The sequence below is a fragment of the Triturus cristatus genome, chromosome 8, assembly GCF_964204655.1.
Source record: "Triturus cristatus chromosome 8, aTriCri1.1, whole genome shotgun sequence".
Lineage (NCBI taxonomy): Eukaryota > Metazoa > Chordata > Amphibia > Caudata > Salamandridae > Triturus > Triturus cristatus.
In genome coordinates, this window is record NC_140591.1 from 646,969,285 (window position 1) to 647,113,463 (window position 144,179).

Consider the following 144,179-nt stretch of genomic DNA (forward strand, 5'->3'; position numbering starts at 1 on the left):
TGGTAAAAAGTAGCTTTTATCGCATGCTCCTGGCCCGTTTTCGCAGTGGGTCTTTTTTTAGGTTGGTTACCTTCCCTGATATTAACGACTGGTCTAAACACCATCCTATATGCCCCTGTGACGACACTTCCATCTTGACTACAATGCACTGCACTTTATTTTGTAAATATTATGTTGTACCAAGGAATATATATTTATTGCCCATACTTAGAAGCTGGAAGCTAAAACAATGTAGAATAGCCTTTCTAAGACTTCAGGTGCTAGAAAATGAACTTATTATTGCGGCTATCTCTTCCTTTTTAAAAACTATAATAAGGTTTCAGAACACCATGTAAAAAAAAAATAATAATAATTATTTGTGACTACCTGACGTTCCTATAACTTTTTGTGTATATATATAGAATTTATCATGCATTCTTGTTTTTATATTAACGGTACTTTGTATTATTGTGATGATTATATTCAAATCTGGAGAATTGCACTCGTGATTAATGTGTTTTTATATTGTGCTTTTATGATTTTACGATATAAAATCGAATAAAGCTATTTTTGAATTTGAATTTGAGAGAGCATGTATGTCTTTATAATTAATCTTAGTGCAGTTCAATGGTGGCGTGTCCCGCTAAAGTAGTAGGAGGAAAAAGAGACAGACAAGGACAAACATACATTAAACATAAAGCACACACACTATGTCAAAGGATCAGGTCTCGCGATCCCAAGGGTTGGGTTAAAGGATGCATTTTAAAAAAAGGGGTGTGTTGGTTAGTTCCTTAACGGAAGAAGCATAGTGATGGAAAAGAGTCAACTTACTCGAATTGAGAGGTAAAATTGCCCCATGAGCCTGTAACGGGGTGCCTGTCTTCGCAACCTAAAGAGAAACGGTAATATGCAAAGACATCAGTACCGGTAAAGGGTACTTCGGTGTACCATCATACTGACTGGTCAAAGGTGGTCCCCGGCTATGCCGTACTCACTGTTACTGGGTCACTGCCCCGTTGTGTCTGGCCTCCCCGCGGCTCCGCTGGACAATGGAGCCTTGTGGGCAGGGGTTTAAATAAGATTGTTAATTGGAGTTCCCGCTATGGTGGGAATCGCGGATAGCAAACACCTACGTGAGTCAAAGGATTTAGAGGCTGGAGTGCTAACCCACAGTATATCCCAATGCGGTTTCCGGTTTGTCAGTCATCCGGATGCAGAGTATGCATCAATACGCATGAGGAGTGAAGGGGGGTGCGTGGAGCGCTGTGAGTACGGAGCGGGTGCACACGTGATGATGTGTGCACCGGATAAAGAGGCTGGGGCACCGGATTGATGAAAAATATGAAAATTAAATAAAGCGAAGGTGTGTTTTTGTCTAGCCCATCATTGTCAGACTGGGGCGCTGGTCTTAATCCATAGAAAGGTATACCAAATGGAAAAAGGGCATAAAAAAGGGGAATGGCCCATCAGTAAACTGAGGGTAATGGAGACAAGATAACAGGGGTGATACAAAAACCCTTTCAGGATAATCGTGTAGGAGGGAAGCTCATTAAATCAGGAGCCACATCAAGATGAAGGACTTATTGGCTAATTATTAGTGTAGTCTTGCTAGTACCAAGGTAATAGGTGCACAAAGGTAGTCTTGCTGGGCGGCTTAGCCTGGCGGGTAAAGGCATGTGGGATTATTTTTCAACACAATGCGGGTGGTTGAGGGACTCTTATATGGGCAGTTCATGAGAATTGGTTCCACGGTATATCGTCGTTAAGCCCTTCGACCTGTGTACCCAAGCGGAATACCCATCTTTGTTCTTTCTCAAAGAGGCCAGTTTCACTATTCACTTGCTCAATGACAGTCCACTTCAGGTCATTTGTTCCATGATTATTGGTTAGGTAGTGGGTGGCCATCTTAGTTGTGCTTCTCTTGCAATGAATGTTGCTCTTATGCTCCCCGATGCGGATCTTGACAGGTCTTGACGTCATTCCAATGTATTCAAGGTTGCACGGGCAGGTGATCATGCAGATGGTGTTCTTACTGTTACAATTCGTGAAACCCCTTTGTTCCCATTTACTGCCATTTCTGAATTGCAAAAACCTGCTTTTGCAGGTTAAGTGGCATGTGCTGCAGCTACCACAAGGATGGTCGCCCTGGACCAGGGGTAGAAGTTGGTCCACAGGCCTAGTGGTTGGCGTCTTGCTGGGTCTGGTGTTAACCAGCATGTCTTTTAAATTTCTCCCTCTCTTATGAGCAAACATGGGTTTGGGAAAATTTAATTGGCAACTATTGAGGAGTCTTCAGTGTTTGTTCACCACCTTTGTGATCTGGTTTGAATGTGTATTAAAGGTGGTTACACAGATGGGCTGTTCATGTTGTTCATTAGTCATTTTATCCTCCAACAAAGAGTCTCGATTATTATTACTTGCTCTTTTCATGGCTTTGTCAATGACGTCTTTGGGATAGTTTCGTTGCAGCAGTTTGGTTTTTAAATTTGCCGCTTGACTTTTGTAGTGGTTGAGTTCGGTACAGTTCCTCCGAAGGCGGAGGAATTGTCCGTACGGGAGATTATCCCAAAGATGGCGTGGATGAAAGCTGTTATACATGAGCAGGCAGTTCTTAGCTGTAGGTTTGAAGTGTGTCGTGGTTTTAAGGGTACCTTCATCAGGGTAATTGTTTAGATCTAAGAAGACCAGATTAGTGCTGGAGTTGGTACTTGTGAATTTCAGAAAACTATTATGATCATTCAGCCATATCATGAAGGCTTCGGTGGAGGGGGTGTCCCCTTCCCAAATCACTAGTATGTCATCTATATACCGTTTCCACGTTTTTATGTTGTTGAAAAAAGGGTTTGTGGGATTCAGGATTATTTTAGACTCCAGATGGTGCACGTAAAGACCCGCTAGACTTGGAGCAAAGGTGCTCCCCATGCTGGTACCGTGTTTCTGTAGGTAGTATGTGTCTTCATACATGAAGTAATTCTTGGTAAGTGCCAAAGAAACACACTCCATCACCACATGGCGTGGTGTCTGGTATTCCCATTCAGCAGAAAACAAAACCTCCTCAATTATAGTTAGTGTTTCGTCGTGAGGGAGACTCGTATAAAGGCTCTCTACATTGAGTCCTATTAGGATGTGTTTAGCCGTGTCAAACTCTATATTTTGGAGTAATTGGAGCACTGCCTTGGTGTCTTTTAGATAGGTATCTGTCAGTTGGACCATTGGGTGAAGGAATACATCCGCAAATTTGGATAAGGGTTCCAAAATGGAATCGATCCCTGAAACAATAGGGGGTCCTGGTGGTTGTTCTAGATTTTTATGGATCTTTGGTATCGTGTAGAAGTATGGGACTCTTGGAGATTTTTTTGTAAGGAATTCCACCTCCTTGATCGACCATGGTAGCTATAATGACCCTGATGGATTTAGTGGGGTCATTGCGGATAATCTCTAAGGGGCATATTATCAAGCCAGGCAAAAAAATTATCGCCGCTTTAGCGGCAGAAAACTGCTGCTAAAACGGCGATAATGGGTGGATAATATGCTCTATGGAATTCCAATTGAAACCCATGTTAGATGTCCTTCACATTTAACATGGGCTTCAAATGGAATTCCATAGAGCATATTATCAAGGCCATTATCGCCGTTTTAAATGCAGTTTTCTGCCGCTGAAGCGGCGATAATTTTATCACCTGGCTTGATAATATGCCCCTACGTTCCTAGTATCATCAAGAAGTTTCCTGCATTTGTTGTCGTAGGCGGCGTTCGTCTGAATCACGATTGCACCGCCTTTGTCAGCCGGTTTGATGACAATGTCTCTATTAAGGGATAGTTGGCATATCGCTTCCCTCTCTTCGTTGGAGGTGTTCTGGAAGGCAGTATTTTCTGACACGGATCGATCTCGCATTTCCTTCATTACAGCCTTTTCAAAGGCTAGTAATTCCACAGGTAGAGCCGAATCTGGGGGGACAAAGGTAGACTTTAACTGGAGACCAGTGTCCTGGTCCTCTCCCTCCGGTCTCTCTTTGTCTTTAAAGAAGGCTTTTAGTTTCAGTTTACGGATGAATTCTTTCATCTCAGCACACGTTCTGAATTTGTCAATCCGATTCGTGGGTACAAACCCTAAACCTCTTTATAGGACTTGTTCCTGTGTGGATGTCAGTTGGTGATCAGTCAGGTTCACCACTAGATGTATTTTTTGCTGGTAGAGGGTTGGGCGTTCGTTACGTTGGTCATGCTTCTTGTTGATACCAGTGATGTCTCGTCTTCCATCGTGGACCAGTGGACGTTGTTGCCTCTCCGGTTCCGTCCACTCCGGGGGCCCTGGCGTGACCCTAAAAAAGGCGGTTGAGCGTAGTAGTTGTTGTCATAGTTTTGAGGTGGGGGAGCCCAGTGTTGATATTGGCCCCCCATCGGTGCTGGTCCATATGGGGACAATGGGAAATGGGATGGTCCTTGATTGTTGCCCCATCCCCTTCTTCTTGGGTTATATGGTCGTTGGTATTGGTAACCACCTCCGCTGTTGTAGCGGCGTCCACTGCCTCTGCTGGTGTTAGAATTGTCAGACCCTGTGTCTGATGATCCACCATCTCTGCTCTGGTCTTGGATTCTTTGGACATAGTCATCTCGTGTATATGGGTAAACCTGTGCATGACTGAAGTGCGAGGTGTCTTTTTTCAGTTTGTTAAACTTACTCTGCTTCAGTGTCATCTCATAGTCTGTTATTTGTTGTCCAAAGAAACGGTGGAAACGGTATATAGATGACATACTAGTGATTTGGGAAGGGGACACCCCCTCCACCGAAGCCTTCATGATATGGCTGAATGATCAGAATAGTTTTCTGAAATTCACAAGTACCACCTCCAGCACTAATCTGGTCTTCTTAGATCTAAACATTTACCCTGATGAAGGTACCCTTAAAACCACGACACACTTCAAACCTACAGCTAAGAACTGCCTGTTCATGAATAACAGCTTTCATCCACGCCATCTGAGGGATAATCTCCCGTACGGACAATTCCTCCGCCTTCGGAGGAACTGTACCAAACTCAACCATTACAAAAGTCAAGCGGCAGATTAAAAAAAAAAACTGCTGCAAGGAAACTATCCCAAAGACGTCATTGACAAAGCCTTGAAAAGAGCAAGGAATAATAATCGAGACTCTTTGTTGGAGGATAAAATGACTAATGAACAACATGAACGGCCCATCTGTGTAACCACCTTTAATACACATTCAAACCAGATCACAAAGGTGGTGAACAAACACTGGAGACTCCTCAACAGTTCCCAATTAAATTTTCTCAAACCCATGTTCGCTCATAAGACAGGGAGAAATTTAAAAGACATGCTGGTTAACACCAGACCCAGAAAGACGCCAACCACTAGGCCTGTGGATCAACTTCTACCCCCGGTCCAGGGCAACCATCCTTGTGGTAGCTGCAGCACATGCCACTTAACCTGCAAAAGCAGGTTTTTGCAATTCAGAACTGGCAGTAAATGGGAATAAAGGGGTTTCTCGAATTGTAACAGTAAGAACACCATCTACATGATCACCTGCCCGTGCAACCTTGAATACATTGGAATGACGTCAAGACCTGTCAAGATCCGCTTCGGGGAGCATAAGAGCATCATTAATTGCAAGAGAAGCACAACTAAGATGGCCACCCACTACCTAACCAATAATCATGGAATGAATGACCTGAAGTGGCCTGCCATTGAGCAAGTGAATAGTGAAACTGGCCTCTTTGAGAAAGAACAAAGATGGGTATTCCGCTTGGGTACACACGTCGAAGGGCTCAACGACGATATACCGTGGAACCAATTTTCATGAACCGCCCACATAAGATTCCCTCAACCACCTGCATTGTGTTGAAAAATAATTCCACATGCCTTTACCCACCAGGCTAAGCCGCCCAGCAAGACTACCTTTGTGCACTCTTTACCTTGGTACTAGCAAGAGTACACTAATAATTAGCTAATAAGTCCTTCAACTTGATGTGCTCCTGATTTAATGAGCTTCCCTCCTACTCAATTATCCTGAAAGGGTTTTTGTATCACCCCTGTTATCTTGTCTCCATTACCCTCAGTTTACTGATGGGCCATTCTCCTTTTTTTCATGCCCTTTTTCCATTTGGTTTACCTTTTTATGGATTAAGACCAGCGCCCCTGTCTGACAATGATGGGCTAGACAAAAACACACCTTCGCTTTATTTAATTTTCATATTTTTCATCAATCCGGCGCCCCAGCCTCTTTATCCGGTGCACACGTCATCACGTGTGCACCCGCTCCCTACTCACAGTGCTCCACGCGCCCCCTTGACTCCTCATGCGTATTGACGCGTACTCTGCATCCGGAGGACTGACAAACCGGAAACCGCATTGGGATATACTGTGGGTTAGCACTCCAGCCTCTAAATCCTTTGACTCACATAGGTGTTTGCTATCCGCGAATCCCGCCATAGCGGGAACTCCAATTAACAATCGTATTTAAACCCCCGCCCACAAGGCTCCATTGTCCAGCGGAGCCGCGGGGAGGCCAAACACAACGGGGCAGTGACCCAGTAACAGTGAGTACGGCATAGCCGGGGACCACCTTTGACCAGTCAGTATGATGGTACGCCGAAGTACCCTTTACCGGTACTGATGACTTTGCATATTACCGTTTCTCTCTAGGTTGCGAAGACAGGCACCCCGTTACAGGCTCATGGGGCAATTTTACCTCTCAATTGCGTTTGCTTTATGTTTAATGTATGTGTGTTCTTGTCTGTCTCATTTTCCTCCTACTACTTTAGGGGGGCACGCCACCATTGAACTGCACTAAGATTAATGAGAAAGACATACATGGTCACTCATTTCACTTCTTTATTGCAGGTATATTTACGTTCACCATGGCTGGCTATATTATATGTCACGCATTAAGACACTTGTACCTCCTTTCTTTATTTCAGATGAACTAATTAATTATAGTTAATCAGGTATCCAACCAGTGCATTGGGAATCGAAATGCACTATCATTCATGTGACTATTAGCATAATTTTGCAGTACACATTGAATCGTGAGTGTAGATAGGGATCATTCTAGTCCTGACGAAGAAGCCTGGGGAGCTTCGAAACATGTTGACACACCTAGGAGGCACAGCTCATTGAGGCATATCTACCTCTGCCCCCTTATTTTTACTAATACCAGCTCACAGGTATATTATAGATTTCTTTTTAAATCCGACAAGCCAGGTATTTTTTAATCTCACCTACCCATCCACTCCTGACCCTTGCACTCACTCCCTTACAAAACACATAGTCGTTTTTCACAAACCAAAAGGTGCTCCCACGTAGTCGTAGGTTGTAGCACGCCCCGTATGATGAAGCATGACACCAAGGGCCCTTTTGGTGTGTGAGGGGTATTTCAACAACACTGTGTCTTCCTTTTCTACCAACGTAGAAAGCACACATTACCCAGGAGGACATTTAAGATATTCTTTGTAAAACCTGTTCTGAGGGTGGATCTTTATGGTTTATAAGTTACTGAAGGAGGACGTATCCACCTCCACTACTGTTGTTAAGTAGTACCTCTCTACTCCCCTTTTGTTTTTTTTGAGTTTTGTCTCCTGCAAGGTCTTAAACTTAATGCCGCCAAGACAAAGTTCATGGCTTTTAACCAGCATAGACCCTTTAAGGGGAAAATGATGATGGATGGGCTTGCCCTGGAGCAGGTTGATGCTTTTGTTTATCTGGGCATCAAACTGAAGAAGGATATGAGGTGGAAGCCACACATCGAAGTCATGGCACTAAAACATTGGCAGTTAGCTGGTACCCTTAGATAGGAACTCAAAATCTCTCTGACAAAGCCCCTTAGTACGGCACTTCAAATTTATAACAGCAAAGGTGTGAGCTCAGTCCTCTACAGGGCTGAGCTGTGGGGCCTAAAGAACCTGTCCCAGCTAACAATTTCAGAGAATATGTTTCTGCATGCGACTACCAGTCTTCCAGAGAGTACACCCACCCTTCCCCTAAGCAATGATCTAGGCAGGAAAGCCCTGACGTATCTATGCATGCTACGGCCAATTCTAAACTGGCGCAGAGTATGGTGTATGTCGGAACTAGCAGCATACACAGAGGGCTTAAGGGATATCATTAATTTGGACCATTTCCATGAAATCAGCTGGCTGCTAGAATTGAGAAGTCTGATCAGTAAAATGGGCTTATCACACCTGTTGGATTCCCCTTCTACTTCAAAGTTCATGTAAAAAAAATGCCTCAAGGAAACATATTGGGAAATTTTGGCACATGAAGAGTTTAGGCGCCATGACCTCACCTCACTCTTGGGGCTTTTTCTACAGATAAAACCATGCCCGAGCCTCGAGCCCTATTGGCATATCATTAAAAAGCCTTTGGGCTCAAAACTTTATTTCCAATTCAGATCAGGATCTTTGCCCCTGAAGTGCTTTGCATCCAAATGGTCTTCCAGCGGGAACAATAAATGCTGCATATGTGCTAAATATGTAGAATCATATTTACACATGGTTTTTGCCTACCCAGCCTACGCCGGCCCACGTAAAGTTTGGCTGGCGCTGCTTTGTTAGAACATGGCTACAAGATCACACAGCATAGCCCTTGCTCTGATCCATCACCTAGGTACACAATCCCGGTGGCAAGATTCTTGAGGTAGATGTGGCACATTTGTTCCAAGCAAATTATGGCTGGAAAATGATAATAATACAATCTTTTAACATCATGTAGGGGAATGTGGGCATAATGTGACTTGTGTGGCCTAATACGATTGTAAAGGCTTATGAGACTGTATTTTATGTTTTTAATCTTATCATGTCATGTAATTTGCCATATAGTGAGAGCTTTGATTGCTTCTTTTGTCTTTTGTCATTTTTTGCTCAAACGTTTTAACCTAGATCTTAACTTTTGTACCGTTTTACTTTTTATCTGTAATGTTTTTATGATTTATATAGTCTAATAAAGCATCATTTGGTTGATAAATCGAGCCAGTGATATCCTGTTGCAATATATTTTTGTTATGATATTACTTTTTGATAACATTTGTGGCAGATGGTATTTTTACACAACATTAACGTTGTGCTTTGCTTTCTTCATTTAAATTGCACACATTTGCACAAGATCAAATATGCTTGGGATATTTTAGAATACCAAGATTGTGCACAATAGTTATTGTGCCTAACTTGGTATTTTTGCCTTGAAGACCTTGCCATTTATCAATAAGAACAGCAATGGCTACTCCAGTGGTTTTTAATGATTTTATAATGCATAACTATTTGCACCTATAATTGAGCATGATTTCGACATTGTCAGATGGAGACAAATCTGTCAGTATGGCGGAGTACTTTACTCCTGTCTGCCAATAGTCCTACTAATGCCAAATGTAGAGATGACTACCGGCACAGAAGACATCTATTAACATCTCTTAACTCTGTCAAAAAGGTTTATTTTAATGAACTAAAAGGTTGACCGACAGATTTGGGTTTGCTCTATGATATAGATGTGGAGCCTTATCGTAGAGTACACTCACAGATGCCATATTGGTTCTGGTCAGTATCGCATACTTAGCCTTAAGCTCAACCCTGGGTAGCTGTGGCTGCAAGCAGTAAGGCTTGGCAAAGGAACTTAGTATGAAGAAATCAAAAGCAACAAACAACAAAATAAGAAATCACACACTTTTAAAAAAGACACAACAACAATTTATGAAAATAGAGCATATTTTATGATTTTATAGAGATCTTGATCATCAGAGTCCACTGGAGGGTTATGGAGATACAGATTTTATAAATTCTTATCACTTGTAAATTAAACCGCAAACAAGCGTTGGCAAATGTAAAGTTTGAAAGCTTTTGAAAAGTTTGGAGAAGTTAGTGCCAATACTGTGACCCCATTTGGGGAAACCAAATCCAGCAGGGATAAGGTCTAGGGCACCAGAAAGGATACTTTGGACAGTTACCTGGCCACCAGAGCATTTTTTAAGCAAGTTCCAAAGTTTACAGGGTAAAGGAATTAGTACTCATCTTCTGTGACTTGTCTTTTTAGTTGAAATAATTTACCTAATAAAAGAGGATCCATTAAAACATTATCAGGGTTTCTAGTCTAAATGACCGTTGCTCTTGCTTCAATATCACAGTGAAGTGCCCCTGCTGGCTACACACTCTCCTCTGCTTGCCAGTGGTGTGGAGTCCAATATCACATTGCCTATAATCTCTAATACTAGTTGCCATTCCCTCAGAGACCTCTAGCGTAACTGTAATTGCTTGTTATAGTGTGTTCTGAGGACAATAGCAACCATCCGAATCGATTATCTAGAAATGTTGTCATCAATTATGATATTTTGTTTAAAGACTGCTGCAGATGCTGAAGGATGCTATCCATTATTGCAGGTTATTGAACAGGATTTGATACTATCACCTGCGTAAATACCAGAAACATCTCAGTTTTATCAGGATACAAATTAATATAGTTAGCTGACTTCTACCAGTGAATAATAGATAATAGATAACGAATTGGCCAAAGTACCTTGCAGTCCAGAGATGTGCTATTCAAAGATTTGTTATATCTGGATAAGCGGTTCTGCATTTAATGTGCATTTACACGTATGTGTTTGAGGACTCATTTTGCTATTGACAAAGCCATGTTTGTGGTAAACTGATGACAATTGCTCTCACCAGATAGCTGAAGCTTTATATAGACACAACCTAACATAGGGTGCCTGGCAGAGGGCAGGGTTAAGGGGAGTTGCAAGACCGAGTGATACCAGAGTGTAGGGGCACTGTCGGGGGCTTGAAAGAGGGTAGGGATACCATGAAGTGCTGGACACAGTGATGCCAGGGTGTAAGGGCACTATGAGGTGCTTGGAAGATGGTAGGAGCACTGTGAGGTACTGGAAAGAGTGAAACCAGGATGCTGGGCAACTGTGAGCTGCTTGGAAGAAGACAGGGGCACTGAGTGATCCTGGACAGAGTTAAACCAGGGTCTAGGGGTTCTGTGAGGTGCCTGGAAGAGGGCAGGGACACTGTGAGGTGCAAGGCACAGTGATTTCAACATGGTCTGGTGCAGTGCTCAGAGCACTGCTGGCAGCTCAGCTTTCTGATGAGAAAAGATAAATTTCAATATGTTTACCTTTCAAATGTCTTCCAGGCTGCACTCCACACAGTCTTTGTGTAGTGATGCCCCTCACAGCAGGGAGCTCCCACAACAGTGGCACAGAGTGATGTGAGTGCTCTCAATTGAAGTGTGATCAAGGTAGCCAAATGATTGTCCTCACCTAAAGGGTCCACTTCAACATGCAGCTCCACCCCTACTCACCCACAGCATCTCCAAAAAAAGTAGAGCTTCAGGAAGTTTAATTAGCAGCCATTTGCTAACAAAAGTGTTTTCAAAGGGATCCCTTTCACCATCCCTACAAGCACACCAGTGTTTGTATCTCCTGCCCTCTAACCACTGGAATGCAGGATGTTCACTTCCACAGTCTAGACGCTGAACTAACCTTCCAATTGGTGCCAATGCAAACCAGAGGCATTTAAATGTATCTCACTCTGCTGTATAATTTATATTCTACATCAAATCTGAGGTTGAACACCAGAATCTCTTTTTCATTGTGTACATTATTTCCCATGTATTTTCCCAAGATATGCATCCAGCCATTATTTTTTGTTTCAACACTTGAACTGATCAGCGGAGTTGGCTGGATCAGAGGTCTAGCGGTAGCCTAGCAGCGGAGAGATGCCTCACAGGTAAACAATGGTGTTTATTTGTACATTCTTGCATCCTCGAACTACATTATCTCTCAAAAATATTTACTGCATTCGTTAAATCTGGCTTAAAAAAAATTGTCCTTTTATTAAAACTTCTGATTGTTGTCTGTCCTTTTTTCATCTCTCTTTCAAATGTCCCTTACCTTCCCTTCCATCCTCTGCATGCCTCCTTCCTCTCTCTGAGCACAATCTACTCTGACAGGTGCACGTTTGACCATTCTCTATTTCAGAAACTTTCCCACAAATCATTTACAAGACACAATCTATCTTCCTTCTGCTGAAAGTCATATCTATGCAACCTAACAACCCTGTGCTCGATCTCACCCCCTCACTAATGATCACAACCAACCACTATTACTTTAGTCCACTATAAAAAAAACCTCAAATGATTACATTGAATGAGTTGCCTTTAGTCTTGTAGGCTACAAGACTAATCCCAATAACTAACAGTATCCAAAAACACCTAACTAACAATTCAACTTGTGATGGAGGTGACTACTATTTCAAGGACCACATTTTGTCATGGATGGCCCCATGAACTTGCCACAGTTGTCTTCCCATATGCCAAGAATTTTCTCCAATATACCATTACCTACAATGTGCCACAGGTGCCAACTATGCCAAGAATTCCTCCCGGAGGCCAGAGCTGGCATTTTTTCATGGGTGCTCCATGGCAATGTTTACCTAAAGTTATCAAGCAAGAGCAGTTTGCCGAGGGTATCTCATATGCAAGTATTGCCTCCAGTATTCCACTGCCAACATTTTGTCACAGGTGTTTCTATAAGCCAAGAAGAATGCCAGGTTCAAGAGCGGATATGCAAGTATTATAACAAATGCTCTCTTACATTCACTTATTCACACTCATTCTATCATTAGCACTGGCTTGCACTCATTAATTTTCACATACTCATGTGCACTCAATCTCACCCTGAATTGCTCATTCAAACTCTCTTACTCACTCCTACTCTGACTTACTCATTTTGACACACACATCTATGATCCGATATACACACATATACACGCTCTCTCACCCAAACATACTCTAACCCACATGAACGTACACAACATAAATTAAATCCATTTCATTTTTCTTATCTAAGATGCCAGTGAAGGTCCAGATCCTGGTGCTCCACTTTTTTATTACATTAATAGTGCATAATAAACTATTATTCACTATTAATGTAATAAAACGGAGCAGCAAACAATATTAGAGACTGACTCTTATAATGCAAGACACCCTTGTGTTCTCGGCACTGATTTTGCCACCTCTGAGGCCAAGGGTCACACAGGAGGTGCCAAGGGTAGCAAGGGGCAAACTAGGAGTCGCATCTGCGATCCATTGCATGAAATACTCAAGAGTCACACTGTGCTCATGTTTAGACGGCTTTTTTGTCAACTCAGTTCCTGTTTTCTTATTGGTTTATTTTCTCCATATTTTGTATTTGCTCCTCCAAGGAGCATTGCTTTTTTATTGGCTGTGGGGCAGCAATTATGGAACTACCTTTTGTGTTTATTTAATACCATTGCTTGTATAGCACTGTGGTTGGGCATGGGTTTAAGTCACTTTGATTGGCAGATGAATCGGATTCAGATCAGTTCGATTTTGGGAAATTACTTCCTCACCGGTAAATCACTCACCCCACTCTTCCTTGCCAATGTGTATTTTGTTGACACTGCAACAAGCACTACTTTAATTTTTTTTAATCTGAGAACTTTGTAAAGAAAGATGCCACAGGTTTAGTGCACTATTTGGAACTGAATCTTAAAATGGGAAATATAATGTTAGCTTCAGCTTGTTATAGAAAAGAAACAGTCAATGCAGTCTGTGTAAGTTCTAGCTAATTTATATCCCCCCGCTTTCTTAATCAGGATCTCTAGCAATAAACTAATTAAGTCGAGCAGAGGACATAAATTCGAGTTTATCAGAAACCGACGTCTGCGCCAGGTTAAAATCCCCCGAGGACTTATTAGTTTTCCGTTGTCAATGCTCATACTGCTGCCTTTCAAAACCATCCTAATAGCTTGTTTTTGTTTCAAATTATGTTTTATCTTACAATGCCACGTCAATGACGGGAAAAGAATGAGAAATTAAAAGCTTTTTTCAATATCTTGTCTTCAGCAAAATTCCATTAATCAACCTGTGGCATGAAGCAAGATAATCAGTCCCTTGTGGCTTCACTCTGAAAGCTTCTTTGTTTTAGCTTACACCAGCTAAACAATGCCTGAATTTGAGAAATGCAGATTGTTCGCAACTTGCTTTCTATACATTATAAACAAGCCCCCAGGTATAATCAAGTTTTGTATAGTGAAAAATGGCTAGAGAGGGATGCACTTACTAGTGGACATATTCTGGAACCATTTCAAACAATCAAGTACTCCAAGGAACAATAATACAGTTGCAGCATGGAACCACTCACACACAGTAGTGTCAACATAAAATCATGGCTTCAAAAAGTTACTGGCACCTGTTTTAACTTTTTTGCAGCTTCACTATGGTTATCTACGTTTAAGGTAAATGTCAGCTGTATATATTCACAGAGAAGTGTGTGGTCAGTACATACATATGTGAGGCTTGTTCAGGACTTCAGACACAACTGTAGTTCCAAACACAGTGGATGGTCAAAAAATTTCATACCAAAAGATACACACTATGCAGCACCTTCGCATTCTCATTTAAACAGACACATGCCTGCCATTTTGGTCCACCAGGCTTACCTCCTCTATATGTGCTTTTTATGATTAGTTATTGCATCTACCAATGGCACATAAACATCATGATAGCAACAGCCGCAGTACTTAGACATAATGCACATGTTGACAAGTACCGAGGGGCATATTTAGCAACGAGTTGTGTCAGCTTTGAACCACGTTAGATTTAGATTTATCAAGCCACGCAAGGCCAACATGCATGGACCTGAGTTGCTTGATAAATCTAGAGTCAAGCAATGCAAATCGCTGCGGTGTCGTACTCTGACTCAGGGAGGCGATCCATGGATGGAGAGTCGGTGTTCTCACACATCCAATCATGGATTTTGGAGCATTGTCAGATTTACCATTAGTGGTAGACCTGGGAATAGGTAAAAATGCTACGCATTCCCAGGTGAGGCGTAACAAGGAGAAATATCTTTATTTTTCCTCTTTGTACATCTGCTGCATTCTGTCTCAGAGTTTTTGTGTGGGAAGTTGTCCCTTACTGCACAAAAACAATCCAGATTACAACACAGGATCCCTTGCACCATGGTGCAAGGGTGCCTGCATTGGTGCTAAGAGTGTGCCTGCGCATGGAAGAAACAGGAGTGCACCGTATGATGTTAAGTATGGCACATTCCCGCCATTTCCATTTCATACTTCGCAGCAAGGTGTCTTGCTACGCTGCGCTGTGCTGCGCTCCATGAACATTTGATAAATGTGCCCCGAACTGTTTAAATATGTGGTGAATTTTTTTTAGGGAAAATTCAGATTTTTTAGCTTCTCTCAGATTATACACGTTATGAAAATTGCCTGAGGATTTTGTATACATTAGGCAATTTCAACAAATTCTGGATTTTTTTAAAAGACCTCTGATTTTGGACTTTTTGGAAATTTCCAAGGGATGTGCTCCTTATAGATGGGCATAATAAAATTGAGCAGCCACATCAGAAAGGATGGTGGAATGATCGTTGCCAAGAAATAACGGCCTGGGTTCATTTAGCACTAATGACACTAACTGCTCAGTGGCGTTACACAAAATGATGGGCCCTCCCCGCAGATTGTGAATATAGGCGGACCCCTTAGTGTCCCATATATCACATATATTTATTGGTATTGGAAAAATGGGGTCCCCACGAAGGGTTTCACCTCCTACGCTGCAGGAGCTGAGGGGGCCTGCATATGCCCCCTTGACCGCAGTACCCCTATTCTGTAATGGCGGCTTGGCAGAGTTGTCTCGTGAATTGCTCAAAGCGAGACCCGTGCCCTATCACCCTACTCAGCCACCCCAAACAATATAGTTAGTATTCTCAAAGCCAACAGCTTTGCTTTTGTGTAGGGTAACCACCCAGAGGCACTTTAAATAGACGTGGACATACGGGCATTTTTGCATGTATTCAGGCGGAGCAACAACACATCCACTCACCCATGCACACATTAATAAGCATGCAGAAACCCATACACAGAACACCATAAATAAAAACACACATGTGCACAGACTTAGGGATAAAGGCATCAATGAACACAAATGCAACACTTTTAGGTACCTTACTCATGACCAGACAACTGACAGAAGCAAAGTAACAGACACTACCAGCACACAACTGCACAGGCCTTAGGGAGAAAGTAGTCTTCTCAACCAAGGGGTAGATTTACAAGCCCCTTGCGCCACTTTTGCATCACTTTTCCCATGTTAGAAGTGGCGCAAAAGTGGCGCAAGGGGCTTGTAAATCTACCCCCAAGTTTCCAACTCGTAACTGCAATCACAAAGCATAATCATGTACACTGCCAGTCAGATGCTGCTGTCCTGATCTCCACAAGCGGCCAACTACTTAAGAATCTTATGCAGGTACTTTTCTTTATTGTTCTTGATTAGATTTTCTACAAATGAGAACTACTTGCAGATATAATAGCAACCAGGTTTACATCAAGTACTAAAGTCCCATCGGTGCCAAGAGTGAATGCAATTGGTACAGTACTTGAGGAAACGGTAATAAAGAGAAAAAGAAGAAGAAAGCGTGACAGAATACAACCCTTTCCCCTCAATCAATGGACTACTGTCATGCACCCCTTACCAGACACTGGTTCACATGTATATCCTGGCGAATATATACTACAACAAACAGTTCAACCAATAAAAGCGGAGGAAAATCAAATCTACAGTATTGTTGTTGCAAACCACCTCAAGGAGGATGCCTGCCTGATTACACCTCAAGCATTAATAATGCTTTGCCCAATAAATCCTTTGGTGTAGGTCTTACTCTTCTCCTGTTGAGGGCCATTAGAGAGATATTTCTGTCCGCGTCCATTTAACCAAGCCCCACAACCATTTCCCCATCACTTGAGCAGTACGAGTCTTCGATTGCATAGCTATGTCCTTTTTGGCAATAATCATGGCCAAATTCATGAACCTCCTTTATTTTCTGGCGGATTTGGGTCTAGGAAACTGACCTAATAAGCACTGCAGTGGCATCAGGAGCAATTCTCACCACACAACCTCCTTTATAATGCCCATTATCTTCCTCCAGTAAACCTGTTTATCACACAATCCCAAACAATAAGATTATAATGGTCCCAGGATTGCATGCATCTGGGTCACATCTCATCAGCCCTGGTGTACATCTTAGCAAGACAATAGGGTGAAAGGTAGGTCTGGTGCACATAGTTCACCTGTGTAAACCGAAATCTACCATCCCTGGAAACCTTGTATACATACATCCGAACGGTATCCAACATGCCTGTCGGAAATTTGATACTGAGTGCCACCTCCCCCTGTTGACGTGGTTTAGCTATATCTACTGAAATGCAGGAGATAGTGCAGCATGTGATTGTGTGTGTGCAGTTTCTGATGGTAAGGATGTAGGACAATATCTGTGAACCCTCTTGCTCCCGTCCATGCCAGACCAAATAGGCCTTGCGACCACCACATGGGCCACATGCACCATAAATTGGCACAAAGGTAGCTCTGAGTGCTTTCACACCACTTCAAACTGTCTCATCTCTCCAACGGCAAACAAGTCACCCATCACCACCAATCTAACATCACTCCAAACCTGCCTGTCATAGTGTTTGGTAAGACTACTTAATCTTGGAAGGCACCAAAGGGGGATCTGGGGTTCATAGATAATCTCAACCCCCTAGTCTCTGTGTATACCTACATCAGCAAAAATAAAGTGCTTGTGGTGGTATTTGAAGTTTCCTAGTGTTCTTTACATCACCTAGCTACAGGGTGGGTCCCAACCATGCGGATTGCCTATCCAGTGTATTGACCAGATCAGTTGCCTAGCCAGGTAGAACACTTCAATATTAGGCACCCACATCCATCCACATTAAAGAGGAAGCATCGTCTTATTCATTGCCATTCTTTTTCCTTTGACCTCCCCCATATCAAGTCGAACAACAAACTATTGGGTTCCTTGAAAAATGCTGATTTTAAAATCATGGGTGTGGCCTCAAAGAAGTACAGCAGCAAAGGCAATATTCTTATTTTAATAACTGTGACTCTGCATTTGGGCGAGACTGATAATTTACTACAAAAAGACATTGAGAACCTCACAGAAGCCACAACCCATCCAGGTGGATCTTTACCAAATGATCCTCTCCATAGTAGATCCAGAACCCAAGTCCAGGTGTTGTGTAAGACCTGAAGTGGTGTTTCTGCTGGATGGACAAATCAGTGAGCTCTATGGCATGCAGTGGGTACAGTTGTGACTTCTCTCAAATGATATAAAGGCCAGACACCATCTCAAAATCAGCAAATATAACCAATACTTCCAGAAAATTATGGTTCTGTTCACGCAGATAAATCAGGCCATCCTCAGGGTTCGTGGAGACAATATGAAGCTCCTGCGTTAGCTGGTCACCCCACTTTAGTGCCCTGAAGCATAAGATAATGCCAACGGCTCGACCCCCAATATAAATTATAAGGGCATATGGCCCTACATATATTCTATTGATCCAAGACCACATTAACAGTTCTAACCATAGTAAGAGGAGCAGAATAAAGTAGACATATCCCTTGCAGAAAACATTTCCTTATCCTTAGTTTACTAGGGACCCCGAATAAGTTAGGATAGAAGAGGGTGTTGAAGGGTGAATACATCCAGGGAGACCATGATGGCAACTCTAGGCAGCTGCACGGAACTGTCCAGGACATGGATGAGTTATCGTAAATTCATGTGGGCCTTACTACTAGGTATAAACCAGCTTTGGTCTTGATGAACCAAAGAAGCAACAAAATGAGCTAGTCTATTCACCAAAACCTTGCCCAATATTTTGTATTCCGGGTTCAGTAAGGCTGGAACACGGGGTTCAGCTTGTCACACACTCATCTACAAGAACCCAGCGTATATCACAAGTCCATGAATCTTTTTTCAGTGGAGACGTCAAAATTAAATCTTAACATAAATCATTACCAATTATCATTACTTTAGTTCACTCATTAAAGATAGTTAAGTTGAGTTAAATGGTTTTATTTTAAAACATTTTGTTATTTATTCTTTATACTAAAACATTATTCTCCAAAAGTTACCAATACAGGTTAACAATCAATAACCCAATATTTGATAATGAATCAGGGTATTGAATCACACGCTAGCATTAATGCAATGGAATAAATTGAACAAGCACATTCTATTAAGAAACATGCCAATTCTAACCTAAGTCACGATAACTCTCAAAAGAGTTGCGATGATAGACTGGAACATAAGCATAAAGCTTTAGCAGAATGAGCTAGAACGTGTTCTCAGCTCAATAACAGCAGATCAAGGAATGACTAAGACTTCCCATAAAAACATGTCCAAGAAATTCAGTACAGAGTCTCCTTTTAGGGAACCAGTCTGCTCAGCATTAAAGGGTGGAAAAATCTCCTCTGCTTCTCATCGCATCTGCCCAACTAACTAGGAACAAACACTAATAGAAAAACATACATTTTCTTTATTGCAACATTAATGTAATTTTGCTTCACTTTGACCAATAGGATGTAAGCACGCTCCTGGGAACAAGTCTACTCCCCATCTTCTTGCAAATTAGCGTTAGTGTGTTGAATAGATCGTTAAGTGGGACAGTGAGGGTACGTGTGCTTTTGCATAAATATGTGAGGATATAAATACTATTGCATGCGGAAACATCGGATGGGGACTATCCTCACCCCATTTCTATTTTTTGCCTAATTAAGAATGGCTTGCAAACTTGCAACATATACAGCATAGAGAAGAAAAACAACCAGCACAACTGTTGGTTAAAGTAAAAAATAAACATTTCAACATTGATGGACCTTCATAATAAAACATAGTGTGTTTTCATTAGTCAACTTAACATGAAATCCAGACCTTATTACTAAGTTACAGACCTATAGCTTCTAAGTATTGTTGCCTACTAAAATATTTGTATTAAACATACTTCATTTTTAAATCAACATTCTGCACATTGTATTTTTATTGAAGCAGTTTGTAAATGATTACATTTTCATTAGCAGTAACGATAGTGGCCAACAATACCCCACATCCAGTGGATCCCAGCCAGCCTTTATAAGCTCCATCTCCATCATTGTGGCCATCCTGGTAGACTCCAGAAACCACCAAACTCCATATCTGTAGGTTTACTTCCATTAATCTTGGGATCTCTTGGACATGGCCCTCTCTACAGGGTCACCCCTAAAGTTTGACCTTTATCCTACACTTTTGGCTGAAATTCATTTTTGCTGGCCTTAGGAATCTCTGCACTTTACCACTGTTAACCAGTGCTTAAGTGCATGTGCTCTCTCCCCAAAACATGGTAACATTGACTTATTTAATTTTTCTTACACATCCAATGCAGTTTTAAAGTGCCAACTTGACTTAGAAATACACCCCATTGGCAAGCCTTAAACTTCCCAGTTATTGCATATAAGTCACCCCTAAGGTAGGCCCTAGGCAACCCATTGGGCTGGATGCATTGTGATTAAAAGGTTGGACATGTACTTGTATGGTTTACATGTAAAAAAACCTCTACATTCGTTTTTCACTACTGTGAGGTTTACCTGTATCATAGGATAACATTGGGTTGCCTTATTACATTTAATAAGTTCTAACTTTTCATTGGGAACAGGCAAACGTATAGTTTCCTGTAGTTTTTTTTTTTTTAAAGAGTTTATATAGCGCGAACTTGACCCGAATCCAATCAAGTATCAGAGCGCTTTACATAGCACCAGTTACGTTACATGAGGACACACATTAATTTTTTTGTTAGACACAGGGAGATTAAGTGATTTACCCAGAATCACAGGATGTTCAGCGTCGTTACCGAGACTCAAACCCAGTTCCCCAGGTCCGAGGTCGAGAGCCCTAGCCGTTAGGCCAACTCATCTCCCAAGTTGATAGCTGAACTTTGTTAATTCCTCCCATGTAGTCACACAATAGAGGCCTTAAGTGCGTCTGAAATGGGCAATCTGCTGGCAGGATGGGAGGACAGAGCTGAGCCAGACCCACTTGCAAATAAATAGGCTTTGCTACACCTTCACACAAAGGGATTGTCACTACTGTATTGTCCCTGCAGCCAGCCTGGAACCATGGCAGGGAAGTCAGTAAATTTCAAGCACTTCAAAGATAAACTGCCAAAAACTGCTCCTACTTCAAAGAATGCACCAAGTGTAAAAATAGAACCCTCAGATCCACTCTTCAGTTTTCTTTCTGGACCTGTGAAAAGACTCTCAGAGGACTGCCTGAGTCTGCGGCTTGCTGTATTGTCCACAAGACTGCATTCCTGAACCTGGAAAGACCGCTTTGTTGTCTGAAACCTGCTTTGAACCCTTAGAGGTCTGCACTGCTGCTCAAACCCTGCTTCATCACTTGAACCCAGGACTACCGGAGTTAATCCAAGGGCTCGTCTGCTGGACTCCTGTTCAGAGCCACAGGGAGATAACAGGCTCCTTCAGAAAACATCCATTACAATGCAGTCATTACAACAACCTACCTTTACAATGCAACTGTTACAACGCAACTGTCTTTACATCGCATGCCATTACAATGCATGCCATTACAACGTATGTCACTACAACGCATGTCATTACAATGCATACCATTACAACGCATGCCATTACAACGCATTATAAGGTAAGTAATGGAGATGTTTTTAGTATTAGGGTGGGTATGAGTTTTGGAGTACATGTAAATAATAATATTTACCCCAAACACTATCCAACACTTTCCCTACTGTTGCACTTACTGGAATGGGAATAGTAATTTTGCCCCCGCACTATCCAACACTTTCCCTACTGTTGCCCTAAATGTATTATGCATTGCAATGGTATGCGTTGTAATGGTATGCATTGTAATGTAATGCGTTGTAATGGTAGTTTTTAAAAATGCGTTGTAAAATCATGCAATGTAATGGTAGTTGCGATTGAAAGACTGCCTTGTAAATGTATTTGTACTTATATAGCGCACTTCTACCCAGGGGTCTTGTAGCGCTGTATTCATACCGCTGTGGAACCCTTCCTGGTTTTCCTGTGAGATGTCCACTCCTGGGCACCCCCAAGGTGAAGCCAGGCATCCTAGCGCTATGGGGGCCGTTGTGGAGATTAAGCAAGCTATTGCCCAGAGGAACCCATGATTAGAATAGGCACCGAGGCGAGAATTATCAGGTCCGGGGAAATTGAATCCAAGAGCCGCCAAGGTGGGAATTGAACCCTGGTCCCGGGCCAGATCTCTGCATCAGGGTCTACCACTCTAACCATTGAGCCACACTTCTCCATTATAAAAGCATGCGTTGTAATTGCATGCGTTGTAACGTCATATATTCGCTCCTAACATCTTGAACCCTCACTTAAGCCAGCCTGAGTGAGTTTTGAACCCCAAAGTGGTGCCCCTCCAGTCCTAGATGCTTGGTTGTGCTGTTAAATGTGCCCAGATCGCCAAAATCCAAAATATGGACTTCAAATATTTTTTACTAAAACTACTCTGAAAACTGAGAGAAGACCAAGACCAACTTGCTTGTCTCTCCACCCAAAATACATTGTTGGTCAGCCTGACCTCATGGCAGTTCCCACTACGTTCCTCTCTGCATCAGCAAATCCTGTTCACCGGTGCCAAAGGGGTACCCGGCCTCCTAGAACAATTGTTGACTACGACCTCCTACATTGTCCCACGGAAGATTTTCAACTTCCAAAAAAGTGACTAAGGTCTGAACGTAGAAATCTTCACTGTGACTTCATTCACCTGCTCCCTGATGACAAATCACCCTCCTCAGACGCCTTCCCCGCTAAACATTTCCTTCTAAGAGCATTTCTCACAGAATTTGTTCTAAGACAGAATGTAAGCGCTGACCGGACCCAATCCACTTCTTGTATCTGACATGCACTCCATTGTGGTCTTTTAGGCGCTAGTTCCTACAAAAAAATAAAAAATTCATAACTTTGGTTCTACTGATTAGATTTTTGTTGTTTTATTGCTAAATAATTTATTAAACTGTACTCTATTGCTCTAAAATAAAGAGGGATTTTTATTGTGTTGATGTTTTCCCTTTCTTCTTCTTTGTATGCTATATAAGTGCTTTACACCTTACCTCTAAGATAAGCCCGACTGCTTTTTGTTCCAAGCTACCAAGAGATAAATACAGCAAATTTGGTAACTTTTCTGGTTCACCCTGAAAGGTATTGTGGCTGTTGCTTGAATAGGGATCATCCTCACTTCAACCAACAACCCAATTTCTCACATTGGTGTTCAGCGGTGTGGATCAGGAGTTGTGTTTGTGCAGTGCCATACAGAGATTTGTGTAACACAAAAATACCATATAAATAATTTGATACAAGATTTGATTATTTTTTCAAATTGTCCTTCATTGACAATGTTGTTTCTCCTTTTCTAAACTGGACTCCTGCCTCACATTTTGTGAGTCTTGACTGCCAAGATGGAATTGGACATCAACACCATTGAAAGCTACAGCATGGCTGAGCTCAGCAAGTTGTGCAGGCAGAGGGGACTGAGACCACCTAAGGGCACTCTCAAGTCTGAGTATCAGGAGGCCCTTAGAGCCTGGGAGGAAGTCCGCAGACTGCAAGCTGCAGCACAGGGTGATTATCATGAGGAGGATACACTGGATGAAGAGGAGGAGGAATTAGAGGCTGAGGAGTTCTACTTTGTATCAACTCCAGAGCGGGAGAGAGATGAGCTTCTCTTTCCCTTGGACCCAGTACCAGAGGAGGGTGGGAGACACACAGGAGTAAGGTCCCCTACTGGACCCAGCATATGAAGCAATGTGTGTCCCCCCTACCCCTAAGGATCTGGCAGACAGAAGAGCTGATGGTAAGTGCCAGCTGCAGCTGGCCCAGCTGGAACTGGCTGCACAAGGAGAGAGGGCTGAGGTGGAGAGAGCCCTGACACTTAAGAAGAAACAACTAGTTCTGGAAGAAACAAACATTTTGTGGGCTCATGAATTCAGTCTGAAGGAGCTGGACCTAAAACTAAAAAAAGCTTCAGAGTCTAGCAAAAATGTTGGATGCATTCACCTGTGTTCACCGGAGACCTGAGGGTACACATACCCCAAGACCTAGTACCCAATTATGTGGTGGAAGATGACATAGGTAAATTGTTTTCAGCTAATGAGTTAGCTCTAAGGGGACACAAGGTCCCAGAGGAGTACTGGGGTAGCTTATGGAAGTACATGGCTACAGTGGGGAGGGATACACTTCTCACACTTGAGGTGGGTGATCAGACGAAGTGTGCCCCGATGAAAGTTATATTTGTTGCTAAATGTGGAATTCCCTGTGAGAGGTGCCATCAGAGATTCAGAAACACCCAAAAAAACAAATCAGTCTTGGGTGGATATCGTGGACTACGTTTCCAAGGCACTGGGAGGTTGGGTGAAGAGTAGTGAGGTAAAAAAGTATTAGAAGCTGTACAGTGTATTTGCAAGCAAGAACATGTTCAGTTATTGCTTCAAGAGCTATACCAAAATCTGAATGATCGCAAGGTTACTGACACCAGGGAACTTGCAAAGGAGGCAGACCTCTGTATTAGTACCAAAGTGTCTGGCAAGGTACCTTAGAGTGATCCGGAGGGGGTTTAGGCTAAATAAAGCAGAGTTAGGGAGAGCTCCACATTGACCCAAGCAGGTCCCAGTATAGTGGTGGAAGAAAATATTTCCATACCCCTTTCCAAGATAAGGGGAGAGGTTCTGGTGGGTAGTGGCCAAGGTTTGCCATTTTCAGCCCCACTGCTTTGATTGCTCCCAGTTGGGGTACAAGCAAGGTGACCTTGTCTAGAACCAGAAACCTCCACTGGTGTGAAATCTATAGGAGTTGCCAAGTTGGGTTTAGGGGGAAGTAGCCCAAGGGGCAGTAGGTAGAACATGCCCTGATCTTCCTTAGATTGGAGATTAGACTCAGAGGGTAGACTTATGATCACTGAGGGTGGGAATCATCACTTCCATCAGGTCAAGATGATTGAGGTCCAAGTCATTGCTCTGAGGCATTCCCGTGCTAGGTGGTGGAAAGGTTGGTCTTCCCAGATCAGTACACCAGACAGGTATGTAGGATAAGTCAGAGTTCAGCCCATGGCACTGGTACCCCTAGAAGCGCATAGGGTGATGACCCAGAGTAGGTTATAATTAGTCCCCAGAGGCCCATTGACTGCATTCTGAAAATTGAGTTATCACCGGTAGAGAATGGACTGGGAGAGGCAGCTGCCCAGGCTACCCTGAACATTCTGGTTTCTGGGAGTACTACTCCCACAAGGAGAGTACAATGGCCCAGAGGGAGGTGTCGGAAGTGAAAACAGTCAATATTTAAAAGGACCAGTGGGTCAGGGGTTGACAACTATGAGAACAGAGCACCCCAAGACTGACCCTGGTGAGGTCACTTCTGACCTGGAGGTGATACATGTGTTGCTCCCCACTCCGGGCATCTCTGATTGGCTGGCTCTAGACCCTGACAGCTGTCAGTGGCCTCAGTTGGTTGCTGTCCCTATAGGCAAAGTTTTCTTGGGTTGGAGACAGAAGTCTGATCCAAGGGGTGGAGTGGGCAAAATCACTTTGTTGGCCATAGTGGTATTGTCTGCCTATTGTGATGCCTCTGTGAACAAGTTAAGGTTAGTTGTTGCACAGCTGTGGTCTACATATAAGGAGAAGGGTTTTCCATGGGTCAGTCCAGTGTCCGGAAGAGTGTAGACAGATGGATCCGACTGGATTCAGAAGGGCGTAGAACTGACAAGGGCCTCTGCGTAGAGGGCCATTGTCTATGTGCTATTGCCTAAACAGGTGAGTCCATCAAGGTATTTACTAGTATCACCTAGCTTTTGGCTGGAGGGGGGGGTCATGTTGGACCTGGCCCTGTATGCAGGGTCACCCCCAAACCTGTTGACTTTAACCTGCACTTTTTGTTGAAATTAGTTTTGTTTTGCCTTAAGACTGCTAACCAGTGCTAAAGTGCTTGTGCTCACTCCCCTAACCATAGCAAAATTTCCTTACACCCAATTGCCATATTTTATTTACTTATTAGTCCCTTGTAGAGTGGTATACCATGTACCCAGGGCATGTAAATTAAATGCTACTACTGGACCTGCAGCACATATTCTGCCACCCACTTAAGCAGCCCCTCAAGACATGTCCCAGGCCTGCCATTGCAGCCTTAATGCAGTTTTAAAGTGCCAACTCAGCTTGGCAATACAACCCCCCCCAGTCAAGCCTTAAACATTCCTTTTATTGCATATAACTCACCCCTAAGCATTGCCCAAAGAAGTTCATATGGCAGGGTGCATTGTAATTAAAATGTTGGTAGTGAAAACCTCCTGAATTTGATTTTCACCACTGACAGACAGACAGACAGAAAACACTTTATTCGATTAATTAAAATCATAAAAAGTACGAATTTCATACAATAAATAAAACAGTCAAAAAACATGATATATAGCAACAATGTTTACAACATGACCACAGAATTAAAAATACCATACCTAAAAACAATCAATAAAAGGTCAGTCAGGATTACACAAGCTGGTGAGAATTTTTGGTTTGCAACGCACGGCTGCCACCAAGAAATTTGCCACACTAAATACAGTGCGGGTACTGCTAAGCTGCTGAAGAAATAACAAAGCAGGTCTAACTTGTAAAAAGCCGGCTTCCTTCAGAATTGGGAGCAAATATTTTTTCCGGCTAGCAGAGTAAAACTCGCAAAACATGATAAAGTGCAATGTATCTTGGTGTGAGAAATTATCACAATGGCACGGCCTGCTGCATTCAGGTTTGCCCCCGGACGAATAAAAACCTAGGGCCCGATTCACAGAACTAACTTAAGACAAAATCCTAAACTTACTACCATTTTGGTATTCACAGAAGGCACTTACTCATTTTGGTATTCACAGAAGGCACTTACTTATTTCGGTATTCACAGAAGTTAGGAGTCCTAACTTTAGGACTCCTAAATGCCTTCTGTGGATACCGAAAGTCTTAAAATTAGGATTTTTCTCAATTTAGTAGTCCTAAGTCTAAACTTAGGACTACTAAATTGAGAAAAATCCTAATTTTAAGACTTTCGGTATTCACAGAAGGCATTTAGGAGTCCTAAAGTTAGGAGTCCTAACTATACTACTACTAAACTGAGAAAAATCCTACTTTTAAGGCTTTCGGTATTCACAGAAGGCATTTAGGAGTCCTAAAGTTAGGAGTCCTAAACTTAGGACCACTAAATTGAGAAAAATCCTAATTTTAAGACTTTCGGTATTCACAGAAGGCATTTAGGAGTCCTAAAGTTAGGAGTCCTAACTATACTACTACTAAACTGAGAAAAATCCTAATTTTAAGACTTTCGGTATTCACAGAAGGCATTTAGGAGTCCTAAAGTTAGGACTCCTAACTTCTGTGAATACCGAAATGAGTAAGTGCCTTCTGTGAATACCAAAATGAGTAAGTGCCTTCTGTGAATACCAAAATGGTAGTAAGTTTAGGATTTTGTCTTAAGTTAGTTCTGTGAATCGGGCCCACCGTGAGTAATGAATCAGGTTAAATCTAAATCTCAACAATAGAAATCTATGGTGTGGGTTAGAGACAATACTTAAGTAGGGTTCCAGTGAGGGAGATAAGAGAAGCATATAATGCGTTCTAACACATGGTTTTGTAAGCTCCCTCTCTTCACGATCCAATTTTGCCCTATCTATAAAAGACTGCTTAATCCATGCTACATCTGCCTTAACAATATGTAATGGGGATGAAAAATCTCAGGACGCCCAAGACGGGAGAACGCCGCTCTAACGTACTCCAGCAAGGGTATTCTTTTAACATTGTCCAAAGCAAGAATATCGTTAAGAATCATATGATTGAGAGTGATTTCCTGATTTAACCAGGTTTTCACCCAACACAGTAATGGAGCCATCTTCAGTTTGTCCGTGACATAGCCCAAGCCAACCTCCGAGTGAATAGACAAAGTGGGAGTAGATTGGGAACTGAGAGCAAGTGTCTCAGAAATCTATTTTCAACCACTTGAATCAGGTCCTGAGCTGCATAACCCCAAAGTGCGGCGCCATATGTGGCGATGGCCAAACATTTCGAGTTATAGACTTTCATCAGGGCCTCCATCGGCCTTGCCCCCAGTCTTTTGGCAAAGCTCAACAGCGATGAGGTGGACCTGGCTACCGAGTTGCTTTTAAGCTTAATTTGAGTGCCTCTCTCATCAAAGAGAACCCCCAGATAACAAAAAACCTTTACTCTCAAAATCTCTTCCCCATTACAGAAAAAAGACCTAGATTTAAGCTTTTTGCCCTGTTTCCCCACTACAATAAAATGAGATTTCTTCATATTCACCTTAAGATCTAAGGCAGCCATGAAGGCGCCAAAGGCATCCAGCAGTCTCTGAAGCCCCACGCCAGTACGAGCCAGCAGGATGGCGTCGTCCGCGTATAGGAGAACCGGCCTCGGAATCCCCAGGGACTTTTCCAGGCCGTTGATATAGATGGTAAAGAGGAGTGGGGCCAGGATACACCCTTGCCTCACCCCCCTCTCCGACCTAAAGTGCTTAGTGCATTTCCCGTCCTGAGTGACCCTTACTGAGGCATAAAGATCCTGATGGAGTGCTGCTAAAAAACTCACTAGGGGGGGTCAATACCTATTTCCACAGGATAAACCATAACTTAGACCGATTAACTAAATCAAAAGCCGACGACAGGTCCATAAAAGCCATAAAAAGGGACCCGTCCATCGCCACTGTATATTTACTAATTAAAAGCTGGAGATTTAAACATTGATCCAAGGTCCCCCTATTCGCTCTAAACCCATATTGCAGATTGGACAAGGCGCCCCGACTGTCCAACGCGTCCCTAAGTTTAAGGAGTAACACCCTGCCCAAGATCTTCACTGCCGAGTCTAACAGGGAGATGGGTCTATAGCAGAAGGGGTCTCCACGCTGACCCTTTTTAAAAATCGGTATGATGATCGTAGTAGCCCACGATGCAGGGAACCTATAGCCAGAGACAGCATTAAAAACATTTGTTAAAATACTTGCCCATAGTTTAGGAGAAGTCGTGCAGGAAACAAACTTGATTCATATTTGGGGAGAAGATGTTCGCCAATATCAATGTCATCTACCACATTATGATTCTACCCTTAAAGTCAACAACCACCATTTGCATCTGGTAGGGAACTTCTGGTGACAACCAGATCAATACCCCTTAAGATTATGCCAATGTAACTGTAATATAAACGTGGTCCCTCCACTTTATACGCAGCTTCTCTAGCTCACTCACCATCATGTTTGTTTCCTGCAAGCAAGCTACCAACATCTTCCATCTGTTTAGGCATGCAAGAATCCATTAGCGCTTAAAAGATGTTTCCTGGCCACAAACAATTCTGGTCACACATTTTAACCCCACACATATGGCATTGTGCTTGAGGCAGTAGACGCTGCTGCCAGCTACGAATCAAGCCAGTGCCGCAACAACATAAAGCGTATGCAAAAGGATATTGCCAATAACATCCCCCATGCAAAAGTACACATGCATGATCAACCACGGAAATGTTACCCCATTAAAGTTTGTGGAACCACCTTACCAACCCTCTGGAAAGCCACAAACATTCCTTTGGACAAAAAGCTCCTATTATATAATCATTTGGTGTGTGTACATCAGGAGATAAAACAAGCAAAACAGTAATGTGCCCAGGCTCAGCCCTTGATGCTACATATGTGATCCATGCAGCCTGAATGAGTGTAATAACCAAAGCTGAAACATAATGAAAGTGCACATTGTGAAAACACCATATCACAGTCATCCCCACACTCCTACATATCACATCCTCAAACCATATCCACTGACTCCATCATTGCCCAGAATACAAGGTCTGCAGTCATGGTGGTCAGTTCAAGACTCTTCAAGACAACTTCTGGCATCAATGCCCCATCCGTATAAGTTTCTGTGTTGGAGTGTCTTTGATCAGAGTCAGTTACAGAGCGGTAGCAAGTCTTCTGTAACAGAATCTCCCAAGCTTCCCTCACCATTTCCTCAGTTGCCTACTATCATGTAGGACAAGACCTGGTCACCCACTACTTCCTTTTTTGCCACCTTCTGGAACACTTTTTGCTTTCTGACCTATCCATTTCCAAAAACCAGGGGATCCCCTAAAGTTCCAGCCATCCCCATACAATCTACGTTGATCTAAAGAAATGGCTCCTGTCCGTCGCCATGACTCTTAGCTCTGCTGGATAAAGCAATGCAAAATTGAAGTCATGTTTATGCAGACAGAATGTTATGCTGAAGAATGTCATTGGACTAGAGCTCTATATTCTGAAACAATATGCACTTTTATGTTCTCACAGGCAGTCACAATAATCTAATCATGATGTCTAAAGTTGAACAATGCAAACACAATGAGATGGACGGAGCACTGAAACTTTTCAGACACTCACCCCCAGTCACAGATCTGAGTTGAATCCATCATCGTTCTTTAGCTCACTTTGCCACCCCAGTTCAGGCTCATCTATATGCAAATCCGTCTTGACCCAGTGCCTCATGGGAACAGTTCAGCCCAAACTGCCAAGCCTGGTCTACCCTGGACTGGAAACAAGCATCCTGGGACTAGTTTCGGGGTAACACCCCTCATCAGCCAGGTTGAAAGACATCACAACCATGGGTCTAAGTTAGGAGGACTCCGATGCCTGTTGCCCACCCGGACCTCTATGGGCCCCTTTCAATACAAAGAATACCAGAGGTGTACTATTAAACACATTGTCCAGGAGCCACTACTGTAGAAACTGCTCCAGGGCAGCTCCTTTCATGTTTTCTGTCAAACAACAGATGTTGCTCTACCAGGAACACCCCACAGCATCTCTGGTAATTATTTTTTTTGGTTAGCTGGAAGGAGAGTTGTGTCTAATACAACTGCATATGTTTTACTTCCCTGTGCTTCATTCAAGTTCAAGAAAGACTTGTGGATTGCCGCAAACTTTTCATTATGGCCCTCAAATGTTCTCTCCATTGCTGGAATCAGGTGGGGAGGTTACCCTATTCACCAGGAGGTCTGTCAACCCGAGCCTTCCACATTGTGTTTCGCCATGATATAATTGAAAGGATCAGAAAAGTGCCAGCCTGTACCGGTGATGTCCTAGTTCTCTGCACAGCAGTACGTCCTGCAAGGTCCCAGTTAGTATAGTCTGTGTGCCTCACCACTGTCCTACCGCACTGCCTTTCCATAGCTCAATGGAACATAGGGCATCTATCTGGTGAGTTGACCAACAGGGAGAACCAAGCTCCTGCCAAGGTACCAGGATCTGGACCCTCTAAGGCAGCACCACGCCACAAAATGGTCTCCATTCTGCAGCTCCGACACGGCAGATACACCATTTAGGCTACAGCTTCCATCAACAGCCATCAGAGAGGATTCTTTGCTGGGGCAAAAGCATCACTTTTGACTAGTACCAGGAGGGGAGGGAATGGACATAGTTCACCACCAAACACTGTATAAAACGGACGGCTTCTCAGGGAAGTAGTGTGCTGCAAAGAAAAATATAGGGTGGTGGTCAACACACCTGTCCAACCCCAGCAGGTACCAACCCCAGTACAGATGAAACCCAAACAGAAGAGTGAGGCACACCAGCCAGTCCAGATCTGGAAGGATAAGATGCTAGCAGAGAACCCCATTGCAGTATTCAATGTATGCACCAATGTGTACCTTAGCACCAACAGGGTCACCTCTCTCCGGCAGCTACGAGACAGATCGTAGGGCGCACTCATGGTTTTCAGCCCTCCATCGTGCCAACACTTCAGGCCGTTTGCAGGGATGCAATTTTTTTGATGTGTGGGAACTGGCTGGGCTGGCTCCCTGGTGTTTTTTTCCCCAGTGCAGCGCTGAGCCTTGTCGAGAACAAAGAATCCGCACTGCTCAGCCTCAGGGACCACACAGTCCGCAAGTTGACAATCAAATGGGCTGAAAAGGCGGGCAACTGAGGCTAAGCATTCATGCCGAGCCGGGGTTGTACTTTCAAGCATGCTGCACCATCACACGCCTGGTCCTGCCTTCCATATTATGGCGCTACTTGCTATCCAAACTGTGCATGGCCTAAAGGGGGAAGTATGGGCCTGTAGTTGCAGTTAGGAATTCCATCTCTAAGTTAGTGGAAATAACACACATTTCCATTGGTAATGATGAACACCCCTCTTTCCAGGGGGTGCTTAATCACCACACAGAATGTAATCCTTGTGGTTTTTATGGGGCTTTGGGCCCCAGAGGCCAGAGAGTATTCCTTGTATGTCCATGTCTCTCACTGTCAAGCATGCACACGAGAGCCGCTGGAAGACTCAATTTTTACAGGCACCAGAAACCTTTCAGAAGGCATGAGTTCTGAAATTTGGACCGCCAGTCTAATATTAAAAAAGGGACATATAAGTGTCCATGCTCGAGCCAGCCAGCTGGTATCTGATCTTGGGAGGAACTTGAGAACAGCTTCCCCGCTTTCTTCAGAGGTCCTAGGGATTGGTAGATGGATATATTTTTGCTATATTCCGTTAAGGTGGATTCAATTTTGTCCCCTTTTATTGGCAGGTCCTCCTTTAATCCTGATGATTGTTTGGCTATGGATCATGTGGATTGCAAGGTGAATGGTGGTCTGAAGACACCATTCACAGCATCCAATCTGGTGCTTATGGCTGCCTTGTATGGAGCCTTGACAGCTCAATCCTTAGTGAAGTACTTTGAGACTCAGGTCATACAGGACGGGTCCAGTGTGTCTTATGTCTTGGTTCATATGGAACAGCTGGCAAGGTTTATGGAAGATGTTTCAGCTGGTGTGATTAAAGCAGCTGTGGTGACTTCCTCCTCTGCTTCCATGGCCCAGCAGAACCTTTAGCTGCGGGACTAGAAGACTGGTTTGGCTGAGAAGTCATCCTTTCTTTAATGGCCATTCAACGGTGGTAAACTGTTTGGTGAACTATTGGATAGTGTGATCCGGACGTCCTCCAAAGATAAAAAGCACACTTGGTCCTACAGGTCTTCTTCTGGCAAATCTTCTAAGAATTGATTCGCTCGGATGCCAGAGACGCTAGGGGCCGTCATTTACAAGAAAGTGCCAAAATGCAACACCACAAGCCCTTTAGCTGCACCACACTGCAAAACTTTCAAAGCACAGGTACGCATCATATTTACAAGAATATAATGCATCCCTGTGTATTACCTAGTGCTGGTGTAGAATGCATCAAACGGAAAAACAGAGGAGAAATGTAGACAATTTTCCTCGTTGCGCCTTGCTACGCCACCACTGGGTCTGGAAATGCTGCAGAATACATAGGTGTTGCGTGGGAACACCCACAGCAACACCCATGTCACACCCTTTTCACGCAGTGTTTTGTGGGAAGGGGCCATATTTGCATTGACAGGAAAAGCCACTCAGGGTGGCTTTACATGTCCTTGTAAATTTGGAGAAGGAGGTTGTGCCAGCGGTGCATCACAAAAAGTGACACACCGGTGGTGCAAGGGGCTTGTAAATAAGCCCCTTCGAATTTACCTTGGAGGAACACCCATACCCATGTCTTCTTCAAGAAGAGGTTCCACCCCAGGAGGAGTAAGCAGCAGGATGTCACCCCCAAGGCAGGGCCCTCCTATCAGCACTCCTGACTATGGGAGTTATGTGGACGCACTTTGTTTGGGTGGCCAGTTAACTGTGTTCATTCCATCATGTCTGCTTTCTGTTTCTGACAAATGCATGAAGAGTATTATGCAGAACTGCTATCTCATAGACTTCATCTCTCTTCCTTCATACATACTGGAAAAGAGGGAGGCACTGCTGAAAGGGATCCAGGCCTTGGTGCAGAAGAGAGCTGTCATTCTGGTGACTCTGGGTTAGGTCAGTCAAGGGTTGTACTATATACTTTTCCTGGTTCTAAAGATGTCCAGGGAGTTCCTCCTGGTGTTGGATCACAAACACCTCAACAAATGGGTGGTATTGATTCCCTTCAAGATGCCATCTCTCAAGCAGGTCATTAACCTCAAGTCTCCAGGGGAATTCATGGTGACTATCAATCTCCAGGATGCTTACCTGCGTGTTGCCATTCATTCATGTCATCAGAAGTTTCTGAAGTGTGCTGTGGGGACTTCACATTTCTAGTTCCAGGTCCTGCCATTTGGTCAGAAGTTGGCTCCCCAAGTCTCTATCAAAGTCGTTGCTCCCCTGATGGCAGTTCTTTATCTTCAGAGGATGTCAGTATTCCACCACACGGATGACTGTTTGATGACTAGGTTACACTTCCAGCGGGTATTGAAGCTTCTGCCATCCCATGGGTTCTTGATGAAAGCAAGGAAGTTGCACCTGTTTCCAACTCAGGATCCAATTTTCTTTTGTGTTCTAATTCTGAACACACCTGTTGAATGTCACATTGCTGGACTCCAGGATGTTAAAATTTCCATCTTCTGGATTTGTTGTCAGAGCATGTCTTGCCCTTCTAGCTTTGTATGCAAGTACAGAGAGACCTGGTGGCCACTGTTTTTTTTTCCCATGGGTCGTTGGCACCTCAATATTTTGATCAGGGTTATTCCGAGGTAGCAGGGGTCCAATATGCAGGATTTGTAATGTCCACTGCCTCTGACAACTGTATTTCGGGAGGAGCTGAGGTGGTGCCTTCTTCCATCCAACATCCTGAAGGGGGTCTCCTTGTGTTCTCCGGATCCAGTGATCATCACCACGCATGCCAGCAAGAATGGCTAGGGGGCCAGGACGGGAACTTTCATGGACCAGGGTCTGTAGCAGGCATGTTAGAGTTTCCAGTCATCCAATTGGAGGGAGTTGGAGACTATCCGTCTGGCTCTCTTTCATTTCTCCCCTCATCTGAAGAACAAGACTGTTTTTGGCCAGACTGACAGCATCGAGGCCAAGTCATATATCAATCACTGGGACGAGAGCACTGTCTTTGTCAACGATTGCAAAACAGATATTCCTGTGGACTCATGTGAATGTGGGTTTTATCAGGGCCTAATTGATTCAGGGGATTCTGAATTGTCAAATATATCACCTGAACAGGGAGATTCCATCCTCTCAGGACTGTTGTCTTTCTCCTCAGTTGTTTGCCAGAGTGTGTCAGTTGTGAGGTCTCCTTCGGGTAGACCTGTTTGTGAGCCTTGGCAATGAACTTTTCCCCGTTTTATTTCCAGAGGAAGGGACGTATCACGTTCAGGAGCCTGACATGTCCTTGGCATGTGGGCCTGATGTTTGCCTTCCCCTGTTTCCTTTGATCCAAAGGTTTCTGGTTTGGTTTATGAGGGAGGGGGCTCAGGTTGCTTTAGGGGCTCCATCATGGCCCCACTCTGTCTGGTTTGCTCTGTGGATGGAGAAGAAGGTGGGTCCGGAGTGGTGGTTTCCGTTTTTCCATCTCCCTTGAGGTTCCTGAGTCTCCAGGTGCCCTCGCTGGCGAGGCTGTAGTTGACGGCTTGGCGGTTGAGCGGGAAAGATTGATGATGCAGGCTCTTTCCACTTTTGTCTCCTGTTCTGGGCGGGCATCTAGGCATCCAGGTCTTCTTATGCTTGGCATTGGAAGATGTTTCAGGCTTGGTGTGATCAGTGGCATGTGGCTCCACCTTCTGTTTCTCTGCATCAAGTGCTGGCTTTTATCCAGGATGGTTTTCAGTTTGGCCTCATCCTGGCCACTCTTGCGGTGCATTAGGCAGTAATTTAGGCTTTCTAGTCCCCTGGGGTGGGGGGGTCCGGTGGATGAACAGGGTCTGGTCTCTTGGATCTACAAGGGGTTTGCCTATCTCCGTCCCTACCCTCAGATGGTGTGTCCCTCTTGGGATTTGCAGCTGGTTTTGCAGACTCTTCAGTATCCTCCTTTTGAGCCTCTGACATGTGAGGGGTTACAAACTTTGACCTTGAAAGTGTTTTTTCTGGTGGCAGTGACCTCTGCTTCTTATACGAAGAACAAAGTCCACTGTGGGACTCTTTTCTTGAAAAGTGACTTTCTCCCACACCTGTCTCGGGAAGCCAACACTCAATGTGATATTTAAAAAATCCAAGAGGTAACTACCTACTTTAGTAACATTTTAAACAAAAATAATACTCAAAAAAGACATAGGTTAATGATCACAAATTTGCTCAAACCGGTTTCAAAAATTATTTTTAGTAATATTCTTAACATTTATATGCAGATACTGTGACAACACTAAACATACGTGCAGGCGATGCAGTGCTCAAGTTTGCGAATAAATATAGAATATATACAAAGGACACATAACAAATAATAACTGGTTATAAATATTTACAAACTGATGAGATGTGCATATAGCATTGCAACATGTGTAATCATTATTGATCAGTAACCAAGTGAAACAATGTTGACGTTTCGACCCCTGGTAATTTTCAGGGTCTCCTCAGGACAATAGTCATCTTACTTTATATCAACTAGTGGTAACAACTGTAAATAGACCATTCTCAAAAATGGAATGGGGTCGCTTTATTCGAACAGAGTCCCACGACGAATTTTGTTATTCATATAACTAATATAGACCCTGGTCCCCTTGGGCATGGAAGGGATTTTACTTGTGATAATATATACAGTAACCTCTGCTTGTCTGTTAGAGAGCTAGGATCATTGTCTTGTCTGTCTACTTTCTTTCATGTGTTTGATGACAGGATGTTTCTTCGCTTGGGCACTGGCTTTGTGCCCAAAGGGCATTTTCTGTTTTATCATCAGCAGGAAGTGATTCTTCTGTTTTTTCTGAGTTACCTGAAAAGAGTGAAGGAGTTCTAGGTTTCCTCCTCTTTATTTGAGAACTTTGGTCCTGCCAGGAAGGGGGCTAAGTCTTTCACTCAGAACTTGACCAGTTTGGTTTTTCTTCTCCACTGGTGGTCCAGGGGAGGTCTACCAGGGGCATGTCCAATTCTGCTGCACAATTCCAGGGTGCTTCTTTACAAGAGATGTGTTGGGCGGCCACTTGGGCTTTGCCTTCTACATTTGTGTCCCAATATCAGGTGTGTCGGGGTCCAGAGATGCAGGACTTGTTGGGTTCCTAAGTTCTGGCTTCTCTATTGTAAACTGTTTTCTTTTTCCTGACAATAAAACGTATGTTATCATGCTACTGATGCATGTTTTTATAAAAAATAATCTTGTTAATCTATATCCTTAACTTATGTATGAGACAATGCTGTGATTGCTTTTCGGTAATAGCATTACTCGGAGTCCTTCTCTCGTCATGATGACTCAGGACCTCCCTCCCACCCCATTGACCAGTCCAACAGTGTGGTGTTTGGGCTTGGTATGAAACAGGTAGTGAGGAGGGGGTGGGTGTTTTATATGTTGGGAAAGGTTATGAATGGAGGCACAGGAGTCTCAATGTGTGATTCCTCATGGCTAGAGAAGGACTCAGAGTAATACTGTTACCAGTAAGCAATCACAGCATTGTCTCATACAGAAGTAAAGAATATGGATTGTCAAGATCATTTTAAAAAACACGCATCCTCTCCTTCCCAAAGTCAAGCACCAAACGTAAAGTCTGCATCTTCACATACAAGACAGACATCCCTCTGTGTGTTGCAAATGCCATTAGGTGAACCATGAATTGTGCTAATGTGCAAATAAAGCACAATCTAATGAAGGTGACAAGTTACAAATGCAAACAAGTGAAAACATTGTTATATATTGATGAGAAAAGTCAAGCACATATTTCCAAAGTAAACAACAGTATGCATAACATATTATACTCTCTAGAATTGGATTAATTTCAGTTTTCCCACCACATCTAAGGAATGGCCACTGACAATGCACTTTTGCATGCAAAAATGCTGTGCTATCAAAGATTAAAAAATACTTGTAAAAGTAATACGCATTAACAAAACTGATAGGTCTCAGTTTCTGTTTGTAGATGAATGTACAAAGTTAAATAATAAAAAAGACCCCAGTTTCTATGACAGAACAGGACATAGCAACAAAATGTACATGCTAACCAAAAAAGCTATAAGCCAGCACTTACAAAGTTACAGTCTCTAACCTGACGAGAGATCTACATGAGCCTCATCACCAACACCCAAGTGGAACACGAATGGGCTATGTTGCCATCCATAAATGCCAGGACATCTAGGGAACACCCATCCAAGAAATAACGAGTCATGAACATTTTCATTAAATATTCTTTTGGTCATGGATACGCTTCGGTTTTATATCATAGACATTTGGTAAAAGAGATTAATGGAGTTCTTGACTCTGACTGCTTTTTAATGTACTTCAATATTTAATATCAGTGTGTGATGCTTTTAGAAGGATGGTTTCTGTCTATATCAGTATATGAACAGAATTGTACACACCAAAACATAAGGAGCACTGTTAGGGAGAGTCAAAAATGTGCGTTTCAAATTTGTGCCATTAACAAGCCAGCCAAGCTTGGTTGTGATTCATTTCCTTTACAAATATTATTTACCTTTATCTATGATTGATCCCCATGAGACTGTTGATTCCCAGATGGAGATTTTATAATATCTTTGGAGCATCGTAACTCTGTTTGCTGATCCCCAAGTTAAATGGGAGCCCCTAGAGACTCTTCAGGGCCTCCCAAAAAGCTCAATGATTTGGGCAGTAAGGTCAGAATTGGGCCTAGGCTCTTGGACACTCTTAGCTCGTTCTAGAGCCTTAAGGTTTCTTTTAAGCATTAAAAGTTCCTACTTTACAAATGAAAAAATTGTGTCTAATGCTGAACAATATTAGGTATCAGTCAGAGGAATTTTCCTGATTCGTTGAAAAATGTGTAAAAAATCAGAATAACGAATTGATATCTTTAAGCGTGAAGATTACGGGACACTAAATTAGTTGAGTAGTGTTCTCTGTGATGGGGTAAATAAATGCACATTACCAGGTAATAGACATTACCTTGTGGTAAAGCCTTCTGTAGACCACTTAGGGGTCCATTAGGATGTAGGGTGGTGGGACCACTGCTGCGCCGGCGGTGCGGAAAAATGCCTTTTTCTGCCCGCTAGCAGCGGACATCACGCCCGCCATATTAGTATGGTCAAACATAGGCCAATTTCCAATCCCCGCGTGTGACGCGCACTGCCATCAAAGTGCGCCCAAAGCGGTACAAAAGGGGGTGGTGATGGACGCCCGGCAAACGCGCCGGTGGGAGCCAATGGAGACCCTCCGCCGTGAGGAATGACGTCCGCCCCGGTCCACAAATTAGGATGACTCAAGCAAGCAGACACACCGCCCAACCAGAGACGGCGGAAACTCGACAGCGGAGCGTGAAACCAGAGTACCGGTCCACACCACCCGGACATGAACGCAATGGACCCAGCTCTACACGTCTTTCCGGTGCTGTACCTGCTACATCACCAGGAACTCATGGACCGCCGCGGATGCCACCGCAGGTATGCAATAACACAACACACAACACACAACTCACGGCCTCACAAAGGGTCCAAATCCACATCAGACACCCTAGGGGGAGACAGGGACACATACACAAGGGCACCCACACATCACCCTTCTGCATCCTGGACACACAGCTACCGCCACCATGCAGCAATGTCCCGGTCACGTCACCGCAGAGGCGAACACAAGCAAATACATGCGCACAATGCAGAAGGCAGGGCCAGTGCCAGGCATGGGCAGGGCACAAAGACCACAGGGACACACCCACTCCCACCACACACTAGCACACCCCATGAAGGCACATGCCATTTGCCCCCCCTGAGCACCCCCTGCGCAACAACAAGCCAGGGCAATACATTCCATGCACCACACAACAAACAATCATGGAGACACACAATGCAGGAGTGGCTGCACAGGAACACACAACACACAGCACAGTAGCACAGGGCCATGGAAACACACACAACACCACACTCAGGGAAAAAGCAATGAGGACAAGCAACAAATGAACACACACAAGGAATCAACATCCAAATGGACACACAGCCAGCACAGTCATACATACATATCACAGACTGACACACACACACATACACACCCCACATGCCAACAGAAATGGAGCACAACAAATAGGGAAACAAAAGTGGGCTGCTCACAAATGGAAGGCCATGAAGACACACAATAAGCATGTTTACATCACATCAACACAAGGAACAGAGCACAACACCCTCATGCCATCAAAGCACACATGGCTGGCACAGTCAGTGAAACCAAACTACAGACAGCTCAGTGCAACAACACAGGGAGACAGCAAGGCAAACCATGTATATGCACAAGGATGAAAGGATGAAAGGAAGACCCTGAAGTCAAACTGGGAACAGCCCCACATCCATACAACTACTTCGCAGGAGTACACCAGCAGCACTACACACAGGGATCATCTACACACCTCAGGACTGACAAACACCAGTAAGAATCTACACACATACCCCCCCCTCACACCAGCAGCACAAAACACCAGTGGCAAACACAATGAAGGCTGGCAATACTTGACAGGCAATACACACACAAACAACCACACACCATGGGCACAGCCACAAACATCACACACACAGACAGGGATGCCACCACAAATGTGGAAACAAATACAACAGACAAACACATAACCCAACAGAAACACACACAGAGCCACAACAACAACAACAGACATGCCATGTGAAGCTAAACTGTGAAAAGGCAATGGGAGCACAGACACAACAGGAGTGCACTACCTCATCACTCAGGAACAATGCACAGACAACATACCACAACACACACAAGAAGTGCACCCCCACAAAACAACACAGCCACAGCAAACAAACAACAGATGCACAGGCAGAACAATCACATAGCAAACATAGCACAACATCAGGGGATGCACACCAGGCAATCACAAGGCAACATACACACACAGCACTGCATGCATAACAAGCTGTGTGTGCACACCAAGCATACCAGACACACACAGACATCAGTGACAGAACGGCAACCCACACACCACCATACAGCACAGCATAAAGACAACAGCACACCCAGGAAGTGAAGCAATAACACAAACAACACACATACATCCAACACAACACCTAATAGATGCACAAGTCTGGGACACAGAGGTGGAAACAACTTGATCACAGGACTGGGCAGCACACACAGTTGAACTGCATAGCAGCAACCATGACTGATAAACAGCACCAGAACATTACACATGACCCATTGGGGAAATGCACTGAGTGAAACATTGAACCTGGACAAAGAACTGCACCACAAAGCACAGTGGCACAAATGAAGGTATGGGGAGGCCCACACACATACAAATCAAGGGGACAGCTCACACCAAAGTGAAGTGTACTGCATGTCGGTAGGGGACATGGCAGGAGTGTACCATACACAAAGAGAGGGAGTGCAGACCCACAATGGGTAGGCAGCTGAAGCACAGATAGGGGATGGCATGACAACACAAACAACATGCCACACTGGAGGTAAGAAGGCATCATGGGACAGCAAGGCATGAGGAAACACAACCACAATGACAGTGTGGAGCAGCAGGTCAGCACAGACCCCACAAACAGCCACCAGACACATGGATGTGCAAAAACACACAACACTGAATTGCCAGTAACACCCTCTACATACTCACAAGTGACAAAAACAACAGGTAGGAGTCAGACAGAACTGCAAGGACACACCAACACACTGCACAGTGCACAACATACAACTCAGACATGGGCATACAACCACATCCACAGGGATGAACAATCAAAACAACAGGCACACAACTCCTGGGTGACATGTGTGTAGTTGACACTGCATAGGCATGCACACATCAACACTCCCCAGAAAAACATGCCCTTCACACTGCACACTTCCTGGCCATCCAAGAGCAAACATTGAAAGTAAGCCATGGGACTAGGGTGACTGGCCATCACAAGATGACCACACACATACACCACTGGACAAACACATATAGGAAGAACACACACATGATGACCCTGGACAGCATGCCTACAATACTGTGTGCAGAAACCCACCCTGTGCTGACAGTGCCCCCCAACCTGACATGTGTACAATAGAGCCAACATGAACTAATCAAGTAAATGACAACTGCAAACCATTCGAAATTGACACCATTGCCACCACTAGCATCTGTGCCAAGCAGAACTGAATACCCTGTCACCCCTGAAAAAAGAGAGCAAGTGAGCCCATACATTGACCATGTGAGGTGTGGCTCACTGGTTAGAGGCGGCAGACCCGTAAGCAGAGAATCGGCCAGGGACCAGGGTTCAATTCCCGACGCGGCAGGGTCGTGGACCAGGGTCAAAACGGACTCGATAATTCTCCCCTCGGTACCTACTCTAACCAGGAACACACTCGGCAACTCTGGGCATTAAGCTTACCTCATCTCCACAACGGCCCCCCACAGATGCCGGGGATGCCTGTTTCACCTTGGAGATACCCAGAAAGGGACCATCTCACAGGGATAGCCAGGACGGGTCCCCCTGCGGTCTATAGCGCCGGGACACTTCCGAGTAGCTGTGCGCTGAATAAATTAAAATACCATGTTGAAGTGCCACACAGACCATGTGGCACAGTAAACCATTTACACACAGCAAAAGAACTTTATTCAGTAAGGACACTGACAAAATAGACAACTGGAGCAACTGTCTTTATTCACAAATTGCACAGATAGTCACCATGAGACGAGAAGAGTAAGGCACAAAATGAAGAGTAAGGCACAAAATGCAGAGCATGTCCATGAGAAGCTCCACAGGCAAGGGCAAAACAGCAGTGAACAATAAGGCCAGTGGCCAGGGCAGAGTGCAGAGCATGTACATGAGAAGCTGCACAGGCAAGGGCAAAACAGTAGTGAACAACAAGGCCAGTGGTCAAGGCAGAGTGCAGAGCATGTCCATTAGAAGCTGCACAGGCAAGGGTCTAAAACAGCAGTGAACAACAAGGCCAGTGGCCAGGGCAGAGTGCAGAGCATGTCCATGAGAAGCTGAACAGGCAAGGGTCCAAAACAGAAGTGAACGGCAAGGCCAGTGGGCATGACAAACTGCAGACTGAGTCCATGAGAAGCTGAACAGGGAATGTGTGCGACTGTACCTTTCCATGGTCAGCAACACAGTCAGGGGGCAAAAATGTGCAGTACAGGCCCACCTGTGTGAGACACAGGTGTGTGAGGGTGACTAACACTCAGACTTGGCCGTCAGGCGGACTGGGAGCTGGTTGTGTCTCGGGGACTGTCGGGGCACTTAAAGGGGGAGAGAGCAGAACAGCTATGGTAAAGCTATCAGTGGCTTGGCAAGCTGGAGGGCTGTTTGGACCAGGTGGTGTAGTGGCAAGTGGAGGTGGAGTCAAGCAGACGGGAGTCACGGTGTGGCTGGGAGATTGTGGAGGGGTGCCCTTCCACTTCTTGGGGATCCTAAATGGCTTGACTGACTTGGGATCAATGGGAATTGGTGTGGGCACAACAGGCACACACACCATCACTGCAGCAGCAGGTGCAGGCGCTGGCAGCCCCTCTGGTGATGTGCTGGACCCAGTGGAACACTTTGCCTTGCTTCACCTCTGCCCCCCCCTTCCCCTGTTTACTAGGTGTTACCCCTACAGTGCCCTCCGGCACCTGCTTCACTGGGTTTGGAATGGGAGATGAGGTGGTTGGTGATACTGCCATGGAGCCCTTCCTAGATGTACCCTTGGCATGCACCACCTCCTTGGTGGGCACAGACACTGTACGTGTATCTTTGCGCGATGCTTTAGAGGCAGGAGAGTCCTTGGATGGGGATGCCACTGAGGCATGTGTGCCTGAGGTCTTCTGCTCTGATAATAGTCCACTGGTGGGCTTTTCTCCCTGCGCTCTGGGGGGCCTTTGGTCTTCTGTGGGGATGGTGTCTGCGCACAGGACTGCTTGGGTTGCTGCTGCTGTGTGCTCTGTGTACTGTATCGTGACTTTGATGTATGTGGACCATGGTCATTATCATCAGACATGGCCACTGCCTGGGGGGTGGACAAAGGGACTGGAGCTGGACTGTGAGAATGTGCCTGTTGCAGGGCAGACTTCACTGTTGACGACAAAGCCTGGACTGTCTGGTGCAGCCCACCCACATCGGAATGTATGCCCTCCATGAAAGCAACCACCTGGGCCAATTTCTTGTCATGGTCAATGAAGGCATTGAGGAAAGCTGTCTGTCCTACACACAGCTGGCACAAAAGGTCCACAGACTCAGCACTGATGGCAGCGGGGGGACAGGGGCAGGGGCAGCGGTGCCAGGGGTGAAGGACACATTTCCCCTCTTACTGAGGCGGACACGGGCAGCACCAGAGGAAGTGGCTGGAAGGGTGGGCAATGGCCGCTGTGTGGTGGAAGTCGATGCAGAGTCCCCGTTCCCTGTGCCCTCCAACATGGACGCATCCCCGCTGGCATCGGATGATGTGGTGCTTTGCGTCTCAGACTGGGACTCCTTCAGCAGGCTCCTGTCCCCCTCTGATGCGCTGGCGACATCTGTGTCACTGGGCTCCTGGGCAGCTGTGGTGCAAGTTTCACCCCCACTGGTGTCCGTCTCCTGTCTCTCCGTAACCACAGGTGATGCTGCATGGGCGAGAGAGATGTAGGGTCAGGTCAAGCGCAAAAACAGAACAAACATATGCAAGCAATGCATGACAAAAATAGAGCAAATCTACATGTTGCACACCACCCTATGCAATCACATCGTAGACTCAAGCAGTGCATGGAAACTGAAAACTCAGGCATGAGTGAGCCATGTGATGACCACACAGCACAACACCCTGCTTGTGGCTCTGTTCAAACAGACACACAACTAGTTCTGAGCACATCTAGGGACATGATGGGGGCACAGTACTTGTTGCCAATGACAGAACTGGATGGAACAGGAGGGGACAACATAGACCCATACTACAACATGACAGTCCACAATGGACATTAGCCCATGCCACCCACCATGTCGCACCTTGGGGACAATAGAATGCTGCACATTGCTGTAAGATGTCTAGCCCTCCCCAATATAGGTGCATGCAATGGACGCATTGATGTATGCACAGTCAGATTGGGCACACTGCTGTTCCCTCCCATGGGATTCCCAAGACTACACCAATGCAGAAGAAACCTGAAGAGCACAACTCAGAATGAAATGTGAAGGCACAGAATCCAAATCTACTTTGCAAGTACAGGTAGGGCAAATGCATACCACAGGCACCCAGGCCAGCAGCCACTTACATGCCACGTGTAATAGTAGAAGGCCGACAAGGGATTTTGTTCTAGCGAGATTCAGTTCAGTTATACAGTACAAAGCAACCATTACATGAGTACTAGATAGAAACTCGATCAAACGTTATTCAATTGAATTCAGTCAATGATATATAGCAACACACACGGGGTATTTTTTAAAAGTGAAAAAATCACTAATTTTTTATGTAGAAACAATTCATAAAAGGAGTACAGAAAACAAATAAATGTATAATGTAACATGAAGGGAAAAACAACTTAATCTTGTCCACAAATCATGACATTACAAATTTCCAATCCAATAAATTAAACAAAGATCTGTCTCGTATTTAGAGAACAATCAGCTGTGCAGATATGCTGTGGAAATGGAAAATAGAGTCGACGTTTCGGTCTGTTGGGGCGTCAGTCGGTCAGACCATCTTCAGGACAGATGAACAATACAAAGGGACTCTCATAATTTGTTGTACGAATTTAGAGGAGTAATCACTTCCTCATTGAAGATAGATTATACTTCATCCGATCTTAGTTGGATGGGTGTATACCATGCGAGTGCCCGTGGCAGGATGGGCAACACTGGACTTCAGAATGCTGACTATTCTGGTTTTATATAGCACAGAAGGCCAGTTGGTCCTTCGTTGACAAATTTCTTCACTCAAGGAAATGATTTTAGTCTCTCGGAGCCGTGGCGAGTCAGAGTACCATCCGTCGATAGGAACTCGATTATGAGAGTCCCTTTGTATTGTTCATCTGTCCTGAAGATGGTCTGACCGACTGACGCCCCAACAGACCGAAACGTCGACTCTATTTTCCATTTCCACAGCATATCTGCACAGCTGATTGTTCTCTAAATACGAGACAGATCTTTGTTTAATTTATTGGATTGGAAATTTGTAATGTCATGATTTGTGGACAAGATTAAGTTGTTTTTCCCTTCATGTTACATTATACATTTATTTGTTTTCTGTACTCCTTTTATGAATTGTTTCTACATAAAAAATTAGTGATTTTTTCACTTTTAAAAAATACCCCGTGTGTGTTGCTATATATCATTGACTGAATTCAATTGAATAACGTTTGATCGAGTTTCTATCTAGTACTCATGTAATGGTTGCTTTGTACTGTATAACTGAACTGAATCTCGCTAGAACAAAATCCCTTGTCGGCCTTCTACTATTACATTCTACTTGCCCAAGCCCTCAAGGGTATATTGGGTGCTACCCCTGAATTCAAATACTTACATGCCACAGCATCACACTACCAACATCACAGAGGCCAGCGTTGGCGCAGGTTCTGAACACATGCAGCCAATCCCATCCAAAGTCAGACTCCCCAAATGCTCACCCCTGGCTTGTTGCTGATGCTCCTTCAAACGTGAATCCAGCTCAGGCTGTGTCACTGCCAAGATGCGCCCCATTAGTGGTGTCATGCTGCGCCGTGCCAGACACCCAGTGCGAGAAAGCAGCTCCAGGGTCATCTCCACCAGCCGGCTGATGTCGTCCCATCTCTTGTGGCAGTGGGTGCGCCGTCGGTTTGAGACCCCCATGGCTCGCACCTTTGCTGCAATGTCCCTCCACACGGCCTTACGCTGGTGTACCTTGAGCTGCAGGCATGGGAGACAAGAGTGAGAAATGATCAGGGACACAGTGCCATGTACTGACATCTATCAGTATGGCAGCAAGATACAACATCATCACATATCCAACGATAGGTCAATCAGAGACTATAGTACCGCCCTCATGGGGCCCCTGCATGGGAAAAGCTGATATTAAAGCTTGCAGGTGTGAGGGGGAACACAGTCCCTGTACATCTCACACACATGCAGGATGCCAGCACTGAAACCTGCCTGCCCACATCTCCAGTCAATTGTTGGGTTGAGAAACACATACATCACATATCAACCTGTGTTTTGGGGGTGACCCACTGTGTCCAAGACTGCGCAGCCCTCAAACTCCCTGCCCTGTGAATAGATAACTGTGTCATGGATGTCACATTGAGGGACATGATCTTGTGGTACTGTAAATTTCGGAACCATGTTGGTAGCATGGTCCTACCATGCCGATTTTGGTATCAGCGGACCGCAAATGACTAATGCGGTATGTATGAGTGTTTTTGTCACGTTTCCCCGATGTACTCACCGTGTATGCAATACTACATATTAAACCCCCGGGTTCCATTTTAAAACGGTAACCATTTTGTGGTTGCCCTCACATAGGCTGTGCACTGAGGCCATGCCTAGGCCTAAAGGACACGCAATCTTTTTGTGACTTCTTTGTGACCTGTGCAAACTGACTCCGCTGCCCGAGGTCAGTCCTGCCCGACCGGTTTCTTTTACTGCGGCCAAATGGGATTAGCATCAGGGCCCGACACATCATAAAGTCGTGCATCCCACACAAACCCTGACTAATCCCTTTCACACCTGACTCTGTTTCCTTCTTTATGGCTTGTTTTACGAGGAGGAGGTGTCCGTTTTATTGGGGTCTGCTGATATCTGATGAGGGTTCCGAGCCTTGCTGGGTAAATAATTATGGGCTGACCGAGCTGAAATGTGGGATGATCATCATGACTTTGCTCTTTCTTTGAAGCGAAAATATGTGAATGACGACTTGTAAAATAGGGGCGGTGTTGCCCAGAGCGTAATATTCTGTATATAAGAAAAGACTGGGTTTTGGTTGGGGGCAGTCTCCTGAGAACATACACTGTGCTGTACTTCTCGGATACCTGTGATTGGTCTGCAGCCAATAAATACGATCTTTGACTTCATCTAGAAGACTCTGTGTTTCTGTAGTCTGAAACAGGAAGAACTCGAAGTCTTCGGGTGTGTCCCCTGGCACCGCTGGGTTGGTTCTGAAAAACCCAGTACTTCAGTTGGCGCCCAACGCAGGGCGATTTCAGCGGTACCGGTCCAAGCCAGAGGTTCGTGAGGAGCTTCATGTGAAAATTCTGGAGGAAGGCCGCCACTTCATCGACCCCTGCATGTCGACGTGGTCCGAAAGTCTTTACTGCGAGGTTCTCCGCGTCCCGACGGCTACGAAGGACTGCTGCCCTGACTATCGCCCTGTTTTGGACCCTTGATGATTTGGTAGAGCGAAACAATTTAACGAGTCTTCTGGTGACGTCATCGATACCTCAGTTAAGTATAAGTGGAGCGTCTCCCAGTCCTTAGTTTGGTTCTTAGTTTGGTATCCCTTTGGGATCGCTTTGATTTGGAACTTGCAAGTGCCAAAGCCGAAGGACTCGTGTATTCACGAGATTACCGTATTCGATAATCCTTTGACGTTTGAAACTAGACTAGTGAGCGAAGATGCCTGGTTCTAGTATATTTGGAAATTTGTTTTGTCTGGGTTGTAATAAGGACTCCCGATTAGAGGATTCGTGTCCGGTTCCTCCAATTGGAACTCCAACTTATGAGCTTTATGTAAAACATGGCGTGGGCCCCATTACGTACAATGAAGTATGGATCCGATACACCAGGAAAGATGGTGATTTAAAATGGCCCCAATATGGTAGTTTCGACACAGAGATTTTGGATAACTTAGAGGTTAAATTATTTAAAAAGAAAGCCCGGCCGGCGATGTTTGATTCTTTCCGCCTATGGCGAAAGGAAGCCAAACAGAAAGAAATGAAATTAGCGAAGAAAAATAAAAGAGAGAAAGGTATGTCGATAATGCAAGCAGCCTTACAGTTTAAAGATAATGAAGAAGAACAAATGAATGAGCAGCTGCGAAGGCAATGTAAACTAGTGATTGATAAATGTTACCCAGTTTTGCCGCCCCTTCAGCAAGATGCGTCAAAAGAAAAGGAGAAAGATCCCCTAATGTCATATTTGCTGAGTTCACCACCCCCGTATGCGCAGAGTGCTACAGCACCTCCACAACCCTTAAATGTACAGCCTCTAGTTAATTTGCCGCAAGCCTTCCCGCAGCCGCCGGCTCCTCCTCAGCCGGCTCCTATCTCTATGGCGCAGCCCTCTCAAGGGCCGCCGGTTTCGCTAACTATCTCTTCTGCGCTTCCTGCGACTCTACCTAGTACATCAGCTGCCTCTCTCGGCGCTATTCCTGATACGATACCTGTACCTGTCTCCGCACCCGCTTTTCTTCCCTCTGTTTTTCCCCCTGTTCTTGCCTCAACTTCACCTTCTACACGACAACGAATAGCTAGTGCGGTCACTGGTTTTATATCGCCTCTCTTTGGGTCATCTAGTACGACCCCTGGTTCACAACGTAAGCAGTTGCGTAGTCAGCTGCCTGGTTCTGAAGAGAAAGAAGTATTAGACCGCATGGCACATAAATGGATTGTTTATCCTTCAAGATATGATGTGGAATCTGTTGTAAATGTTTTTCATCAATGGGAAGCACCAAAACAGAGATATGTTTTCGAGAAAATGTGTGAATTCCTCTGTGAGGAATTGGAAGATCATGGTCTAGACTCAAGCCCGCAGGAGTTGAGTCAGGTACGGTTCGATTTTGAGAAAGGCACGATTGTGGGCCCCGATGTTGATAGAGCAGTTACGAAATTGTTGTCCTTCAGGAATGGGGATTGTCATCAGTCGTTGTTCGAACAGGAGTTCCCTGTAGGGAAAAAGGTAAAAGCGCGCCAATATCCGATGCGTGAGGTTCCTCCAGTTTGGAGACCTGGTGATTTAAATGCTAACCCACCTGTTCAGCCACATTTTCAGCGTGTTTGGGTACAGGTGCCATGGAAGCGAGCTGAAGTAATAGCGCTTAAGCAGACATTGCCTGACCCCCGTAAAAACCCTGCAGGATATTATAAGGAGTTATCACAGACCGCAGAATTGTGTGTTATGAATTTAGCCTACATCGATATGTTGTTCGGGAATGTTGTTCCACAGCCTTTGTGGGGATTGATTCGTAATGCAGATCATGCTGCAGAACTAGGTGACACATGGGCTAATATCATTGCTGCAGACACTAGACAAGTTGGTGGTGCCAAGCCTGAGCCCGCTGTAGCAGAACTCCCTGGTAGAATAATTAATTATATGAAAACTTTAATGCCCGCGATGCATGTGAATTGGGATAAATTATCGGCATGCAAGCAGAAGAAAGATGAGTCAGTGTCCGATTTCTTCACCAGGTTCGAAGAAACATTTATCGACCATAGTGGACAAGATATGAGTAAGGAAGGTGGTCAACGATTATTTGTTGACAAATTTGTGCATAATTTGCTTCCCGAGTTGTGTAAGAAATTGAAAGATTATGAGAGTTCCTGGGCTGTTTCCTCTTCAGCACAAATACTGGCTACTGCACAGTATTACGAAAATAGGGATAAAGATGAGAAAGATAAAGCAGACAAGAAAACAAAAGAATTAAAAACGAAGGTTCTGTTACAGCAGGCCTACCCACCACGTGGAAGTCAGAGTAACTATCAGCAACCTCAGCAGTTTCAAAGAAACATGCAAAGGTTCGAATATTCCCAACCGCGTGTTCCGGTAGGTCCCAATCAATGTTCGTATTGTAAAGAAGAAGGTCATTTTAAGTATAGTTGTCCTATATTGTTGCAGCGTACGAATAATGCTTATGGCACGAGAGGTAGAGGTGGTCAGCAAGCTCCTAAAGGTAGAGGGCGTGGGAATGTTCCCCAGAACGCACGTCCTCTTCCGCCTCAAAATACGATGAATAGTTTTGATCAGCAAGCCAATGCAACTGGTAGGACAGCTCAGTACTATAATGATGACTATTATGCGGAAGATGAAAATGCGGAAGGTAATGATTACTAGGACAGCCATAGACAAAGAGAGGGAGTTGTTTCAGTGCCAGTGGACCAGAGTGGACCGTATGTCAAGGTGACTACCTCTCCATGACCAGGCAAGTCAACAACGTCTCCTTGGCGTGCTTCAACATCCTACGCATGCTACGGAAGATCTTCTGGTGGATCCCCACCGAGACCAGGAAGACCGTCACCCAGGCCCTCGTCACTAGTCGACTGGACTACGGCAACGCCCTCTACGCCGGTACCACCGCCAAGCTCCAGAAGAGACTCCAGCGGATCCAGAACGCCTCAGCCAGACTCATCCTCGACATCCCACGAACCAGCCACATCTCCGGACATCTGAGAGACCTACATTGGCTCCCCGTCAACAAAAGAATCACCTTCCGCCTCCTCACCCACGCACACAAAGCCTTACATGACCAAGGCCCGAGCTACCTCAACAACCGAATCAACTTCTACGCTCCCAAACGCCACCTCCGATCAGCCAACCACCCCCTCGCCGCCGTCCCCCGCATACGAAGAGCGACTACAGGAGGAAGGTCCTTCTCCTACCTGGCCGCCAAGACCTGGAACTCCCTCCCGAACGACCTGCGCCTGACCCAAGACCACATCTCCTTCAGGAAGAAGCTGAAGACCTGGCTGTTCGAGCAGTAGCGGCACCCCCCTCCCCCCAGCGCCTTGAGACCCTACGGGTAAGTAGTGCGCTCTATAAATGTCTTTGATTGATTGACTACAGCGGGTGTATCAGAACCTTTTCTATTGGATACTGGTGCTGCAAAGAGTTCTATTATGCACTCAAAACTCCCTGGCGCGCCTTTGTCTGGCGAAATGAATGTTTCAGTAGGTTTTTCTGGCGCCCCGATTAGGAACCCGATCTCTAGTCCTATGCCCCTTTCTGTTGGACCTTGTGAGCTGAAAGCACCCCTCATCCTAACGACAGGATGTGGTGAAAACTTGTTAGGATTGGATTTGTTAAAGAGATTACATGCGACATTATATTGTTCCCCCTCGGGAGTAAACTTACACTGGGTAGGGAAGTGATTTCTCCAATGTAGTTGTCGAAGGATAAACTGCCAGCTGAATTGGCGTCTCTTCCGGATGTCCTTTGGGCTTCTGCTCTTAATGATGTGGGTCTCTTAGAAATACCGCCATGCGTGGTCACTTTGAAAGCCAATGTTAAATTGCCACACATTCCCCAGTACAAGATCTCTAATGAAGGTGAGAAAGCGTTGTTAGCGATCATCTATGACTTGATTGAAAAGGATGTAATTGAAGAGACAAGAGGCAACGTTTGCAATAGTCCGGTTCTGCCTGTTTTAAAACGTACTGACCCTTCTCAGCCACCTGTTTACAGATTTGTGATCGATCTTAGAGAGGTCAATAAGATAGTTGTGCCACAGTTTCCAGTTGTCCCTGATATAACTGCCTTGTTAACTATGATTCCAGCTTCCGCTGCTTGGTTCTCAGTGGTCGATTTGAAGAATGCTTTCTTTAGCATCCCGATTGCAGAGGAAAGCAGGGATATTTTTGGTTTTAGTCTAGGAGGTCGAAGCTTCCGTTTTAAACGCGCTTCACAGGGCTACTGTGAAAGTCCATCAAAATATAGTCAGGCTTTAAAAGCGCAGCTTGATACAATTGTTCTGACTAGTGGTGCTACCCTTATTCAGTATGTTGACGATTTACTAATCGCCGCGGATACTGAAGAGATTTGTAAAGAAGCTACATTGTCGTTGTTGCGTCATTTGTCTACTTTTCATCACAAAGTGTCTCTCTCAAAACTGCAATACTGTCGACAAGAAGTGACCTACTTAGGCCATCTCTTATCGAAAGAGTGAAGGAAACTGACCCCAGAAATAATTCAGGCCATTGCACAATTGAGCGTGCCAAGAACACAGAGAGAAGTGCGTGCTTTCTTGGGTATTACTTCATACTGTAGGCAGTGGATCCCGAGTTTTTCTTTGCTGGCAAAACCTTTGATAGCATTAACATGTAAAGATATCCCGAATCCCGTCCCGTGGTCTGAAGAGTGTCAGAAAAGTTTTTCGGAATTGCGTAATGCATTATGTTCAGCTTCTGTGTTGGGTACCCCCGACTACAGTAAGCCCTTTACGTTGTATGTTCACGAGAAAGAAGGCTGCGCATTGTCAGTGCTGACACAGTCTTTTGGAGACAAACAGCGTCCGTGCGCGTATTTTTCGTCAATTTTGGATCCGGTGGCCAAGGCATTGCCAAGTTGTTTGAGAGCCACAGCGGCAGCAGCTGTGTCTATTCGACAGTCTGCTGGGTTAGTGATGAACAACACGTTGATTGTGATGGTTCCACACGCATTGGACACGTTATTAAACAGGACCAAGACACAGCACTTAACTAGTGCTCGATTGTCAGGTTATGAGTTAACACTGTTAGCGAGTCATGTGCACATAAAGAGGTGCAACACGTTGAATCCAGCTACATTATTACCGATTTCAGCAGACACAGATGAGATTGAACAGCATGATTGTCTGTTCAGAACAGAAGAAGAAACAAAAGGGAGAGTGGATCTTAAAGATACTCCCCTGGTTGAGAGTGATGGTACCTTATGGGTGGATGGTTCGTGCTTCAAGCTTCCGAATGGTGATACGACTGCTGCATATGCTATCACGACTTTGCACACGATTGTTGAAACTGCACGTATACCACATAATTCGGCTCAAGCAGCAGAATTAATTGCACTTACAAGAGCATGCGTGTTGTCGAAAGGAATGAAAGTGAACATATATACTGACAGTCAGTATGCCTTTGGCGTGGCCCATAGTTTTGGGCGCTTGTGGAAAGAACTTGGGTTCTTGACTTCGCATGGAACTAAGATTCAGAATGGTCAGTTGGTGAATGATCTCCTTGAGTCGTTGACCTTGCCATTACAAGTTACGATTGTGAAATGCAGTGCACACAAGAAAGTTACCAATGATGTTGGTCGTGGTAATGCATTTGCTGACGAAGTTGCGAAAGAAACAGCAAAAGGTGTTACAACTCGAATGGATGTTGCAGGCCCTGCAAGATGGGTTGGTGATGTTGGAATGTGTGAAGACACGATAGAGAGTGTGAAGTCCCTTCAAGCTGAAGCCACAGAGAAAGAATTGAGTATGTGGAAAGAAAGTAAGGGTAAATTGGATGAAAATGGTTGTTGGGTTGATTAGTCAGAGCACCGGCGATGGTTGTTACCTGATTCATATGTGCTTCCAGTGGTCACGATGGCACATGGAATGGCGCATATCAGTGTAAAAGGGATTTGTACGTTGTTAGCTCCAGTATGGCAGAATGCTGGGATTCCCAAGTGTGCAGGGAATGTGGTCAAAAATTGCATGGTATGTTTGAAATACAATCCTGGTAGGGGAACCCCAACTCCAGCTGGTCATTTTGCACCTCCAACGTATCCCTTTGAGGTTTTGCAGCTAGATTTCATCCACATGGAAAGGTGCAACAATTTGAAATATGTACTTGTTGTTGTCTGCGCTTTTTCAAGGTGGATAGAAGCCTATCCCCTAAAAGACAATACTGCCTTATCCACAGCTAAAGCCCTTGTCAAGGAATTTTTCCCTAGGTTTGGAATGCCGAGAATGGTATGGAGTGATAATGGGAGTGAATTTGTGGGTCGAGTGATGAAGAATGTATGTGAGGGACTAGGTATTAAGCAGAAATTCCACGCTGCAAATCACCCCCAATCAGCTGGACTAGTAGAGTGTTACAATGGCACTTTGAAACTTAAGTTGGCTAAGATTCAGGCGAGTTCTGGTCTTAAATGGCCTGATGCTCTGCCCTTAGCACTCCTATCAACAAGAATGACTGTGCATTCACGAGTGGGACTTAGTCCGTACGAGATCGTGTTTGGCCGTCCGGCCAATATATGTGGAGTGCCAAGGCCTACAAAACTTAGTGAGATCGAACATCCAGTACTGCTCGATTATTTGTATGAATTGACGGCTAAATTGCGTGTTTTACACCAACAGGTGCATGATACTCTGCCTTAGGTCTCTGAAGCTCCAGGACATCCTATCAATCCTGGATCATGGGTGCTGGTCAAAAACTTCAAGAGGACAAAGAATGATGAGCCCCGTTGGACCGGCCCCCATCTCGTCCTTCTTTCAACGAGATCGGCTGTTCGAGTAAAAGGGAAAAAGAACTGGATACACGGCGTTCACTGCAAGAGGGTCCCTTTGCCTTTGCCCTACGACCAGTGGGTCCAGAAAGGAAACGCTGACTCAGAGACTGAGACTGTGCCTCGTTTTCTGCCGTTTAGTGATGCACAAGTAAAAGGAACGCTTTCTGAGAAGGAAAGCGATGACATTTTGCAAGAAGCTGTGCCACCGTCAATTCGATTGGACACTACAGAGCCTGAACTCTTGTTTCAAGACCAAACAGTACCGACAAGAAGCCGTTATGATTTGAGGCCGAGAACTATGGACAAATAAAAATTATTTTACTTTGATATATATATTTTTTTGGGGAGAAGTACAGCTCTCTCTCTTCCATCTGAGAAACTTTCTTATTTTTGCTTTTTCGAACCGCCATCTGGGTTTAGCTGCAGGGTCGCTGTGCCAAGACTTTGGGGTACAAGCCGGAGATGTTAGGTCAACGGTCTGGTTGGTCTAGGGTGTTCCCTGGACTGACAGGTGTACTCCTTAGCAGAAGACACTCACCCGCCGCGAGCAGCACGATTAGAGGATGGAGTTTTTCAAGATGGAGAGACCCGCTGAGGAAATAAATTTTAAAAGCAGAATATGTAAAGTAATGAATAGCAAGCGTTTTGTAATATTATGTCTGTTTGTACTATTTAGCATGATGATGTTTTCTGTAGGTTATGTATTATTGTCTTTTCAAGTGCCGTTTGCACCCACTATACAGCCCATACCTCCTCCTACTGTTCCCTCACACTCTTTCCACCCTCTGCCTGAACACGAACAAGCTAGACGTTCTGAGTTCGTAAACAATTCGTTTATTCAACTCCTGCACCAGCACCAACTAGTTATGAACACAACAAATTGCTGGGTGTGTGGTTTGATGCCGCATACCATTGATAAGGGTATCCCGTATCTAGTGCTGCCGTTTAGCTATAATGGGTCATCATGGGCATTCCAGACTATGTTTCTTTTTGCACTTGAGACCTATTCCTCACGACCACCGCGTTCCACTAGACCTAGCACGAACAATAAAGCCTTGATGAGAGGAGTTGCTGATATGAGTAGAGACATCGATGCATATTCATCTATTCCCAAGGATGAGTTGCGAGCTTATGTGGGTTGGAACGCGACGGGGTATAGCATTAGTCTGGGCGAGAAACAGCGTAAAAGTTCATCCCCGATTTGGGTAGTACCCCACATAGGTCGGTTCTGTTTACAAGGTAATGGTCAGAACCCAAGAGCTCAATTAGGGAAGAGTGACTGTGCTGAAACGTACATTTTTCCATCACAGTTTTCCCCTGCGATTTTGGCTGCCAAGGGTACATACTTTGTTTGTAATGACCGAGCATATACATGGTTGCCCCCTGATTTCTCGGGCACGTGTTATGTTGCAAATTTGCTGCCGCCGACATTTACTGCCACCTCTGATTATCACAAGACCAGAGTTGTGAGAGGCGTTGTTAGTAAGGAGGATACTGCCGGTCAGGAAGCGGGAGACTTTTTCCTGGGTTTCCTGCCGTTTTGGGGACCGATGGTCAATAGTAGGAACCTGAGACAACTGACTCGTGTAGTTGAAACCACCGTTAATGTAACGGCTGGTGCCCTTGGTAACTTGACAGCTGAGCTCCAAGCGGATCGCCTCATGATGTTGCAGAATCGTATGGTTCTAGATGTCATACTTGCAGACCGTGGTGGGGTATGTAAGGTTATCCAATCAAGCTGCTGTATTTTCATACCAGATACCGCTCCAACAGTCTATCAGGCCATTTCCAAACTGCATAAGATTTCCGAATCCATTCATGTGGATAAAGGAGATTGGTCGATGATGGGGTGGTTCTGGGGACTGATATCAGCTTGGGGATGGAAGATTCTAATAGTCACTGGGACGATCTTAGCCATTCTTTTTCTGTTCTGTCTATGTATACAGTGTGCTCCTTCAATGTGTAGCCTCTGCGTTGCATCATGTGTAAGGAACCCTGTATCAAGGGACGAACTAAGCAATAGGATGATGCTACAGCATATGGACCTGGACTCAGATTAGTATGAGTATAGTTATTGCCTATGTAAGGGCAAAAGGAGGGTCTGTGGTACTGTAAATTTCGGAACCATGTTGGTAGCATGGTCCTACCATGCCGATTTTGGTATCAGCGGACCGCAAATGACTAATGCGGTATGTATGAGTGTTTTTGTCACGTTTCCCCGATGTACTCACCGTGTATGCAATACTACATATTAAACCCCCGGGTTCCATTTTAAAACGGTAACCATTTTGTGGTTGCCCTCACATAGGCTGTGCACTGAGGCCATGCCTAGGCCTAGAGGACACGCAATCTTTCTGTGACTTCTTTGTGACCTGTGCAAACTGACTCCGCTGCCCGAGGTCAGTCCTGCCCGACCGGTTCCTTTTACTGCGGCCAAATGGGATTAGCATCAGGGCCCGGCACATCATAAAGTCGTGCATCCCACACAAAATACCCTGACTAATCCCTTTCACACCTGACTCTGTTTCCTTCTTTATGGCTTGTTTTACGAGGAGGAGGTGTCCGTTTTATTGGGGTCTGCTGATATCTGATGAGGGTTCTGAGCCTTGCTGGGTAAATAATTATGGGCTGACCGAGCTGAAATGTGGGATGATCATCATGACTTTGCTCTTTCTTTGAAGCGAAAATATGTGAATGACGACTTGTAAAATAGGGGCGGTGTTGCCCAGAGTGTAATATTCTGTATATAAGAAAAGACTGGGTTTTGGTTGGGGGCAGTCTCCTGAGAACATACACTGTGCTGTACTTCTCGGATACCTGTGACTGGTCTGCAGCCAATAAATACGATCTTTGACTTCATCTAAAAGACTCTGTGTTTCTATAGTCTGAAACAGGAAGAACTCAAAGTCTTCGGGTGTGTCCCCTGGCACCGCTGGGTTGGTTCTGAAAAACCCAGTACTTCAATCTCACAAATACCAAATGCCCTTCACAAGGGCAGTTGTGTGCAATCTACAGTGCTGAGATGGCCCATAGATGGAGTGCAATGTGAAAAGGCTGATGTCATACTCTGTAAGTGAAGTGATGTGTCCTTGTCTTTGTAGACGGGGACTGTGCTGTCCAACTGGGCTCACACTGAGATGGACTACAGGGGCACACACAGCCATCCAGCCAAGCAATCACTGTCCTGACTACAGCATAAACAACCTTCTGTGTCACTGTATGGCTGACAACACCACACAGGTCACTCATACTTACATGTGCAGGGAGGGAAAGCTGTGGCATTGGGTACAAACACCCTCTCACTGGAGACAGCATGTCAGGCAGTGCATGACACTACCCCACACTCCCAGGCACATACTGCATCAGTCCACTACATGTGTGGCCCCTCTGCCCTACCACACCACTGTTTAAGACTCACCATGACATTTGGGGCACCATATAGCCTTGGGTACTGTGTGAGCACCTCGTCCACCAGAACCTCCAGCTCCTCGCACGTGAAGGGACTGGCACGGATCTTCTCTGTCCTTGCCATCACTATGGACGTGAGACAACAGCAGGGGAGTTTGGTGACGAGGGTCCCCAGGCAGCAGTATCTGGAGGCAGCTGAAGGTGAGGAGTCTCAGGCAGCAGTCCCTGGAGGCAGCAGCAGGTGAGGGGTCTCAGGCAGCAGTCCCTGGAGGCAGCAGCAGGTGAGAGGTCTTAGGCAGCAGTCCCTGGAGGCAGCAGCAGGTGAGGGGTCTCAGGCAGCAGGCTCTGTGAGCAGTGGCAATGTGAGGCTCACTCCCACATATATAACCCCCTGGGGTCGTTTCAAAGGAGCCAAGCTGCAGCAATTGGTGGTCCATGTCTGCCTCTTTCAAAAGAATCCAATGACCGACTCCGCGGTGGCGGAGCATGCCTACCATGATCTTCAAATTGCATTCTGTCACCACAATCATGGCTCCCATTGGCTGTAAGGGCATGCTCCATGGCAGTGATACAACGCTGGGGCCCGGGGTGCGCTACCGCGATGGTGCATCTTTCAAATGCAGCCAATGACCACCTCCGCAGTGGCGGAGCATGCCTACCGCGATCTTCAAAATTGCATCATGCCACCGCTATCGAGCTTCGTATTGGCTCTAGGGCGAGCTCCATGGCAGTGTAACACCGCAGGGGCCCGGTGTGCGCTACCACGATTTTATTGGCGGAGCATGCCAACCGCCATTTCCACATGTCTCCATGCCTATGACTACTGCACTTGGGTGAATGGGGGTGCTGGTGACACACCGCCGGTGCCAGGTGGTATCTACCGTGATATGGGTGCCATGCATTGACACGAGGCACCGCCATTCTGGCGGCGGAGCATGCCAACCACCACTTCCACATGTCTCCATGCCTATGACTACTGCACTGGTGTGAATGGGGGTGCTGGTGACACACAGCCGGTGCCAGGAGGTAGCTACCACGATATATGTGCCATGCAATGGCGATGGCCATCTGTCAAACATCAACAGTGCATAGGGCCAACATGTTCAATGGCACATCATTGTGCACATGATGCCAAGGTTCAATTTACTCCACTGATGGCTACCCATGCCATATTTGTGTGTGTGTAACATACATTTGTCTGTACCCACTCACATGTCACTTAAGGATTTGATGTTGGTGTAGGCAGGACAGTGTAGTCCTGGACTGTACAATGTGTACACATGTCAATGTCTTGAGGTCCAGTGACAATCACAGCAATGCTCATCTCGATGAATGTTGATCTATTTAGCATTGCCTCTCATGTCTGCTCATGAACACATTCATATTTCCAGCGCCGACTGTGGTCATTGTGTAGTGGATGTGTGCCAGGTTGTAATGACGCATCAAGGTGTGACTGGTACAGTAGCTAGATAGGAGACTGTGGTTTTGATTAGTTACACATATGCTGGATGCTAGACTCCCAGGCGTGCACATATGTACTGTGGCCATATCCCTATGTGCATTCACATAGCCAAAGGTAGTGTTTGAGGTACTTGTCTTGTGTAAGTTGCCACGTGTGCCCTTTGTGTAGCTGAAGGTGTCCCTCCATGTAAGCTGGTCTGTTAGTCACTATAGATGTCAGTCATTGTTGTCGTTGTGTCATCCAGAACGTGATACGCTGTGCACATTTCTTGGTGTATTGTATTGACATGTGCCCACTATCATCTCCAATAGGAGGAGGCCAAATTTGATTCGTCACTTGACGGTGCTGGAGGAGATGGAGGATGTAGTGATCATACGCAAATGCCGCCTGGACAGAGCCACCCTGAAAACCATTTGTGATCTGTTGGAGCCCCACCTGCAGCCACGCAGGACGTATCCAACAGCTTTCACCCCTAGTTATAAGGTGATTGCAGCCCTGCATTTTTTTGCCACAGGATCGTTCCAGGAGACTGTGGCCAGCGCTGGTAGGATGTCACAACTGATGTTCAGCATGGTGCTGCGTGATGTACTGTCCGCCATGATGCTATACAAGGACAGATACATCCATTTCCCCAGGGGTGCTGAATTGCCAGCTGTGAAGGGAGACTTTTATCCCTTTGGACACATCACCAATGTTGTTGGGGCCTTTGATTGCACCCATGTTGCTCTTGTGCCACCACAGGCAAGTGAGCACATTTACCGCAATCGCAAGCATTACCACTCCATCATTGTACAGGTGGTGTGCCCTGGCAGATATGACCATCTTGCAGGTGTGTGCCAAATTCCCAGGCTTGGCCCACGACTCCTACATCCTGAGGAACAGCATTGTGCCCCAGCTGAAGGCTAGTCTTCTTCCAGAGCATGCATGGATTGTGGGTGAGTATGCCTAGTCGTGTGGCATGCTGTGTGTGTGACCTGCTCCCCTGAGACTCTGCGACGTTGCAATGTCTATTTGTGTTTGTCATACCTAGGTGACGCTGCATATCCCAACCATCCCTGGTTGCTGAGCCCACTGCAGAGACCCAGGTCCCCGGCTGAAGTCCGCTACAATGAGGCCCAAGGGAGGACACGTTGTGTGGTGGAGCGTACTTTTGGCCTGCTCATGTCACGTTTCCGGTGCCTGGACAAGACCGGAGGTGCACTGGCATACTCGCCCGGGAAGGTGTGTCAGATTGTTGTAGCATGCTGCATGCTCCACAACCTAGCCATTTGCAGGGAGATTCCCCTCCTCCTGGATGATGTTGAGGACCCAAGGCCCCAGCCTGCAAACCAAGCCGTGTCCAGTGATGAGGACAGTGTAGAGGAGGAAGTTCTTGACCTGCGTAAACAGCTCATCACCCGCTACTTCACTTGATGGTGGGTGTCCAATTGCAACATACCCATTGTCTGATGATATTGCTGTTGTCGTGAAGGAGCATGTGAGAATTGTAGCATTAGCCAGTTGTAGACTCAGTGGTGGTTGGAAATGTTTCTAGGACATGTCATTTGGGATCATCGTCAACGGGACGTGTATGTTGACACTTGGGGGCCATTGTGACATGTGCATGTTGGGTTATCCTGGTGTTAGGGCTTGTGTGATGTCTGTGATGCAACACCCAGACCAGTGACAGTTGTTCTGTTGTGTTTCCCTAGGTGCCTTTGACTTCTCCTTGCCTACATACAGCCTATGGTCCTGGTACATTGTGATCATTGAAGACTGTACACCCTGCAATAAAGACGGAGCAGACACAATATGTGTGTGAGGATATTTTATTTACTATGGTGAGATGCAAGGGGGTGTACATTTCCATTGGGGGGAGTGAGTTGACAGTCGTGGTAGATGAGATGGTCGAGTAGTCACCACATTGCTGTGGTGACCCAGTCGAACAGGCAGATGCCATTCACAAGGCAGTATGGGGAAGGACAGTCCAAAGAGTCAATGCAGTGGTGGAGAGGGTTGCCATCATGGCTGGCTCTATGACTTGCGTCTGGCAGGTGCTTGGCCTCCAGATACTCCCAGGGTCTTCCTGGGACAGCCTCTTCATCGTTTGGCGGGGGGGCCCTGCTGCAGGGCCAGTGGGGTCTGAGGACTCACCCCTGTCTGTGGGCACAGTGGAGGATGGTGAACTGTCATTGTGCAGCCCACCAAAGGGAGGCAAAGGTGTTGTCTGGGGCGCATGCCTGTCCCTCAATACCACCACTTGCTGGCCCAAGAGGTCCACGATTTGTCCCATGCATCTGTCGATGGACCTCATCAGCAGGATGAGCTCGTGCAACAGATCGTCCAACTGGCCCATTCGTCCCTGGGCCTGTTTGTATGCGCCCAGGACTCTGGAGATGTGTTCCAGGGAGTGGGTCCCAGCCTCCTGGTGTCCCTGGGTGACCCTTCCCCTCCCACCTGCCCTGCTGCCACGGACCTTATTGCCTCACCACTGTGGGCATCCGCATCCTCTCCCTGCCCTCCTCCATGGGTGGTGTGTGCTGGGCATGCTCTGGGACAGGGAGGGTGTTGCAGGCAGCACAGGTGGTGGTGGTGGCAGTGGCCACACAGGCTGTGACAGCAGGGGTCTGCTGTGGAGTTGTTGTTGCCGCAGATGTGGTGGGGGTATGCTGGGGTCCTGGGACCTGTTGCTCCCTGGCACACCAGATGGGCCGGCCTCGAGCTCATCGTCCTCGGAATCCTGGGAGTCAACATCCGAGAGTCCTTGCACCGGGGGTGGAGACTGCAGGTTGCTGGTGTTGTCCTCGGCAGTGAGTTCTTGGTCACCTGTGGGTCAGATGGGAAATGGTCATTGCAGTGCACCCGGCAAGCTTTGGGTTAGCTGTGTGTCATCCACTTTCTGTACACTGCACAATTGACATATCATCACATTGTTGACTGTGTGCAGTACTGTGCTCCCTGACATGATACAGTGGTACAAGCATTACTTGTCCATGGTGCGAGGTGTCAAGGCATACCATGCTAACCGTGTCCAATTGAGGTTTACTGGGACTTGTTGCCATCTATGGCCTGGCACAACATGTGTTTAATTGTGGACTCATGGTTTAGTTGTCTGGCCTAGCAGACGTCACATCTGGCCATGGACTGGCCATTGTCATCTCCTGCATCCCTTTGTCCTGTCATGTGCATATCTTGATTTGTGCCACCACACATGCTTTCATATTTTTAGAATGGTCCTTGTTGCACTTACCCCATGGTGATGCACTTGTAACTAGTTTCTGTGCATGAATGTGCCCAGGCTTTCTTCTACTTGTGCATTGGTGTGTCACACTTTGGTGGTTGTGACAGTTTCCTTGGCTTAACTGTGTGCACACTGTGCTTGGCAATGGGGTAGGTATTCCTCTTTGTGCAATGTGAGGGCTGGTGTTGTCATATGGCACCATTTAATTTGGGAAAAATGGGTGGGTGCACGTACTGGCTACCTACCTGTGAGTTTGTTTGGTGTACTGCAATGGCTCCCAACTGCTCATGGGTGGGGTGGGGGAGGGATCCATCCTGCTCAGGTGTGAGGCAGGGGGCATGGTGGATGTAGTGGTGCAGGCCCCCCACCCCCAGACTACCTCATTGTGAAGATGGCTACCTACCTGTAAGTTTGTTTGGTGTACTGCAATGGCTTCCAGCTGCTTCTGGGTGGGGTGGGGGAGGGATCCATCCTGCTCAGGTGTGGGACAGGGGGCATGGTGGGAGTAGTAGTGCAGCCGTCCCAGACACAAACACCCTCCCAGGGAAGATGGCTACCTACCTGTAAGTTTGTTTGGTGTACAGCAATGGCTTCCAACTGCTCATGGGTGGGATGGGGGAGGGATCCATCCTGCTCAGGTGAGGGACATGGGGCATGGTGTGGGTAGTGGTGCAGGCCCCCCACCCCCAGACACCCTCATTGTGAAGATGGCTACCTACCTGTAAGTTTGTTTGGTGTACTGCAATGGCTTCCAACTGCTTTCTGGGTGGGATGGGGGAGGGATCCATCCTGCTGAGGTGTGGGACAGGGGGCATGGTGGGAGTAGTAGTGCAGCCCTCCCAGACACAAACACCCTCCCAGGGAAGATGGCTACCTACCTGAAAGTGTGTTTGGTGTACTGCAATGGCTTCCAACTGCTCGTGGGTGGGGTGGGAGAGGGATCCATCCTGCTCAGTTATGGGACAGGGGGCATGGTGGGAGTAGTGGTGCCAGCCCCCCACCCCAGACACCCTCATTGTGAAGATGGCTACCTAACTGTAAGTTTGTTTGGTGTACTGCAATGGCTTCCAACTGCTCCTGCGTGGGGTGGGGTGGGGATCCAGCCTGCTCAGGTATAGGCCAGGGGGCCTGGTGGTTGTTGTAGTGCTGTCTGCCAGTACACATGCCCCCATGGTTATGTTGTTATCTATGTTTGGGGGAATGGGAGTGGGTGAATGTTGGATCTGTGAGCCATGTTTTTGTGAGTGTGTGGTGCAGATGGATGGTATGTGTCCTAGGTGGTGTAGCTTTTTAGTTGTGCAAGGCAGTACATTGCAGGGTGGCAGTAGTCATTTGTTTGTACTTACCAGCCTCCACTCCCCCAGCTACTCCTGTGAGACTCTCTGGATGCAGTATGGCAAGCACCTTCTCCTCCCATTGTGTGAATGTTTTTTGTGGAATGGGAGGGCCACTGCCAGTCCTCTGAGCCAGCTCACGGTTCTTGCTCCTCCTCTCCTTGACCACCCTCTTCAGATCATGCCACTGCTTCATGATCTCCTTTTTTGATCTTGGGGTGGTCCCTACTGCATTGACCCTTTGGACTATCCTAGCCCACATTTGTGTCCTTGTGGCTAATGGTGTCTGTTGGACCAGGGTACCAAAAAGCTGTAGTTCCACTCTGACTATATCATCTACCATGACCTTCAACTCACTCTCAGTGAATTTGGGTATTTTCTGTGTGGCCATGGTGTGTGGTGTGCAAAATGATTGTGGGTGCAGGAGTGTGAGTGGTGGTTGTGGTTGTGCTGTGTATGGTGTGTGTTGTGCAGGGGGATTAGTTGTGCTGGTTTGGAGGTGGTGGTGGTACTGTGTGTGGTGTGGCTGGTGATGTTGTGTCCTTTGCCTCTCCTGTCAGCTGGGGTATGTGTCCCTTCTCGCCTGGAGTTTTGCAAGGGATTGTGGTCAGTGAAGGGGCTGGTTTTATACTCAGCTATGTGGGTGTATCCAATTGGGGTGTTGCTGACAGGTGTGTTGTCCTGGGTTTGTATTTTTTGTTTTGCCATGTGGTTGTGTCATTGGGGTGTGTTTTGTGTGTTTGGGAGGCATGTCTAGGTTTCTGTGTGCACTTTTTGGCCTTCTTGTGGGGTTTTGGCCACATCCGCCATATTGTTGGCAGTTCGTCCGCCGCGATGGCTGTGCTTCAGCTCTTCCGCTGGCTCGCTCCCATTCAACCCATTGTGCGACCACGGCGGTCGGAGATGGTGGTACGTACCGCGGGACCGTCAGGGATATACTAATTTCCAGGGCAGTGTCTCTGCTATACTTGCGGCAGGTTGTTGTTTTTCCGCCGCGATTCCAACTGCCTTGGACGGGTTTTGGCCATCTCCGCCCACTACGGGCAGTTATTCTGGGCCTCGTACCGCCGCGGTCGGATTTTTTGGGCGGTTAATGCTAATTTGGCTGCCAGTTTTCCCACGGGGCCAGCGGGCGGTTGTTTTCCGCTTCCATGGCGGTCGGGGTGTTTTTCCGCCCTACATCCTAATGGACCTCTTAGATTGAGATTTTCCCCTATGTGTACCAGACTCCAGACAACAATTACTGAGTATTTTCCTTCAATTCAAAAATGGAATAGACCCAGGTACAAGAACTGCAGACCTCAGAGATTGAATCTCAGAGTATAATGAATATTGTATTTGTGATCTAAAAAACAACATATTATTTTTTCCATTTTCTCCTAGACTGCTCCCTTTTTTTAGTAAAAAAAATAGATTCTAGGTCCTCTGTTAAGGAAAGTATGGTATCATAACTAGGAGTGTAGCATGAGCCACTCCATGCCCATTTAAATCTTTAGATATTTTAATTGGAAGAGCACAGTATATCAAACATACCCATTCTGAATCGGATTATGTAAATCATCACCATGCATAACTTTATTTCTATCACAGAGATCTTAAAAATTACACAACTCAAGACTAAATTAGAGCATTATAAAAATTTTAAATATAAAAACCATTTCTAAGAAAGTGCATGGCTGCCATAAAATGCAATTTAAAAGGTAAAAACAAGAACAATTCATGCAATACATTTGAAGAGATGAATCCATGGTGCTTGCCAATATTTTGGCCAAGCCAAATACCATTACCCTACGTGTGTCAGTGAGCAAAGTTCTCATCACCTCAAGGTAGTGGCCAGGACCAACCAGTCTGCACAATAGGATAATCCACTTGCACCTCAAGGATTTCTAAAAGGGACAAAAAAATAAAAAGTGCACAATGGATTCTGAACAAGCTTTGCAAGATGGACAAAGATCATTGGTGGAGACATTACAACGCCACCTGTTGCAAAACAATTTGGTAGGTAGGGTCTTATAGCGAAATTGTATAAATAATTTACGTGCCAAGGGAGGGACAATTTAATCAATGGTATCCTCATAACTTGCAACAGATATAAAATTAATAAAATCCTGAGTCAGTGTACCCACCAATTTTGCCATCCCCTTCTCCGCTATTATTTCCCAATAAATCACTAGGATCCTGGCCTTTGGTATTGAAAACAGGCTTTCAGGGTTGGACCAATGCACCTCTAACCCTAGCCTCCTAAGTAGGTCTCTCAAGTGGCTAAACCATAGGATAGATGTTACCTAAGGCAATTTCAAAAGGCCAGTCATTGCTGATCGTTAGGAGGCTAACTCTTTGACGGACCATAAACGGTGCCAAAACATCAATAGTTTATAGTCTATCTTAAGGGCCAGTTGTCTTTGAGCGAAGTCCAGATACAATGGGGTCAGAGGGGAGCTAAGAGGTAGATTTAGGAAAGATCTAAGAAATGATTTCGAATGATGGTAAGGCAATTCATATTCCCACTACCCCAGAGTTCCGCCCCATAAAGTGCCCCCCCCCCCCCCAGAACATTGATTTTATAAATTTCTGTTGCTGGGGACACTTTCCTGGACACCGTAGCTTTGTGGATTTTACTAATATGGGCAGTCTGCTGGATTAGCGACAATTTTACTTTCTCTATATGGTGAGCCCAGTTTAGGTTGGACGTCAGGCAAATACCCAAATAGTCAAAGGCGGCAACTTGCTCTAGATTGCTACTACCTGCATACAGATATTTTTTAGATAATTTTACAGTCCCTCTTGAAAAAATCCTATATTTGGTTTTCGTCTCATTTAAAACCAGGTCCTGCTCATCGCAGAACCACGTAAAATCTGTCAAAAGTTAAAAGAGACCTTGCGGGGATTTTGGGATTAGTAGGGTATCATCGGCGAATAAAAGTGCAGGCCCTCTTCTCTCGCCTATTTTGGGGTATCACACACCCATCCCTGTCTAAAAAATCTACCACCCATTAATAAAGAGGGAGAAAAGAGTGTGCGCTAGCACACATCCCTGTCTCACTTCACGTTGAAATGGGAATTGCTCAGATTATTTGCCCCCCCCAACTAACCTGAGCTGTGTTTGATGAGTGTAGTCAAATTTAAATTTCTAAAAGGTTGCAAGGTAGGCCCATCTCTTTGACTACTCTGCAGAGACTAGCTTGTGGTACTAGTTCAAACGCGGACCGTAAATCAATGAAGGGCACATATAACCTTTCAACTTTGAAGCCACATCATTCCAGTAATTACTGGATGCTGGCCAAAACCTGCTTACAAAATTAGTTCTGATGAGAATCAGTAAGACTTATTGGTCTATAACAGACCGGGGTAGCTCTACCACCCTTCTTATAGATGGGGAAGATTTCTGCTCTCTTTCACAATGAAGGGATGTTCATATCTAAATCAATGGGGTTAGTTAGCATATTAATATAATGGCCTAGACAGTTGGGTCCTCTGTATACAAATCATTGGGGATTCTATTGGGGCCTGGGACAAATCACTGCTTGGGTTTCTTCCATGGAAAATATAAGAGATTCTGCCACACCAGATAAGTCTTCCACCCTCCTTTCAATAGAGTCTTCTACTCCCTGTTGCATAACACATAGAGATTCTCAAAATGGGACACCCACTCTTCAGGCTGTACTGTAAACTCCAATATTGGCTTACTGCCCTTTAGCCAATAGGCTGCTTTTCCCCAAAAGATTTTAGAGTCTTTGGCTGTCAAAGCACTTTGAAGTGAGGACCATAGGGAGCCTTCCCAGTTCTTCTACGCTATGTCTATTGATTGCCTGTACCTTGCTCTACATGCCACCATATCTGTACGGACATTAGACTTTACTGTCTGTACCAAGTCCCCCTTTCCTTTACTTCAATCCTGGTTTACCAGGATACCTGAGGATCACGCCTCAACTGTTTCTTGCCTTCAACCAGATTCTACGCCTTACACAGTTTGCCCAACAGATCCCTAATCTCATAATAAAAAAGTTCATGGCGAATGACCAGTTTCATGAAAAATGATTCCTTAGGAATTTGGCCAGCTCTTCACCATACAAACTTTGCCTTTTGCTATATCCAGAGCCCCTCTGTGGGCCTCCACCCAACCCCATTAAATTGTTCTCCGATTGTTCGTAATAGATAAGACACCCAAATCAGGCCAACTCTTCATATCAGGTTCGTGTTCACCCTGGTTTAGTAGGGTGAGGAAGAGAGCATTGTGGTCACTGTCTGCTCTTTTGACCACTTTCTTGTCGTAAACTAGGGGACAGAGTTTGTGGGCAACCAAACAGTAATCGATTCTGCTGGTGGGGCCTAGTCTGTTGAAGGTTAATTCACCACTAGGGTCAGATTTTGTTCTCCCATTAGTGGCTCTTAGGTCATGTTGCCGTGTAAAGGCCAGCACATATCCTTCTCTCTTGGTTCATCTAACTGGGAGAAGATCTAACTTTGGAATTTGCCAGACGTGGTCCCACTCCTTGCTCAAATCTTTTGGGGTGATGGCGAGTGGTTCAAATATGCAATTAAAATCACTGGCCACCAGCACCGGGACGTTATCCGAAGCTTCAGACAGGACATGATCTAATATTTGTATTGCATTGATTTTCTCAGAGGCCCAAACAAATCTATTATACATGTTAAAAATACTAATTTTCTAACCACTATAGAGTGCCAAATCTACTGCCAAATTGTCTTAAGAATCTACATGGAACGACTTAACTTTAGATCCAAGACCACTTTTGACCAAGATTGCTAAGCCTCCTGAGGGTCTTCGCATCTCTTTCCTGGTGGCATTTATGCCATATGCAGAAAACCCACTTCTATCAGGAGTACACATACTCCAGTTTTCTTGGAAGAGTATCGTGAAGGTTCACACAGGCACACCAATCAGGGTCTACTAACAGTTTGGAAATCCCTGCCACGTTCCAGACCAAGACCCTTAAGTGTTAATGGCATGCTTTGGCATTACTGTAATCAGTAAAATGGTCAGTGAATTACCCCCCTTCCTCAATTGTGGGAGAAGTAACAAGTCCTTCCTTCCTTGAGCCCAAAAAAGGTGGTTTGCAGTAGCCCTCAAAATTGGTGGCCAACCCAGGGTTCATTGTGTATATCACTCCTAGGAAGATCCTGGGTTGCTTATTAACTCTTTCAGTTGCTTGAATTGATTCATTAGTTGGCATTTAAAGGATATTGGTTAACTGTTATTTTCTAGCTGTAAGTGTATAGTTTTTAACATTTTGTATTTCTTTAAGATATATTCTTGGGAATAAAGGATTTTATTAGCTAAAAAACCTCTGTATATTTTTAACAGATCGTGAACCTGGGTAACAGTTAAAAGATCTGATTGCCCTATTTAGCTCTTTCCTGTTTTTTGTCTACGGTGTTCGGATTACCAATTACGTTGAGAGGGAATGGGAAAGAAAATGTGTCTGGGACAGAATATCTTTCTGTCTGTCTAATGGAGTAGGAAGTAAATATTTTAGTAAACAGTCATTCAATTTTGCAGGTGACTGAGTTACTTCATCTGCAGAAAATAACTCAGCAGCCCTTAAAATAACTCCCTACGCCAGTTGATCAGCCTTCCATGCAGAATACCTCATCCACCTTTCAATGACCATTTGATGCATTGTTGCTGCTGCTAGAGGCCTGTCAATTACCCTATATGAAGATTGGGGGGCTAGTCCATGTGTTAGACCTGTCAGCCTTAGGGCTGTCTTCACCCAAACATTTTGCCTCTCCTGCTCTATTTTTCTGAACCTATTTTTGTTGGCCTTAGAACTACTGACACTTTACCATTGATAACTAGTGCTAAAGTGATTGTTCTTACTCCCCTAAAACATGGTTAAATTGGTTTATACCCAATTGGGATATTTAATTTACAGATAAATCCCTTTTAGAGTGGTATACCATAACCACAGGCCCTGTAAATTAAGTTCTACCAGTGGGCCTGTTGCATTTATTGTGCCACACACTTAAGTAGCACCTTAAAAGATATCCCAGGCCTGCCACTGCAGCCTGAATGTATTATTAAACTGCCATGTTGACTTAGCATTAAACCCCATTGCCAAGCCTTAAACTCCCCTTTTATCGCACAAATGCCATTCATAAGAGAGGCCCTAGGTAACCCATAGGGCCAGGTGCCTTGTAATTGAAAGGTTGGACATATACTATTTCGTTTTCCATGTCCTGGTAGTGTAAAACTCCTGAATTCGTTATTTGCTACTGTGAGACCTACCCATCCCTTAGGATAACATTGAGGATTACTTATTACATTTAATAAGCTGATTACATTTTTGATTACAAGTTTAAAATGCCACTTTTAGAATATTGCAATTTTTTTGCCCCTATTCCATTTGTGCTTGCAGCCTGGCCTGGGTCAACTGATTAGGTGTAACTGACAGACTTTGTGAACGCCTTCCAGACAGTCAAAAAATAGATAGATTAGTGAGGCATGGATCGACCATCTGCTTGCAGGATGGGGGAGAGGAGCTGAGCACAGCCACACTTGCAGCTGAATAGGTAGTACCCTACCTTTACACAGAGGACCTAACACCTACACATTGTCACTGCAACCAGCTTGGAGCCAGGGCAGGGGAGTCACAATATTCCATGCACTTCAAAGACACTTTCTGGAACCTTCTCCCACATTCCAGAAGTAGGGCACCAGGGTATACAAATTGGGCTTAAGACATCAAGGGGCAGATTTACAAGCCCCTTGCATGACTTTTGCGCTGCAGTTGCGTCACTTTTTTGACGCAACAGCAGCGCAATCAATTCGGCCTATTTACAACGTGACGCATCTAGGGAGATGCGTCACGTTGTAAAGCCCTGCGTCACATTATACCTGCGTCAGGTATAATGTATACAGGGTGGGCGTTCCCACGCAGGAAGGCCTCGTAAAAGTGACTCAGTAAAATCGACAAGATTTCACTGCGCCACTTTTAGGACGCCACTGCGTCAAAATCTTACGCCTGCTTCAAGCAGGCGTAAGTAGTGACGCAGTGTAGTGGGAATAGGCCTCAACACGCATTGCTGGAGTTGTGTCGTGCTTGTGACATGACTCCAGCAATGCGTGACTTTTCCGCCATGAGATGCGTCAGAATTTCTGACGCATCTGTCAATCCTTGCACCATAGTGCGCCGTATTGTAAATACGGCGCATCTATGGTGGCGCAAGGGTTTCTAAGGGTGGCGCAGGGAAAGTGACGCATCTGTACAGATGCATCACGTTCTTGTAAATCTTCCCCCAACTCTTTAGTACATATCTGAACCTGTGAATACTATGCCAGGAAGGACTGCTGTGCAGCTGAAAGGACTGCCTTTCTGCTGGACTGCTGCTCTATAGGACTGCTGTCCTGCTGTACTGAGCTACTGTCTGCTGCCCTCTTGCCTGGGTGAGAAAGACTGGACCTACAGCTGTTGAACTGAGGACCGCCAGAGTGACTTCAAGGGCTAGTTGGCTGGCCTCCTGATTTGAGCCTCAGGGTTAGAAAACGGATGAGGAGAAGATGTAACCTGTAAGGAGAGAAAAATGATTAGTAATATTTAGAACAGAGTGATAACCCAGCAACCTGAATAAGCAATTTAAACCAAGAAAGCATCATAGAGTATAAAATTGGAAATAAAACATGAGATACAGTAAAACAAAGTTATTTGCTGAGCAATGATGAAAGTATCCATATTCTCTGCGTTGCAGGAGTGTAGAAAACTTTTCAGTCTCATAGGGTCCCCATAAGTGGTAGTCTTGTTGTTGTAAGTCACCTTACAAAGACAAGGATGAAAAAGACCAAAGCGAGCGCCGATGGATCGAAGGTGTGGTCTCAGTGCCAGGAACTCCTTACGTCTGTCTGATGTAGACTATGTGGAAAAATCAGAGAGTTGCCAGACCAAGAAATACGTTTAATGGTGAGATCCGTCTCCAAAAAGCGTCAGTCAAATCATGTACCGGGGGAGAATAACCCCTCACAAAAGTGAAATGACTGCAAAGTAGGACTCAAAACCTAATAACAGCGAGGCTGAGTCAATTATGAGGAATAAATAATGAAAGCTGGTGAGTGGCGGATACATGAGAGTGAGGAGAGCACTATAGAGGTGAAAACAGAAAACTTATCGTTATGCTCACTATCCTATATAGATTTAAAAAGGAGACCATTTGAGGAGAGAAAGGAGTGCAGAGAACAATTCCACATAGTAGAGAGAAAAACAGTAGGTTGCATGTTGCATCCTGATTGAAAAGCACTGTGCCTAGGAGAAAATGCCATGTAAATCAATCATGAAGGCAAACTCCATTCAGCAGTGCCTGAGGGGAAGAAATCTAAAATGGCGGACGTCGCGCTGACAGAGCTGCTCGGAAGATCATTCATCGTGAAGCAAGGCTCTCAGGTTATTCTGCGCTAATCCACACACAGCGCCGAGGAACTCATTTAAACAGGGGCCAAAGCCTTCATTTTGGTGGACTTACAGTTCTTCGGTAAGTCGTGAGGTCCGCAGCTCTGTCCGCCGTCCCAAGAGAGTCACGGGAATGCCGCCATATTCCACGGGCACTAGCCATGCCCCCTTGAGGTGTTTTTCTTTCTCTATGTGTGCTGAAGAATGCAGCACACATAGAAAGAGGAAAAACACGAGGAGAAATAAACATATTTCTCCTCGTTATGCCAGCCCTTGTGAGGCGTATAGTTTTGTCGCAGTCTCAGGTTTACAGATCCTTGTAAATCCGGGAATGCGTCAAAACACATGGATGTTGCATGGAAATTCCCACCGCATTGCCCATGGAATGCCTTCCTGATGCAAAGTAGGGCAATGCAGCGACTTGTGATGTATTGCCTTACAGCATACCTACAAGGCCATGACAAGCCATGCAAAGTGGCTTTGTGCGGCCTCGTAGATATGAGTCTGCATTCTGTGCGATAGGAATGTCATAAAAGTGAAACGCTCTCCAATTTATAGATGGTGTAAATTGTGTTTTGACAATGTTAAAAATTGTCACAAGTGAGGGATATAGTTTAGCTTTGTGTAATGTCCACAAAAACAAATATCAGAGATATGACCTCCAGTGTGAATTTTGATAAATGTTGTATGCAAATCGATATATATATATATATATATTTAGTTGTTGTGCCTTATCATTGGTTTACCATCCAACAACCAACTCCTCTTCGTTTTACTTTCATCCAAAAACTACTACATTGCTCATATCCATATTTATAAAAAAAAGGCTTTTAGCCCTGTAGTATGAGTAGAATGCTATTCAAGTGCAATTCTAGGGGCGGGAAGGTGGGGGCAGAACTGGAGCCAATGTCAGATAGTACTATTGCCAGATCTGCATTATGTCATATACAGGTTAATATTATGCATCCCGTTTTTAAACCTCTACTGGAGTATATCTTAGTGGAGAGTGTGGATTGCCACTGACCCCAACTTGTTCCGAGGTATTTCATATAATTGACAAATAACTCACAATAAGGTAAGGGTGAACCTTCTCTTCCGTAATTTGGAAAAAAGCAGTGGCCTGGCTAAACAGTTAAACACTGTCTGTAACCCAGCAAAGCCTAAATATAGATTCTGAGCTTCTTGCATGTGATTTTTGATTAGCATGACAAGTAATCATAGAACTTGAATTGGTCCTAAAGTCCATTTGAAAGAAAGGCAACAGCTTACAGTCCACAGTTCAGTAATTTAGATCTGCTAAAAGACTGTTAGCATAACACTTTGCTTCTTCATCTAATAGAGCTATCAGCCTGTAGCTGCTATAAACCTCTAGAAGGCCTGTGTAGTAAAATAGGTACAGGATAGACCCTATCCAAAACTGTGAGATGTAGCCTGCATTCATTGTATTTAAAAAAAAGATAAAAAATAACTTGAGCTACAAACCTCTTAACTGAATCTTGTTTAAATAGGGTAGGAGAAAAGTCATTTGGGCCAGATGCCATGTCTGACCTAGAAGTCTTGATTCCATTGCTGGTATGTTTAAAAGTGATTAGTTGATAGATAACCAAGTTATCTTTACAAAAATACAGGAATAACCTACAGTAGTTCTCACATAAAGATTAGAAATATAGCTTCCCTAATCAGTTGGGCTTAATGAACAGTGGCTACCAACCTTATATTAGGAATGCATTGAATTTATAAATTCTAAAAATGGGAGACTCGCAGGAGGCATTCTCATTAGTTCAACTAGTGTGGTACGCCCCTACAAGAACACTTTGGACTAGTCTTTTGTGTCAATTGACATATACTTATTTATCCCAAGATGGCCGACTGGTAGGAGCCCTATGAAGGAGCTCCATGCGCTTGGGATCCCGAATTCCGAATATCCCGGTTAGCGGCAACAACGGAACAGAACGGAACACACCACAGTAACAGGATTTACTCAACATTGCACGTACTTATTTTCAGAAGGATCAGGTCAAAATCAACGCCACTTACCCCGATACAGCCTGTGGACTGTCCAGTTGTTTTCAACGAGACCCGGTCGGCGAGCTGGCGGAGCCCTCTCATCCACCCAATGATGTAGCCGAAGCTGATGGCAGCCGGAGGAGCCGTGACTTGGATCGCATCGACGAATGAAGGAACCAGCCGGGCATATGATGCATAAGGTTAACCCCGGACCCCATGACGAGGATCGCATCTAAGAAGGAAGAGGCCAGTCGGGCATTTGATACATAAGGTTAACCCTCGGACCCCTGGACGAGACCACCTGACCAGAAAAGACTGCTGCGCCCCCGGAGGCTGCTGTTGAGGGCCCCTACAGCACACATCATAATGGAAGCAGAGCACCGAAGCACAGCCCCGGTCCTCAGATCGGAACGTGATTGCAGGAGCGTCCATCTACGAACCTGCTAATTCGCGCACCGTCGGCATGGGCCAAGGCTCTGGGAGCGGGCAAGGTGGACTGCAGGCAGCACTGGAGGAGGCAGAACCTTTCTAACCGCCTCTACAAAGGCACAGATTAAACGCATTTCTTCCTGCACTGCTTAGTCTGCGGTACGCGACGGAAGCAGTCGGTTCTTTTCCCAACCCCCAAGGCTCAGCACACAATGACGAGGAGTGCACACAAATGGGGTTCTTGAGTTTGCATTTGGATTTGTATGGGGTATAGAATGAATCCACAGTAGCCCCGTTACAACCCCACGGTAAACAAAGACTTGCCCAGCGGGAGCCCGCAGTCCCACCAGGCGGGGTATACATCTATACATCTACCGCAGCAACGACATCAGGGATGCCCTCACGGTACGGTCACTCATTCTTGCTCTATTATTATCTTTTGCCTTACTTTTAACTGTGTACTAAGCTAGCTGATAATACCCCCGGTCACAGACTCGTAAAATGGCCGACCACTGAAACAACAAGGGCGAGGGGTCCACCTCCGGCCACTGGTCGCTCCTGTCCTAACAATTTCATCCTAAGCATAACAACTGAAAGAGAACTAACAACTACAAAAAGGAAAGGAAAGTGAAACAAGCTAATTCACATGCCACAGAGATAGACACAGGTCAGCACAGATAGCAATTAGACTCCCGGTCAATGGAGGCGGCCATCTTAGAATAACTCGATTTCAAGGGTATACCACATATCCTTTCAACATTGACCGACCTTCCTAAGAGTTACAGGTCTGATTCTTTATGTCAACCTTTGCCTATTATATTCTTTTCTCTGCATAGCCTGCCCCCTATCTCGCCACGCAATTTACGCCCATGGCCCATTCCATTAGGGCTATAGAATTAACACTCTCTCCCCACCCAGATCCAAACCTACATACCTCCACAGCTGTTTACCTCCCCCTCCTATAGCCACCTGCCTCCACAATCCAGCCTTAACTCACAACACAGACCCAATACAAGCCCTATACACTTTTGAGCCCCTTATCGTCGCATAAACGGCGCCATATCATGGAACTCACAGGCTCCCATACCTAACTTGTTTGCTGACAACCTACCCAAGCCCTCTTGAAACAGCCGTGAAGCGCTGCATAGCGCCGGCTGCAACGACCGCTGCAAACGCCATTCAGGCGAGTCCCTGGGCCACGCCCACATCGCAGGCCACGCCCCCTTCCTCAGCTACATTATGTGTTACTTCCGGACGCGCAGCGGACGAGCGCAGCGGGAGCGCCGTCTACGCGCCGAAGGAGCGCCAAAGGAGGGCCCGTCTGTGCCCGTCCGTGTCCCGGACGCGGCCAGCGCCAGCCCCCTTGTAGCTGCCCTCCTACCCTGTAATCGACCACGTGTTCCCTACTCTCGTGAGTACCTAATTGCACTTAATACTAAACCATGCTCCTGTTCGAGTCAATGGGACCTGGCAGATACTGTTCAGTACACTTGTCAATCATGCACATTTCGCTTTCAACCTACTCTTCCAGCCCCTACACAGTGTGCTACTGACCCGTCATGTCTCCAGGCCGGCTTGATCAACGCCAGATCTCTGGTAAAACATTCTAATGAAATATTCGAGCTACAAAGCGACAACGAGTTTGACCTTCTCTTTGTCACAGAAACATGGCTCAATGACACATGTAACCCAGTGATCGAACTCGCCATCCCACGTGGCTTTAAAATTATCAGACAAGACCGCCCCCTAGGCAGAGGAGGCGGCGTAGCAGCCATTTTTCGGGATAAATGGACCTTTTCTCTAGACCCTATGGGCCCATCCATTGATGCTGAGGTACTCCATTTTTCTCTCACCTTAGGGGCTCATTTTACTTTAGGTGGATCTCTGGTTTACCGACCACCTGGCCACGCAGGTAAATTTCTTGAGGCACTAGAGGACATGATAGTCCCACGCGCCCTGAAATACCCCACATATCTCCTTCTGGGGGACTTTAATATCCATGTGGACCAGCCTGATCTATCTGACACAGTTCGGCTAAACGAGGCGTTTGCAATGGCCCAACTGAAACAGTGGATCAAGGCTCCCACCCATTCAGGAGGTCATGCCCTTGACTTAGTATGTACCAACTTCAACATTAATATGTCTGAACCTGAGATTTTAAACTGGTCTGATCACATGCTAATAAGATTCTCCTGGCCCTTGTCCCGCCTTGCTGAGACCAACCATGCTGAGGCTCATACACAGAAAATTAATTTAGCTTTGCTCTGTGATCATCTCGATACCTCTCGCCCCTCACTGCCTTCAGAAATTGAACCAGCAGTGAGCTTATTCAATTCATGGATTGAAGAAGGGGTTGCTCTTTCCACCAAATTAGGTCGCGTCTGTAGAGTTCGCTCCTCCCCCTCTAAACCCTGGTTCTCCAACACCCTCCGCGATCTTAAATCAGGCTGCAAAAAACTCGAAAGACGTTGGAGACAAGCATACCTCCCTGAGGCCAAGAAAGAACTCAGAACAGCTCAAAAGAAGTATTATGCTGCAATTAGAGTGGCAAAAAGCTCATACTATGAAGGGCGTATTTCCAAGGCCAATAACAACAGCGCAGAAATCTTTGCTGTTGTCAAAAGCTTTGTCTCTCCTAGCGCCGCTCACCCTCTTCTAGCCTCATCGGCAAAATGGTGTGAGGAACTCTCTGTGTTTTTTGTGGAAAAAATTGATAAAATCCAAGATGATCTACTTACCGTATGCAACAATTTTCCATCCTCCATGACTACTTCTATCCCCACTATGCCCGCTTCTACGGATCAGTTTGCCCTCTTCACTCCAGTGAATACAACCGAGGTTGTGAAAATTCTGGCTACCTTAAAATCGGGTTCCCCTGCGGACCCCTGCCCAGCCAGAGTCCTTGCGGGCCTGGCTAACACAGTCGGCCAAGAGGTGACACATATTGTGAACCTCTCTTTTTCCAGCGCCACAGTGCCAGCTTGCTGGAAACAGGCAAAACTGCTACCACTCCTTAAGAAAAATGGCCTAGATCCAAAAACTCCCGCTAATTTCCGACCCATTTCTTTACTGCCAGCTCTAACAAAGATATGCGAAAAAGTTGCATTTTCACAGCTGGACCGATTCGTAGAAAACTCTCAAGCTCTCCACCCTGCGCAATCAGGCTTTAGAGCTGCTTTCAGTACAGAGACGGCCCTAGTTGAGGTCTCTGAGGCTATCCGTGAGTGCTTAGACGGAGGTGGCAGAGCGGCGCTGATTTTATTGGACCTCTCTGCCGCCTTCGATACGGTTCCTCACTCCCTCCTACTTACCAGACTAGCAGACATAGGCATAACTGGCCCTGCTCTCGGATGGTTAAGATCTTTCTTAGATGACAGGTCCCAGCAAGTGTGGATGCCGCCTTTCTCTTCTTCTCCCAAAAAACTTTCAACTGGCGTACCACAGGGCTCCACCTTGAGCCCCCTGCTTTTTAATGTCTATATGACCCCCCTTATCTATCTAGCGGAACAGCTGGGGGCCAAAATTATGGCCTACGCCGATGATACCCAGCTCTTGTTTACATGGCCCAAAAACAACCTGGACACGACGAGAGTCCAATTCTGCTTATCATCGGTCTTCCGCTGGCTGGCCTTGGCTCAACTCAAGTGTAATGAGAGCAAATCGGAAATTCTGCTGTACGGCTCCTTCCCAGATAATTTCTATGATTCTCTCTGGCCCACCGATTTTCCCAGCCCCAAATCCACAGGTGGACCTGCAAAAAACCTAGGAATCTGGTTTAGCAATAATCTAAGATTTGAAGATCACCTGAAAAAACTCACCGGAATCTGCTTCTCCACTCTCAAAACTCTACGCAGATTCCTTCCTTTGCTCCCGCGAGCAGCTAAGGAGACGGTCATTCGCGCTCTGATATTATTCAGATTGGATTATGCGAATGCTCTCTACTGCGGACTCCCAGCCTATCTGATCCACCGCCTCCAAGTCATCCAAAATGCTGCGGTCCGGCTGCTGTTCAACATCCCCAGAAGATCTAGCGTCCGCCAACCTCTCCGAGACCTTCACTGGCTTCCAGTGGCTCAAAGGATCTTATTTAAGATCCTTGTGTTAGCATACCGTGCACTCCACCTAACAGGCCCTACCTATTTGAGAAAAAGATTTTCCCTTTATGCCCCCAACCGCCCTCTCAGATCAAGCAATCTTCATCAAATGACTGTACCAAAGTTCAAATATAGTAGGCTTGGTGGACAATCCATTTCTGTTAGAGCAGCGAGAGCTTGGAATGCCCTCCCCCTGCAACTGAGAACAGCCCCTTCCATCATGGCATTTAGGAAAGGCCTAAAAACCTACCTCTTTAACACCAACGCCTAATGGCTGTCCCTCTTTTGCATTTACAGTGATCTGCCCCCTTCCTTTTTCTCTCCGCGCCAGGATACTATACTATTTAGTAGCAGAGCGCGTTACAAAAGCCTCTATAATAATAATAATACACCATCATTTACCCTCCCACCTATCAAAAAATTCAGCCAAACGCTTTAAACACAATCTCATAAAAATACATCCTGAAACACCCATCGCTGATCCCTACTTCTCACTGCACAACGGGCACACTACTACTGATATCATTTTTCATACGAAACTAAGAGCACAATGGAGGAAAGTCGTCCTTAACTTATTTACGATTTCCTCCACTAGGAAATCCGCACACGGCCTAGTTATTTACATCTCCCCCTCCCAGCTCTTTCACGCGACAGTAACCATCACCATTTACAATAACAGCACCATCCTCATGCAATCCACTGACCGTAATTTAAACCTCCTGGATAGCATCTTCCCCATTATTAAAGATCAAGTCTCGAAATCCCAAATTAGCACCCAGGCCATCCCCACCACCACCATACAAGTTACCCCATCATCTTGCCCCATTGACAGCCCTGCCCCAGCACCAGCCCCACCACTACCTCCATCAGAATTAGACGCTACTTCCACCCAGACTACTTCTGACTACAACACGCATTACATCGTCCTATCAAACATTCCCCCCACCCTTGCGCCGTTATTACACCGACCGTTAGGCACGTTGGATTCAAAGGCAACAACCATATCGCCTGACCCTCTTTCAATACTCCAACCCAGCACTACCGCGGCAGCATACGCACCACTAACAGATAACCAATCCCCCTTATTCTCGAACACAGCTGCCCCAATTGTCAACACCCTCCCCTCCATACCTAACACTCCAGCCACTCCATCTCCACTTACCACTGAGACTCCCTGCACATTTAGCCCGCAGCCCAGCCTACCACACACAGTTCAATGGGCAGAACATCAAAGACTCCATCACCACACTAATGACTCACCACCACCGGAGCCCCTTCTGGCCCCAAGTACACCTCCTATTCCCTCTTCCCAGCCACCCACGCCAACAGTTCAACCTTCCACATCCCCAAATCAGACATTCGCACCCGCGACACCCCTTCCCACCCCACCCATTTCTGCATTAGACCACGAACCCGGCCAAACCACAACGCACCCAGCCATAGCCACATCACAGCCTACAACCCTACTCTTAAACACTCCAGACCCCAGACTTGATGAGATCATGATCGCACTACATCAAATCAAAGAAGAAATCCAAGCATTTAATGAGTTGATATCGAAACAACCATGGTTCTCTGGAGCTACAAGACAGCCCAAAGTGAGCGGGCTCCTGATGCATCTAACAAATACCTCAATTCCGATCTTCCCTGGTTGGAAATCAGTTCCCTCCATTAATAACTCTACCCGCCCTCGACGAAGCAACAATTCGCTTTCAGAGAGGGATCTACTATCTCTACTTCACTCATATGCACCCTCCCTCACGAACCCTATCACGCCCTCTTCTATGACCATCCCAACTATCCCCCCCAACCCACACAGGACCATCAAACATAACATTAGAGGCATCATTGACAACAACCTAAAAATAGTCCCCCTCATTCAAGAACCTACATCATCCCTCATTACGCCCCGCCTCAAATGCATCCTCTTAAATTGTCGATCGGCCGCTAGACACACAGCGGATATAGCTGACCTCATTCTCATACAAGAACTGGACCTGATACTGCTTACCGAAACCTGGCTAAATGAATCCTCCTCACCTATCATGGACATACTAGTACCCCCTAACTATGACATCATCAGACTAGATAGGATTGATAAAACAGGGGGAGGCATCGCTTGTATACACAGGAGCAGTATCTCAGTAAGCAGATCAATTGCTTCGGTATTCCCGTCCTGCGAATACATATGCCTCAACATCTCCAGTAATGACAAACCAATATGCTCCCTACACACGATATATCATCCACCAGGTGACAACCTGCCCTTCACCGAACACTTCATGGACCTGGTATCAACAAACTCCGGGCGCCAAAATACCCAAATATTCCTTGGCGACTTCAATCTCCATTGGAACGACCACAAGGATGCAGTGGTCAATAGCCTAAAAAATTTCCTAGAAGACCTAGACCTCACCCAAAGCTTCAACAGCCCCACACACGACAAAGGCTCAATACTGGATATAATAATCTCTAAAAGTGATTGCATTCAGCTAGACTCGATCCAACCTTGTGACTGGTCTGACCACCATATCATTACCTTCTTCATCAAGGAAATAGTGAAACTGAACTCGGTGCAATCCACAAGACCTAAAGTTTGGAAAAGAGACATCAAAAAAATCAACCCTATTACTTTTCCATCCTCCAGCTACAACCTACTTCTGCCCCCATGGGGTCTTCAGAAGTCCATGACCTCACCAATCACTACCTTAATTCCATGACCAGGATAATAAATGAGGTAGCCCCCATGCAACTAAAAAGAGCCTCCATTAAGGACTCCAAGCCTTGGTACAACGGAATGCTCAATGAAGACAGACGCTCTCTCTGAGCTTCGGAACGCACGTGGAGGTCAACTCCTTCAGCCAATCACCTAAATACACTAAGCAAAAAGAGAAACGCCTATTTCAGAAAGATCAAGCGCACTAAATCAGAATTCTTCAGCCACCAACTAGACCAGGCAAGAAATCGTCCCAAAAAATGCTTTGAACTAATCAAATTCCAATCTAAGGAACCTTCGCAACATCCACAACATCCACAACACATAGATTGCCGGCAACCCAATTGTGAAGAATTCTCCACCTTCTTCACTCTGAAGACAGATAATTTCAAGACTGACCTCCTTAATGATCTAATCTTACACACGGGACAGCACACGAAGACCCCCCCACAAAGGCCAAAGGCACCTTACCATTTCCCATCACAGCCTAACCTAAGAAATGATGCCCACTGGTCATCCTTTTCGACATACTCCGAAGAAGCCATAGGTAAAATACTTGGTGCCATGAACCCTGCCAATCACTTCTCCGATCCCCTACCCGCTAATGCTGTTAAAAACCTTACCCCACTCCTTCTGCCTCTCTGGACTAAGATCATAAACAGTTCACTTCAACAAGGTTGCATTCCGGACACCCTGAAAGTGGGTCAGGTCTCACCCATTCTATAGAAACCCTTGGCCGACCCTACGGACCTAAACAATTATCGGCCTATTTCCAACATCCCTACATTGGCCAAACTCCTGGAAAAATGTGTACTCCTCCAACTGACAAGGCATATCGACCACTTTGACCTGCTTAATAAATACCAATCAGGCTTCCGAACAGGTCACAGTACAGAATCAGCCATGACACATATAATTGATGACGCGCTACAAATCTTGGATCAGAATGGATCATGCATACTCATCCTGCTGGACCTATCCTCAGCTTTTGATACTTTCAAACACGAGAACCTGTTGGATCTTCTGAAACACAGAATGGGTTTATCTGGTTCAGTGTTAAACTGGTTTACCTCATTTCTCCATAATCGAACACAACAATTCTGGGTCAACAATACCATGTCTAAACCCGTCCCAGTAACATTAGGAGTTCCGCAAGGGTCCTCTTTATCCCCGACTTTGTTTAACCTCTTCATCGAACCCCTCACCGAATTTCTTCAAGCTTCTAACGTGCAATATCACATGTACGCTGACGACATTATACCTCAAGATCCACACCTTAGACGATATCAAACTGCTCAACACAACACTTGGGAATACCCAGACATGGCTGGCAAAAAACCATCTCAAATTAAATGCCCTAAAAACCGAGTTCCTGCTTATAGCTCCACCCGCCCAAGTCCCTGTAATGCAAGATTGGATAAAACACCTTACGGCACTCAACGTCCAACCAATCATCGTTGACTCAGCGAAATCTCTGGGAATAACTCTTGACAGTAACCTAAATATGCAAAAACACATCAGCAACGCTACTAAGGGAGCTAACTACCAGATAAACACACGGAGGAAGTTGAAACCCTTCCTGCCAATCAAGGACTTTAAGCAAGCAGTTCTAGCACTTGTTATCCCCAGAGTGGAGTATGGAATCGTCTCTCTTTGCAGCCTACCCAAGGCAACCACGGCACCATTAAAAGCCTCAATCAATGCCGCAGCGAGACTCATCACTGGTTCTAAAAGAAATGTACACATCTCACCGGACCTCAAATCCCAGAATTGGCTACTCCTGGAAGCCAGAATTCATTTGAAGATAGCGTGTATGACGCATAAAGCCATGCACCACAAAGCACCCAGATATCTAACACAAAAGATGACGATCTCTGGGGGGCTCAGATCTTCTAGAAGTGCGGAAAACTTAATACTAAAACCACAGAGATTCAACAAGAAAAAAACATATAACCGTACCTTTTCAGGGATGGCACCAAGAACTTGGAATGCTTTAACACCCGAAACCAGACTTAACCCCTCTATTGTCTCCTTCAAAAAGGAAGTAAAATCAATTCTCATGGCCAAAGTCACCTGTGTACGGTCCAAAGAGTGGGGGTGATCTTCTTCAGCGTTGCCACTACCCGGACTAGGACAAGGGTTCATCTAAGTAATTTGGACATTCCATCTTCCTTTTCCTGATGCAAGGGGGTAGAGTCCCGATGTACCTGATCATTTTGTTTGTGCAACATGTGTCTGAATAGATGTTACAACTTGCCTTTTATTTATGTATAAAAACTCTATTTACTGTTAAGCGCTCTGATACCCGCAAGGGTCTTGTTTGCGCTCTATAAAACTTTCAAATAAATAAATTCAATAGTTTATTATTTTGCTGTGCCTTGACCTTGATCATGCACACCAGATTTTTCAATGAACTTGCTTTGGCGATGTAAGAAATGAGGTTGTTGGTTGACTGGAATGTGAGCCCGGGTCAAGCAGCAACCACATTCTTTGTCAGGGTAAGGCATAAGCGAACCCTAAGTAGCCTGTGCTCAACCCTCTGGCAGCTTGGCACAAGACAGTAAGGCTTAACTTAGAGGCAATGTGTAACGAATTTGTGCAACACTTCAAACAGTAATAAAGTGAAAACACCATACAAAAAGGATGTCACACCACAACTGCAATCTGCAGATATGCAATTTTAAATATTGTAGGGAAAATAGCATCTGGAATGCACAAAGTGCCAACTGTGGATATCTAATCTCTCCATACCACAACAAAGTCACAATTTTAGGCCAACAGTGATGGGGCGCTGGCCAGTTACAGGGAACCAGTTAGGCCTGCTGAACAAAGTACCTTAAATCCTGGTTTGCGGACTCTTGTGAGGATCTGTGTCAAAGATCCGCCACTCATCCTTAGCAATGTGCTGGTTCTGGGGTGCGGACTCCTAACTTTAGGACTCCTAAATGTCTTCTGTGAATACAGAAAGTCCTAAAGTTAGGATTTTCTCAATTTAGGAATAGTAAAGTTAGGACTCCTAAGTTTAGGATTCACAGAAGGCATTTAGGAGTCCTAAAGTTAGGACTCCTAACTTCTGTGAATACCGAAATGAGTAAGTGCCTTCTGTGAATACCAAAATGAGTAAGTCCCTTCTGTGAATACCAAAATGGTAGTAAGTTTAGGATTTTGTCTTAAGTTAGTTCTGTGAATCTGGCCCGAAGAATGTCCTTACTAAAGTTATTGCATCCGAAATCTGAAGGTGGAGTCTGCTTCCCTGATTTTCCCAAATATCATAAAGCCTTTTTACTACGATATATATCCAAGTGGTTGTCTGACCCCTCTCCTGATTGGCTCCTTTGGATTGATCTAGAGAGTTCCTCCCTTTACCAATGTTCTTTCCAAGAATACTTATCTTTCACACGGAAACCACAAAATTTATGTACACCAATTATTAAACATTCTTGTAAAAGTTTTAATAATCTTCTTCATTTTGAGAAACATGATTTCAACACATTTCTCAATTCCACCATATGGCATAATAACTTCATCTGCATTAAGAATAAACCTGTTTATTGGAAAACCTGGAGAGATAGAGGCATTCTTTGGGTAAATGTCAGGTTCTATTGGTCTTGTTAGTAGCCCAAGAATATACACACAGCCACTAACCTGTCACTGTAACCAGCAGAGACAATAGTAGTTGAATATTCCCCCCAATTCCCCCCGAACGCACTCCCCAACAGAGGACGGAGACCCTACTGCGTGATAATGTGCTCCGGGGAAGAGGGAAGGGGATAAAATAATAAACTTGCTGCGGGCCCTCTGGACTGGTCTGTGATGCTGGAGGTGATCCTGCAGGTAGGGGGAAAAGAGGAAAAACACAACAGTTGTGTGGGAGTTCCTACTACAGGTGCTAAACATCTCCCTACCCCCTTAGCCTACTCAGCAGAACCACTTAGCAGCCATGGCACTAGAAGACTTCACCATTAACATGAAAACTGGAAAGGTGAACACATTAATAGAACGCTAGGTATTTCTCACTGGAATGACTTCACTTCTGGAAAGAGGATAACAATTCTTACAGCTATAGATACCTCTCTATAACCCTCAAAAATCAGTCTCTGAAGTTCGCCAGCGGTTTTCTACGGGGGCATTACGAGAGCAGTTCAGGCTAACTACGATTATCACACCGACTGGAATTCACTGCCCTCTCGTGTTGCATACTGGTATGGACAGTCTCGCTAGGCAAACAATAAATGAAATAAACGCACACCGCGTCTTTCTGTGATCTCGTCCGGCACTAGTAGTCCGCTTTCAAAAGTATTAGGGGCGGACCGCGGCACCGCTTATCGAAGGTATATTGCGCAAGTCAAAGTTGCGGGATGAAGTTGAGATGCGCTGCGGCGTCGTCCTTCACCGCGGGTAGATCGTAAAAGAAAACGATCGTTGTAGTCGCGCTTGCTGGGGAAACGTTCCGAAGAGTCTTGCGCGAGTCGAAGGGTAATAGAAATAAAAGTAACGGTACAGGAAGGAAGCGCGCCGGCTTTCCCCCAATACCTATACCGTAGGCTTGCACTGCTATCAGGGCACTCGAAATGATTCCACGATACGGGTCCTTAGGAATCCTCTGGAACGACGCTGAACAGGCTTCACGCTGGGATCCGGCGGGAAGCACCATCTGCCATGATGGTTGCTTTCAAGGACGGTTGTAAAGCACCTTCTGCTTCTGGAGGAGGGGCTTATAAATGGCCTGCCTTCCACCTCGCCCCTCTGCATGCTGAGAATCGTAGTCCGTAGGGCTTTTTACTGCATCTGAGCCTGGATGGGGGTTTAAGCTTCCTGCGGTACATTGTCAGTTTCCCGGCTCTCAGGTACGTGATCGTTACAGTACATCAACTATTTGAGAATGACACTTTCCTCACCTTTTCAAAGGCATGCTCTCTTTTTCGCTTGCCTCCCTCATTTTCACATACATTTCTAGCTTTACGCTCAGCTATACTAGATTCTCACTCTTATTTCAAATCCTTGCCTTACCCCTCTCCACCACCAGACTATACTTGGTCGAGCATTCTTTGTAGGTTGCCTAAGGCCTCCACTCTATACACCTGCTTATTAATCCCATTCCCGGCAAGAGCCAAAACAAAAACTGAGCTTTCTTGGGAGACTGACCTGGGTACACATTGGCTCATTTCTGTTTGGGATAAGATTTGGACGAAAATTAGGAAGTCTTCCAGAGCAGCTAGTGCTACACAAGCCCTTTTTAAAAAAATCTATAATAGACTACGGTTAACACCAGTTTCCTTGCATAGAATACATTCTGATATCCCTGATAATTGTTGGTCTTGCTCACTTCCACAGGCAGATCTTCAGCACTTACTGTTTTCATGTCCACAAGTTATGCAGTTTTGGAAACAAGTTTGGACACAAATTAACACTATTTTTGGTGCTAACATTCCCCTTTCATTTGAAAATATTTTTCTGGGTAGCCTCTCCACTAGCTGGACTAAAACAAAAACACAAACGCAAATCATTGACCTATTATTGCCTTCAGCTTTTCAGCAGATAATAAAAAACTGAAAAGATGTTTCCAAACTCTCGTATTTAGCTTGGTGGTATTCTGTATGTCACAACCACAGACTTGACACGACCTTTGTATTTCACATGTCTCTTAAACAAAAAAGATTACATTTATGGTCTCCTATTACACAATTTTGGGATAATAGCGCTAAACGATCTTTTGCTCCAGTACCATGTATTCAAGAAGTTGCTCAACCCCCTTGAATTTTCTGTTTTTGTGATCATTCTAAATATTTATTTGATTCAATTTAATCTGGTTATCGTTGAATACTTAACAATTTTTGAGCCTATTTTCACCCTTTTATTCCTGTCATAAATTTTCTTTTCTTGTATGATCACCTGCCTATATGCTATTAATGATACCTTTTGCAATGTATATTGATGTTCTGTTACTTGATACTTTGATGTTCTCTTTTGATATATATTCAATAAACTTATCTTTTGAAACTTAAAAGAGAAAGAAAAACACCTCAATGGATTGATTTTGAGGACAAAGGTGGCCCTTCTTGCACAAAAACTATCCTGTCAAAAACACAGACACCTTTGCACCATGGTGCAAGGGTGCCTGCATTGGTGCTAGGCACCATATTGTGTACCAGCGCTAGCTGAAAGGACAGGGATGCACTGCATCTTGTGAATACGGTTCATTCCTGCCCTTTGAATTTGGCGTAGGGCAGCACAGCACAAACACCTGTGGCGCAGCCCTATGTCAAATCATTGTAAATGAGGCTCTAGATTTGTGTGACCTTCCCAGGGAATTCTGCAAAATGGCTCGATTGGACATCATTTAGGCTCAGATTCCTGATCTGAGCAAACTGTACATTACAGGAGAAAATCAGGTTGGAGTTTTGCCTTATTCTTAAGTCGTCACTTTAGAGTCCAATTTCTTTCAAACCTGGTGTAGTATCAACAAGAGGAACATGGTTTAATAAAATGTGTGATGTTGAGGAAAGTGCAGGAGCTTTTTATTCCTAGTAGCGTCTTATGGTCTAACTATCTGGACCAAACTATAAAAATGTTTGCTCAGAAATTCGGGAAAAAAATCTCAAATTTACCACTTTTAAAAAGGTAATAGTGAAGCCATTTAGACAATTATCAAGGAAATGAGACACGCTAAATTTATCTTTATGAAAACACAGCAGCTCAAGAATTCGGTTGAGCCGATTGCACTCCCCTGCTAAATAAGATTTGAGGTTTTTTTCAATGGGTAAAAAAAACTAGACATAGGAATGAATTTTCTGTTCCAATTGGTGGGTGTAGGTTCAGTAATTATTAAAAGGAAACCATAACCCGTATTCTTTTCCGCTGCCCAGGGTTTCCAATGGAACGCAGGTTGTATTTCAAACCTTCTGTTCAGGAGCTAAATAAACTTGCTGGAATTGTAATGACATTCCGCTTTTAAGTGGTTGTATGAAATTTATGACTGCAGTCAGCGCTACAGGTTTGTACTTGTTTCAAATATTTCTCAGTGATTTGTTATCATTATTTTATGTTAGGATGTTAGCCTTGGCTCTTAGATATTTGAAATACTTGCATGTTTGTTATAATATTTCATCGTTGTGTTTTAAAATGGTTATAATTGTTACTGTAACTTCTGGAAGGTTGTATTCATCCGAGTGATAGTTTGTAATTTATGCCTCCTTATTTCAATCCTTTTTGTTAACAATTCAATAAAATCCATTTGATTTTCTTTGTTGTGCATTAAAAGAATAAAATAATTTTCTTGAATTTATTTTTTTATATACTTTTAATTAATTAAATAAGAGAGTACCAAGGTTACAGTCAGCATAAGAAAGAGAAATAGCACTGTAAAGAACTCTCAACAAAAAATATAGAATGATAAGAAGATACGTTAATGTATATGGTGGAAAAAGACGGTAAAGTACAACCTTATGCTATAGAGTAAAAGAAAAGAGATTAGGGTACCTATTAAACATTAGCTATTTATACATTTTTAGGATAAAGAAAAGGAAAAGAGAAAGTGGAAAGGAAGGGAATAGAAAAGGAGAAGGAAAGGGAAAGGATAGTCAAATAGTTATTAGTGTAAAGATGAGTGTGAAGATAAAAAGTAGTAAAGGGTAACCAAAGTAAATCAGATTTGATTTTTTGAGATAACAATGAAGTTGAAACCGTAGAAATTCTGTGTTCGTCACAAATAAGACACCACCATTTTATCGTACATATTTTAGAATTATCTTTCCAGCAAGTAAGAATAACTTTACATGCAAGAGCAAGAAAAGGGCAAATAATTTCAACTTCGACAAAGTATCATGAAAATCAGCAGACATGGCTCCAAGAAAAACATTTTAAATTGGTAATGGAATACAACAGTGAAATATCTTAGAACATTTAGACAAAATTGATTTTCATGTATTTTTGAAGGTATAGATTACATTGGAATACAGCCTAGCAGGTCTTATGGATGAGTGGAAGGCAAATCCAACAATACCACATTTACCTGTTAATAAACAATTAGATTTTCACTTCTTGAAAAGAGTCTAATACGTTTCCCTGAAACGGGCTCATTAGAAGAATCTCCTTTTTTGGTCGGAGCAGGAGGTGGGCTTTCAAAAGATACACAGCAGGTGGCACCCTTCTGGTTAAAATCCCCGGTCAGTCCCTGTCTATTCTTCATAGTTTTGAGCACTTGAGAATTAAAGTAGGAGTGGGAGGATTTTGCAGAGTTTCACATCACACTCTGCTGAATAGGCAGTTTGCGCCTTTTTCACTGCAAATTAGTCCCAGTAGCCTAAGCAGCACTGAAAGATCTGCATGAACGGCACCATGTGGTGTGCAAGTACACTCGGACATTCAACTTCATTTTGCTGCTGCTGGAGTAGAAAATCTACTTGAGTGTCAGCAAATCTATTTGAGAAGCAGCCAATCTCATCATGACAGCCTGCGACCACCTGCTTTAGAAAATGTTGCTAAGTGATCCCAAATGTAAATCACACTCGCATTTATGAGCCACGGAGGAAAAAATCCACCACAAGGCGATTGGCAAAATTTGGCAGCCATATGTAGCCAATTCCTTGGACAGAATGAAACATTCCTTCCACCCCTAAATTAAAGGTCAGTCTTACTAAGCATTCTACTGTACCCACATAGTTTTAACAGAGTTAAGAAAATGATATAATGCTCTACAACCCTGTGCACCGCCTGAGTACTTATGAAAAAAATTGGTAAATATCACACTTATAATTTGCAAATCTCCAAGTCTCCCAGCAGGTACCAATTTATGTTTTTACTGCTGAAGAGCTACACCTGTCCTTGGTAGAACATAGACATTTCCAAACTAGATCAGTTGTTTTTACATTAGCTGGTTGTGATATCTGTTGGGCACTATGGAGCATTTCCATCCTCCTTTTTTTATCTACATTATCAAGAACTGTATTATCTCATTCGGATGTGAGTGAGTATTAGTGCCTGAACTCAGTGGATCAATCAGTGCATCTTTTCCTGGAACTCCCTGATTAGTGGAATGATATTTAGTCATGATGATCTTCCTGGCAAAGTATTTGTCATCAGGAATTATCATAGGTCAAACTTCATACTGTTCACAAAGTCATGTCGATATTTTAATGGATTAAGTTGTTTGAGCACTCTCTTTCTTATCTTCTGCACCGTAGATGGACTGCTGCACTTGATTTACTGATTCACTTGATTTCTACCTTACAATGTAGCTGCTAAAGATGCTTCTGTGTTAGGAGAGGAAGAACTTCATTATCTCTGTTAGGAAATTGTAACACTGGTAAATATTTGTCAGATCTCCAAGAGAAGCCCTGCAGAAAATGGTGAGAAAGCTTCACACTTAAGGGAGATGGAAATATGGCAATGGAGACTAGACTCATGAAGGACAGTGGCTTCCAGATGAATATGGACATGTACGCGCCCTCAATATTTTTAGATCCAGTTGAGATCAGAGATACTTCCAGGGCAGAATAGATAAAAGCATATAAAGACTCAGTTTAAAGTAGGTTTCTGGAAAAAGTGGTTGTTACAACTCATTTACTTTCACATTAGTTTGTATCTGTATTAGTTCCCACATGTTTCTTGTTTTTCCCTACTCATTACCCTATTGCTCTTTGCTGCTACCCAATTTGCTGTGCCTGTGTCCTGGTGTATTCTTTCCTGTTAACAGCAAGTTTCATTATTTCATTGTATACGCTCTTGGGCCTTGTGTTGGATTTCCAACCTTGCTCTTAATGTCCAGTCCTGTATAATCCATCTTTGGTTCCTGGGCAAGTTTCTGTGTGTGCCTGGGGGCTAGTTACAGTGTGACTCTGAAAGTCATTGGGCAAGCCACGAAGTCTTGTATGTATTAAAGTATTTGTTCTTTTATATCTGATACAGTACTTACTGTCTCCCACTCCCTGTCTTAACAGATAATTGGGTTAAACCTGTGTGCCTCAGTGCCTCCTGTAGCCCTAAGAGTAGAGTCCAGATCTTCCACCATCCAACATTCTGGGGAGAGGCTTCTCTCTCACTCTTAATACCACTCACTTTTCCCCTGGTCCTAGGTTTCTTCAGTGTTCTGGAATAAGTATTCAGGAGGTGGCCTAACAAATAAAGACAAAAAGTCGGATTGGAGTCCCTACCCAATATCGGATTATACCGAGGTTGTGACAATATTAGTTTCTCATCCAAATTTAATTATGATTAAAGAAGGTGGTTTAACCAGCTAATTTGCATGAGAAATCAAAGGAAATACCCCAACACATTTTGTACACAATCATTTATTTAGTTTGCTGTGTTTTGCACATAGCATATTTTCTTCCACAAGAAGGATAAGCTGTTTGTAATGCTTTTACAGCCCAGGAGAAGTATTTCAGCGTTGCCATCATTGCAGCCAAGTCTATTTATCTTTATCAAGTTATATTATTATCAACAAAATATAATCTTGGTTTTGGAACCCTGATGTTCTACATGGTGAACTATAATTGTGTGCTGTTAGGATATAGAATAAAATCTGCCAAAATGATATATATTTTAGCCAATTCATTACATAAATTCATGAGGAAAAGGGGGAGGATATTTCAGAGATTAAGCATAAATGCTAACCATTTTGATTTAATGTAACCAGTTTATCAGAGATTGTTTATTTTGTGAATCAGTACGCTATGACAAATAATAAATCAGGTGTTACCCCAGGAAAGTTAGCATACACATATAAACATTTAGATGCCAACTGGGATCAGTGATGATTCACTTGTCGGTGGAGTGCCAGCAGTGCGAATGCAGAATATATCTTATATGCACACAGGTTGATTTTATGCAGCATGTGTGCAATTCGTTGGTCCATCAATCCAAGAACAATCTGGTTCAAACAAGGGTGTGTTTATTATAAATCATTCTAAAAGGGAAGACAGGCCATAGGATGTCTGTTTATTGAATTAAGCTATATATTACCCAGTGACGTAAAGCATATTTTGGTAGAGACTGACCTTTTCCTAACCATACCCCTCCAATATACAGACAATACTTTTTGGCCATTACTTTATCACTAGAAAGAAAATACTCTTCGGTCATAGGAGTAGAGAACTTTATAATTATTACGAAACTGTAAGAAATTGGGAGCATTTTTTTTATAGGAATCGGTACCCACCTCAAGGAATACCTAAAATCCTTGTCAGGTTGAAGCCTTAAAGTCACTAAATTAACCTTAGCTTAACCTTCTGGGAGCTATGGCACAGAATAGACAGACTTAACTTATTGGCATTGTGTGAAGTATTTATGCAGTACTAAAACACTAATAAAGTCAAAGTGAAAAGAAACAAAAATTCCAAAATGAATGAGAAAAAGAGAGAACATTTAATAAACAAAATGACAAAACCCCATAAGGGGAGCCGAGACATATGGATTTTGAATTTTTTTTTGTAGTAGTGCCACGAAGCACAAAGTGCCAAGGATAGTCAAAAGTCGAAGTAGAACAGTACCTATGGGCAATGTAATGCTGATCGTGATGGAGCATTGGTTGGATACATTAACCAGGCTTGTCCAGATCAAAGATTTCTGACTATGGTCCTTTAATTCCCAAACCACCACAGGAGTACACTTCTAAAGCTCCCCATTTACTCGGGGGAGGAACTCAGAGACTCACAGAGTGTTAGGCAAAGATTAAACAGCATGGTCCAGTGAAGGTCAAGTTGCCACTGGTCTCATGAGCAAGTGCAAGAAAAGGGCCTTCTGTATGTAGTTTGTTGTGTCCCTATAGTTTTAAGAGAAGGTTAGCCTTATGAAATTGAAGTCCAATTCTTTGTCCTGGGTACAAGAGGGAGACTAGGTCTAGGCGTTCAGGCTCTTCTCAGGTCTCAGACAGCATGTTCTGTAAGCTTTTGATTTTCCACAGGTCCAGGAGTGTTCTGAAGTCAGTGCCTGGAGATGCCACATTCCTCGCTTGCAAGAGCTAGTAGGTAGGAATGATCGCTTGGTACTCCCTAACCACTGAGGTAAAGCTGCCTGGGGCTCACCCTACCCACTGTGGGCATTGCCAAGATGGTTTAAGATTTCAGCCACACTAAACGTATGCAATGAGGCCTGGATTTGTGTGCTGAGAGTTTATTAGGGTAATACCAGTGTCTTCTCACATCTAACTCTAAATTCCACAGTGAGACATATCCTGTACCCACAACAATCTCAGAGATAGATGTCTGGTAGAACGAGTATGCTCCAAATGACATATAGAGGCCCCAACAGACCGGTGAAGCAGTATTTTACCCTCCATCAGGATCTGGCACTGTAATGTCAACAAGAGACCCACTGTGACTGAGGCTTAAGAGGCTGGGAGGAGGAAAGAAGGGTGTTAGCCACATCTGTTTGTGACAGGATAGCCCTCTTTGAAGTTAATTGAGTTCCTGGGCCTAGTGCAATGGCCTTCCTGTCAACGTATTAACTCACAATACCGTGAGTCAATATAAACAGGCCATGGAATTAATTATCATAGTTTGTGCGTATCTCCAAGAGCTTATGAAGAGCTTATCTAACCCATGCAAGTTTACCCTACCAAAGTCTTCAATGACACATTGTTTAGTGTCCCAACTTGATCAAAACCTTTTTATTTCGGTGATTTCCTCAAGAAATGTCAGTTCTTCCAATATGTCTCTATCACAGCTGCTGAACCGGTTATCTAATTTATGTAATTTACTCTACAGTAGACAAGAATTCAATGCGAGTGTTAAGATGTGCACCTTATCTCCATTATTTCACCCAAAATATTTGTCGGTATCTCAGATGCGCAAAAAGACTGTCAAAGCCACTTATCTAAATTCCCATATAAGCACGGTATAATGTGCTTCTCACAAATTGATGAGCACATCTTATAAGGCAATGATCACCCTATTCTAACACTTAAGGTTAGTGGCATGTCGATATGTAATTCAAAAGCCTACTATATACAGTTTCAAGTGGTCATATGTGATGATATACTCAGCGATATATGTCCCAAATAAACATAAAAAATGCAACTAACAAAGAACAAAGGTCAACAATATATTTATCACGTATATGTATACTTAGCACTCCACCAATCCTAACACTATACTATATCCTGAAACAAAGACACGACGCAACAATATTAAAGGTTGGCTAAACATAATTCATGGTCTGCAATTCACTGAATCATCAACAAATCCAAACCCCCTACTGGGTCCTAACAAATATATTTTAAAGACACAGCCACTGTTACTTCAGTGAAAATAGCTTTTGGGCCTTTTTCACTGTACGGACAGATAGAATATTAAACTTTTACATGTCCTACATTTATATAACATACACTGTGCCCTATGGACAATAAGTCATACTTAGAGGTGACTTATTAATATTTAATAGGAAGGTTTTGGACTGGAAAAATTGTTTATTTTGACAGGTCGAATTTGAAGTTTAAAACTGCAGAGCCAGGCTACAATGGTACACCTAGAGACAGGTGTGATGGGAGCACAAGCACATTACTACTGATTAGCAGATATAAATCACCAACAAAAAATACGGTTCAGCAAAAAGTAAAAAATGCAGGGTGACATTTGAGGCAGAAAAATCTCTTGCATGGTAATAGGCATGCACCTTATCTCAGAGTGCCCATGCTGCAAGTAAATCTGGAAGGCTGATTACAAAATTTGTCATGCGACATGCAGCAATCATGCTTGCATGCCATGACCTAGGCCTACCTTGAGACATGGAGGTGTATCTAAAGCACTTCCCTCCGAATGAGTTGGGCTTCTGCTCTCAGCTAGAGTTACAGAATAGAGAGCGGTGATTGCAGCATACTAGTTTAGTGAGCAGTAGAATGGCTGGGCTGCATCCTAAGTCATAGGTGTGGAGCCTACCGGCCAACTTAGTTGAAACCCTGTGGTTGTATTTGCAACTTGCTAGGCCTACAAGAGAGAAATGTAATGCTGTGAAGCAGGCGTGTGTTCATGTGTGCTAGAGAATGCATCTATATATGCATGTGGGAGAAGATATCATGGAGGCCAGTGGGTTCCAGGGCCTGGAATACTCTAAGAAGGCAGTGTGTACTGCAGACCCAGACAGCAGATGTGGATTGCTGAGATTCTTCGGGTGGGGGAGGGTGAGATGACCTGGGAGGGGCACTCCCTCTGAGCATAAAGGTATATCATGATTCAGGAAAGGTGCTGAGCAGGAAAGCCAGTGCACAGTGTTTATGACAGATGGAGGGACTGATAAGATACTCACCACAGGAACAAAGAGTCATAAAAGAAGGGAATCCTAATTTTTTTAACATTTGAGAGGCATATGCTGCTGGATGCTGACACCTAGGTATAACCTTTTATTGCATCCATAGTCTGAGCTCTGTGCCCACCAGCTCTAGTTCCAGTCCCTGGTGGGGCAGACAGGTCCTTGGTAAAGAACAGAAATAAGGAGAGGGCCCTTCATAGATCCTGACTCCCACAACACACATTTCAAAAGGCTAGTACTTAAATCATATTTGTGTCATCATACTCTGCCTGATGCTAGTCGACCGCACGTCCGCACCAGACCTTAAATTACCAGCAAATATGCCAGAGCATAGAAGCAGACTGTTAGATTGTGCTACTGCCTGGATTTGATACCCTCAAGCAGGGGCTCACGTAGACTTAGGGATTAAGGCCAATGCGCTGCATGTAAAAACTGTGTAAGAAACTTGCAGGCATTCCTACTAACTTTATGAACAGAACTCTAGAGTGAAGGAGAGTTGCAGCTAGGGGAAAGTCACCTCACAATGATCTGGACACTTCATAACAGGAGAGTGGGTCAAGAGGGAAGGAACTCAGGTGAACTTGCATGAAGTTCTTGAAGTGGCTCTGCACTAGATTGTGTTGATGATTTCACTGTGGTAGATTTAAATTGTTGTAGGTAATAAATAATTGTTTGTCCATAAAACTCAGTATTGTTCTGGACCAGCATTTTTGGGGATGCTGGGGCTTGTGTTGAGTTGTGTGTTTACACTTAATCTGGCACGCTACCTCTCAAAAGTCTAGGAACTGCTCAACCCACACTACAACTGAGAGTTAAGTGCTGACAGGGTTGTGCTTGGCCCAGTTGCACAAAGCTTATAGTGGCTGGACACCAGGGCAACTGGAGTAAAAGGCTCCAACCACCACTGTGGGTTCTAGTAACCCCTTCCTGCCCTGTACCCTTCTGACAGGGGTTCTGACAGTGACCCAGCCAGGAAGGAACATTTAAAACAGAAACCATTCCAAAGGTTTTTGAGACATGTTCAGAAATTATTATTCTTCCAAAGTCCTTAGTTGTTGTTTTACCAAGGGTAATCCAACTCCGAGGCAACCAAATATTGATTTTGATGTCACAGGAGAGCTCTCTTTACCCCACACACAATGCTAAAGTCTTCATTTTCAACCAAAGGAAAATGTTCAATTATTCAATTGTGTCCATGAAGTTAGATAATTTTGACCTGTATCTTCATTCGTATAAATTTTTGGGGAGTCAATACTTACTGAAATGTGGTGGGCTTGATTTTGCTGTACTGTCAGAAAACCACTATAAGGGCAAAAAGTTTGGACAAAACAATTGCTTTTTACATGAATGATTGCATAATTCATTAATAGATAAATTGAGACTGAACCCTTCACCTGAATAAAAATGTTATAAATCATTAAAAGTATTTCCAATGACTAAAAGTCTGCAGGGTTAATTTATAATAGAAATTAAATTAGAAATTCAATTTCATTTGTATATTCATTGGTTTCTATAGTGACTGGTAATTTTCAAATCCACAAAGAATAACACTTACCAAAGGCGGTCAATTAAATTTGTATACGGTATCTGTACAGAACGCTTGATAGTGTCTCTCTTTTGCTTTCAAAGTGAAGCAAATTATTATTCAGCTCAGTGCGGACCTAATAAGATAAAGAGCATGTACCATTAATAAGAAGACTTAACAGACCCTTGCATGAAAAGTTATTCTTCCTTGTAGAGCATGTCCTATCATTGTATATGCGGAGACTCCTCAGTCCTAAGGATTCTACTGGTAAAATTCCTTTATGTATTGTAAACAATCATAAATTCACACACAAGTGTAAGATTACATTTGTGAATTCGGCACGCACGGTGCACCAAGTACTTTTCCTCACTTGTTAAATAAGTTTTTTGAGGACAACCATGACAAATCAACATATTACATGATATTTCAGAATATTTGATTAACTTGCCACTTTTTATATAGTGCCGGTATATATACATATACTGTGTAAATGGATGTTGAGTGCTGAGAGATTATTATGGTAATCCCAGTGTCCTCTCACATCTAACTCCAGACTGGTGAAGCAGTTTCTTGCTGGTGAGGCTAGGATGAGGAAAGAAGGGTGTTAGCCACATCTGTTTGTGACAGGATAGCCCTGTTTGAAGTTAATCGAGTTCCTGGGCCTAGCGCATTGGCCTTCCTGTCAAGGGCACAACAACACCTCCCCTCCCATGGCCTTTTGTCCCTGTTCTTAGGAGCAAGTATGCATCTCATCCACACCTATCAAATGCTAGTTACTAGGGGTGGGCGGAACTAGCATAGTAACATTTGCCAGAGATACCTAAAAGCAGTAGAATACCAGTCCGTCACTCTACTTATGCTGTTTTTTAACACCAGGAGCTTGTCCCGCACTGTAAAATCAGCACGAACTGCACCACGTGGTGTGCCAGCGTCCGCAGCTTCTTTCTGCCGCTCAAGTAGTTTTTCTATTCGAGTGGTAGCTTTCGCAACTCGAATGCCAACTTTCTCAACACGAGTGGTAATGGCCTGATGTTACTGCACATGTTGAAAAATCTCACCAAAAGGTGGTTTAGCGCTCATTTTTCCTCACTCTCACTCACCAACTTAGCGTTGGGAGCCACACAATAGAAGAACGCTGCCATGTGGCAGTGGGCTGATTTTTTCCAAAACTCCTGGCGGGAAGGTGTTTACCACCCAACCCTACTAATTAATGGCTGGCAGAAGTTGGAGAACAAAATGCAGATTAGCTTCCAGGGATTTCATATAGGACAAAGGTAACTTTCTAAAAGTACACAAAAGATGAGCACAGGCAGTGTGGGCCCTAACATTGCACAAGTATATCATAAGCAATCCAACACTGTACTTTTCTTGGCCTCAATGCCTAGAAGCCACAAATATTCAACATGCACCACAACAATTTGAAAAGGAGCCTGAACTATAGTATTCTGTTTCCAGCCCAAATTCAGGCAATCCAATGTTTAGGATCATATGAATGATTAACTAAAATGAGATTCTATCATCAGGAGTCTTGAGAATGTTTTCGGTATCTAACTTTTATTCGTTTATCAACACATGATATTTTCCAGTCAGCCCATCCAACGCATTTCATCCCCTAGGACTTCATCAGGGCTCTAAACTAAATAAAGGATGTATACATCACTCATATACAATGCCTATTTGACATTACTAAAAATGGTTTATAAATACCTGTACAATCACCCACGGTGCCCTTGCATACCAAGACTCCCCACCTATATATAGAATATATATCTCATAACAGATACAATTTCTATTTCCACTGTTATCAATATGAATTCAGTATATACATATTTATTAATAACATATATTACCATAAACACCACGATTCCCTACCTATTTACAAACTTAAAAAACATATCAAATATTCTATTTTTTTTTTCTCTTTTATTGTATTTATTTCAAGTTGCAAGATTGAATACCCTACCCTGGTTTGTCAATTTAGATATCATTCTGCTTCCAATATTTCCCAATACAAAGTTTTTCTATTCATTTTTTACACAAAACTATTATTGAATTTTAACTCACTTCTGCTTTCCAAACTTGTGTGATTTTTAAGTGGCATGAAGTATGACCTCCTGTTTCAGAGATTTCATAAGGAATAAATCTCATTTGTGGAGGTGTAGCACCCCCTAAATCATCTATAATTAAAACATAGTAATAAACAGCACAATCTTCCTCCCACGATCATGTTTCATGCTCTGTGTACAAGTAAAATTAGGTCTTAATACCCCTAAGGATCGCCTATGTAGGCCCTTGATCAACAATGTCCTCATGCTCCATTTCAGTCAACTAGTTCTGTGACAACCGGCATGTGCAGGATCCACATTCAAAATTATTAGCTCCTTGCCCACTGTTATTGACTATTTCATAAATCAACTAGCAGTTAATTCAGTTCAGCATATCTGTATGCTAAACCTCTCATATCTCCACTCACTTTACTCCTTCGTGTGTCAAATGTTGCGGAAACGGGCCTGTAACTACCGGATTTTCATGTTTTGAAGATGTGGCCCGCCAATCCACTCTCAATATGTATCGTGTCCTATCGCTTGACCAATCAAGGTGCTCCCTGACTTAACTAATAATTAAATTATCCGTCAGAAAACCGAGTTTCTTCTCTGGTCCACTCTGCTTCCACCAATCTGAAGGCTTGCATCAGTAGGGAGGCATGAGGCAAGTTTTCTCTACCAACTCCCCACATGATGCTACCACCTCATTCTTCCCGGCCAAGTATAGCGCTTGTTGGCTCTTATTTAATTTCGCAAAAATATACCCCAAGAGTTTCCTGTCAGGTCGGCCAAATATCGCAGCCAATCCCATGGCTTCTTAACTACAGAAAATGATAACAGACTATATGTACAATGTGACCCCTAATGACGCCTCCGAAATCCTGACATCGAAATAGACTAGGTGCAGGATTATCTTGGACCAAAACGTTATAACACACGACACCCATGAGTCGATATAAATTCAATTCAATTCAATTCAAATAGACTTTATTCGGATTTCAAAAAAACCATCCATAAAAGCACAGAACAAAAAATTAAAATGCACAGTTTATCGCTTACAGTTTGGAATCGCAAATTAAAATAACAAATAGTATATCTTGAAAAAGCAACAATTAAAATACAATTATATAATCTTTTTTTTTTTTTTTTTTGTCCTCATGTGCTGCTTTCCACCCATTCTATCTGCGTAACGCCCAAGGGTGTAGATTATCTTATATTTAAGGAGGACTGCTAAACCGAAAGCTGGAGAAGAGACGATACAAGATCCTCACTCCAACTTCCTACCGCAGAATTCTCCAAAAGATAAAAAGCAACTTAATCATAGGACTGGAGGTCTCCATCAATACAGTACTTCAAAATTAAACCGATCCTCCCCCAACCCATCACCCATAATGATCAAAAAATAACAGCCAAAATCTGTGCTTCTTTTTCAGGGGAACTACCATGTCCAATTTACCAATGTCTCTCATAGCTCTAATCCACGTGAGATCTGTAGGGGAGTCAGGAGAAACCCAGAGTTTACAAATTTCCCTTCGGGCCAACAGTATGGCATAAAACACCAATTTTGCTCTATCGTCCAAGCCCTTACCTTGTAAATCCATTCTACCTGTTATAATATTCTCAGGGCTTACCTCGATCTTTTGCTTGAGGATGACTGACAAACATTTACTTACAGCGTCCCAAAAGATCTTGATCGCCGGGCATGTTACAAACATGTGAATATCATCTTCATTTGGACTATTACATTTAGGGCATCTTACATTACCACCTTCTTTAAATTTTGCCAGCCGCTTTGGAGTCCAATATGCCCTGTGGAGAGTGAACAAGTGGTTTCTTCTTAAATTCGCAGGTTTAACCAACTTATATAGTGTCGACATAGTTACTTGCCATTGGTCTTCTGTCGCGATCCTTGGCAAGCTCTCTCCCCAGAGTTCCTCCGGCAGGAGAAAAGGGCCATCTTCCAGATCAATTATAGCCCAGTACCATGTTGCCACTTCTTTTTTAAAACAGGCTTCCAATGCCAGTTTTGCCTCAAAGTCATTATAGCGGCCTATAAGATGATTTTTCCCAGTGGCCCAGCTTTGAATTTGAAGATATTTGAATTTAGAAAACTTAGGACCCCAGCTTAAGTCACATTCAAACCATGGCAGCAAACAACCATCGACAAATAACTCCCCCCATTTCTGAGGACCCTCTAATTTTAGAGTCGTTGCCAGGGCATCGTTAGTCCAGCTTGGAGCTCCCGGAGTTTCCCAAATTGGTGCATTCACACTAAAGTATGGAATTTTTGTGGCCCTTCTAACGCGATACCAGACCGTAGCCAAGTCTCTCAAGACCTTCAGTCTTACTTTCTTGAAAAATTTCGGGTCTGAAAATTTATACATGAAACCAGACGGCTTGACCCCCTCAATTCTTAACAAAATTAATAGTAGTTCCCCAATCGCTGAATTTCCTGGCGTTCTCAAGAGCATTCTATAGTTTTTGAGCAGAAAGGCCCAGGAATAAATTTGAAAGTCCGGAGCTGCCAATCCCCCCTTAACATGTTTCCTCCTTATCTTTTTCCACGATAACCTAGACCCCCTGAAAGACCAAATAAATGACCAAATCTCACTTTGCAGCTTCGTTAATCCCTTTTTTTCAAACATCAAAGGGATGGAGTCAAATAAAAATGTTAACTTAGGAAGCACTGTCATCTTAATCAAATTTACTCGACCAAAAATAGTGAGAGGAAGATGTCTCCAACCCTTCATTAAACTCAAAATATCCTTCACAGTTTTAGCCAGATTAGTTGTTGCAATTTGTGCGATATCCTGTGTTATTTGCACCCCCAAATATCTTATCTGTTTTTTCGGAATTATAAGGTCTGTCTCAATGTTCCACGACATGATTTCCGTTTTGTCAGCATTCAAACGGTAACCTGAAACTAATCCGAAATTTTTTGTAATTGTTTCTAACTTAGGTAGAGTTTGATTTAAATCTGATGTTAAGATGACAATATCATCGGCATAGAGTCCAATCTTCTTAACCCAACTTTGAAATCTAAAAGGGGGGATGTCATCAGTCTCCCTAATTCTGCATGCCAATGGTTCAATGTATAAATCAAACAGAAGTGGGGAGAGAGGACAACCCTGCCTCGTCCCTCTCATTACCTTAATATTTTTGGTTAAAACTCCGTTGACTAATACCCTTGAAGTAGGGGATTGATAGAGGGACAATAAAGATAGACTGAAAATTTTCCCCATTTTAAGATGCATGATTACCGCCTTAAGGAAGAGCCAATTTACACGATCAAACGCCTTAGCGGCGTCCAAGGACACAATCGCTAGAGGAAGTTTTCGGTCAGTAGCGACATCAATGCTTGTTATAAGAGAAAAGGTTAAATCTTTAAGAAACCTGCCCTTAATGAACCCCTTTTGATCCACATGTACTATTCCTTGGATCACCTTCGCCAACCTATCTGCTAAAATCTTAGCATATAGTTTATAGTCCGTGTTCAATAGTGAAATTGGTCTATATGAATCCAAATACCTCGGTGACTTCCCAGGTTTGGGAATTACAATAATGTTGGCCTGATTCCAGGAGGCCGGGAGCTCTACATTACCTAGAAAGACTTCATTAAATACCTTTAATAATAACTGTACCAAACTACCGGACAACATTTTATACACCTCAACCGGGAGGCCATCTGGGCCCGGTGCTTTGCCCTTCTTAGCTGATCTAATAACCAAATCTAATTCCCCTTGTGTAATCTCCTGATCTAACATATTTTGTAGGTCGTCAGTCACAGGTCGTAAACAATTTAACCATTCATCTATCTCCTTCCTGTCTGGAACCATATCCTCCCTGTAGACCTCTGCATAATAATTAAAGAAAGCATCCACTATGTCATTAGTCTCTGTAGCTATGACACCTGATGGTTCCACTTTCACTTCCTTAATTATGTTCCTTGTCCTGTCTGTCCTGGCTTTCCAGGCAAGTAGTTTGCCTGATCCCTCCCCATACTGAAAATTAGCTAATCTAGAAGCAAACCATTTCTCTTTAACCCGATTGTTAACAACTAAAGTTAATTTCTCTTTTAAATCCAGCAATTTCTGAATATTCTCATCTTTTTGTAAACTATCCCCATAACTATTAACAATATCTGCTTCCTCTTGCCTAATTTCTTGTTCTAAACTTTCAACCTCAAAGAAGTATTTCCTTCTTTTGCTGGCCCCAATAGCACCTAATCTCCCTCGCAAAAAAGCCTTAGTTGTTTCCCAAACAATGTCTAGTCTAGCCGTACCTAAATTTTGTTCGATAAAAATTTCAAGTTCATATTGAAGAAACTGCATTGCCTCCTCATCATATAAAACTGTACGGTCCAACCTCCATACTGACTCTGATTCACAAGTTCCAGTAGCAAGCTCTAAAATAACCGCTGAATGGTCGGAAAGATGTACCCCAACATGCATACTTTCTTTTACTTTACCCAATAATCTCGCATCAATTAAAAAATAATCGATTCTCGATCTATGGCGATATTTTTTATTAAAGAAAGTAAATCCCAGCTTCTGGCCTGCCCTAAGTCGCCAAACATCACACAGACCAAATTGCTCCATCAAACCTTTTAATTTAGAAGCCATTTTGCTATTTACATGAGCTCTGCTACTTGCCGACCGATCTAATCTGGGGTTTAATACCGTATTAAAGTCTCCGGCGAAAACTATAAAACCCGTAAGAGACAGCATCTCCTTAGCTAACTCTTCTAATGAAGTCACATCATCTTGGTTTGGGCCATAGTACCCAATTACATTGTATAATAAACCGGCAATCTTAATATTCACTATCAACCACCTACCCTTAGTATCTGCCTTTTTTCCTTCAATCTGACACATTAATCCCTTCCTAACCAACACTAAAATGCCCCTTGTTACAAATGTCTGTGGTGTGTAAAACATAAGATCTAGCCAACGAAGTACACCAACAAATTTTATACTCTCTGCCTCTGTTAAATGAGATTCTTAAAGAATAATAATGTTTCCCGGAGAATCTTGCAGATATCTCAAAATCCTATCTCTCCTAGATTTAACCCTTAGGCCATTTACATTCCATGACATCCAGATAATTTGGTCTCTACCCATAGTTAACCTCACCCCTGTTTGCTATCTCCAACACCCAGATGCTAAAGCAACTCATGAGAACTGTTTTAATATTTAGTGCCCTCTCCCACCCCCTCAATTTCCCTCCCCCCACCCCCACCCCCACCCCTCCCACCCTCCTACCCCCCAAACCCTGAACCTTCACCCGGGAAAACCCACCCTCTAACATTAGGCCCAACCTAGGCCTAACGAGTGCCAGGACGGTAAGCGTGCTGGAATTGTTATCTGATTAGTCACTCAATAATCTGTAACTGCATTCTTTTATAAACCTCCTGAAAGGTCGCTGGCTTGACACACTTCCAAAAAATTATCAGCATCTTCCACTTCTCTAAATATATGCATCTTATTGTTCCACATAACTTTCAAAAACGCCGGAAATTTTAATTGAACCGTAGCTCCCAGTTTCCTGAAAGATTCAATCCTCTTACCCAACTCCCATTGTCTGTTTGCTGTTGCTGCTGAAAGATCTGACCTTATCTCAATTCTTGCCCCGTCAATATTCAAATGACCCTTCTTCAAAGCAGTCGCTAGAATTTTCTCTTTTAACCCATAGGTCAAGAAATTAATCAAAATCTTACTAGGTTTCGAGCGATTTGGATTTAATCTAAAAGGATCGCGATGCACCCTCTGTATATCCTGCAATAACTCTTCTTCAGTCTCATTCAGCTGTAACTCCGTTTTTAATAAGTGCACAATAAAACCCTTTAAATCACCCTCTTCCTTCCCCTCTGGAAGCCTCAAAATTTTTAGATTGTTTCTTCGCTGCATATTCTCCAATCTTTCCAGCCGCTCCTCGTAAACCTTTTCTCTGACTTTAACCTGCGTTAGCTCCTTACTATTCTCCTCCAGTTTATCATGCATAACCTTAACCTCCGTCTCAAGAGTGGCTGTGCGCAGATTCAACTCATCAAACTTAGCTTCCAACAGACCGACTGCCTCCCTAATTCCATCTTGTTTAGCCTTAGACTCCTCAAAACCCTTATGCATATCTAAATCAAGCTTTTTTAACAAGGCGATAACAACTGTATCTGTATGGGCCTCCTCTGACATGATAGCACTTGAAGAATTGTCCTGTAAATCAGGAAGAACAACCGTAGCGTCTGAATCACCCAAACTAGAGATATCTATTGGGACCCGGGGCTCCTCGTTTGCTCCCAAATCCAGGTTACCTGCCTCCATCTCCAAAGGGTTATATCTATTAGGAGAGAGATGGTCAGTCCAGTCGTCTAAACTACCTTTAGACCCCGCTGAATCTGGATAGTTTTTTGTTTTTTCTAGACCCGCCAAATCTACTAAACTCTGACCTCTCGTGAGTATAAGAGTCTTAGGGACTGGTTTGAAGTATGCATTCAGGGAAGGATTAAAGGTTGTCTTCTTGCCTAGTGCCCCCAATTTATGAGTTTGCCGGGTGTATTTTTTTGTATTGCTAGGAAGTTTGCTGTTTGTTTGTGAATCACCACCATCCCCTCCCTTTAACTGAATTATGCTTCTAAGCGCATAGCGCTTACTAGTTTTTTGCGCTGGTTTTAATTTTGACTTGAAAACGGTATCAGGCTCCCCACCTTTTTGCTCGTTATTGCCAAGTAGCGTATCAGCTTGAAACTTCATGGAGGAGGGTGGGTTTGCTGCTTGTTCGCTGGCTGCTCCCCTTCCTAGCGCTCCACCCGCGCTAAACTGGAGTCTAGAAGCTGCCCGTCTCCCCCTACCTCGTTCGAAAACCGCTCGACTCCAGCGTCCGGACCCTGCTGCTCGACTCACTCCGCTTGCCGCTGTGGTGTAATCCTGCGGCGCCACCTCCGGGAACCCCGCCTCCGTGGCAGCCGGGATCTCAGGTGCGTGTTGTTCGTCCGTAGCGTACGTGTTCGCGCTCGCCATGCACTACGGGTCAGTTCCACTATATTTTTCCAAAATGTTGCTGCGATAATGCTCCGATAGTATAGGGACACTTAGTTAGGAATATTAAAGGGCTTCACCAGACATTCAAAATGCTTTCGCCAGCGCCGCTCAGATCACTCGAATCACTCTCATCCAGCACGCCACCTTACAGCACTCCGGACCAGACTCCTAGCTGGCCGCCATGTTTTCCCCCTGACTACAATTATATAATCTTACTAAACTGTACGTTAAGCCATCATATGTGCAATATACAGAAATGTAATCACTAACTTTGTAAAGGTAAAACAAATGCAATGCATCCAATTTGTACAGATTGGCTTTAAAGTGCATAATGCATATGTAAACTAAAATTAAGTTTGTGCAAATTGGTTTTAAAGTGCACAATGCATATGTAAACTGACATAAAGTTTGTGAAGAATAAGCTTCAATGTGCAAAATACATATAAAAACAAGATCACTCAATTTTCAGGGACCTGCGTGAACGTACAATTGCTTTAAGAAAGCCGCTAACTCTAAAGATTAGTTTGTCCGATCCAAGCGTTAAAAATTGACTATAAGCATGATTGTGGTCAATCAAATCATGTTTCCTGCAATAGGGGATTAGGTAATATTTTGTATATTTCCTATAAAAACCACAGCCAAAAATAAAATGGAGCATACTCTGAGTTCCACCAAGATCACAAGGACAATGTAATTTATCCAAATTTTTAGTGTAACCTAGTGGAAAACAAATAAGATTTACAATGCTCCTATCTCTAAATCTAAATAGTAAACTCCTGTTCCACCTGCCCAATTTTTTGCATAAATAGGGCTGGGGTGACGTCGGAGATACAATATATGATTCCCGGATCATTAAATAATTAGTTGTGGATAATTTCAGTGAGTCCACTCTTTCCCTCTCATTATGAAAATGTTGATAGAGGGCCCTTCTCACCAAATTTTTATGGGAGGGGTCGATCTGGTCAGGGTCTGTGAAAAAGTGACCATAATTGACACTCACAAGGCTCCTTTCCACCGCATTTATCCAGGGGATTAAACTCGAGTTCTCACTTTTCATACAATCCATAATGATCTCACGGGAAAGGGAAGCTGCTGGGTTTTGCCAAATCCTTAACCAAAATAATGCAGGTCTGGCCCTTATAAAATCCTCAATGTATTGTAATTTTAATTCTTTATGACATACAAAGGTCGGTGTACTGATGACCCCCCCCAGGATCTTCCGACAGAATCTATTCTCTTCTCTTTGTAATTCTGAGCAGTTCGAGAACCCCCAAACTTCTGCTCCATACGTTCCAGTTGGGAGACATTGAGTCCGGTAAATTTGTAATAGACTGGAAACCACATCAGCCCGTCGTGGTTGACGAAGTGAGGTAACAGAATTAATAGATTTAGAAAGTTTGTTCCTCCCCATCGCAACATGTGGTTGCCATGAACCGCTGTTAGAGAATAGTAGACCCAAATAAGGGAAAGTGCAAGTGCTTTTTAAGGTGTTTTGACCTATTGTAATCTTTGAGATTTTATAATTTTTAGGGCCGCAGGTCATTATAAAAGATTTGCTAAAATTAGTGCACAAACCTAGATCAGACATGTAGTTAGCGAATCCCGATATTAAAATGCGCAGAGCGTTCGGGGTGCGTCCCATAAGGACCGCATCATCTGCGTAAAGTAACGCCGGGATAGGTCTCTGATTGATGATGGGGACGTCCTTTGTCAGGTTACATAAAGAGTTAGTTAATTCATTAATGTATAATATAAAAAGCAAGGGGGCCAAGACGCAGCCTTGTCTCACCCCCTTGCCAATTAAAATATCATTTGAAACCTCACCGTCATTGTTTATTCGTACTCTAGCTTTCAAGTTACGATGGAGGTTAGCTAAAAAGTGAACTAAAGGTTCATCTAAACCATATTTTAAAAGAATAGCCCAAAGACGAGAGCGGTTTACAAAATCAAAAGCTGAACTTAAATCCATAAAACCAAAATATAGGGGGGATTGTTTGGCTCTTGTATATTTAGCCATTAAAAGATTGAGATTCAAGCGTTGTTCCACCGTACCAAGATTACTCCTAAAGCCCAACTGACAGCGATGGATGATAGAGTTCTCATCGGCCCAGGTACTGATTTTATTAAATAGAACCCTTCCAAGGACCTTCAGGGTGTTATCAATCAAAGATATTGGTCGATAACACCCCGGGTCCATTCTATTTCCCTTTTTAAAAATGGGCACGATGGTACTGTTGGACCATGTCGAGGGGATGGAGTTCTTACTCAAATTATTAAAGAGATTGCAGAGTAAGGGAGCCCAGAAACAAATGTTAGATTTTATTTGGTCAATGGACAAGCCGTCAGGGCCAGGAGCCTTATTGCCGGCACTGTTATTAATGGCTTCCTCCACCTCCTCTAATGTTATAACTACAGTACTATCAGGGAAAATGTCCTCGGTTGAATCTCCAGCCGCGGCATAGAGCTTAGAGAAATGGTTGACCCATGAATCTCCTGTAATATTGCAATTTATCGGGGTAATATTACTACCCAGGGCTCTCAAAACCTTTACTTCACTCCAAAACCCTGCCGAGTCTTTTAGAGCAGCAGTTTTAGTTAAATTGTCCCAGTGGCTTATCAACAGCTCCTCAGATCTAGCTTTTAGCGTATGTTTATATTTAAGACGTAGTGATCTGACGAGGGACACATCTCGGGGATTAGCTTCCAGGGCCCTTCTGAGCTCTCTATTAGCCCTCGAACAATTGGTGTCAAACCATCTATGGTTGTTTATTTTGTTTTCTTTTATAGGTTTGGAGATTGCCCTTTTTATAGCTACACACAAATCGCAAAAAGACTTAATTATAGCAATGCCGCCAAATGTTAAACAATTAGCAATCAATAGAGGGTGATTCCTAATCACATTAGCTAAGATTCCTTGATTATCAATCCCTCTCCATACGATCCTTAGCCTATCTGTGGATGTAGTAATGTTTGAAGCCCCAATCTCGTGTGGGCCTATAGGTTTTTTAATGGATTTAAGATGAATTACTATTGGCAGATGATCACTATATGAACTGCTAACAACCTCAGCTTTGAGTAACACACTACTGAGGAGGGAGGAAGTAAATATATAGGGGCAGATTTATGTTGCACTTGCGGCACTTTTGCGCCGCCGTTGCGTCACTTTTGTGACGCAGCAGCGGCGCAAATCCTGCACCATGGTGCGGGGCATTTACAAACGTGACGCATCTCCCAGATGCGTCACGTTGTAAAGCCCTGCGCCACATGTAGGCGTTCCAGGGCAGGTGGGGGCGTTCCGGCGCAGGAACGCCTCCTAAAAGTGGCTGAGTGAAATCTACAAGATTTCACTCAGTCACTTTTAGGCCCATGCTGCGTCAAAACCCTGCGCCTGCTTGAAGCAGGCGTAAGGATTGACGCAGCATTGTACAGATAGGGCCCCCCAGATCATTGCTGGAGCTGCGTCGCGCTTGCGACGCAACTCCAGCAATGCGCCACTTTTCGGCACAGATGCGTCACGCATCTGTGCCGTTTTTGCCCCATGGTGCGCCGCATTATAAATGCGGCGCATCCATGGTGGCGCAGCTGTGGCGCATAATAACTGGCGCATCCCTGCTGATATGCAGGGATGCGCCAGTCGTCATAAATCTGCCCCATGGTCAATAGTTGTTGAACTGCCTCGGCCAATATAGGTGGGAGCCGGTGCTTTTTCCTCAGAAATTCCACCGTATCCCATTACATCATCTAGATCCCTGCTATATAATAAATCCAATAGTTCGGATCCTCGTCTACAAAGCGGGGATGTTGAATGGATGTGAGCATTAAAATCTCCGCCTACACAAATACCATCAAATTGGCCATACTTTTCACCATTAGCAAGTTCATCGATAAAATTAAACAATTCTAAAAACATAGGATTTGGATGGTTAACGAAATCATTATTATAAAAATTTATAAAAAAAATCTTTAACCTTGCAGCATATTTCACGGCTATCAAGTGTTTACTGACCACATTTAATTGTTCAATCTTAACATCCTTAGAAATTTTTGCCCATATAGATAGACCGCCGCTAGGTCGTCCCATAGCAGGAGATGGTGCAGTAAGGTTATGACAGAAAAAGCCCTCCAATAGTTGAGCACTGGTGCACCAAGTTTCCTGCAACATTACCACATCAAAGTTACTTATCCAAGTAACCCATTCTTTAATTTTCATCTTTCCTGGAAGCCCAGCGATGTTCCAACTAATGATACTCAAGGTATCAACTGGTAAAATAATAATGGGCGAGGAAGGAAGAGCGGTGGAAAAATCGGGGCATACTACATGAGGAGGTACTAATCTACCTGGGCGTGTCTTATCGATGCATGTAAGATTTGGTTCTTCCAAAAGGACAGTACTAGTAACCTCATTGGATATGCTAGAGGATGTTGGTGGTAGTCAATCTAGATTTCCTAAATCAGATAGGGCGGAAAATCTATTAAATAAAGGGAAAATAGTATGGGCCGTTTGAGGTGGTCTATGGGGGGGCCTATAGAAATAACCGAGTGGAAGGAGAGTTATTGCAGTGGCGAAACTGACGTGAGTATTTTGGTTATCCATGAAAAATCTAACGGAGTTTGGGTGTCTAAAATTAATCACTTTACAGTCCCCACTAATGTTTTTGTACTGTGGGCCCACCCAACCCACCCGACGGGTTGATATAATTTCATTTGAAATGTCCCATCTTGCCCCTTTATGTTTGGTCAACCAATCAATACATTTGTTGTGTAGTTGAGCCCAAGACTCATTTTGACCTTCTTTAAGGGGTGGGACACCTGCTAAAACTAGGACATATGGGCTAGCTTCTGGGGGTAAGTGGAGTGGTGGCCCTTGATTATTAGTGGGTCTATTTTTTGCAGGTACCCCTCCACTATTACTTACACCATCCATGGTGATGCCTGTCCTGACTAGTGAAGTGACTGATGGAATAGTAATAGCCTTGACATTTGAACTTACAGTTTTGGCCGTTACAGTTCCTGCTACTTCAGAAAGGTCATGAATTGGACCAATATTCCGTACGGGTGGTGTATTAGCTAGGCTACAGTTAGAGGAAGCATTTTTGGAAATAGTTGGGCCTATGATTTTACTAGGTCCATGGTCAACAATAGGGGCCGAGCCCCCCTCCCTCATACCGTTACATAATAATTCTAGCTCCTTCATGAATTTCTCGCCCCGAAGAGCATCTAGGCTGATAATACCTTTCCTTTTAGTATCCTCTTTTTTAACAAGGTTTTCGATTTTATCTAGTCTCTTAAAAATAGTATTAAATTGTTTAGCTATTTGAATTTCAACTTTTTTAAAAACAGTATCTACAATAGTTTCAATCAAGTTGCCATTGGGTTTAGATTGAGTATTTCGATCAGAGAACTCAGTCTGCGTACAGACGGAGTTGTCAATTCCCTCAAGCGGCAACATATAGTCCCCACAATTGCCTTTGTCCAAAACTGGATGCTGTAGTATGCATGCAGAAACAGGCAGTCTCTCAAGGCCTTTATCCGAAAATGATGGTATGGGCAGTAAATCCTCAGTGTCAGTTGATGTTACTATTTCACAGTTTTTATCTTTATGCCACATACTCTGTGGGGTGGGTTGATTTCTGCAGCGACTTGGTTGTTTCTTTTTATTAACAACATTTTTGGCAGGGCCTCTCTTACGCTTTTCCCCTGCTGTTTTATTGGTAGATGGCGCTGTATCTGTTTCAGGTTCCAATGAGATAACCGTGACAGGGACACTCGCCAAACTAATAGCTCCTGGGGTGGGGGCTAGTATGTCAGCTTGAACAGATGGTTTGATGACAATTACTGCAGGGGAGAGAGGAGGGCCATGATTAGAAGTAGCCGTTACAGATTGAGAACATGGGGGAATAATAGTGGATTGGCCAATGGACATCCTTCTTTCAGTGTCTGCAATCTCATTGGTAACCATAGTAAGAGCATTGGTCAGCAGTGTATCAAATGATATAGGCAACTCAATGGGGACAACAGGAGCAACAGGTGCGATCGTGTTAGTGCGTTTCCCCATAGTATGTTTAGTTACCTGCGCAGCCTGATGTCGGAAGAGGGATGGCCCGCCCGACCACTGGTGACCACTGATGGCCACAGAGGGCCCGTCCTTTGCCCGGGCTTAGCCCGGCACCGCCCGCGCGCATCCCACGACGCGGAGGGAGCCTCGCTCTATGTAGCGCCTCCGGGCGCGTTGTCCGGCGGATGTGGGCGTGGCGGGGAGGGATGCTGGGTCCTGTAGTTTCCTCCCAACTGCGGCCTCGAGTGGTGGGAGGCGGCGGGGAAAACTTGCGGCCAGAAAAATGTGCGGGCTGCTGTCGTAAGCCCAGGTAGGAGCAACGCTGTGTCCGTAGTGTTTGTCGTCGCTGGAATGACCCCCCGCTCCACCGAGGGAGCCTCGCTCTATGTAGCGCCTCCGGGTGCGTTGTCCGGCGGATGTGGGCATGGCGGGGAGGGATGCTGGGTCCTGTAGTTTCCTCCCAACTGTGGCCTCGAGTGGTGGGAGGCGGCGGGGAAAACTTGCGGCCAGAAAAATGTGCAGGCTGCTGTCGTGAGCCCAGGTAGGAGCAACGCTGTGTCCGTAGTGTTTGTCATCGCTGGAATGACCCCCCGCTCCACCGAGGGAGTGGGAGGCGGCGGGGAAAACTTGCGGCCAGAAAAATGTGCAGGCTGCTGTCGTGAGCCCAGGTAGGAGCAACGCTGTGTCCGTAGTGTTTGTCGTCGCTGGAATGACCCCCCGCTCCACCGAGGGAGCCTCGCTCTATGTAGCGCCTCCGGGCGCGTTGTCCGGCGGATGTGGGCGTGGTGGGGAGGGATGCTGGGTCCTGTAGTTTCCTCCCAACTGCGGCCTCGAGTGGTGGGAGGCGGCGGGGAAAACTTGCGGCCAGAAAAATGTGCAGGCTGCTGTCGTGAGCCCAGGTAGGAGCAACGCTGTGTCCGTAGTGTTTGTCGTCGCTGGAATGACCCCCCGCTCCACCGAGGGAGCCTCGCTCTATGTAGCGCCTCCGGGCGCATTGTCCGGCGGATGTGGGCGTGGCGGGGAGGGATGCTGGGTCCTGTAGTTTCCTCCCAACTGCGGCCTCGAGTGGTGGGAGGCGGCGGGGAAAACTTGCGGCCAGAAAAATGTGCAGGCTGCTGTCGTGAGCCCAGGTAGGAGCAACGCTGTGTCCGTAGTGTTTGTCGTCGCTGGAATGAAATATATTATGAAGTCTCCAATAGCTTGTTGGCTTTTATGTTGTTACTAAAAAATATATACTCAGAGATTTTCCTCTTCGCTCGGCCAACTATCCCAGTCAATCCCAAGGCTTCTTGTCTACAGTCATTGAGAACAAACTGTTATCACAATGTGACCTACAATTATGCCTCCGGCATCCTGACCTCCAAAATAAGCTAGGTGCATGATCTTTCAGACAAAAACGTATTAACTCACGATACCGTGAGTCGATATAAATAGGCCATGGAATCACTTAGCATATTTCGTGCGTATCTCCAATAGCTGATGAAGAGCTTATCTACCTCATGTAAGTTTACCCGACCAAAAGTCTTCAATTACATATTGTTTAGTATCCCAAATAAATCCTTTTATTTCGGTGATTTCCTCAATAGATGTCGGATCTTCTAATATGTCTCTATCACAGCTGCTGAACCGGTTATCAAGAATTCAATGTGAGTGTTAAAATGTGCACCTTATCTCCGTTATTTCACCCCAAAAATGTGTCAGTATCTCAGATGTGCAAAAAAGACTGTCAAAACCACTTCTCTAAATTCCCATATAAGCACGGTATAATGTGCTTCTCAGAAAATTGATGAGCACATCTTATATGGCGCGTGTCACCCTATTCTAACACTTAAGGTTAGTGGCATGTTGATATATAATTCAAAAGCCTACTATATAATGTTTCAAGTGGTCATATGTGATGATATACTCAGTGATATGTGTCCCCTAGAAACATATCAAAATTGCAGCCAAAAAGAACTAATCTCAACAATATATTTATCACGGATATGTACACGTTGCACTCCACCAATCCTAACACCATACTATATCCTGAAACAAACACACAATGCAATAATATTAAAGGTTGGCTAAACCTAATTCACGGTCTGCCATTCACTTAGCCCTCAACAAATCCAAACACCCTACTGGGTCCTAACAAATATATTTTGAAGACACAGCCACTGTTACTTCAGTGAAAATAGCTTTTGGGAATTTTTCACTGTATGGCCAGATAGAATAATAAACCTTTACATGTCCTAGGTTTATATAACATACACTCTACCCTAAGGACAATAAGTAATACTTAGAGGTGACTTATTAATATTTAATAGGAAGGTTTTGGCCTGGAAAAATTGTTTATTTTGACAGGTCGAATTGAAAGCTTAAAACTGCAGAGCCAGGCTACACTGGTAGAATGGAAAAAGGTGTGATGGGAGCACAAGCACATTTCTACTGATTAGCAGGGAAAGTCACCAACAAAAATATGGTTCAGCAAAAAAGTAAAAAATGCAGGGTGACATTTGAGGCAGAAAAATCTCCTGCATGGTAATAGGCATGCACCTTATCCCAGAGTGCCCAAGCTGCATGTAAATCTGGAAGCCTGGTTACAATATTCGTCATGCGACATGCAGCAATCATGCGTGCATGCCATGACCTAGGCCTACCTTGAGACATGGAGGTGAGCCTAAAGCAGTTCCCTCTGAATGAGTTGGGCTTCTGCTCTCACTTAGAGTTACAGAATAGAGAGCGGTGATTGCAGCATACTAGTTTAGTGAGCAGTAGAATGGCTGAGCTGCATCCTATGTCATAGGTGTGGAGCCTACTGGCCAACTTAGTTGAAACCCTGTGGTTGTATTTGCAACTTGCTAGGACTACAAGAGAGACATGTAATGCTGTGAAGCATGCGTGTGTTCATGTGTGCTAGAGAATGCATCTATATGTTCATGTGGGAGAACATATCATGGAGGCCAGTGGGTTCCAGGGCCTAGAATACTCTAAGAAGGAAGTGTGGACTGCAGACCCAGACGCAGATTTTGAATGATGAGATTATTGGGGTGGGGGGAGGGAGAGATACACTGGGAGGGGCACTGCCTGTGATCATCAATGTATTTCATGATTCAGGAAAGGTGCTGAGCAGGAAAGCCAGAGCACAGTGTTTATAGCCGATGGTGGGACTGATAAGATACTCACCACAGGAACATAAAAGAAGGGAATCTTAATTTTTTGAACATTTGAGAGGCATATGCTGCTGGAAGCTGACACCAAGGTATAACCTTTTGCTGCATCCATAATCTGAGATGTGGTTCCACCAGGTCTGGTTCCACCCAATGGTGGGGCATCAGGTCCTTGGGCAAAGAACAGAAACAAGGAGTGGGCACTTCAAAGAGCCTGACTCCCACAACACACATTTCAAAAGGCTAGTCCCTAAATCATATTTGTGTCAGGAGAGACTGTATAAAAGTGGAAGCCGAAAACCCCCTAGTTGTTCAGAGCTGTGACAAGACCACCATGATTTAGCTACTGCAACCCAGACCAGATAGCAAGATCTACTGGTCTCCCAGCGGTGCTGAGGGAAATTGCCCAGGATGCCAAGAACACTTGCCTTAGGTCTGGAGCACCAGTCTGTCAGGCCAGTGTGCCTGGTGAGGAGGAGGAGAGTCTGGAGAGAGGGAGTCTCAGAGGGGGTGGAGACAAGGATCCCAGTGAGCGGAATGTGAAACCAATGGTCTAGCGTGACTGCCTTTTGCTGTGGGACTGCCGCAGTGCACCAAGGGCAGTGTGCCTGTGTATTGTGGGCCATCACTAATAGACATTGTTGGATCAATTACCAATTAGCACAGATTAGGGAGCTGTTGCTATAGGACAACTGGAATGCTGCCCAAGTGCTTTTCAGGGGTCAGCACCAAAGGAATACAATGAACACTTGTGTACCCCCCTTCTTAAAGGAGCAGGGCCCACTTGACTTAGTTGCCATTGTCTGTGGCCCCATATGTACATCACACTGACTAAAGAGCCCTGGAACTGCTTAACTATCATCGACTGCCAGAATGGTCTGCAGAGGAGGATTTGCCGGACTAGAAGTATCCAGCCTTCCCACTAGACCGCTGACTCCTGCTGAAGGGGTCCTCCAGCAAAAGAGAAGGCTCCTGTGTCATCAGAGGTACTCTGCCTGATGGTAGTCCACAGCCCTTCAGCACCAGACCTTAAATCATCAGCACACATGCCAGAGCATAGAAGCGAACTATTAGAGTGTGCTACTGCCTGGATTTGATACACTCAAGCAGGGATTCACTTAGACTTGGGGATTAAGGCCAATGCACTGCATGTGAAAACTGTGTAAGAAACTTGCAGGCATTCCTACGAACTTAATGAACAGAACTCTAGAGTGGAAGAGAGTTGCAGCTAGGGGAGAATAACCTCACACATGATCTGGACACTTTGTAACAGCAGAGTGGGTCTAGAGGGGAGGAACTAATGTGAAATTGCATGAAGTGCTTGAAGTGGCTCAAAACTAGATTGTGTTGATTATTTCACTGTGGTAGATTTAAATAAGTGTTTGTCCATAAAACTCCGTATTGTGCTGGACCAGAATTATTGGGCCTGCTGGAGCTCAGGTTAAGTTGTGTGTTTACACTTAAACTGGCACTCTAACTCTGCTTCAAAAGTCTAGGAACTGCTCAACCCACACTACAACTGAGAGTTAAGTGCTGACAGGGTAGTGCTTGGCCCAGTTGCACGGAGCTTATAGTGGCTGGACACCAGGGCAACTGGAGTAAAAGGCCCCAACCACCACTGTGGGGTCTAGTAACCCCTTCCTGCCCTTCTGACAAGGGTTCTGACAGTGACCCAGCCAGGAAGGCAAATTTAAAACAGAAACCATTACAAAGGTTTTTGAGACACCCAGTAGTATACAATGTATATAAGAGATATGGTCAGAAAGTATTATTCTTCGAAAGTCCTTATTTGTTTTTTTTCAAGGGTAATCCAACTCTGAGGCAACCAAATATTGATTTTGCTGTCACAGGATAACTTTCTGTATCCCACTCACAACACTAAAGTCTTCATTTTCAACCAAAATAAAATGTTCAATTATTCAATTGTGTCCATGAATTTAGATCATTTTGACCTCTATTTTCATTCATATACATTTTTGGGGAGTCAATAATTATTTAACTGTGGTGGGTTTGATGTTGCTGTACTGCTAGAAAACCACTATAAGGGCAAAAAGTTTGGACAAAACAATTGCTTTTTACAGGAATTATTGCATAATGCATTGATAGATAAATTGAGCCTGAACCCTTCACTTGAATAAAAATGCTTTAAATCATTAAAATTATCTTCAATGACTAAAAGACTACGGGGTTAATTTATAATAGAAATTAAATTAGAAATTGAATTTCACTTGTATATTCATTGGTTTCTATAGTGACTGGTAATTTTCAAATCCGCAAAGAATAACACTTACCAATGGCAGACACTTCAATTTGTATACAGTATCTGTACAGAAAGCTTGATAGTGTCTCTGTTTTGCTTTCAAATTGAAGCAAATGATCATTCAGCTCAGTGTGGACCCATTAAAATAAAGAATATGTACCATTAATAGGAAGACTTAAGAGACCCTTGCATGAAAAGTTATTCTTCCTTATGGAGCATGTCCTATCTTTGTATTTGCGGAGACTCCTCAGTCCTAAGGATTCTACTGGTAAAATACCTTTGTGAATTGCAAACAATCATAAACTCACATACAAGTGTAAGTTTTCATTTGTGAATTAGGCACGCGCGGTGCACCAAGCACTTTTTCTCACTTGTTGAAGTTTTTGAGGACAACCATGGCTAATCAACTTATTATATATTATTTCAGAATCTTTGATTAACTTGCCACTTTTGATATAGTGCCGGTATATAAACATATACTGTGCAAATGGATGTTTATCCTGTGGATTTCTGGAATGATACTTTAATAAAATATGTTAAGGACTTTCATTTCAAATTGGAAACCAATAAGAAATGCCATCTTTCTTCTTGGCTACTGTGTAAAGTCTGCAGTGTTTAAACAATGTTTACACTTTGAGTCAAGTGTACCTAAAATATAATCTTTGAACATTTTTGTACATATCCGGAAAACAAACTCATATCCAGAGTCACTTTTACGCTATATGCATTCATTTAGGTACTTATCAAAATGGGCATGTTTCTCTAATTAATGGAAGTCATTTTTGAGCTACTACATAGGCACAGATAATAATCCTGTTGTCTATATAGCAGTTCAAAGCTACCCCTACAATAGTCCCATCCAGGGAGATTAGCCATCTCATGTTCAACATAATCAAATTAAATGCCTCTCTCTGAGAAGCAATGGCAGGATTTCCAACTTGAGACTAAAAAGAGCATGCATACCTCTGGCTTCAGTAACTATAAGACATTTCCTTGAAGTCACGGCAGAAAGAGACCAGGCCTCCATTTTGAAAACCACCGCAGAAGGAAGAAGAGTTGAGAAGATGAAGAGCAACTGGATAAGGATGGGCAAACACTGTAGAGAACCCCCAGTTTAGAATTTGAGACAACAATCTCGACCTGAACTTCAGGGAATTTGTTTGACTCTCTTCTGAGAACTAGGGGTACTCAATCTCTGAACTCTTTCAGGGCTAGTAGGCAGTAGGCTTGCTGAGCTCCCCGAAGGAAATGGAACCGCTTGGACATCTGTGGTTCCTGTGTTTGTGTGCCCTATACTGGGCACTACAGGTGTCTTCTGTAGACAAAGGGCACCCTACAAGTGGCTGAAGTACTGTAGGTCCATGGTGAGTGCAGGCAGCAAGGGTGGTCTGCCTTGAAGACCATCGGATGCTACAGCCGGAAGAACCCTAATCAAAGGTATACCAAGAGCTAGACAGCAGGGTGGGCCTGGGTTTACAGCTCAATGCTGCTAAGAAAGATGAGGCAGCATCATCTGACTACAAAACTCAAGCATTCACTACTAAATTTTTGTCAGCATGTAGGCTCAAACAGGCCACTCTTTATGCCCAAAGTACACCACCAGAAACAAAAACTTTGAAAACCCTATTGAGATGGCCAACTGGGGTCTGAAATATGCTACAAAGAGCTAGCTAGCTGCTTGAGTATGGCAAGGAGAATATGTGTCCTGTTGCCCTGATGCTTGAAGTCACCTGCAGTTGGAAAATGCCAGAGTGCAAATTAATTTCACCTATGGGCAGCATGTATGTAGTTGGGTCCCACCGAGAATCCTGGCACCCAGGAATTCTATCTTGCGTTTTTCAAAAAGTGCACTTCTATTAGACATGCGTGACTGCCATCACCACTTTCCTGAGCACCCAGGGTTGTGTAAGTCACCTTTTATATGTGGTAGGCCACCAAGGACTAAGTGCATCAACTATGCATGCTCCTCGTGCTGAAGACTAAAGTGTGAGCAGGGCAAGAGGCAGTGGTTTTCCCCACCAAGTGTGTACAGAGGAGCACCGGACAAAGTGGAGACCATTTGGTTCCTAGGAGCAGGTGCAGAGTACCTCAGATGTATAAATGACCTCTGTGCACTAAACCAAGAAAAGTTATAACGAAAGAAAGAAATATTTTCATATGGCAGCCACATGAAAGGGAAACAACTATGGTAAAAAGGAAGAACACCCCATAAGTCACTGGCTCTTAGGGGACATATTCTTTCCCGTGGTTGGCCTACTCTTCCAGGGGATATTTAGTGTTGGAGAGCCACCCAAGAACAGCGAGGCCCCCCTCAATAAGTAACCTGAATTAATTTCAAAGGTGTCAATATAAAAACTCTAGACAGTGAATAGGTGGCCCCAGTAGAGGTTTAGGACTGTTTCAGGTGCTCCCAGAGCTGACTTTGTGGTGTGCTCTGGATGAGTATGTTTCTAAGTGATGACTCTGTTTTCAGAGATTACTAGTCAATCTGGTTTAACCATTTTTTGCTGGGCTGATTAAGCACCGCTGTGCCGGAATTTAAAACATAATTATCAGTGTAGGTTTTTTAAAACATATACATCTTTTGTCTCTTTGTGTACTCACGTTCAAGCTGTACAATGTTCGGTACAATCAGGGCACTTTATTGGTGGGCACCCTGCATCAATATCTTAGTGCCAAGAAAAGCCATAAGGAAAATTGGGAGATGCTTTCACTTTGTTAACTAATTTGCTCAAAATTGTGTTATATTTCTCAATTGGACAAACATAAATCCTAGACTGCTAGTGAAGGAAATGTATTCCATGAATATATGGCATCTGACAGTACACATTAGTTTTCCTAGGCATTAGAGTCTAAAAAAATCTATTATGCACTGTTAGCACAGATCACTAACTTGCGGCAGAATCACTAATTATAGTGTACTGTTCATTTTATGACATCTCACATTTACTTTTGTGGGAAAAGTATAAAAGATAAATAGTTTCTGATACTATAAAACCTAAGAAATGTATTGGTGAAGTAAATTCTTCCTTTCTCTGACTGGCTGGCAGGGATGTCATGCTGAACATGCTAATTGTCTGACTTTTAGCATTGTTTTCCAAACTAAGTTATTCCCTTCAGTTTCTGTAACATAGGATCACTACCCTGCCAAGGCTTGATCCCCAACATTGTTCCTCTGGCACAATTGACCATGGGGGTGACAGTCATGTGTGGTCAGAGTGACCTCAGGCAGTAGACCTGATTAAGGGAATTTGGGAAATGTGTAAAGGAACTGAAAGTGAAAACCTGGTATTTAAGAATCATATACCGTACATAGTGACAAACATCTTAATATTCAAAAGACAGAACAAAAGCATAACAGTTAAACTCTACAGACAAATGTGCTTGATACATTAGATGTACGTTGAACACACTGGAACATATACATATTTAACATGAAATCGCATAAACAAACATAAGAGCATGAAAGGTTCAAATGCCCAGACAACCGTTATTCCCTTGACAGCCATATGTGTTTGCATCCTAACATAATTGTGTCTGCTGGGAATTGGAACACTTATTCAAATTACGTCAACGTTTCAACCCCCGAAAGAAATGTGAGTGTAGTTTAATGGCATCACCATGGCTTCTTCCTCAGGACTAAATATTTGATAGTGCACAGCCTGTAGCTGAAGGTTTTTCTCTCTGAGTTTCAATAGCAGGGATTGCGCAATCTTGCCTTTTTAAATGAATGGAGGCCTTTATAGATGGATGTAATTCATTTTCATTCAACTAAACTCACATTTCTTCCGGGTGTCAAAACGGCGACCCCATTCCACCACCAGTGGTGGGAAAAGCAGCATGGTCTGCAACCACAAGTCAGCAATCCCACTGTGTGTGGCTTACTGGAGGTAACAGGTGGGCTAGTTGGGCCCTAAGGACCATCAGCAGTGAAGGTGGCTTCATCTCCCCTCCAAGAGGGTGCCAGGAGGCTCATTTGCACAGTAGTGAAGAAAGGGGGCGGAGCCTCTGACAAGTTGCCGGCTTCCGATTTTTTAATTTTTATTTTAGGAAGGGGGCTGTGTAGCCCCCCTTTACTTGACTCTTTTGTGCCCCGGGGACTCCATCCCCAGCCTGGCCATTTTTTTATTTTTATTTATTTGTTAGAAGGGAGGGGGGCCGAGCATCCCCCCTCCCGGGCCATTTTCGGTCTCAGGGACCCCACCCCTCAGGGCCTGGCCATTTTTTTTGTATTTGATTTTAAGGGAGGGGGCAGTGCGGCCCCCCCTTCCCAGGCCAATTTCGTCCATGGAGACCCCATGCCCCAGGGCATGGCCAGCTGGTCGGGTACCGTGGAGCAGTCTGAAGTCCCCGTGGTCCCAGCTGGCTCCCGCCTCCAGCAGGAGCGGCATTGCTTTTTACCCCCAGGCAGCTGCTGACATGCAGCTCCCTCTGTGTAAAAAGCAAAGTGATCTGATTTGAGCAAGCAAGAGCATAATGCTCTTGCTTGCTCAAACCAGAGTCCCGCCATCCCATAGCAAATTGCAATGTCCTGGGGTGGGCACCCCAGGACATTTCTGGAGCCGGCCCTGGGGGGGTGACGGTCCTGAGGCCCATTTACGGCTCCACGAGGGGGGCCAAATGGCCCCCTCCTACAGAAATTAAGCCCCAGGGAGGTAGCAGTTGCTGGGGCTGCGTGGGAGGGCTGGAGCCCCCCGCATTGTAGAGAAACATAGCCCTGTGGGGGTGGCGGTTCCCAGGGCTGTGCGGGGCTCGTGGCAGTGGGTAGCAGGCAGCAGGGCAGCACACCATAAAAGAGGTTCTTCCAGAGCAACAGCCCTGCAGAGTGGCAGTCCTTGCAGCAGCATAGCAGTCCTTCCTCTTGGCAGAGTGCTTGACAGTCCAGTAGTCTGTGCTTTGGTGGGGTCAGAGACCCAATACTTATACCTAGTTATGCCTCTGAAGTGGAGGTAGCTTCAAAGATGGGGTTTGAAGTGCACATAAGTCCTCCGTCCCAGCTCTGGCTCCAAACCCACTACAAGGGGAATGCAGCGCTCCCATCCTTCCCAGGATGGCCCATCAGGATGTGGATGACCACTCAGTCTCACCTAAGCTCCCTTTGTGTGTGACTGTCTAGAGGGAATGCACAAAGTCCAGCTGTCACCCACCCCAGGTGTGAATTGGAGACAGGTTGCAGGAACATGAGGCTAGGAGTAGAAAGAGGCCATCTTTCTATAAGTGGCAATTACAAAAAGGTAGAACCAAATTCATCTTTACCAGTAAAGATACTTTATCATTTCCATTCCAGTGATATGAAACATGACAGATCTACTCCTTCTCAATCAGGAATTGCATCATAAGTGTGATAAGTATTTCCCAATGTGAACCTATGAGAAAAGTAAGCCTCACAATAGTGAAAAATGAATGTGGGTGTTTTTCACTATCAGGACATGCAAAGTTTAAAGGTACATGTCCTACCTTTTGATTACACAGCACCCTGCCTTATGAGCTACCTAGGACCTACCTTAGGGGTGTCATTTGTAATAAAAGAGGAGTTTAAGGCTTGGCTTGGGTTTTAAATGCCAAGTCGACATGGCAAAACTGCACACATGGACTCTGCAGTGGCAGATCTGGGTGGCAAAATCAATACCCACTAGGGCTATTTTTAGGTTTTGACATGATCAGAGATGAGATTGTGTTTTGGACGGAGGTATTGTGTAAATATGTTTGAATTTTGAGATGTTACCATTTTCCATTGCACATGTGAATTGTTGTTGACATTACTTGGACATGGCTTATATATGCTCAATCACACAGGGAAATTATTTGTTCCCTTAGTGGTTTCCTTTGGGTACCACGGTATCCATATATGTATATATATTACTAGTCATTTCAGGTTATCTTCATTTCAATTCCTCATTGGAGGTATATTTTATTTAATTATTTTTTTGTTTAAATATTGACATTGATATAATGCACAGCTGATGATTGTTTTGCTTAATTGGGTGCAATTACAAAAAGGGAAAAATATTTTTTTCCTTTAAAGCCCAACAATTTTATTAGAAAATATTTCCCCTCCGTGTCCCCAGTTGCATAATGAATGTAGAGCAGTTCATGTATAATTAATTTTGACCATTGTTTGATAATTGTACACTCCTCACATCGATACGATGTAAGTATGTGTAAAATACAAGTGAAAGTTGTAATATGTTTTCTATGTTTCTAATCACTAATTTGCACATGATTATATAACAAGGCACAAGATAGCGTCTTGTATTGTGACAAATGCTGGTTTCCAGCCGAAACACGTCATGTTTCCTATGCTGCCTGAAGAAACATACTTTCACCATCCTAGAGGGCAGTCCTCCTTCATTGTGGGGAGTTTTCTGTGTATTGTTGTATATGTATATATGTATATGTATATATATGGCAGCTTTACGAAATAATTTTTTGGAAGAACAGGAGTTTTTTCTTGTTGACCAGAAGGTATCCTCCAATGAAAGGGAGGCAAGATCCACTTAAAGACCTGTAGTGAATAACCTTGCTTTGTCACTGGCATTTGAGAAAGTCATTGTATGCCGTTTTGAATTAAATCTATGGATTCCTGCAAACTTGCTGTTGTGCTCCGGTCTGCTCCTGAGTGACCAGTTTTGCTGGTTAGGATTTATACGTGCCGGTTACCTGAATGGTCGAGCACCCATCCTTAAGCAAGTTCGATGGGAAAGTGGCACCCCAAGCATTATTATCTAGTTTTTGGAAACTGTCGAACCACAGCAGCCAAGCAGAAATGGTATACCTGTCTTGACGAATCACCCTGGCTCAAGACAGGAGCTGACCGGAGCGGGCCACTAGTTTTGAAAATTTCGTGAAGTTTCATCAACCAGCGCCAAGGTCCTAACTATAACTACCTACTGGCAACCGCCAGTAGGTAATATATATATATATATATATTATCTACTGGCGGTCGCCAGTAGATAGTTATAGTTAGGACCGAGTTCCCATAGGAAATCTGAAAATTCTATTTTGAATAACTTTGGCGCCAGTTGACTTATCTTCGTGAAATTTTCAAAACTATTGGGGTGCTCCGCTCAGCTCCTACCCTGAAAGTCTCGGGGTAATTCGTCAAGCGGGGGCTGAGAAAAAAGGGGGGTCCCAAAAGGCGTTTTCCCCATGCATTTTCCCACAGGACCTTTAGTCGAAGGTACAGCTCGAACGGCTGAACAGAATTACTTGAAATTTGGCAAAGAGGTAGTCCTCAGGTCAGGCATTTGCCTTTTGCTTAAATGGTGTAAATCCGTTCAGTAGTTCCTGAGAAAATCAAAAGTAAAATCACATATATATCTGGGCGGAGCCTAACCACACATCTCATCGTGAGATCTGATTGGCTGTCAGCACTTCATTCAAGAAGTGTTGGCAGCCATCTTGGGACCAATATACATGATAGCATCTCATTAAAAAGCATTGCAGTTAATAGAAGGTTTTAAGACTTTAGTTACATTATAAATCATTTGTTGATGGTACCATACTCATTTTAGGAATTGTGGTGTGTTCTAAGGTGATTTTACCATGTGAAAAAGCCTTCTGCTGTGATATCATGAATCATGTTTGAGAGAAAACTATTTTCTCATGCTTTTCCCACAGAGGTTTGGAAGGTGATCTATAAGCTAACTGAGAGCATATTTTCTGTAAATTCACATTATCTTTCTCAGTCATGTGAGAATGAAGTCTGACATTCTCAGTAAAACATGTACATCCAACAAGGGCAGAGACTGTCAGTTGATTCCTTTGTGTTCTACTGCAGCTTCCCAGAGTGTTCTAAAGAACAACTAAAGCGCTAACAGACCTACTTATGACAAACGTATGGCACACCTGAAGCCATCTTGGTTGGAATAAAGTGGTAATTCTTAAAACATTTAATTTAAAAAGGAACACAATGAGGGGGTACATTTTGCCATAGAATGTATGATCAGTGCTGCAGGAAGAAAAATTAGGGCACATTTTGAGTGACTTCTCAAATCCTCTTCTATTTAATTAAAAAATCTGACATGCAGACTGAAACATGCACTTTCAATACCAGCAGCAGACTTCCCTGGTGAGCAGTAGCTTTACTACAGTGATCTATTAAGCAACTAGAGTGCTAACATTCTGAATTTATGGCAAATTTGTGACACATCTGAATGCCTTCTTGGTGGAATCAAAGTAAAAAACTGAAAGTATTTCCTACTGAAGAGACTGTAGTAAATGAGGAAATTAGGAAACATCATAACAAATAAGTCTCCCAAAATGGCCACCAGAGACAAAAGAGCCCAAATGTAGCCCAAATATCACCCAGATGTCGCCCAAGTATAGCCCAATGACAGAATGTCCCAGAGTGTTCTAACGAATAACTAGAGCGCTAACAGTCTTACTTATGACAAAAGTATGGCACACCTGAAGAAATCTTGAATGGAATAAAGTGGTAACACTTAAAACATTTAATTCACAAAGGAACAAAATGAGGGGGTTCATTTTGCCATAGAAATTATGATTAGTGGTGCAGAAAGAAAAATTAGGGCACATTTTGACTTCTCAAATCCTCTTCTATGTCATAAAAAATTCTGACATGCAGACTGAAACATGCACTTTGAATACCAGCAGCAGACTTCCCTGGTGAGCAGTAGCTTTACTACAGTGATCTAATGAGCAACTAGAGTGCTAACATTCAGAATTTATGGCAAATTTGTGACACATCTGAATGCCTTCTTGATGGAACCAAAATATTAAACTGAAAGTATTCCCACTGAGGAGACTGCAGTAAATGAGGAAATTAGGAAACTTCATAACAAATAAATCTCCCAAGATGGCCACCAGAGACAAAAGAGACCAAATGTAGCCCAAATATCACCCAGATGTAGCCCAAGTATAGCCTAATGACAGAATGTCCCAGAGTGTTCTTAAGAACAACTAGAGCGCTTACTGTCTTACTTATGACAAAAGTATGGCACACCTGAAGCCATCTTGATTGGAATAAACTGGTAACACTTAAAACATTTAATTTAAAAAGGAACACAATGAGGGGGTTCATTTTGCCATAGAATGTATGATTAGTGCTGCAGGAAGAAAAATTAGGGCACATTTTGAGTGACTTCTCAAATCCTCTTCTATTTCATTAAAAATTTCTGATATGCAGACTGAAACATGCACTTTTAATACCAGCAGCAGACTTCCGTGGTGAGCAGTAGCTTTACTACAGTGATCTAATGAGCAACTAGAGTGCTAACATTCAGAATTTATGGCAAATGTGTGACATATCTGATTACCTTCTTGATGGAATCAAAGTAAAAAACTTAAAGCAATTCCTACTGAGGAGACTGCAGTAAATGAGGAAATTAGGAAACTTCATAACAAATAAATCTCCCAAGATGGCCACCAGACACAAAAGAGCCTAATTGCAGGACAAATATCACCCAGATGTAGCCCACATGTAGCCCAATGACAGAAGTGTGCAACACACTTATTTTTTGTGTATTTGCAGTTTTATATAGTGCAGACTTGTCATGTATTGGAATGCTTTACATGAGCATTGGTTACATCACACAAGATAAAATTCATTTTGGTTGTAGACATGGGGAGATTAAGTGATTTGACCATAATCACAGAATGTTGAGCTGAAGCGGAAACTCCAACCTGGTTCCACAGTTGCAAAGTCTGCAGCTCTGGAAGTAACACCACAACCTCTCGCCAAGGTGCAACATTTAATCAAGTGGTCAACTGGATAAAAAAACATAAAGATTACAAATAATTTAAACGTTCTTTGTCGCTATTTGAAAACTCAGAAAATATGTCCTCATTTTAGTTTTTTAGAGCACTAACCATAATTTTGATGCAAATAAGACCCTCTCATATATGTAATTTCTAAAGGAAATACTCTAGGTATTACAGTTTTGATTACATCAAGATGACGTCAGGCGTTCCACACTTGTAATAAATATAGAATGTTAGCAATCTAGTTGTTCATTGGGATACTGTTGAGAGGCAGAGGCCAGGGGCACTGACTCTGAAAATTGAAGGCAGGTAGGAGAGTGCAGAGGCAACAATTTGACCACACTGGGCAGGCAGGAAGAGCAGTGGCAGCACAACAGACTATGGAGGGCAGTGGAAAGGGGGGCAGGGGCAACAAACCAACAATACAGGACTGGCAAGAGAGGCTGTGGCAATATAATAGACCATTGTGGGCAGAAGGAAGAGGCAGTGATAGTACAGCCATACATGCCAACAGACCCGTTTCAGCCAGGAAACGTCCAATGTTTTTAAGCTCAAATGGGCTTTATTTGATCTGTCTCCTGTCTACAATCTCCTCTTTTTCAATGTAACTCAAAGGGGAAAATCAATACCCCAGTTTTTTTTTCTAAATCTCCCTCTTACCAAGTTCAAAATGTTTGCAAGTATGGTACATTGAATCATGGTAGGCAGGAGGAATTGGGGTAGGGACATGGACTCGGATAACAGAGGACAGGAGGGACACGGAGAGGTGCACCAAACTGACCCTACAGGGCAGGCATCAGGGTTTGCAGCAGCACAATACACCACACAGCGCATGCGGGACGGGAGTGCAGCACAACAATCCATAGAAAGCAATAGGGAAGGGACAGGACCATGCACATGGACAACAGAGAACAGATGGGAAAGAGGCAATGGTAGCTAGCTGACCATAATGGACAGACAAGGGAGAAAGCTGCAGCATAACAGACCATAAAGGGCAGGAGGGACGGATCAGGGGCATTACAATGGAACAGGCAAGCCAGGAGGGAGGGAATAGGGGGTCTGCACATGGAAACAGAGGGCTGGGGGCAAGGTGGCAGGGCAGGAGCAGCAAGATGACCATGGAGGTCAGGCAGGATGGGCACTAGAAACAAGACACACCATGGAGAGCAACAATGAGACTATGGTGGCATACACACAGACGATGGAGGGAAGGTGGGAGGGGGTCAGGGGCAGCTAGCTGACCACACAGGGAAGGTGGGAGGGGCCATGGCAGCACAGAAGACCATGCATGGCAAGCGGGAGGGTTAGTGGCAGCACAATGGCTATGATGGGCAAGAAGGAGGGTGCAGGGGCATGCACAAAGGACCATGGAGGATAGAAGGGAGGGTCAGGACCTGGGCACAGACAAGAGAGTTCAGGCGAAGGGGCCTCACAACAGACCGCACGGGGCAGGCAGGAGGAGCAGTTGCAGCACAACAGATCAGGGAGGGCAGAAGGGTGTGGCAGTAAAATGGACCATTGAGGACAGGAGGAAGGGGATAGGGGCATGGCATGTGGACAGGCAGGGTGGAGGTGGCAGGGACAGGTTACAGTCATCTGACAATGCTAGGCAGGTGGGAGGGGAGTGGCAGCTCAACAGAACACTCAGAGTAGATAGGAGTGGCAGGTCCATGGAACATAGTGGGCAAAAAGGATGGAGCAGGGGCATGCACAAAGACATCGGAGGGCAGGGGGAAGGAGAATAGGGGCAGCAAGCTAAGCACAGAGGCTAAGCAGGAGGTCAATGATGGGCCATAGAATTGGGCAATGGAGGGCAGGAGGAGTGGACTGGTACATCATGCTAAATGGAGGGCAGTGGCAGCAGATCAGACCATGCATGGCAGGAGGGAGGAGGCTAGTCCATGGATTCAGACAACAGAGGATAGGGAGGAGCTGGATGGGGCAGCAAGCTCACTGTTCAGAGAAGGTGGGTATTAGGAACTTTATTGTTTTTAAAATGTGTGTCTGTGCGAACTACTTAAAATATGAACAAGGATGCAGCATAATCTCACTTTTATTCAGGAAGAAGAGGACGTTTGTGACTTTGACTCCGGGCTCACTTGGCGGAAACACCCCCTGACCCTCCACCCCATTCGCAAAATGTAATGCCCGTGAAAAGGGTAGGTGGACGCAGTGTTATATAGAACATAGTCCTGAGAGCACGATTGAAAATGAAAACTAGATGTAGTATATGGTATAAACTATGCACCAAAAAGTGTGATATAAGATGAACCGGGGCGTGAAATATAATATGCAATACATTGTGCGCAATGACAGATTCATTGGAGAGCGCGAGATAGCACAGGCACTAGCGCGTGCTATGCGATATGCGCCTTGGAGTGTAATATGCACAGGGCAGTGTTGTGTAACATAACTAGTCTCTAAAGTTGTAATATAAAATATGTAACGTTGCATATGCACTGTGACAAAGATATGGATCCCAGATTGTAATATGTATGGCATAGCGCTGTGCGTTATAACATACACATCGAGGAAGACACGTTAGATGGAGCTATGTAACCCGTGCGAAGGCAAGTGTGGCATGACATATTCATGGGGTGGTGTTACAGTGCACATGGGCTAGAGAGTGTCATAGCATAGGCACTACTAGTGGAATTCAACACAGAAGTGTGAGGCAATCGGCGGGCACTGGTGGGTGTAACACAGCATTGAGCTCAGCCAGGAGCACGCTGTGACTCTCAAGTGAGGTTTGTCTCCTTTCCAGAGAGTAAAATAAAAAGTATTACACATCCGGCGGTGGATGTGTTTTTTATTAATCGTGAGGGGGGTTCTTGCATAGTTTGGTCGAATTTTTGTCAGATCCCCTTTAAATGGCTTGGTGTGCGTGTATATTAAATGTGCCCGTCAATAGCTACCCATGTTTGTATAAATAAACAACAAGGGTGTCTGCTTGGAGAGTACCCACCGGCGGGGGCGCCGGGATTAGGCACGGTAGGGCGTCAGACACGTCAGAGCTTCACTAGCGGTGTAAATACATTCCATGTGGATTCATTCTATGCATAGTCGCCTTTTAATGAATATCACGCAAATCGTCATGGTGATAGGTACATACGGTTTGTCCAGCATGTCCTAGGTGTTTCTATAAATATATATATTTTTTTAATAATAAAAAACAAAGGCCGGCCCCGGGGGATGGATGGGGTCCCCGGAGCCATAAGTGGCCTGAGGATGGGGGCAACGCAGCCCCCTCCTAAAGAATTTAAATAAAAAAATGGCCATGACCCGGGGGTTGGGGTTCCCGGGGCTGATTTAGGCCTTGGGAGGGCCAAATTTATTTTTTTCAACAAAAAAAATTAGGGTGCAGGCCCTGGGGGATGGGGTCACCAGGGCCAGTAAATTAGAAAAAGAAGGGGGGGCACACAGCCCTCCTTCTTAAAAAAATAAAATAAATAAAAGACCGGCATCGCACTGGAGGCCCTGCCCCTTCCTTGCAGCACTCTGCAAATGCGCCCCCTGGCCAGTTGTAAGTTGGGGAATTAATTCCCGTTCAATACTGAGGGTCCCTGAGGGCCAACTAGCCCAACAGGTATCTCCAGTGTGCGCCAGGGAGCTGCGTTGCAGACAGGTGTTCTGAGGCCATGCCCCTTTTTACACCTCTATGCAACGCAGCTCTGTGGCGCTTACTGGAGGTACCTAGTGGGCTAGTTTGACCCTAGGAACCCTTAGGATTCAAGGGGACTTAATCTCTCAACTTAGAACGGCCACAGGGCGCGTTTACACAGTGGTGAAGGGAGGGGACGGGGCCTGAGGTGACGTGTGCAAACACGCCCTGTGCCGCGTTTTAAGTTGGGGAAATAATTCCCTTTCAATCCTGAGGGACCCTGGGGGCCAACTAGCCCACCAGGTGCTTCCATTAAGTGCCACTGCTCTGCGTTGCAGAGAGGTGGTGCAGGCCGTGCCCCTTTTTACACCTCTCTGCAATGGCGCTAACTGGACGTACCTAGTGGGCTATTTTGCCCCTAGGGATCATCAGGATTCAAGGGGACTTAATCTCCCAACTTAAAAAACGGCCCCAGGGCATGTTTACACAGTGGGGAAGGAAGGGGACGGGGCCTGAGGTGACGTGTGCAAACACGCCCTATGGCGCGTTTTAAGTTGGGGAAATAATCCCCTTCAATCCTGAGGGCCCCTGGGGGCTAACTAGCCCACCAGGTGCTTCCAGTAAGCGCCACTGAGCTGCGTTGCAGAGAGGTGGTCCAGGCCGTGCCACTTTTTACACCTCTCCGCAACGCAGCTCTGTGGCGCATACTGGAGGTACCTAGTGGGCTAGTTGGACCCTAGGGACCCTCAGGATTCAAATGAACTTAATCTCCCAACTAAAAACGGCCACAGGGCGTGTTTACACAGTTGTGAAGGGAGGGGACGGGGCCTGAGTTAACGTGTGCAAACATGCCCTGTGGCGCGTTTTAAGTTGGGGAAATAATTCCCCTTCAATCCTGAGGGACCCTGGGGGCCAACTAGCCCACCAGGTGCTTCCAGTAAGCACCACTCCGCTACGTTGCAGAGAGGTGGTCTAGGCAGTGCCCCTTTTACATCTCTCTGCAACGCAGCTCTGTGGCACTTACTGGAGGTACCTAGTGGTCTAGTTGGACCCTAGGGACCCTCAGGATTCAAGGGGACTTAATCTCCCAACTTAAAACGGCCACAGGGCGTGTTTACACAGTGGGGAAGTGAGGGGACGGGGCCTGAGGTGATGTGTGCAAACACGCCCTGTGGCGCGTTTTAAGAGGTAGTTTTAATCCCCTGCCCTATTATATACTAGGGGCTTACAGAGGAGGTCATGCTGATCACAGGGGGACCCCCAACGCATAGTGTTCCCTAGTGTATGTATGTGTTTTCACTGTATTCTGAGTGTCTTTTAACATAGCACTGGCTCTAGGACTGGTTAGTCAGACTCAGTTACCACCAGTATCCGTCTGAAAAAGTTGAGGGTACAGGATGATTTTGCAACAAGGCTTCTTTCTGCTCTTCTGTTTGTTCTTTCTGCACGTTATCCTTCTTCCTGCACTTTTCTTCGTCTTTGAGGACTTCTGTTGCTTCTTTCTGCATTTCTTTTTTTTCTTTCTGTGCGTTTTTTCTTCTTTCTTCACATGTCCTATCTCTGTAGGCATAGTTAGGAATTGGCATTTAAAAAACCTTAGAAATTCACTGAAAAAACCATAGGTTTCAGGGGCGTTATAGTTAGCTGGACTTTTCACTCGTACAAAACCATTGAAATTCCCCCGTTATAGTTAGTTCAGCTAACTATAACTTGCGCGCCCGCAATGCACTGCTGATGACATCACATATTACATCACTCATGACATGGTCAGTGACATCACTCATGACATCACTGATGACATCTCAAATGACATCACTAATGACATCAGTGATGACATCATCCTTGTGATAGAGTGGCAGACCTCCTCTTCCCCTAATATAACCTTTGATACACACATTCAAAAATAGAAACTACAATGTTCAAAACAATGGACATACCAATACCATTTACAACAAGCTATTCAGTAATTCTAAGATCCACATACACATCCACTCATTCACCAACAGTCCTATACAGTCACTCATACATGTACTCACTCATCATATGTACTCACACACCTATAAATCCTGTTACACAACGCCACTTATCCATAGAGTTACTCACACACATAGTCACTCATGCTAATAAAGAATCAAACATCCATTTACTTGCATATACAGTTATACACACACCACCACACTTACTTCTACAGAAACTTACACATACTTAGTCTTTTAATCAATCACTTATAGAAACACATACTTATTCATACAGAAACTCTTTCAATCTCTCACTCTCACATATACTCACTTATATACACCAATAGTCACATATACTAGTCTAAAACATATGTAGTTACTCATAAAGACACTATTGAGACAGTCTATCACTCACTAACACACCCATGCACACACTCATCCACCCATACAGTCCTGCACACATGCTGTCTTCAACACATACAAACAGTGAGTCACTCATTCATGCACCTATGCACTACATAATACCCCCCACCGAACCATACAGACACTCAGACACTCATACTGATACTCAAAAAACCAACTAATAACCTATATAGACACTCATGTAACTACTCAACAACCCATGCAGCCACTTATACACAAAGTGAGAGACTGATACAGATATTTACACATTTAAACATTACTCACTAAGCCATGTATTCACTAAGATACACTTAATCAGTCAGTTATACAATCAATTTTTCAAAAACAAATCATCCATTTAGACACATATATACCCATTTATTCCTCCATCGACCTTGAGATATACATATATAAAACATATGTAATTTTCAGAAAAACACACATTCACTGGATGATGTCATCAGTGATGTCATTTGAGATGTCATCAGTGATGTCATGAGTGATGTCACTGACCATGTCATGAGTGATGTAATATGTAACGTCATCAGCAGTGCATTGCGGGTGCGCGAGTTATAGTTAGCTGAACTAACTATAACAGGGGAATTTCAATGGTTTTGTACGAGTGAAAAGTCCAGCTAACTATAACGCCCCTGAAACCTATGGTTTTTTCAGTGAATATATATATATATATATATATATATATATATATATATATCCAGGTTTTAGTCCACGGTGTAGACACCAGCGCTCTTGCTTTGGGGCGGTGCGTTAACCTCCGGCAGGGCCAGGCCGGTAAAAATACATCCAATTTCGCCTCAGCAGAAAAATGGTCGCACACGCTCAAAATTCAAGTTTCATGACGATTTTATTGGCACAAAAGGAATTCTGCCGTGCCCGACGCATTTCAGTCCTACAACTCAGACCTTGATCACGGGACGTTATAGTTAGTCGGACATCTCACTCGTACAAAACCAGGGAAATTCAGCCGTTATGCAATGCACTGCTGAAAACGTGACATATTACATCACTCATGACATGGTCAGTGACATCACTGATGACATCACTGATGACATCTCAATTAATTTCACTAACTATAACTGCCAAATTTCTCTGGTTTTGTACGAGTGAAATGTCTGACTAACTATAACGTCCCTGAAACCTATGGTTTTATCAGTGAATTTCAAAGGTTTTTTAAATGCTCATTTCTAACTATGCCTACAGATGTAGGACATGTGAAGAAACAGGAAGAAAGGCAGAGAAAGAAGCAAGAGAAATGCAGAAAGAGGCAACAGAAGTCCAGAAAGATGAAGAAAAGTGCAGAAAGCAGCAAGAGATATACAGAAAGAACCAACAGAGGTGGAGAAAAAGGCCCTGTTGCAAAGTCATCCTGGGCCCATAACTTTTTACTGAATGGTACTGGTGGTAACTGACAGACTATACAGGACAGGAGCCAGTGCTATGCTGAAAGACACTTAGAATACAGTGAAAACACCTACATACACTAGGGCGCACTATGGGTTGGGGTACCCCTATCATTGGCATGACCTCCCCCGTAAGGCCCTAATACATAATAGGGCTGGGGGTTAAAACTGCCTCTAACTCAGAGCAGCAGAAAGAGGCAAGAGAGGTGCAGAAAGAGGCAAGAGGGGTACAGAAAGAGGAAAGAGGGGGACAGAAAGACGTAAGAGGGGTACAGAAAGAGACAAGTGGGGGCAGAAAAAGGCAAGAGAGATGCAGAAATAGGCAAGAGGGGTGCAGAAAGAGGGTCAGAAAGACGCAAGAGGGGTGCAGAAAAAGGCAAGAGGGGGGCAGAAAGAGGCAAGAGAGGTGCAGTAAGAGGCAAGAGGGATGCAGAAAGAGGAAAGAGGGGCGCAGAAAGAGGAAAGAAGGGCACAGAAAGAGGCAAAAGGGGCACAGAAAGAGACAAGAGGGGTGCAGAAAGAGTCAAGAGGTGCGTAGAAAGAGTCAAAAGGAATGCAGACAGAGGCAAGAGGGGTACAAAAAGAGGCAAGAAGGGTGCAGATAGAGCCAAGAGGGGTGCAGAAAAAGGCAAGAGAGGCACAAAAAGAGGGAAGATGCGTGCAGAAAGAGGTAAAAGGGTACAGAAAGAGGCACGAGGGTATATAAAGAAGCAAGGGAAGTACAGAAAGAAGTAAGAGAAGGCAAGAGAATTGCTGAAAGATGCACGAGAGGTACAGAGACAGGCAAGAGAAGTACAGAAACAGGCAAGAGAGGTGCAGATACTGTCAAGAGAGATGCAGAGACAGGCAAGAGAGGTGCAAAAAGAGGCAAGAGAGGTGCAGAAAGGCAAGAGAAATACAAAAAGAGGCAAGAGAGGTGCAGAAAGAGGCAAGAGAGGTGCAGGAAGAGGCAAGAGACGTGCAGGAAGAGGCAAAAGAGGTGCAGAAAGAGGCAATAGGCTACAGAAAGAGGCAAGAGTGCTTGCAGAAAGAGGCAAGAGGGAAGCAGAAAGAATCAAGAAAGTTGCAGAAAGAAAGAACATGCAGAACGAGACAAGAGGGGTGCAGATAGAGGCAAGAGTGGCACAGAAAGAGGCAGGAGGGGTGCAGAAAGAAAAGCAACAGGTTAAGAATGAGGCAAGAGAAGTGAAGAAAAAGGAAAGAGAGGTGCAGAAAGAAGCAAGAGAGGATCAGAAAAAAGCAAGAGAACTTCAGAAAGAGGAAGAAAGGTGCAGAAAGAGGAAGAGAGGTGCAGAAAAAGGAAGAGAGGCACGGAAAGAGGAAAAGAGGCGCAGAAAGAGGAAGAGAGGTGCAAAAAGAAATAACGGAGGTGCAGAAAGAAAGCAAGAGAGGTACAGAAAGAAGCAAGAGAGGTATAAAAAAGAAGCAAGAGAGGTGCAGAAAGCAGAATAAAGGTACAGAAAGAAGCAAGAGAGGTGCAGAAAGAAACAAGAGAGGTGCAGAAAGAAGCAGGAGAAGTACAGAAAGAGGAAGAGAGGTATAAAAAGAGGAAGAAAGGTACAGAAAGAAGCAAAAGAGGTACAGAATGAAACAAGAGATGTGCAGAAAGAAGCAAGAGAAATACAGAAAGAGGAAGAGAGGTACAGAAAGAGGAAGAGAGGTGCAGAAAGAGGCAATAGGCTACAGAAAGAGGCAAGAGGGCTTGCAGAAAGAGGCAAGAGGGAAGCAGAAAGAATCAACAAAGTTGCAGAAAGAAGGAACATGCAGAAAGAGGCGAGAGGGGTGCAGATAGAGGCAATATTGGCACAGAAAGAGGCAGGAGGGGTGCAGAAAGAAAAGCAACAGGTTCAGAATGAGGCAAGAGAAGTGCAGAAAAAAGAAAGAGAGGTACAGAAAGAAGCAAGAAAGGATCAGAAAAAAGCAAGAGAACTTCAGAAAGAGGAAGAAAGGCGCAGAAAGAGGAAGAGAGGTGCAGAAAAAGGAAGAGAGGCACAGAAAGAGGAAAAGAGGCGCAGAAAGAGGAAGAGAGGTGCAAAAAGAAGCAATGGAGGTGCAGAAAGAAAGCAAGAGAGGTACAGAAAGAAGCAAGAGAGGTATAAAAAAGAAGCAAGAGAGGTGCAGAAAGCGGAATAAAGGTACAGAAAGAAGCAAGAGAGGTGCAGAAAGAAACAAGAGAGGTGCAGAAAGAAGCAAGAGAAGTACAGAAAGAGGAAGAGAGGTACAAAAAGAGGAAGAAAGGTACAGAAAGAAGCAAGAGAGGTACAGAAAGAAACAAGAGATGTGCAGAAAGAAGCAAGAGAAGTACAGAAAGAGGAAGAGAGGTACAGAAAGAGGAAGAGAGGTGCAGAAAGAGGCAATAGGCTACAGAAAGAGGCAAGAGGGCTTGCAGAAAGAGGCAAGAGGGAAGCAGAAAGAATCAAGAAAGTTGCAGAAAGAAGGAACATGCAGAAAGAGGCGAGAGGGGTGCAGATAGAGGCAAGATTGGCACAGAAAGAGGCAGGAGGGGTGCAGAAAGAAAAGCAACAGGTTCAGAATGAGGCAAGGGAAGTGCAAAAAAAGGAAAGAGAGGTGCAGAAAGAAGCAAGAGAGGTTCAGAAAAAAGCAAGAGAACTTCAGAAAGAGGAAGAAAGGCGCAGAAAGAGGAAGAGAGGTGCAGAAAAAGGAAGAGAGGCACGGAAAGAGGAAAAGAGGCGCAGAAAGAGGAAGAGAGGTGCAAAAAGAAGTAACGGAGGTGCAGAAAGAAAGCAAGAGAGGTACAGAAAGAAGCAAGAGAGGTGTAAAAAAGAAGCAAGAGAGGTGCAGAAAGCGGAATAAAGGTACATAAAGAAGCAAGAGAGGTGCAGAAAGAAACAAGAGAGGTGCAGAAAGAAGCAAGAGAAGTACAGAAAGAGGAAGAGAGGTACAAAAAGAGGAAGAAAGGTACAGAAAGAAGCAAGAGAGGTGCAGAAAGAAACAAGAGATGTGCAGAAAGAAGCAAGAGAAGTACAGAAAGAGGAAGAGAGGTACAGAAAGAGGAAGAGAGGTACAGAAAGAAGAAAGAGAAGTGCAGAAAGAGGCAAGTGAGGTGCAGAAAGAGGCAAGTGAGGTAAAGTAAGAAGGAAGAGAAGTGTTGAAAGAGGCAAGAGAAGTGCAGAAAGAGGAAGAAAGGTGCAGAAAGAGGAAGTAAGGTGCAGAAAGAGGAAGAAAGGCACAGAACGAAGCCAGACAAGTGCAGAAAGAAGCAAGAGATGTACAGAAAGAAGAGAGTGAGGTGCAGAAAAAGGCAAGTGAGGTGCAGAGAGAAGCAAGAGGGGTGCAGAAAGAAGCAAGAGATGTACAGAAAGAAGCAAGAGAGGTGTAAAAAAGAAGCAAGAGAGGTGCAGAAAGAGGAAGAAAGGTACAGAAAGAAGCAAGAGATGTGCAGAAAGAAACAAGAGAGGTGCAGAAAGAAGCAAGAGAAGTACAGAAAGAGATAGAGAGGTACAGAAAGAGGAAGAGAGGTACAGAATGAATCAAGAGAAGTGCAGAAAGTGGCAATAGAAGGACAAAAAGAGACAAGAGAAGTGCAGAAAGAGGCAAGTGAGGTGCAGAAAGAGGCAAGTGAGGTACAGAGAGAAGCAAGTAAGGTGTCAGAAAGAAGGAAGAGAAGTGTTGAAAGAGGCAAGAGCAGTGCAGAAAGAGGAAGAAAGGTGCAGAAAGAGGAAGAAAGGTGCAGAAAGAGGAAGAAAGGCACAGAACGAGGCCAGACAAGTGCAGAAAGAAGCAAGAGAAGTACAGAAAGAAGAGAGTGAGGTGCAGAAAAAGGCAAGTGAGGCACAGAGAGAAGCAAGAGGGGTGCAGAAAGAAGCAAGAGATGTACAGAAAGAAGCAAGAGAGGTGCAGAACGAAGCAAGAACAAGAGAGGTGCAGAACAAAGCAAGAGAGCTGCACAAGTCTCACATTTGTCACATTTGTCACTGACTGGTTTAATATTACATTTTTATTTTTGCCCTTAATGATGACTTATCGCTGTCAGGGTTGTTGGTCTTTCTGCTGCCTTTTTAGAGGAGGTACGATTTCCGTGTTAGTGATAAACATTTCCCAGGTAAATAAAACATAAGGCCCGAGCTTCCTCAGCTCGCAGCCTTGCTCCTTGAAGCTTTGCTCCTGCTGCGGAAAGGAAGAAAGGAAGAGCGTGCCAGGGACAATAGCCAGCATTGATTTATCTGGTCTTTGTGAATGGCTCTCTTCCTTCTGCGCACACAGAAAAGCGGCGATGGGCTGTTAGAGTACGCTGGTTTTTGCAGTCATCACCACCTCCCTCGCAGACTAAGCCAAAAATGTGATTAATTGTGACATAGTGCAGGAGAGAATCTTAGATGTCGCCCTTCTAGGTCACTTTACAACTAGGCCTGTTAAGACTCTTCTATTTACTATATTAAGTGATTCCATGAATAAAGAGCCTCAGTGTCTCATCAGGGATACTAAGCGCTATGTAATTGTCGATATAATTCCAATCTATGCATGTTAAAATATATCCACTGACACTGACCATGAGTTGGTGTGTTTCAAGGTGGGATAGCTGTCTCCAAATTGGTGTGACATTAACTGGAAGTACTGATGTCCCTTGCTAGCTCCGTCCCCTGCAGACACGTCCAAGTCAATATTCATTTTTTTGGATGGAGAAGCCTAAACTAAGGTTGGTAATGACATAATGTTCCAATTTGTATCATTCTTTTACAAATCACTCCATGCAAGTTTTTTCCTCATCAGTTGGACGGATCATCTTAACTGAACCATAACTACAAGTCACACTATTCTGTTGGTTATAAACTGCACCATTAGTGACTCTGAGACTTTTAAAAACTATGGCTTAAAGATTAATTGTTTCTATTTTACTCATCTTTGTCTCAACATGCCATTCTGGCCCCCCGTTATGCAGGTGCAACTCTGTGTGTCCCAATTAAGAGGATATGATTCATAATATTATCCCAATGCCCATATTCCACTACCCCTAAAAACTTCAGTAGACAAGTAAGGCCAGGCCAGCCTTGTACCAGGACAGCACAGTGCAAACCACGAGGCTACCCAAAAAGACGCTGTGCTGCAACCACATCTGTTAACGCCCTAAGTACTCCTTTTTGGATGGGCAAACCCCGGTTATTCCGAGTCTTAGTAAACAAAAACATACCGGTTTCCTGGCGAAATCTCCTGAAAAGGGCATTCTGACAAATGCAAGGCACCGCTGAAACATAATTTCAGTACTTCACATTTCCCCTGGTTACTGTGACAGGTATGCAAACTTATATGGTGCCTATTATTTCCAAGATAAGTCTGTATTTAAGAAGACAACCTTGTGATACTTTTAAAGCACAGTTTATGCATATGCAAATACGACAACCAACATTTATGTAAAACTGGGCGTGCAACTTTCTTGTGTAAAGAACTCGGGTAAGGAGGCAATCCTGTCAGAAGTACTACAAGTAACTAGTGGCCTCAGCAATCGCTGCCCCTTACAGTGAGACTGCAGCAGCATAAGCTAAATACATAAAATGCAGAGCCGGTGAAGGAAAGCACAGGGAGTTACATGGCTAGTAAGTCACTCAGCACGGCACGTACACAAACAAAGCAGTATTAGCCAGCTCAGAGAGAGCTGGCCTCTAGAGAGGAATGGGTGGGCGATGCTTTGTGCTCAGCGTTGCCTGGTTCTTGGCATGGGCTGCATGAGCTGTACTTTGTAACGGAACTCTCTGCTCTGATCTGGGCCCAACAGCAAGATTACATAGGCTGCAAAGACACGACACGACGCCCACCATACCCGCAGTCCAGCGGCCGATGAAATCACAGGCTATACCCCGCATTCTCCCTCCTGGTACTGTGACGCTGCTTTGGCCAACGCCCTCAGGGTGGATGATGGCGAAGGAAGAAACCATGTGCACCCAAAATAAAGACATTGTGTAAAACGGTACATTTTGAAGGTCTGGTAAAAAAATAGCAAACACAAGGTGTGTGATAGCAAGAAGCACTGTGTCAAACTAAATGTTACAGATGTACACACACGTCCGCACTGAGAAACCATTCCGAAAGGACAGATTTCTGCAAGTGTGTTTCTCCTTTTTACACCCACAGTGGTGCCAGGGAACACTCCAGGCTGGCATACACTTAACTTTCACCAATGGTTGTTATATTTTGTTAATTTATTTTCCATGCTTATACATAGAAACAGTTAGTGAGGGACCCAGTTATTGGTGTACTTGCCTGTGAGTCACTGCCTTTAAAGAATAATGCATAAATAATCTTAAAATACATGAGCGCTGTATGCTATTCCACCCCCACAACCCCCCTCCAACTCCCCCGCAAAGTATGTGGTACTAAGAGCACCACGAAACCCAGGCCAATGCCTCACTGCCTGGTCCAGTCTAGTTTCCTCTCTGCATTCTGGGATTAGTAGCCCTGATTTTATAATACCAGTACTGCAAGTTCAGGAAAGCAAGGAGAAAGCAGCTAATCGCCAATGGACCTGGTAAATTTAGCAAAACCGAGTACATCACTCCGGACCTGACCAGTTATGATTTTTGTGTAACAAAATATATAAGTTATCTCGCACCGTCCTGTTTGACCCAATGATTTCATATTTTTTCTTTGCAGTTTGGTACCTATGATGTTGAACTTATAATGCAAAAACTTACGACTATGAATTTTAGCAGTGGGAGAATAAACTCAGACTGCATGAGTTACTGACGCGTGGGCCTGAAAAAGTTGAGGTCTCTCGGTTTTCTAAAGTAATATTGTGAGACAGATGCGCATCTTGCTTACTTGTACCCTGAAGTACTGTTACTGGGTCCCCTCCCCCTGTTGTGTGTGTCAGCCCGGGCTGAGACAGCTTCCTGGGCTCCCAGCCATACCCCAGTACTTCATAGGTCTTCAAAAGGCCATTCACTTGTGCGGCATCTTTGGAGTGCTGGGAGAGGCAGCTATGAGTTTCCCGTCTCGGGGATAAAAGTAAAATATTGTAAGGGGAGGGACGGGCTCCTGGGAAGGGCGGCCGAGCTCAGCTACCATTGACGGCTGGTGACATTTGAAAGTGGTAGGGCGTAAAATATTTTTATGAGTGCCCAAAGGTGAGCGAGTGTAGCGAGCGAGTCTAGCCACCATATGGTGGGGTTCGGGGAGATTCTCCTCAAACTCGTACCCCCCAAAAAAAGTTTGACAAAAGAGCAGGCAAATGGTGCATTTAAGTAAATTTGAGGAAGCCAGAGAGTTGATAAAGCAATTGTGAAAGTGTATTTATGACATAAATAAAGTGATTTCATACGATAATGATGTAGTTAGCTTAAAAAAAAATCACTTTTAATTCTAGCCATATGCGCATTATGTTTTTCCACTTAGACAAGCATGTTTTGCTTTTAAGAGGCCCGCGTGTTTCTTTGCGTGCAAGGAATCGGTGCTTCTTTCTCGCTTATAGAATATAGATTGCTTCCATCCAGTAGAGAGTGGTGGGTGAGAGGCGAGAGAATGTAGAGACAGGAAAGGGGGGGCTGGGGGGACAGAGAGCTAGAAAGGTAGAATGATGTGGGTGAGAGGAGACTGTGTGCAGAGAAAGGAATGGGGAGCTGGGTGGACAGAGAGAAAGGTAGAAGGAGTGTTGGGTGAGACGTGAGAGGAGAGAGGAGAGGGGAGAGAAAGGAAAGGGGATGCTGGGGCAGAGAGATCAAAGGTAGAAGGAGTGGTGAGTGAGAGAAGAGGGGAAGGGGAGGTGGTCGAGAAGAGGAGTGAGAGGAAGAAAAATAAGGAGGAAAGTGGTTGAATAACCGAAGGCAGAGGAAGGAGTTGGTGACAAGCATAGAAGGGAAAGAGGATGCAGGGAGGAAACTTGGTGGGAAAGAGAAATGGAGAGAAGTGGAGTGTGAGTGTCAGAGAGAGGACAGAAAGGAAAGGCAGAGTGGTGGGTAAAGCAGTGAGGAGAGAGACAGAAGGAGTTGTGGGTGAGAGGAGAGAGAGGGGAGAGAAAGGAAAACGGTTGTGGTGGGTGAGAGAACGAGGAGAGAAAGGCAGATGTGGTGGGTGAGAGGCAGAGAGGCGAGGAAGGAAAGGGGGAGTAGTGGGTGAGAGACCGGAATGAAAGGCAAAGGTTTTGGGACAAACCGTAGAGAGGGAGTGGGGGAAGGAAGGACGGGCGAAAGAGAGGAGGGAAAGGAAGGTAGTGGTGGGTGAGTCTTGTGAGAACATCTCTTCGCGGACCCAACGTGTCCCTTCCTTTGGAAGTAATCCGTGTGGTAAGAATATTGTGCTCTGGTTTTCATCTTGTCCCAGGAGGGGAGTTTCTGCAATAGGAGCCGGTAAGACTCATGTTGAGAAAAGAGCACCAAAGCTGCCCAACCCCCTTCTTAGCTGCTCAGCGCCTTCACAGCGGCCTTGTCGGAGTCTTGTTTTGAGGTCTTGTTCATTTCTTGTGCTTGGAAAATAAAACCTGGGCTGGGGTGTGGATGGGGTAGGGTGACCCCTAATGTGTGGAAAAACAATGGCAACGATTGATAATCTGAATCAGTGGTGTCGCTTGTGGCTCCCGAGAAATGTATTTCCATGATGAAATTTGCACACTCTTAAAACCCCACACATAAAAACGCATTGATCCTTTTTTTGTGATCGGGATCAGATTGTGTGCTAACCTGTGTCTTGTGCTCTCTTGTTAACCACTCCCTCTTCAGTAGTCTCTTGGGGACAGACCCGGTGAACAAGGGAAATCATTTAAAAAGGCAGACTCATAGAATTCTGATGTGACGGCTTTGTCCCTTTGATCTGCATTGACTTTGCACCCGGTCTCCTTCGTGCAGCGCCTCAAGGTGCTAAGAAGAGGTCCTGTCCTGG